Raw genomic sequence first — 144,179 nt, forward strand, 5'->3', positions numbered from 1 at the left:
CTACATGCTATTTGATTCACTGAAATAGTTTCTCTTGATTATTATTTTACTTTTTCACTGAAACGTTAGTTAGTATGTTTTTATGTGTTGTTTGATTCACTGAAATAGTTTCTCTTTATCATTTTGAGGTTTATTTAGATAGTTATGACCGATTCGACAAGCACCTCTCATACAACATCTGATGCAACCTCAATTAATACAAAATGTAAAAGAAAAACTAGAGGTTGCACTATGTATACGAAAGTAAAAAAGGCCCACAAAAGTGGTGTTTGCTACCCGAATACATATTATATAAGATCCGACGGGGCTTATGATGAAAATGTTGAGGATCTTATGGGTTACATTGTGTTACAAAGTAGAAGTAAAGTGAGTATTTTGATAGATAATTGGAACGAAGTTGATGAGGACTTGAAAGACGACATATGGGATGATGTTACAGTATTTTATGATTTGTTTACAAGTATATATGATCATTTATTTTTTGTTAATACTAATAAAAATTGTATTGTGTAAACATAGGAGGTGCTTAATGTTAGTCCAGATGATAGTATGGTGAAAAAGAAATTGCTTACATATGTTGGTGAGCGTTGGAGGGGCTTTAAGACACATCTCAGCCATGATTATATTAAATATCCAAAAGAAGAAGATGAACCTAAATGTAAGCCTCCATACTTGATGTATTCATTTATTGATCAGGATGTTTGGGAGAAATTTGTAAAGTCTCGCACCACTCCTGAATTCTTGGCAAAGAGCCAAAAAGGAAAGGAAAATCGAGCTAGAAATATCTATCCACATAGATTGTCTCGTGGAGGATATCAAAAACTTGAAAAGACGGTGATTGAAGAAAAAATAAAACAAAAGGAACTAGAGCTAGGAGATTCTATAATCCTAGATTACACTCCATTTCTACCAGTACGCCATGAGAAGTGGAAGAAGGCGCATCAAACAAAAGACTACGAGTTCACATCAGATGCTACACACGAAGTGGCTCAAAAGATTATAAGTAGATACTTTTTTCAACAACATTTATTTTAGGTCAAATCAATTTGGTAAAGATGAAATTTCATATTTGTTGTAGGATGGTCTGGTTGAACAAACCAAAGCCAACCTCTTCACTTCACAAGGTCGTCGTGAGATCTTGGTAAAAGCGATTGGAACCTAGGAGCATCCTGGGTGTCTCCATGGTATTGGAAGAGTAATTGTCTTCAAGTTATTTTATGGACCATCTAAATCATCTAGAGAAGAAAATCATAGGAGAGAGATTGAAGAGATTGTTGTTGTTAAGTTGGGGGAGGAAAGGGAGAAGTTGGGGGAGGAAAGGGAGATGTGGATAAAGGAGCGAAGGATGTTGGGGGGGGGGGGGAGGGAAAGGTGGACGGAGGAGAGGGAAAAGATATTGGAGGAAGATAGGGATAGGTTGTTACAGAAGGTGCGAGAGAGTCTCTAGAGGGAGCAAGAGGAGCAAGAGAGGAATGTCGAGGAGGAGTGAAAGAGGATGAACGAGGAGGATCTTGAGAAGATGTCTGAGAAATGTACCCATGATGTGCTTGAGGTATAAGTTGTATGTTGTTGTTATTATTATTTGTGTATCTTAATTTTGTATTATACCTATGATGCAAAAATTAAATTCATGGGGTCTACTCAACCACATAAGTTCAAATTAGTTGGAAATTCAAGAGAATGTAGTTGAGAAATTTATGGGTGGTATAAGCACGAGTGAATTTTTTCCTGCCAACCAGTGCAGTATTGAAACCATGCCATCAAAACTAGATAACGTTAAGATACTATCAATGATATTCGAAAGTATTCTAGAACCATGCTTAGGTATTACATTAAGACATGATCCAAGTCAGTTATTTGTACTTTTTAAGGATTCTATTAATTAATTTTTCAAGGGAGATGAGTAACATAGACAATTCCATATTACAAATTTGGTGCTCGTAAGTATAGTTTTTATGTTGATTTCTATTCATATTCATATGTTCTTGTACTTTAACATAAAGATTTGACTCTTGCAGGTTCATGCATGAGTTCTATGTTGAAAGAAATATAAAAAATTATTGTTTCTTAGATCCATCGCTGCTTGGTCTTATTCGCGGTTCGACATGAAAGAATACATTTGTTTATGTACAAGAAAACTTGAAAGAGAATAAAGAATGTTATTTGGCCCCGTTTTACCGCGAGTAAGTATATATTAATTTGTGTTTTCATTTATAAATCAATTGTATACATATTATTAATTATTCTGAATATTTATATAGTGATCATTGACAACTAATTGCTATATGTCTGAGGAAAAATGCTATAGTTGTGTTTTACTCGTTGCACTATGTGCTGCCTGAAGTTGAGGTTAACGCTTTGAATGGGTAAGTGGTATTATTCTTAATACTCAAATTTTAACTTTATATTTGAATAGTTTTTATCATGTTTAATTTTAACCGGCATGCGTAGAGCGATGGAGGAATATAATGCAATCAAACGAAATTTACTTGGTAAAAGTCAAACTTTTTATATCCAAAAGTAAGTATATTACTTGTGATTTTTTAATTATATTATTTATGTGTATTAATAATATAAATATATGAAAATTATTTATAGTGGCGAAAACAACCCAACGATTATTCTTATGGATACTATGTTGTGAGATATATGCTCCATATTGTCTCTGCAGGCATTACAAATTGATGGATGAAGCATCGGGTATTAAATTAATCCATATATATACATATTTATATTTCTTAAGTCAATGTTGTTGTTGTTAGCTTATTATAATTTAAATTTTATTCTAATTATAGAAGTTTAACTATAAAATATCATACTCAAAAGAAGATATAGATGACATCAGATCACGTTGGGTCGGTGTCTTCTTATATTTTTTGAATCTCAACAATAATAGTTTTTCTTGGTTGTTATAATCTTTATTTGTATATTTACATAGGTTTTGTCCTTTTTGTGTGTAAATGTATAAATGTGTGTATTATGTCTTGATGAGAACAATGTAAATTTGTACATTTGATTTTGAAAATAATGATAATTTATTATTATGTGTTTACAAGATTTAAAATGATATGATATATTCCAATTATGTCACATGTTTTGTAGTTTCTATGTAAAAAATGATACATGTCAGTGAGAATAAGATTTAAAACAATGTAAGTTTGATATTTTGTGTTTACAAGATTTATAATGATATGATACAGATCAGTGAAAATGAGATTTAAAATAAATTATATATGACAATAAATAAGATTTAATCCCTTAGTTATTACTTAAAATCTAGGTAAAAATATACCTTATTATCTCAGTTTTTTAATAAAACCGAGAGGTATATGGTGCGCACAATAAAATTTGGAAAAGAAAAATATGTTGTTTCTAGGGAGCGAACCAATGGCCACTTACTTTCTAACCTCTATTTTAAAAAAGCCAAGGAGAAAGTGGAAACTTTTCATGTCGTCTTTCATTACATCGTCTAGATACCCGAGGTAAAATTCATTTCGCGATCGAGATAAAATGTGTTATTTGTTGGAATGTTAATACATTAATACTAATTGTTGAACAAAAAGTATATATACTTATTTAATTTTTATAATTTAAAATTTAAGCTCCTAAATTTTGAGGCCATGTGCAACGGATCTAGTTGCACGAGCCCAAAACTGATCCTGATCATTAATCTTATTCTCCTAAAAACTCCACAAAATATCCATATGTCATGGACAACATTAATATTAAATTTTCAACATGAAGGGTAACCATCAAATTTGTCATACCATGTGAATATAAGTTTTCTCCTGTGTAAATAATAGGGCACTCATTGCATCACATTAATGGGTTAATTTTTAACTTTCATCCTCTAACATTACACTTCAAGGATTTACAACATGCATATCTAGATAATATACTTTGTGGTTCTAAGTCATATGAATTGGATTCAAACATATCATGAGTAACATTTTTTGAACTCTCAACAGAGAGACATAAATTCTTATTTGAATAACAATTCACTGCACGTTTTATTTATAATATTTTCAATTCCCCTATCAATTTGAGAGAACACATCTTTCTATTGTAAACACTAACAATCTCTCTCATCAACAATGGTTTTTAATGTATTAGAGTCTCTAAATTCTAAAAGAGGATTATTATCAACACAGTTTTGAGAAGTTCCATTATTTATTCCACCTACATATGATTTATTAAACTCATCATCACCAATAATGAGTATGTCGTTACTCAACCATATCTTTTTTCCTCTAGCCAAATCATCTTCTTGAATAGGAAAATATTTATTCACCACTATCTTTAGTGTAATATCTCATATCCTCTTAAATGCTCAATTAGTTGTCAGTTGAAACCAATTGAGTTCCTATGTACTCTATCTCTTGTCAGTTGGAAGAATTAGAGCTCCTACGTACTCTAAATATTGTCAGTTTGGACCAATAGAGTATCCAGTGAACTCTGAAGAGATTAATTATTAACAGAAGAGATAGACCAATATTAATAGGTACAAGAGAGGATATTTTTGGTAACATTAATAATTGGTCAATTGGTATTGGAAGATAAAATATCAATTGAGATATTTTTATTACTACTTGATATTATATATTATAATTATATATTATGTATGTATATTATGTGGTGGTGATCGAAAAGAAAGAAGAAGTGGATATGAATGAAGATAGAAAGGAAGAGTAGGTAGGAGAGATAGAGATATCATAAAGAAAAGAAATAAAGGGGAAAAAGAAAAGAAAAGGAGAAGAGAAAGAAAGAAGAGGAAACTTGGAGGATGAAGAAGATTTGAAGAAGAAGTGGAAAACATTAAACATCAAACCAAATTCTTCCATCATCTTCATCTTCAAGGTGAGTTCTTAGCTAGTATAGCATTGGGGGAAGAAATTTTATAAATTTGGGGTTAGGTTTTGTGTGTAATGCATAATCATAAACTTGATGAATCCATGATGAACTTGTTGTTGTTATGATTATGTTTTCATGATCTTGGGTAAATTAAGGAATGGTTGTATGATGTAGGGTGAAACTTTAATGAGTATTGTTTGAGGAATCAATTGAATTGTTGTGTTAGAAAAAAAAGGAAGTTTATGTAGGTTGGAAAAAGTAATAATAGAGGAGTTTTTGTGAGAACTATCAAATTCAATTGATTTTTTCATTTAATCAATCAATTGACATGAATTAATTCCTTGATAAACTAAAATATGTCACCAATAGGGGTCAAACCTGGGACCTCCTTGGTATGAACAAGCCTTGCCACTAGGCTAAGCTCTTGTTGTTGAATATGTGTGAAAGGAATAAGTGTTAACCTATATACTTGATTAAGTTAGATGGTTAGATTATTTGAGTGTTATAACTCTATTTTGGATGTGGACGGATGCGTTAGAGAGATAACGTAAAAGACTATTGTCTGCAGCAAATCATCTAGACAAGTAACCCCAGTATGATGAAGTGTGTAGTAGGTATTGGTTTAGAAGAAAATTACAATCATAAGCGTATGGTAATGTTAAGGTTCATCTTAAGTTCATCTTATTTGAATTGCAAGAGTAATAGTGGCTTATCGAAAGTCTGATTGTTATTTATCTTCTTGAGTAGTGTTTGGTTGGTTGATCACGGAGTATGATGTTCATACCTTATTGTTACTGAGGGTATCCTAAATCTCATTGGTGTACCATTATGGATGTGTGAGTGGAGGATAGATATGCAAGTTAATGCAAGCCAAATTGATATCTTTTTTTGAAATTGGGATTTTTTTGAAGGTGTAATGCGTAGTTGGTCATCTGTAGAGATATCATAAAAGTCAGATGTTTGGGGAACCCACCTGGTGAACCATGCTCAGTTTAAGTAAGTCTTGGAAGTACCAATGTTACGACTACGAATGACTATAAGGAACAGAGTTGGAAGAGACTTACCGAGTGGTGATCTTGAGGAGGTTAGTTATGTATTTTACATATGCATTAGTAAGGTGTAAATTGGTTATTCATAATATGGCATTTGATAACTTCTTGGATTCATGGCTTCGAATGTGGACCCCCTGGAGAGTAGTATTTTTGTATACAACGATACTCTACCCTATTGGAAGGATTCATGAGTTATACTTCCGAGGAGGAATAAGAATCACATGTTCCTGAAGTTAACCATGTAACTCAAGCTGTATATTAGTAAGAGTTTAAGCTAAGATTCTTAAAGATGGATCAGGACGTTAAGATGAAGGGTTCTAGTTAATAAGTGCAATGTTATTTCTAAAGGTGTGAAGCATTGTGTGACTCAGAGACTAGTATGGAAACTCAAAGTTACATTCTAGACTACTTAAGGCTTCTTGGAAGTGGTATCTCATGGACGACTCGAAGTTCCTTAATGGTGTTATTTTATTATTGGTCTAGATCCTGTGTCGGCAGAAACCTTGAATGAATTATAACCCTATAAGAGGATTTGATATGTAATATAGTAACAAGAATTGGATATTGTCAAACTAATTTGGATAAGTTCATTCAAGCACAGGATAAATCTGAATGTCGTGCACCTTTCTGGTTGTAGTCGCGTGGCTCCTACATATCTATCTTATGGAGGGTGTTAGTCATATTCTAAACCTTTGTGTGTCAACAAGAAATTTATTCTACTAATGGATGTCAGTGAGGTCCTAGTACTGCTTTGGGTGGTGGGCACTCTGGAGGATATGCGTGATCTTCTATGTAGACTATTAGCTAACCAGTAGTGCCTAGTGTAAGACCCCAATTTTTGCCCTAAGATCCCTCATGGCATCATGTCACATCATTCATTTGCCTCAAGGATCATTGTACATCTTTGCTTCCCTCCTAGTGGGTGGGTGTATTGTGAGTGTGATTCTTGATCACCAAGCATGTATTGCATTTGTATATCATTTGCTTTTCATTTGTATACTAATCAAAAGTACAAAAATATTGTCATCTAACCATGTTACTTGCAGCTGAAGCAATCATCAGTCAATCAGTCAAGCAAGTCATTGAGCAATGGATGGTGGCCATTCTTGAAGAATTTGGGCACCATGATTATTCATAAGAGATTCATATGAGTTGTGACATCATTTGGTATCAAAATCCCAAGAGAAAGAGGTTTGAAATTCATCAGAACTTGGCTCAGTCAACCAAAACCCTAGCAAAGTCAACTGTGGTCAACTGTGCATTTAATCAGGGATTGGAAGGTGTGAGATGGTTGGAAAGGTCTCATTCATGTCCATATAAGCCTCATTTAACATTTCAAAGATCAAGGATGAAGGATTTGAGGTCAGACAAAAAGTTTCCCAAAATAGAAATGACCTGTAATTTTCACCTGCCCAAAATGGAAAGTCATTCTCCTCAAAATTACATGTTCAAGAATGCTTCAAATCAAATTTTTCCCAACATGAAAGTTTAAGATCTTGCTCTTGCCTTTCCAAAAAGTCCAAGAACACTCATTTCCCATTTACGGTTGGCAAGTTATGATCAAATCATTTTCAGAAAAAGTTGGAATTCAAAGTGCCATAACTTTTGAATGGAAAGGCCAAATTGGTTGATTCTTTTTTTAGCAAACCACATTTTATGTGTACTATCCAAATGCATCATTACATTTCATCAAAAACCTTCACATAAAAAGACCATTTTTCAAGTGAACCATTTAATTTTTGGTGGGAAGAAAAGTCAAATTTCAAAATACAAGGGATTTTGATGCCAAACCAATTCAATCCATTTCCAAATGTGATTTGTGATGTGCTGCAAAAGGAAAATCACTGTTCCATTGGTCTTAAGTGCAAAAGGGAAAAATTGGCCAAAATGACATAATGTGCAAATTTGCTAATCACTCCAATTATGCTAATCATGATTAAGGCATGGATTAAGAGGAACTATAAAGGCTTAATCCTAACAGAAAGTTCAGAATCGACTATCATTTTTTCAGATCAAACTCCAAAATTCACAAATTCTCTCAAGATTCTCACAATTTTCACTCACACTCTTTTTCATCATTCATCAAGAATTCTTCCTTTTTTCTGCTTTTTCTCTTGTGAATCATCAATTGTAGGTGGAAGAAAACTTCTGTTGAAGCTTACAGTAGAGGAATCTTGAAGAATTATGGCTATGGCATTTGAATCTTACACATAACAGTTGAAGATTGCCGCGAGTTCAAGCTGCTTCGAGCTGAAATCTTGATTCCATATCCTTATCCATACCTTGCTGCGCATCTGTTTCAGGATCTTGAGGCTGGAATCCATCAAATCAACACCTGCACTCAAACTGAGGTTGGAAATCGAACATCACAATTGCTTAAATTAAGATATGGCTTCTGTAGATCTTGGAATGTAGATTATCATGCAATTTAGATCTCTTAAAACCATGCAGTATTGATGAAGTTATTTCGATTTGAAGATTGATGATCGAATTTGTTTTTGCTCGATTCGTTAAGCATGATTAGAATTAGGTCATATGCTTGTTAGATTCATGATCCTGGTTGAAAGACGAATCCGTCCATATATAGTTTGCTAGTTTTCGTGAGAAAATGTTCATGTCGATGATGAACAGTATGAAATGATGATGAACACGAGGAAGACGTTCAAAATTTTGCGTCCAAATTGCGTTTAGATCCATTGCCCGCGCCTCTGCATGCTTTTGGGCGTTTATTTGCCATGTGTCCAATGAAGCGCTGCCACCTCACTAAATGAAACGCAGCGTTTCATTTAGTGAGTGTCTTAATTACGAAAATGCCACTGGCGCCATGTTAATTAATTTAAACTCTTGAATAATTATTTCATTTTTCATCCAATCTTCAAAAAAATCATAATTAATTCATGGTTTATCCAATTTGAGTGAGGATTTTTGTGTTCATCTCCAAATTCTCTCTAGTTTTTTTTAGGTATGATAATCAATGTTGTGCCTGGCTGATTTTAAATTTTGCCTAAGGACTTTGGACATGTATGCTTTAGGTGTATGTTTTGCCATTTCATTCATAAAATGATGATGCCTTATCCAAAATGTGTGAAATTTTACATGCCTATTCTTGACTCTTTCCTGGTGATTTTGATGTATAGTTTGCTATTTTTGATTTCTGGATTAGGAGATATGATGTGATCTTTTTGAGTGTGACAATGTGTGTCACACTAGGTTATGCCATGTTCATGAATTTTGTTTCCATGCTTATTGAATGCCATTTGCTCTGGATTTTTGCATGTGATTACATCTATATGTCTAGTTTGAGCATGATTTTTTTTGTAGGATTTGTTGATCAATTTCCTATTTGATTGGTATTTTTGTTTGCTGTTTACCATTTTGTGAACTTTTCTTGAGTGATTAACTTACATGACTTGTAAAATTCTCATTCCTTATCATATGAATATGAAATTTGGTGGAGTGGTTCTTAACATGTTTAAATTCATCTTGGCTTTGGTCCCATTCATTTATCATTTGTTTCCACTGTTTGGAATTCATTTGAAGTTGGCACATGATTTGTAGCCTTATTTGGAGTTGTATTTGCATACCATGACTTCCTGATTTAATTCCCCTACTTCCATTTATCCAAATGCCATGAAATTTGATATGTAGCCCATTGAATGTGTTCTGTTTGAGCTGGAATTTTTGTGAAATTTATTGAGCTATTTTGATATTGGTTTGAGTGTGATCATTCTGTTAGCTCCAATGTGATGCCAAAATGCATAGTTTGACATGTTATGTGTATAAAATGGATTTAGTGTATAGTTTTGACATGAGACCAATTAGACTTTCTTCTTAATTGATTAATCTTGGTTTTGATCAATTTTCACTTTCTGTTTTGAATTTTTCACCTCCTTTTGACCCTAGGCTTGTCCTAGTGGTCTTACTTCTCACATTTGAGTTGTTTTTTCAGGTTAAGAAGCAAAATGCGTTGAAGAGTTTAATTCAAGTTGATTGAGTTGTTTCATTTGATGTTATAGACTAACTTGGTTTGTTTTGTAGGGTGCTTGGCTCGCTTGAGTCGATTGTGCTTTGCACATGTGATTGATTGTGTTGTCTGTTAGTTCATAATTTGTCTGTTTTGACTTTGTGATTGGGATACTGATTATATTTGATTGATTTCAGGTACCATAGTCGCTTTAGTTCCTTGAGAACTAGCTATTGCTTTGCTTTGCTTAAGCATTGAGGTAGACTCTCTTGTCTCCATGTAGTCTGGAAGACCTGGCTTGTTATTTAGCCAGACAACTGTCTGAAGTCCTCTTTAAGAGGCGATGTTTGTGATTGTTTAACTTTGTCCACAAGCAGGTAAAGACCTCATATGAGGCAATTGGTAGACAAAAGAGATATGTAGCCTATCTCCTACTATTCTGTGAGTCTCTCACCTTGCTCACACCACTTGTGTTGATGCATAGTGAGTAAATACCCAAGATCTATCGAGTCTAATTTGTGGAGAGAGTTCCATCTTTCTGAACTCCCACACCTTCTGATATTCAATACTCTCTCTGACCAGAGATAAGAGTGATGAGGCACACCCCTCATATCCTTTCATCTGCTTCACCTTGGCTCTCAATGTCAAGGTTAAGAGCGCCTTTCACCCTATTCCAGTTGACTTTTAAAGTCCAACCTTTGTTTGAGCCCAATTGTGTGGTTATAGTGTGTGCTACTTGAACTTGTTTGATTGATTATTTGATTCATTTGAACATGATTGCTTACTTGCCATTGTGCATTCATCATTATTGATTGTTAATTCTTGTATGATCATTATTGCATATCCTTGTGATCTATGTTTGTTTGCCCATTGAGGACAATTGTAAGACCATGCTCTTTGGCCATTGTTCCCATGATTTGGAAGGATAGAGTGTAAGACCTCATTGGTCACTCATATCTTCTTTGCTCTTGTTTGTTGTATGAGAGGATGCAATTGTAAGTCCCTGTGATGTGGCATTTGTATTCCTATGACCATACTTTGGAGGTTGGTATAAGTCCAGATAGATTGGCATCCGACATCCAAGTTTTGTTTTACTTTAGGAGATTGGTGTAAATCCATTTATTGGTATCCGATATCCGCTTTTGCTTTTGTGAGATTGGTATAAGACCATTGATGGCATCCGGTATCATTGTTTTATTTTAGGAGATTGGTGTAAACCCAGTTATTGGTATCCGATATCCGCTTTTGTTCGTGAGATTGGTATAAGACCATTGATGGCATCCGGTATCACCTTGTTTTGTTCACTTGCTTTGTCGCCTCATTCCTAAGGACACACTTGAATCATCTTCTATATGATTTCAAGAGGTGAACTTCTAGGAAGTTTTACATTCCATCATCTAAACCCTTTTGTTTCAAAACCCCTTTTCACTTGTTGACTTTTAAAAACTTGTAAATGCATGTTGTGCAAACATCTCATCCTCTTTTCAAATTAGAAACTTGGACCCTAAGTCCTTGACTTTTCAAACTTCACATTTCATAACACTTCTTTGAATCAATCTTAATCATACTTTGACCATTCTTTTGTGAATAATCATAATCAATTAATCCAACTCATTCAATTATTTTGTGGCTTTGTCCATGCTTGTTAAGTTTTCATACATTAGCCATAGGTTTGATTTATCCTCGTTGGTTGATGTTAATCTCACCTATTTGTCCTTAGTGGTTGAATTGTAAGTCTTCCTTGCTTATTATAGGGTTAACCCCTCACTAGCAAGTGGAAGCTTTTCTCACATGGTGGACTTGTTGTTTCATAAGGTTGAGTTTTCTCCTGTGGATAACGTAAAGCCTTAGTGCTATTGTTTTAAAATGAACTCACAAATGTTTGGAAATCTTTTAGCCGAACTACGGCGTTTTGATCCTTACCTTTGATGGAAGGTACGTAGGCAACGGGTTCATCCGTTCAAACACAAAAATAACTAACTTGTGTATTCTTTTCTCATCATCCCATTCATGTTTGCACAATATGTCAAAAACAAATAAACATTTTTTATACAACAAGTGTGAAAAGGGCTCCCTAGGAGTACCTAGGACGTGATGGGTGCCTAACACCTTCCCATTGCGTAATTTACCCCTTACCCAGACTCTCTGATCTTTTATTGGTTTTCTACGTGTAAAACTTCTTAGGTTTTTGTTCGCTTTTTAACCAGTCCTTAGGATAAATAAAAGTGCGGTGGCGACTCGAATTCATTGTATACTTTGCTTATGGTTTAATCAATAAATCATATAGCGACGAATACACTGCTACATCTAGGAATCCCAGGTGTTCCACTGTTGGAATCAGAGTATCACAATGGAAGCTGATGGAGGAAAGGGCTCAATCAAGATTATGGGGATCAGAGAGATAATTACTCATGAGAATGGGAGTAAGACAATCTCGTGATAATTGTGCTATCTTATTGGATTAGTATGAGAGAAGTGAAACAATAGGAAGAAACGCTTGCAGCATATAGTATCAGATCAGGTGAAGTTGATGAGATTATCGATAGATGGATTACAATGTTTGTCGCATTTGTTGAAGGAATAATAAGAGAAGAGTGGTCAATATTGTGTGTAGTCAAGGAATCAGTAAATTTTCTTATAAAGATTTAATGAGTATCGATTATCCAAATCAAGATAAGATATCGTAATTATGTTTTGGGTAACTTAGTGCAAGGAAGGGAAGTCGTGGTTTTCGGAAGGAAAATGACCAACTGATGTAGAGAGGTATATCAAATGAATTAAGTAGGAGAAAGTTTAAATGTTAATCCAGTATTGGAATGAGGATATGGTTAAGACCATGAAGTATTGAGAGTTCACACAAGAAATAAGTTTTCCAAGGAAAATAAGTTGGAAGAATGAATATGTTAGAGGTTTGAAATCAAAGAGAAGTCAGGTGTTGGTCTAAGATGTTGATGCAAGAAGTGTTTATTTGTTGAGTGGAGGAAATTCGGGGGCGAATATCAATTTAAGGGGGGAGAATGTAATATCTCATATCGTAAGGAATAATAATAGAAGAATGGTGAATATTGTGTGTAGTCAAGGAATCAATAAGTTTTCTTATGAATATTTAATGAGTATCGATTATCCAAATTAAGATAAGATATTGTAATTATGTTTTGGGTAACTTAGTGTAAGGAAGGGAAGTCGTGGTTTTCGGGAGGAAAGTGACCAACTGATGTAGAGCGGTATATCAGATGAATTAAGTAGGAGCAAGTTTAAATGTTAATCCAGTATTGGAATGAGGATATGGTTAAGACCATGAAGTATTGAGAGTTTACATAAGAAATAAGTTTTCCAAGGAAAATAAGTTGGAAGAATGAATATGTTAGAGGTTTGAAATCGAAGAGAAGTCAGGTGTTGGTCTAAGACGTTGATGCAAGAAGTGTTTATTTATTGAGTGGAGGAAATTCTGGGCAAATTTCAATTTAAGGGGGGAGAATGTAATATCCCATATCCCCTTAAATGCTCAATTAGTTGTCAGTTGAAACCAATTAAGTTCCAATGTACTCTATCTCTTGTCAATTGGAACAATTAGAGCGCCTACATGCTCTAAATGTTGTCAGTTGGGATCCATAGAGTATCCAGTGAACTCTGAAGAGATTAATTATTAATAAAAGAGATAGACCAATATTAATAAGTATAAGAGATGACATTTTTGGTAACATTAGTGATTGGTCAATTGGTACTGGAAGATAAAATATCAATTGGGATATTTTTATTACTACCTGATATTATATATTATGTATGTATATTGTGCGGTGGTGATTGAAAAGAAAGAAGAAGTGGATAGGAATGAAGATAGAAAGGAAGAGTAGGTAGGAGAGATAGAGATATCAGAAAGAAAATAAAGAAAGGGGAAAAAGAAGAGAAAAGGAGAAGAGAAAGAAAGAAGAGGAAACTTGGAGGATCAAGAAGACTTGAAGAAGAAGCCATACCACTAGGTTAAGCTCTTGTTGTTGAATATGCATGCAAGGAATAAGTGCTAACCTATATACTTGATTAAGTTAGATTGTTAGATTATTTGAGTGTTATAATTCCATTTTGGATGCGGACGGTCTTGGTGTAAGCCCTAGAGGCCAATACTTTTGGTACTTGTATCGAATTATTTATTAATAATAAAAGGCATTTTCTTTATTATGGTTGATTAATAAAGTCCCTGGAATAGATAGTCCGTTTAATGTATTAAGTGTGACTTAATCATGAGAGCACATTAAACATAAGGACACTATTCTTAAAGTATCCGTAGTCGAGCTTTAGTGTGAAGTGGGATAACATTAAAGCATTAAGACTATTATGTTTATAGACTGATGATCACATCTCATGGATCATGGATAAAGAGTTATCAAGTCTTAAACATAGGTATGAATATTAGAAGTAATATTTATACCGGATTGACCCGCTATGAAAATACTATATAGAAAGTTATGCAAAGTGTCATAAGTTATTCTCATGGTGATAATAGTGTATACCGCTCTTCGACCTGAAACCACTATGGATCCTAGATGTAGAGTCGAGTGCTTTATTGTTGATCCAACGTTGTCCGTAACTGGATAACCATAAAGACAGTTGATGGGTACTCCATAAAGCATGCTGAGGGACATGAGTGTCCTAGATGGAATTTGCCCATCCTGCGTAACAGGATAAATGTCTATGGGCCCAATATTGAACTGGACAAGGGTGAGACGGTCTATACCTTGTGTTCAATATAGACATAAGGGCAAAGGGGTAATTATACACATAATTATTATCACAGGAGGTTTTGTCAGATCACATGACATTTTCGTGACTTGGGTAGCAGTGATGTGTTGCTAGATACCGCTCACTGTTTATTATGTTAAATGCGTGATTTAATATAATTGCCAACGTCGCGAAAACCTACAAGGTCACACACAAAGGACGGATTGATGAGAAATAGAGTAATTAAGGAACACCGTAAGGTACGATGCACTTAAGTAGAATACGAAGTATGGTAATGTACCAAATACTTAAGTGATTTTGACATATTATGAGATATGGGCCAAAATACACTTAAGTGGGCTTTTTGGCTTGAAGCCCACACAAGTGGTTCTATAAATAGAACTCTTGTGCAGAAGCATTGTATTGGAATACTGAAGGTGAGAAAAACAAGAAAGGGGGGGTTTGAATTGTTTTGGAAAATAAGCGCTTTTGCAAAATAAAATCACACAGGATTTTATACTGGTTCGCTTATAACGCAAAGCTACTCCAGTCCACCCGGCCAAGGTGATTTCGCCTTCAACAAGGACTTAATCCACTAATCTTGAAAGATTATTACAACCAACGTCTAAGAGAAAGATCTCTTAGTCCTCTCAAGTATACAGACTGCACAGAGTCACTTGAGGAAAAAATCAATTTAGGTAAAAACAGAATTTGTAATCTAGAATGCTTCTAGGCTAAAGCAAATATTACAGAATTCGAGCACGTAAGAAGTTTCACGTTATGAGCAAAAGCTCATGAAAGATTAAGAGAGAGAGAGTAGAGTATTTCTGTGCGTTCAGGTGTGTCTCTCAATGAGGTTTGCAGTCCTTTATATAGAGGTGAAAAGACCGTTGTAGTGATGGCAGATATTTTGTCTTGATGAGAGTTTAATGCCATAACTTCTGTTGTTTCTTGCCAAAACAAGTTTGTCTCCCTGAATAACTTCTTTCCAAATATGGTTTCTTTCCTTTTGAAGTTGTAGTTGCCGTTACTCTTTCTGGATAAGGAAATTCTTCGTCAGAGTCTGAATTACTCTATTTAATCTGAGATCTGAGAAATGACGTTAGAGCTTCTGATAGTCTTGGTCTTTTAGATCATCAGTGTTGACTTCAGAGGAAGTTGAGAGCTTCTGGTGTTCTGATATGCTGTTGCTCAGAGTCAGAACTTCTGGAGCGTGCTTCTTCTTCAGATGCTTCTGATATTCTGATATGTTGTTTTGCTCAGAGTCAGAACTTCTAGGGAGCATTTTTCACTTTAGATGCTTCTGATCTTCTGGTACTTTGTATCTGATTTTATTCTGTATCTGATAAAGCGATCAGATTCCTTTGTTCTTGTTCAGAGTCCTGCACACTTAGAAACTTTTCGTTAGAGTGCCAATTTTGGTTTCATCCTTTGTTATCATCAAAATCCTGGAGTCTATTGTAGAACTATTTTTGTTCTTACAATCTCCCCCTTTTTGATGATGACAAAACAAACTTAAATGACAGATGAAACATTCAGATAAAAAGTTTATCAGATCAGATAGAAGTGAGCTCCCCCTAAGATAAGCTAGGGAGTTCAGAAGTTCTCACCAGAGCTTCCAAGCAATGAAGTTTTCTAGATACCTTTCTGCATCTTTCTAAGTCAAAGAGTGTTAGATGGATTTTAATTGAAAAGTATGTTTGCAGAGTGCTTGAGGATTTAGACAATTTTTCATCAGAGCTGTTTGATTTCTCCCCCTTTTTGTCAGAATCAAAAAGACTTAAAAAAAGTGATAAGCAGGAAGAAGAAAAAAAAATATATAGATATCCAGATAAGAGCAAAAACATCAGAGACAAAACAAGCAAAGCAACAAGCAAGGAAAAATCCTAAGTGCCTAAGGGTTGGGAGGAGGAGGCATTCTTTGAAGCAGTTGAGTCAGCAGATTCTGGATGTTGGCGTTGACTGTGTCCTGTTGATCCAATCTGGCTCGGACTTCCTTCTGCTCTTTCTGAAGCTCCTCAAGGGTCTTGAGAACCAGGGGGGCAAAAGTAGAGGACTCCTCCTGAGTCAGAGCATTCTGTTCTTCAGCGGCTTTAGCTTCAGCTTCAGCAGCAGCTTTTGCTTCAGCTTCAGCAGCAGCGGCATCAGCTAGAGCTTTGACTTCAGCTTCCCTTACCCTTTGAAGTTCTTCTTGTCTTGCTCTTTCTTCTGCTTCCCTTCTGGCTTCTTCCTCAGCTTCTCTGGCTAAGCGCTCATGTAGTCTTGCCTCAGCGTCTCTGATAAATTCGTTTCTGACTTGCTCAGAGATGTGCTTCAGCTTAAAGGCCTCAGAAGTCATCCAGCCAATGACTCTGTTCCAGTGTGTCCTAACAGAGGAAGGATCATCACTGATGCCAGAGTTTGTGGACAGGGACTTAACCTTTTCCACTGATGCTTCTGCAAATAGCATAATTGCCTCTTCTAGGGTTGGTAGGGAGTGGTCAGGTTCAGATGGTATAGGTGAGGAAGTGGGAGGGCTTAGGTTGAGAGTTTGAGGTTCAACTGAAGTGTTTGGAGGGGTAAGGTCAGAGGCGTTGGGGTCAGAGGGTTGAGCGTCAGATGGAGTGACTGTTGGTTATTCTGTAGGTGGTGAGGTTACTTCAGGTTCAGGTGGAGGTGGTTGTGGTTGTTGGGAGACAAGGTTTTGTGTCTGAAGTTGGGCTAGAGTGGGAGAAGCGGGGTCAGAGAATTCTGTGTCAGATGAGATGATACAGTAAGGGGGTGATTCTGGGGCTGAAGATGAGGAGGTGGTTTCATTCATTTGTTCAGCTTCAGATATGGGTAAGGAGGTATTGACGAGGTTAAATTTTTGGGAGTGTTTGAGATGTTCTGGTCGTTGAAGGAGGGGTTTCAGATGAGGTGTATAGAGGGGTTGGTGGAGGAATAGAAGAGGCAAGTTGTTGTACAGAAGGAGCAGGAGAGGCAGACTTACCAGAAGACTCATGCAGAGGTGCTAGAGGTCTTGTTTCAGAGGATTCTCCTAGCTTCGCTTTCTTCGCCTGTGATGTCTTCTCAGAGGGACCTCTTTTATGCCTCACGAAGTTGGGAGCTTTATCTGGCAGTTTGCTCAGCCTGAAATCTGAAATATCCACGCCTTCATCCTTCAGACATTGGAGATAGTGGAGAATTGCCTCTTTGGGTTCTTCCTTGGAGAACAGATATAGACCATGGGGAATTTTCCTCTGATCTTTTAAGGCTTCCCAAGAGGTGTCCAAAGTGGGTCTAACGTTGACCTTCTCCAGAATTCCCATGCTCTTCAGTTTCCTGGAGTTCAGAGCCCTTCCAGTGTCGATTGTCATGTCGTCCATAAGCCTGAGCTTTACCAGATGGTCCACTAGACCATTCTCTATCAGTACATCTGAGAGGAGTCTTCCCAAGGGAATGTAAGTTTTGGGCTTCATGTGATTTCTGGTTTCTCGTACAGAGTCTCTGAGGTATTTGAAGAGGAGTGCTGGGAGGCATAACTTCAGACCTTTATTAATACAGTACAAAATACATTTCTGATCTGTATTGATGTAATCTGATGAATTTGATGCTGGGCGATGATGGATTATTCCCAGAATGATTTTGAGCCAGACCCGGAGGTTCTGATGCAGTTCCTTGTTCTTTGAGGGGTTGCCTTCTGCGTTTAGTTTGAAGATCGTTGGGTTGATTTCTTGAGCTATGTATTTTGCCCTGGGACTGATGTTGTAAATCCTTCTTCCTCCATCTTTCTGCATGTTCAGCAAGGCAGCGATGGACTTTTCAGTTATCACAATCTTCACACCCAGAACGTATGAGACTATGAAATGATCGTCAGCATCAACAAATCTCCAGAATTCCTTAATGAGATTTGGGTAAACTGGACCGTAGAGGCGTTGAAAGTAGTTTCCCCAACCTTGTTTGCGAAGTTCTTCAGTAAGGTCTACGCCATTTGTTCTCATGTTATCAAAATCCACCAGGGATTCACACAGCACGTCCAGTTTTTCAAACGATGTTGCAAGGTTAATATGGGGTTCACGGTCAAGAATGTGAGGCTCCTTGTAAACTGGTGTTGTAACTACGCCTGTAACCGTTGGAGTATGGTTGCTGGTGCTTTGAGCAGGGTTGATGGAATCCATTTGCTGAGAGTAGTTGAACACAGATTGTTGTTGAGTATTCATGGTGTTGATGAAGAACTGAGATGAAGATGAACTGTTTGCAGAAATGCCTTGAGAGAACTTGGGTTTAAAGAGTGAGTGAGAGTGAAATGTGTGTAAAGTGTGAAAAGAGTGTTTAAATACCCATAAGGGCGCATGCAAAACGACACAGAATTCAAAGTTTAGCACAAAAACCAAGTTAACACGTTTAGAGGGAGAAATGATTATAGCTCATAAATGATGTCTAATCTCAACAGTTTTCACACTGCTCGAGGAGATCTCAAGAGTCTGTTCCTTGATTACTGCTGGACAGCTGTCTAGAAGTTTCAAGGTTAGACGCAAGACACTCCACGTGGTTTGATTTATCTGATCTTCAAGAATACCAAGGGATTGGTTCCTGGAGATTTCTAACTCAGATAACATCTAACTGGGTAGAAGTATCAGAGTCAGAGGCAGAATCCATTTGTTTATGTTAAAGTCTCATTTAGCAACCTTAGAGGCACATTTTAATCAGGGCAGTTTTGAATGTTCAGATTTTCTAAGATAAAGAGGAATCTATCTTTAGCTAGGGGTTTAGTGAAGATATCTGCCCATTGATGATCTGTATCAATGAACTTCAATGTTACTATCCCTTTCTGAACATAGTCTCTAATAAAAGATGTTTTATTTCAATGTGCTTAGCTCTGGAGTGCAAGATGGGATTCTTACTTAAACAAATGACAGCAGTATTATCACAGAAGATAGGAATGTTACTCTCGAAGATTTGCAGATCTTCTAACTGATTCTTCATCCAGAGCATCTGAGTAGTGCACGGTGATGCTGAGATGTATTCTGCTTCTGCAGTGGACAGAGCGATAGTTGATTGCCTTTTGCTTGCCCAGGATATCAGATTGTTTCCCAGGAGCTGACAATTTCCAGATGTGCTTTTTCGTTCCAATCTATCTCCTGCATAATCTGCATCACAGTAACCAGAAAGTCTATACTCTGATGTTTTCTCATACATCAAGCCCAGGTTAGGAGTTCCTTTCAAATATTTGAGAATTCTCTTAACTGCAGTTAAGTGAGTTTCTCTAGGATCTGATTGAAATCTGGCACAGAGACAGACACTAAAGAGAATATCAGGTCGAGTAGCAGTCAGATAGAGAAGGGAGCCTATCATACCACGATAGAGCTTCTGACAAACCTTTTTACTGACTTCTTCCTTTTCAAGAATGCATGTTGGATGCATGGGAGTCTTTGCAGAGTTGCAGTCAGCCATGTCAAATTTCTTCAGAACATCTTTTATGTATTTGCTTTGATGAACGTACGTGACTTCTGAAGTTTGGTTAATTTGAATTCCCAAAAAGAACTTTAGTTCTTGCATTAAGCTCATTTCAAATTCTGCCTGCATTAACTCAGAGAATTCTTGACAAACAGAGGCGTTAGCTGAACCAAAAATAATATCATCAACGTATATCTGGCATATCATGAGATCATTGTTAAGGTTTTTACAGAAGAGTGTGGAGTCAACTTTCCCTCTGATGAAATTATGTTCCAGAAGAAAATTACTTAATCGTTCATACCAAGCTCTGGGAGCTTGTTTAAGTCCATATAAAGATTTTTTAAGTTTAAAAACATGTTCTGGATAATTTGGATTTTCAAAACCTGGAGGTTGGTTGACATACACTTCTTCTGATATATAACCATTAAGGAATGCGCTCTTGACATCCATTTGATACAGTTTGATAGAATGATTTATAGCGAAGGATACAAGAAGACGAATAGATTCTAACCTGGCAACTGGAGCGAAGGTTTCATTGTAGTCAATACCTTCTTGTTGACTGTAACCTTGAGCTACCAGTCGAGCTTTGTTTCTGACGACTTCTCCTTTCTCATTTAGCTTGTTTCTGAATACCCATCTGGTTCCGATAACGTGAGTGCCTCTGGGCTTGGGAACAAGATCCCAAACATCGTTCTTTGTGAATTGATCTAACTCTTCTTGCATGGCTAGAACCCAGTCGTTATCTTGAAGTGCTTCATCACAGGACGTAGGCTCGATCAGAGACACTAGCCCCAGAGGAGTCTCTTCAGAGGTCTTGAAGGTAGATCTGGTTCTGACAGGTTCGTCCTTGTTACCCAGAATCAATTCTTCAGATATGTTGAGGCGACTTTTAGCTTTCTTTGGGATTAATGGAAGATTAATTTCTTCAGGATTTTGAATGGCAGTTGCTTCTGGAGCTTTGTCAGATCCTGCAAGAGTGATTTCTAAATCTGTAAAATTCTCAACTAGCTTTGACTTTTCAGGGTCAAGCTTATCGTCAAATCTGACATGAATTAGTTCTTCCACAATTTTGGTTTCTGTATTGTATACTCTGTAGCCTTTAGAGCGTTCTGAGTATCCTAACATAATACCTTTCTGTGCTTTGGAATCAAACTTGTTCAGATGTTCTTTAGTGTTTAAAATAAAACAGGAGCATCCAAAAGGATGAAAATATGAAATGTTTGGTTTTCTTCCTTTACACAGTTCATAGGGAGTCTTTTCCAGAATAGGTCTTATGGAGATTCTATTCTGAATATAACACGCTGTATTTACAGCTTCGGCCCAAAAGTGCTTAGCCACGTTTGTTTCATTGATCATAGTTCTTGCCATCTCTTGGAGTGTCCTATTCTTCCTCTCTACAACTCCATTTTTTTGTGGAGTTCTAGGGCAGGAGAAATTATGGGATATTCCATTAGAGTCAAATAATTCCTCAAAAAATTTGTTTTCAAATTCCCCACCATGATCACTTCTGACTCTTACAATTCTAGAGTCAAATTCTTTTTGCACTTTGGAACAGAAACTAGTGAATACAGAGTGAGACTCGCTCTTGTGCTTTAGGAATTTTACCCATGTCCAGCGACTGAAATCATCAACAATGACTAGTCCATATTTCTTTCCATTGACTAATGTTGTTTTCACAGGACCAAACAAGTCAATGTGAAGAAGTTCCAGAGGCTTAGAGGTAGTAACAATAGTTTTCTTTTTGAAAGATATTTTTGAAAATTTTCCCTTCTGACATGCTTCACACAGAGCATCTGAAGAGAACTTCAGTTTAGGCAGGCCTCTGACTAACTCGAGTTTATTTAGCTGAGATAATTTCCTCATGCTAATGTGGCCCAAGCGTCTATGCCATACCCATTGCTCTTCGTGAACGGACATCGGACACTTCATATTTTGTTCTTTTAAATCAGACATATTGATTTTATAAATATTGTTTTTCCTCTTGCCTGTGAATAGGACAGAACCATTGTTTTGATTTATGGCTTTACATGTTTTTTGATTGAAGATTACATCATAGCCGTTATCACTTAATTAACTTATGGATAACAGGTTATGCATTAATCCTTCTACGTAAAGAACATCAGATATAGAGGGAAAAGTACCATTACCAATAGTTCCGGAGCCTCTGATCTTTCCTTTCTGATCTCCTCCGAAACCTACAAATCCAGCGTCTTTAAGTTCTAGGCTTTGGAACATAGACTTTCTTCCCGTCATGTGTCGCGAGCATCCAGAGTCCAGGTACCATGACTGGTGTTTGAACTTTGCTGCATAAGATATCTGCAACATAAACAATCTTATCTTTTGGTACCCAGAGTCTCTTGGGTCCTTTATGATTAGTTTTCCCAGAGTTTCTGATTACTTTGGGTTTTCTAGCATTATCAAACTTTTGTTCTTGTGTGTGTGTGTAGTGATATGAAAATGGGGATTTAGGTTGGTCACTAGTAGAAGTTTTATCTTCCTTAGGATCATACCCAATTCCTCTTCTATTGTTCTGACTGACTCCATAAATCATGGATGCCATTACACTCCTTCCTATCCCATTTTTCAGAAACTTTTGAAAGGCTTTTTCGTACTTATAAATTGTCATGTTTGAAGTTTGTGGAGCCTGAGATAATGCTTCTTCTAGTTTTAAACAATTTTTCTTTGCTGCATCTCTTAGTGATGTTAAAACTTTGTTTTCATCTTTTAGTTCTAGAATTGTCATCTAAAGTTTGCCACATTCTTCAAATTTTTCTTCAAGACAGCCTTTTATTGCTTTAAATTTTTGTTTTAGTTTCTGATATGAGCTAAGAGTTTCAGACAGGCATGATTCTAGGTCAGATCGAGAGAGTTCAGAAAATACCTCTTTTGATTCAGATTCTTCATCTGAAGTGCTCCTGGATGTGGTAGCCATGAATGCCACATTTGCCTGTTCATCAGAGTCAGATTCTGATGAGTCAGATTCGCTGTCATCCCAGGTGGCCATTATTCCCTTCTTGGTTCTGAGGGAGTTTTTCTTGAAGCTATCTTTTCTGGAGCTGTCTTTCTTTAATTTTGGGCATTCGTTCCTGTAGTGACCTGTTTCTTTACATTCATAACAAGTAACATCTTTGTTAGTTTTACCTTTTGAGGTTGATTCTGATCGATCCCCTCTGGGTCTTGGTCTCCTGAAGTTATTGTTCCTCTTTTTCCAGAGTTGTTTAACTCTTCTAGTTAGGAGGGACAATTCTTCTTCATCATCAGAATCTTCCTGTTCAGAGTCATCAGCATCTTCTGTTTCAGCCTGGAAGGCTTTATTCCTGTCAGGCTTGCGTCTTTCAGATCTGGACTTTAATGCTACAGATTTGTTCTTCTTCTGAGGCTCATCTTCCTCCAGTTCTATCTCATGACTTATGAGTGAACTGACAAGCTCTTCAAGGCTGATGTTGTTCAGATCCTTTGAAAGCTTTAATGCAGTGACCATAGGTCTCCACTTCTTTGGCAAGCTTCTGACTATCTTTTTGACGTGGTCTGCAGTTGTGTATCCTTTGTCTAGTACTTTGAGACCTGCAATAAGAGTTTGGAATCTAGAGAACATTACCTCTACAACTTCATCATCCTCCATTTTGAAGGCTTCATATTTCTGGATTAGAGCCAAAGCCTTTGTTTCTTTGACCTGAGAGTTTCCTTCATGAGTCATCTTCAGGGAGTCAAGTATATCTTTAGTTGTTTCCCTGTTGGTGATTTTTTCATACTCATTATAGGATATGGCATTGAGAAGTATCGTTATGGCTTTGTGATGATTCTTGAATTCACGCTTCTGATCATCTGTCATCTTGCTTCTGGGAACTTCAACTCCAGCATTAGTTACAGGAGGTTTGTATCTGTAACACCTCAAAATTTGCCCTCCTCTCTTGGGACTAGCTTAGTATATTGCATCTCATTTTTAGGACATTAGGCATTACATCTTTGCATGTCATGTGGAAACAATAAGCAAGCCATCCTCCTAGGTCTTTCTCAGAAGATAGAGAGGTTGAGAGATTCAAGCCTGAGGGTCTCATAAATTGATCACTAATCATCTGAGGTTGTGCTTCAATTAGGGTTTCTTGGTTCCTCAAGGAGGTGGAGTATTATCTTGGTTGAAATGGTACATCATCATCATCATGGTTCATTGTTTATGATCAGGCTCCTGGGGATTAGGGTTTTGACCTCTGGTCAACCTTAATCAGTTGCATTCTTCTAGTCAGGGTTTTGCAAGGAGATGAGGTATTTAATAAGATGGAGATCATCATGTGATTTTATTGAGCTTGTATAGGATAGGGTTTCATTTTGGTGCCATTTCATCAAGTGGTTGAGGCTCAAAATCATCTGTGCATGACCAAGTCATCTGTCAACCACAAAAGTCAACAAAAGTCAATTGTCAGGTCAACTATTGGATTTGGAGGTGGGAAGTGAGTAGAAATACTTCATTCATGTTCAAACAAGTCTCATTTTACATTTCAAACACTCACTTTGAGGAATTTGAGGTCCAGTCAAAACTTGCCAAAAATAGAAAGTGACCTATAATTCAAACTTGCCAAAAATGGAAAGGTTTTTAACCAACTTCAACTTTAAATTACATCATCAATAAAGCTTCAAGTGAAATTTTGTTGAACATGAAAGTTGTAGGTATTTCTCTCCCATTTCCAAAAAGTCCAAAATCAAGGATTTCTCATGTATGGTTAGGGAGATATGATCAAAACTTGACAAAGTGTGGTTTAAACTTCAAATGGACATAACTTTCAAACCAAAAGGCCAATTTGAGTGGTTTTTTTTGCATATTGCTCCTTATAACATGTATTTTCCAAGCATGGCATCATTTGGCATGAAAGCTCATTTGCATGGCATTGGTTCATTCATGAAGATTTTGGGAAGAAATTGCATACAATCATTTTTGTGGAACATGAGCATACCAATTCATTTCCAACATGTGCATGGAAGGTTTTTAAGTCATTTTGAACCAAGAACATGCACTGTTCACGTGCATGAGGGTGCATGGAGCATGAAATTTATTTTTTTCACTTACACCACAAAGTCCTTAATGACATTTGCATTTGCCCTAATCCTTCCCTAAACATGATTAGCATGGACTATATAGCCTTAAACCATAACTGTTTTTCACAATTACCAATTCTAGATCTAGAATCACAAAAAACCTCCAAATTCTTCTCTCACTTTTTCTGAAAAATCCTTCAAACACAAGCACTTTTCCTTGATCCATTCATCATCATGGAGCATATTTGAACACATTTGGACGTGTAAGCAAGAGGAATCGTGGCTGTTTGAGCTAGGTGCAAAGGTTGAGGCATCCATGGCAGTTGGAGATTCAGTTCGTTTCATGCATTGTTGAGCCTTCATTTCATCATCATTTACTTCAACAAGCATCATAGAGGAGAATTGGAACATCAAGGACCTTGGAAACACGTGATTTCAGTTGCTGCTCATCAAGAGGTAGGTTTTTTGACCTCTTTAATTCTCCAATTCATTAGGCCTATCATGTAGATCTTTTAATGGTGATGAACCTGAGCTTTGAATGGAGTGATTTGGTGTTGAATTGAGTTAGATCCATGCATTTGAAGTTTTGATGATGAACTTTAATTCCTTCGATCCATGCGTTTGATGTTGTTTCTTGAAGAAATATTCATGGATTCTTGTTGTTTGATGCATGATGAGTTGAATGATGTACTTGATTTTCATTTCTGGATGTTTTGAATTTTTCTGGAAATTTTGGGATGAAGATCTTCATAGTGTTCTTCGTGTTCATAGCATGTCCAGATTACCTGCGAATTTTGCTAGGAAACGCATAGGTTTCCTACGGATTCATCCACGAGTTCATGTGGATTACTTGCGGATTTTTAAATCCATGCAGGCGCGCGCATTAGGGTTTTATAGTGAAATGCTGACGTTTTGGCTTTGGCGCGTTTCTGGATTCAAATTAGCACACAGTTCGAATCCGGCCAGTGTAGTTATTTCAAAATGCTTCACATTATTTCATTTCCCTCCATATATGTCCATGCATGACTTCATGTTATTTTCTTATTTTTTCTCATCTTCAAAAATTCATAACAAATTAAATATTGATCCAAAAATTGCTAGGTTTTTTGCATTGTGTTGCATTTTTTGTCTATTATCTTTTGATCATTAATTCCAAAATTGTGCTTGGCTGGATTTCATTTTGTGCTAGGGTATGTGAGTATGTATGCATTTTGTACCTTGCCTTGCTTATTCATTTGTGAAATGCTGGTTTTTAATCCAATGAGTTTGAAATTTTGCATGATGAAGCTAGACACTTTGCTTGAAATTTTGGTGTTGATTTGGTATTTTTATCATGTGTCATTTCTGTTTTATGATCATGATAAGGTGGTGTGACAATTTGTGTCACACCTTTGCTTGTTCAACTTATGTGATATGTTTTCCATGCCAAATGAACTCCAATTGCCATGATTTTTTGTATGATGCATGTTATAAATGTTATGATTGCTAATGAATTTTCTTGGAATTATTTGATTCATTTCTGATTTAATTGAGATTTTTCATTCTGGTTGGTCACATTTGAGCTTTAAAATTGCCTTGAACTTCATTTGATCATGAAATGCTTGATTCTTATCCAATGCTCCTGAATTTTTGCACACTATTTCTAGACATGTTGAGTGTTGGTTTGGCTTTGGTTTGAGGTCTTTATCATGATCCATCTCTGTTTTATGCCTATGCTAACTTGGTGTGACAATTTGTGTCACACATGTGCTTGTTGTGCTTGTCTTGACTTATGCTATGTGATTGCCATGCCTAAGGATGTCCAATGCCTCTAATTTTTTGTGTGATGATCATGTTGTATGTCCTGTTTACTCATAAATTTTGTCAAGATTATTTGAATCATTTTTGATTTAATGTGCATTTATTTCTTCTGATGTCACAATGTGGTCACAATTTTCATACCTTGCCATGTTTGATTCATGAAATGCTTTTGGTTAATGATATTGATATGGGACCTTTTGAGTTGTGTTCTTGATTGAATAAGGATGATTCATGTTAAATTTCATGTTCTGTTTTGAATGTTTGACCCTCTTTTGACCCTAGGCTTTGACCTAGTGGTTTGGACTCACTGTTTGGATTGTGAATTTCAGGTTAAGAAGCACATTGCCATGGTTGGAATGGTTCATTCATTTGAGTTGATTAATTGTTTGATGATGACTAACATTGTGTTGTTTTATAGGTTGATGACAAGTTATTTGTGTTGTGCCTATTGGCTTGTGGCTTGCATATTGTTGCCTAATGCCTTATCTGTCTGTCTGTATGTTTGACTGTTGTCTGTCTGTTTGTTTGACTTGTAAACTGATTGGTTTAGATTTTTTTCAGGTACCTAAGTTGCTTTGAGTTCTTTTGAACTTGCTTTGCTAGTTTGTGGGTTGCTTAACCTAGGTATAACTCTCTGACTTCATGTAGTCTGGAAGACCTGTCCTGTTATGTGGGCAGGCACCTGTCTGAAGCCCTCCTTAAGAGGCAATGCTTGTGTTTGTTTATCTTTGTGCCAAGCAGAAAAAGACCTCTTAAGAGGCAATTGGCAGATAAAAGGGATGTGCAATCCATCCCCTGCTATTCAATTGAGTCATTCATCCTGCTCACACACCTTATGTTGATGCACTTTGAATCAAAACCCAAGATCCATGTTGTGTCAGTCATATGTGGAGAAGAGTTCCTACTTTCCGAACTCCCACACTTTCATTTGTCTGAAGCTCTCCCAGGCCAGGGATAAGAGCTGTGAGGTCTTACCCTCACTTCCCATTTCATCTGCTTCACCCTAACTCTCAATGTTAGGGTTAAGAGCTAACTACACCCGATTCCAGTTGGCTTGTGTTTCACAGCCTAACCTTGTATGAGCCCAATTGTATGCATATAGTGTGTGTGCTTGCTTTTGTGCTTGTATGTATTTGACTGTGCTGTTTAAGATAGGTTGCTGCCTGTGCAAGTTAGATAGAAACCTCAACCTAGGACCATGGTGGATTTGTATGATAACTATTAGGCTCGAGTCAGTCTCCCTTCTAGTTTGTCATTTCCCAGTCTCTGGTTAGGATAGAAGTTTCTCCCCTGTTAAGGGGAACTACGTCGCCCTGATCCTCATACCAGATGAGGTACGTAGGCAGGAGATCGTACGAGATCTCTCCGGGCACCCTTTTTCTTCTTTGTGTGTGTTTGCTTGACAGTTATTAGGCTCGAGTGCCAGACTCCCTATTAACTTGTTTGTTTGTTAACTTTCGTGTGTGTGTTAGGAGATGGATGTAAGACCAGCGATTGGCATTCCGTATCCTATTGGTGTTTGTTTGTGTGGAGTCTGACGTAAGCCCAGCGATTGGCAGTTGGTTTCCTGTGTGTGTTTGTTGGTTCGGAGTCTGACGTAAGCCCAGCGATTGGCAGTTGGTTTCCTGTGTGTGTTTGTTGGTTCGGAGTCTGACGTAAGCCCAGCGATTGGCAGTCGGTTTCTTGTGTGTGTGTTTTGTTTCGGCGTGCGTTAGCCGAACTACGGTAGCTCTGATTCTCATTCCAGATGAGATACGTAGGCATAGGATGCGATATCCTAGCGAGCCCGTTTCCCATTTCCCCGAACTACGTCGACTCTGATGTTTGTGTCTGGCAAACTACGTAGGCCCAGGATGCGATATCCTGCCGAGTACTCTTCCTCCATCCTCTCCCGCCTGTTTATTCCAGTGTGTGTGCATTCTTTTGAGCAGTTATCTAGCAACCTTATTCTTTTCTTTTGAGCGTGGATCCCGTCGAGTACGACGGACGTGAGGGGTGCTAATACCTTCCCCTTGCGTAACCGACTCCCGTACCATGTAATCTCCGGTCGTAAGACCATTCCTTTCCAGGTTTACTTCGAGCGTTTCCTTTCCCTCGTTTGGGATAAATAACGCACGGTGGCGGCTCTGTTTGTTTTGTTTTGCCCGTCGGTTGTTTTTCGCGGATGCGACAGCTGGCGACTCTGCTGGGGACATAGAAGTCGACCTCTTGCTGGTCCATCTTCCCTAAGCGAGTCACTCCTAGCGCTCTCTAGGATAGCTTTGGTTGCTTGTGTTGTTCTATTTATTGCATTTATGACTATTATGTTGTATATATTTGCATAAATGTTTGCATGCATCATATTATCATTGTGCTGACTCTATACAGGTTGGTTCCTCTGATTTGGGGTGGGTGTTCTGAGTGGGGCTAAAACCCAGGCCCGAGTATACACCTAGGATTAGTGTGGTCTCACGTTCCTCACATGCTGGTTGGGCATGTTGTTGCGACGTGACATACCACAAGCCGGACGAGGTTCATCTGAGAGAGCTCTTCCATTGTGGAGTATTCCACTTCGGTTGGGTTACCTCTTTTGAGCTATTGACTTCGGTGACCGTTCTTTCCCGGATCTTTGGTTTAGACGATCTTATGAGAGCTGCAATGGCACACCCGATAGGGCAAACCCGTTGAGTATCTTTGCCCGATTGTCGAGACCATTATCCGCCTTAGGATGACCTGATTAGAATTCACCTGTGAGGGGAGTGTTGATTCTTACAGATGCTTGTTCTGATGGTGACTTTGATGGTGACTAATGGTTCAGTTATTGATCGGAGTTCTGTTTATAAGTCGGATTTATGGATATTTATTTCTGAGACGCCGGAGTTCCGTCCGTGGTATTTATCAGTGGGGATCCGTTTATTTCAGGATTCCCTGGGTTGATTCAGATGGTTTTTTGTTGTGGCTATCAGTTCAGTGATTTCTCTGTGATGATGGTGATGTATCCGTCCGTTCCATTTATTTCGGAACTCCTAAGTCGGATTTGTGGTTACTTAGTACCTCAGATGGTTGTGATCAGTTCAGAGACCGGGGCTTCTGTACAGTTGATGATCAGAGGACTTGGAGGACGGCACAATGCATTACATTCATACATCAGCATCATTCTCATTTTGCATTTATCCACATCTAATTCATGTTTATCCATATGCAGGGGACATTCTTGATTGAGATCCTGGTTGAGAGACTTCTTTGCTCAGATATGAGGCCTGGTTTGAAGGACGATGTTGTCTACAGTTTCTTTGATCCAGAGATCAGTGTGCTGAAGGAGATGATAGCATTGATTACACCTGGCCATGTGGGGATGTTCCGTGAGACATATGGGGGTATTCTGAAGATGGTTTTCAGGCTCACTGACAGGGATATGAGTGCCATCCATACTCTTCTCCAGTTTTATGACCCTGGTTTGAGATGTTTCGTCTTCCCGGATTACTTATTGGGGCCTTTGATGGAGGACTATGCTGGTATCTTGGGCATTCAGATCAGAAATCAGGTTCCTTTCTATGCTACTAAGGAAGAACCTGATATTGGTGGGATCTCCCATGCTCTTTATTTGAGTCCAGAGGTGACCAAAGGAGGGCTGAAAGAGAAGGGGAATTTGCCTAGTTTTCATCTAAGTTTCTTGGAGGCCAAAGCCAAGGAGTGTGCTGATTTGGGTGACTGGAAAGCTGTCTGTGCTTTGATTTCTGTGGGTATCTATGGTATCATCTTGTTTCCTAACCAGAAGAACTTTGTGGATATTAATGCCATCCGTTTGTTTGTTCAGAAGAATCCTATTCCTACCTTGGTTGGGGATGTTTATTACTCGGTCCATAACAGGAATGAGAAGCGGCGTGGGGGATTGATCAGATGTTGTGCTCAGCTACTATACAAGTGGTTCATGGGATATTTGCCTTCCAGGGGTGCTTTTGTTCTTCTTGACCATACTATGAATTGGGCGACCAAGTTAATGGGTTTGCGAGCCAAAGACATAGCTTGGACTCACAGTAGTGGGGTTGGACAGGATTTCATTTGCAGTTGTGGGAGTCTTCCCAATGTGCCTCTTATAGGAGTTCAGGGTTGCATTAATTATAACCCGACGCTTCTTAAGAGACAAATGGGATTCGCTATGGAGGTTCCTCCTCTCAAGAGTGAGATTCAGAAAACTTTCTATTTCCCGGTTGAGGGTAACCAGTCACGGTTGAGGCAAGTGTCTGACGCATGGCGTAGCATTCAAAGGAAAGGCAAGTTTTCTTGGGGTAGAGCTAATAACAGGTCTTTTCCTCCGTTTGATGATTGGCTCAGCAAGAGAGTGGAGCTCACTCGTCTACCATTTCCTGTGAGTGATCCTTGGTATCCGTTAATTGAGGAATCTCATTCTTCTGTCGGCATGGAAGAGTTCCTTGAGATGAAGAAAGCCAGAGATCAGCTGCAAGCAGAGAAGACTGAGTTGGAGATGAGTGTTGCTAGAATTCAAATGGCTAATCAGGAAATCAAAGGGAAAATGGAAAACCAGGATAAGAGACATGCTCTTGTGGTGAAGCGCTTTGAGATAGACACCGCTTACTATGGCAAGGTCAGCCAAGCTTTAGAGTCATCCACGAGGGAGCACGACATCACCAAGGAGAGGTTGGCTAGAGCTTCAAAGGTCATTGAAGATGAGAAGAGGAGACAAATCCTTGTGAGGGATCAGAGGGAAGACAGAGTCAGAGTCCTTATTGCTGAATGGGAGGCAAAGCTGAAGATTAAGGAAGTAGAGAACGTGAAGATCATTGCTCAGAGAGATCGTTATATTGCCGAGAGAGATCATTACCTTGCTGAGAGAGATCATTACTTCAGACAGATGAAGATTCACCAGAAGGAGATAGGGAGATTGCAGCAGGAGAACACTGAGCTTAGGTTCGCCGCGAAGTTTACCAAGATGGTAGATGATGCAGAGCCTTCTGTGGGGCCTTCTTCAGCGTAGCCTGTTGTTTTTATTTGTGTTGGATTGCCGTCAGGCCTGTTGACGGAATTCACTTGCTTGTATTTTCTTTCTGTTTCTGGAGAATTGTATTTGATTTGTATCAGCCTGATGTATGACTATTGCACGTGTAGTGCACTTTTGATATGCCATGGTTATTTTCATTCAGTGATTGATCTTCAAAGCTTTATTTGCTTTCCTGTACGCACTCACATAGCACACACATGGTTGGGTGATATCTTTGCTAAATCATCTATCTCTAATCTGTATGATGAAATCATTCGATGAATATCAGAATATTGCTGCCGGATTATTATCTGTCTCGATGAAACCAGGATCGAAAAGACAGAGTGTTCCTCATGTGGATAGACATTGCATTCATGCATGAATCATAATAACTTGTCTTCTATTTTGCAGGTGTCAGTTTCTAACGTGCTTGCTTGTTACAGGAATCATTGCTCGTGCGCGTAGAATCATTCCCTTGCACACAACCCGTCCACACAGATACTTTACCAGACGCAACACACCCAGGCTGATGGATCTACCCAACGCAGATTTTCTTGAGCTGAAGGAGAAAATGAATGAACTGATCAATGTCATGCAAGGGTTTGCCGTGGGGCAAAAAGCACTTGCTGATAAAGTGGAGAAGCTTGAGCGGGCTTCGGCTGCCAACAGTGGTGTCAATTTAGAAGGTGTCTCTAACCATGGCCTTGGTGGTTCCAGGGATGGAGGAGATCTCGGAAAGAAGACAACTGCTGGCGTGGTGATCAACAATGGGGGTGGTTTTGGTGCTGCCACAAGCGGTAGACCAGGTCTGGTGGGCAATAATCTGAAGGACAGTCTGTTTCCTCCTTTCTTTGGGGCTGAGGAGGATAGAGAGGAGGACAGAGAAGCAGATCAATTCTTCATGTTAAATGAACAAATTTGGGCAGTACGGTGTCCAACCGCCAAACAAAGAGATTCAGGTGCTGGCGGAGAAGATAAGGGCCTTGGAAAGCCATGCTACTCCGGGGTTTGTTAATATGTCGAATATGGGGCTGGTCGAGGGGATTGTGATCCCGCAAAAGTTTAAAGCGCTTGCGTTTGACAAATACAATGGGAGTTCTTGCCCGGAAACTCATCTCCAGGCTTTTGTCCGAAAGATTTCTACTTACACCATGGACCAGAAGTTGTGGATGTACTTCTTCCAGGACAGTCTGTCTGGGGGGTCTTTAGAGTGGTACACCAAGCTGAGGTCGTCTGATATCAAAAGCTGGCAAGATCTTGGAGATGCATTCTTTAAACAATACCAGTTCAATGCTGATATGGCTCCTAGCCGTACCCAATTGCAGGGTATGTCTCAGAAGCCTAGTGAAGGGTTTAAGGAATATGCACAAAGGTGGAGGGAGTTAGCTGCCAGAGTTCAACCACCGTTGGTAGACCGAGAAATGTCGGATCTGTTTATGGGTACCCTTTAGGGGACATTTGCAGAAAGGATGGTTGGTTGCCCGGTTACTAACTTTGCTGATATAGTGGTGGCTGGAGAAAGAATTGAAAGTTGGTTGAAGCTGGGGAAGATACAGGGTAATGCTTCGTCGTCTGGATCGAATAAGCCCTTTGGGAATGGCCAACGTAAGACGGAGGGTGATACCAGCGCTGTGTATACCCAAAGAGGACAGAGTAGGGATCGTTACCACCAGCACACTGTTGCGGTAACCATTCCTGCTGATAATCAACAACAGCAACAACAACAACCGCAACAACAACGACAGCCATTTCAACAGAGACCGCAGAGGGCTGGGTATCAGGTGCGAGGACGAATGAATGATCGTCAATTTGATAGACCACTTGTAACCTACTCATTCTTGCTGACGAAGTTGAAGGATTTGGGGTTGGTCCAGCTGAGGACGTTGGCACCGTTGAGACCTGATCAGAGGCCTCCCAGTTTTGATGAGAACGCCAAATGTGAATTTCACTCAGGTGCCCCTGGACATAACGTAGAAAATTGTAAAGCTTTTAAGCATGTGGTCCAGGACTTGGTGGATTCTAAAGCTATCAACTTTGCTCCATCTCCGAATGTGAATGCTAATCCCATGCCTGCGCATGGTCAAATGGGGGTGAATGCAGTTTCTGAAGAGGGCAGAATCGAGCTGTTGAGTGTGGATCAGTTGAAGACTCCATTGGCTAAGATCAAAAGACAGTTGTTGAAGAATGGGGTCTTTCTGGGCTGTGATAACTGTTGTGTTGCGTGCACTGTTGCTACCAATGGGTGTGTTTTGTTGAGGGAGGCTGTCCAGAGGCTGATGGATGAGGGAAGCCTCAAATTTGAGAAGGTTGATTTAGGGAAGGCAGATGTCTCCACCATAACCATTTACTTCGACCCGGTTGATTTGTCAACGCTGGCAGATGCGGCTCCAGTTACTATCACGGTACCTGGGCCAATTCCTTATGACAAAGATGACGCCGTGCCGTGGCATTATGGTGGAGAAGTCTATTGTAATGGGGAGAGGTTGGAGGATCAGACTGCAGGTGAAACCACCGTTTCAAAGGTGGATAATGTCGGGCCTAGTGGTTTCACTCGCAGTGGAAGGTTGTTTGCACCGGACGCCTTGAGGAGTGGGGATGGAGAGAGAGAAAAGAAAGATAAGGCCGAGGCTTTAGCCAGGGCGAGAGGGAAGCAAGTGGTAAATGAGGGTACTCCTGTGGTGACACCGGCGCCTGGTGGGTCGGAGAAAGAACTTGATGATGAAGCTGAAGAATTTTTGAGAATCATCAAGAAGTCAGAGTACAAGCTTGTTGACCATTTGCAGCAGACTCCATCCAAGATCTCAATCTTGTCGTTGTTGTTGAGCTCCGAGGGACATAGGGAGGTTTTATTGAAGATACTGAAGAGAGCCTATGTTCCCTAGGAGATAACAATTAATCAGTTAGAGACGGTGGTGTCAAATGTCAATGCCAGTCATGGGCCGGGTTTCACTGACCTTGATCTAACTGTGGATGGGAGGAATCATAATCGGGCATTACACATTGCTATGGAATGTAAAGGAGCCGTGCTCTCGCACGTGTTGATTGATACCGGCTCATCTTTGAATGTGTTGCCAAAGAAAGCCCTGGCGAAGCTGAACCGTGAAGGGTTGATCTTGACGCCCACTGACCTGATAGTGAGAGCTTTCGACGGTTCGAAGAGGGCTATGTTCGGGGAAGTGGAGCTCCCGGTGAAGATCGGGCCCGAGGTGTTCAAGTCGGTATTTTATGTCATGGATATTCAGTCGGCATACAGTTGCCTGTTGGGTCGCCCATGGATTCATGCTGCTGGGGCAGTGACTTCGACTTTGCACCAGAAATTGAAGTATATCTGGGACGGGCAGGTCGTCACAGTCTGTGGAGAGGAGGATATCTTCGTCAACCACCTATCATCGTTCAAATACATGGAGATGGACGGTGAAATTGTCGAAACGCCAAGTCAAGCATTCGAAACCGTCAAGGTGGAGAATGCTCTTTTTGCCAAAGAAGAGGAGAAGCCGCCCATTTCTTCATACAAACAGGCTGCTGAGGTGGTGAAGAATGGGGAAGCTCCTGGTTGGGGAAAGATGATGGACATCGCCGCCAAGAAGGATAGATTTGGAGTGGGTTATCAGCCGGGCCGAGGCTCGTCTGGACAAGGTAGAGGACGTCATCCGTCATTCACGTTCACCAGTGCTGGCATGCTGGATCCAGATCACATCTGTATGGTGAGTGAAGAAGTTGATAGTGATTACAAAATAGATCAATGGATAAAGCCGTGCGTACCAGGGATGGAAGCCCAGAACTGGAAGGCCGAACAGATCATCACTATCACTCTACTTGAAGAGTAATATTTTCTGTTTTTCAATTTTATCTGCATGGAAGCCATACGTTTTTCCCGAAGCGTAATGGTTCATTGTAAGGGCCACCTCATGTTTCATTTTGCAAAATTTGTATCATAAATAAAAGGATGTTTTTCAGTTAAAAGCGGTGTTTCCTGTTTTTCATTTATTTTTGCAGTTTAATAAAAACAAAAATAAAAATGGCAATGTTTTCATTTTCTTTTTCAATTTGTTTCACCCCGGTTCTAAAGCAATGCATGAATCAACATTCATGCAGATGCGATCATTCGCTGGATCTCATTGATAACAATCCTGTTACACCCTCATATGACTTCGACAATCCGATCTATCATGCCGAAGAAGAAGGCGAAGAAGATTGTGAACTGCCTGAGGAATTAGCCAGGTTGTTGAAACAAGAGGAGAAAGTGATTCAGCCACACGAGGAGCAAGTTGAGGTTGTGAATCTGGGTACCGACGAGGTCAGGAAGGAAGTGAAAGTTGGGGCTGCTTTGGAGGCAAATGTTAAGAGCAGAATGGTAGCATTGTTGAAAGAGTATGTTGATATCTTCGCCTGGTCTTACCAAGATATGCCAGGGTTGGATACCGATATCGTTGTGCACAAGTTACCGTTGAGAGCAGATTGTCCTCCAGTGAAGCAGAAGTTGCGCAGAACTCGACCTGAGATGGCAATGAAAATTAAAGAGGAGGTTCAGAAGCAGTTGGATGTTGGTTTCCTAGCTGTTACTAATTATCCGTCTTGGGTCTCGAATATTGTGCCGGTCCCGAAGAAAGATGGGAAGGTGAGAATGTGTGTGGACTACTGGGATTTGAACAGAGCTAGCCCGAAGGATGATTTCCCATTACCTCACATTGATGTGTTAGTAGATAATACAACTCAATTCTCGGTGTTTTCCTTCATGGATGGCTCTGGCTATAATCAGATCAAAATGTCGCCAGATGATATGGAGAAAACAACGTTCATCACACCATGGGGCACTTTTTGCTATAAGGTGATGCCATTTGGTCTCAAGAACGCCGGTGCTACTTATCAGAGGGCCATGGTGACTTTGTTTCATGATATGATTCATCATGAAATAGAATGTTATGTTGATGACATGATAGCAAAGTCCCAGACAGAAGAGGGGCATTTGGTAGATCTGGCCAAGTTATTTGACCGGCTGAGACAGTTCAGACTGAGGTTGAATCCGAATAAGTGCACTTTCGGGGTGCGGTCCGGTAAATTGCTGGGGTTCATTGTAAGTGAAAGAGGAATCGAGGTTGATCCTGCTAAAGTAAAAGCAATACGAGAAATGCCTGAACCGAGAACGGAGAAGGAGGTTCGTGGTTTCTTAGGTAGATTGAACTACATTTCACGGTTCATATCTCACCTAACAGCCACGTGTGAACCAATATTCAAGTTGTTAAGAAAAGATCAAACGGTCAGGTGGAATAATGATTTCCAAGTGGCATTTGAAAAGATAAAAGAGTATTTGCAGGAGCCTCCGATTCTGATGCCTCCTGTGGAGGGACAACCGTTAATCCTGTACTTGACGGTCCTCGAGGGGTCTATGGGGTGTGTACTGGGGCAGCATGACGAGTCTGGTCGAAAAGAGCATGCCATATACTACCTTAGCAAAAAGTTTACTGACTGTGAAACAAGATATTCACTGCTCGAGAAAACTTGTTGTGCTTTGGTCTGGGCTGCTCGCCGACTAAGGCAGTATATGCTGGTTCATACCACTTTGTTGATTTCCAAGATGGATCCAATCAAGTATATTTTTGAGAAGCCAGCATTGACCGGACGGGTTGCGAGATGGCAAATGATTTTGACTGAGTATGATATACAGTATACTTCTCAGAAAGCAATCAAGGGGAGTGTATTGTCTGATTACCTCGCCCAACAACCTATTGAGGATTATCAACCGATGAAGTTTGAGTTCCCTGATGAGGACATCATGTTTCTTAAATCGAAAGATTGCGAGGAACCAATCCCGGAGGAGGGGCCTGACCCTGAATCCGAATGGATTTTGATGTTTGATGGGGCCGTTAACGTGAATGGTAGCGGAGTTGGTGCTGTTTTGGTTACGCCGAAAGGATCCCACATTCCTTTTGCTGCCCGGCTAACATTTGAATGCACCAACAACGTGGCTGAATACGAAGCTTGTATATTGGGGATTGAAGAGGCGATTGATTTGCGGATCAAAAACCTTGTTATATATGGAGATTCAGCTTTGGTTGTGAATCAGGTTAATGGAAAATGGTATACGCATCAATCTCATTTAATTCCATATCGAGATTATACGAGGAGATTATTGACGTTTTTCACCAAGGTAGTGTTGCATCATGTGTCTAGAGAAGAGAATCCTTTAGCGGATGCTTTGGCTACTCTGGCCGCCTTGATTAAGGTGCAGTGGTGGAATCAGTTCCCCAGTGTTGAGGTGGGACGTCTGGATAGACCGACTTATGTATTTGCTGTTGACACAGCGCCTGACGATGAGAAGCCTTGGTATTATGATATCAAGCGCTATCAGGAGACCCAAGAATATCCTGAGGGAGCATCCAAGAAGGACCGAAACACTCTGCGGAGATTGGCCATGGTGTTCTACTTGAATAAGGATGGGGTTTTGTACAAGCGTAATTTTGATTGGGTCTTGCTTAGATGCGTTGATGATAAAGAAGCAAGCCAATTGATGAAAGAGGTTCACGAGGGGTCGTTCGGTACCCATGCCAGTGGGAATGCAATAGTGAAGAAGCTGCTGAGGGCAGGTTATTATTGGATGACAATGGAGGCCCAATGTTTCAATTTCGTGCGAAAATGTCATAAATGCCAGATTTATGCTGACAAGGTGCACGTGCCTCCAAACCCGTTGAGTTTGATGTCGTCTCCGTGGCCGTTCGCTATGTGGGGCATTGATATGATTGGGAAGATTGAGCCTACGACTTCGAATGGGAACCGGTTCATATTAGTGACTATCGATTACTTCACCAAGTGGGTGGAAGCAGCCTCTTATGCAAACGTGACGAAACAGGTTGTCGCCAGATTCTTGAAGAGAGACATCATTTGCAGATATGGGGTTCCCGAAAGAATCATTACTGATAATGGTTCTAATTTGAATAACAAGATGATGGCAGAACTGTGCCGGGAATTCAAGATCGAGCATCACAATTCTTCTCCTTATCGCCCAAAGATGAATGGGGCGGTTGAGGCAGCCAATAAGAATATTAAGAAGATTGTGCAGAAGATGGTTGTGACCTATAAAGATTGGCATGAGATGTTGCCATTTGCGTTGCATGGGTATCGAACTTCGGTGCGTACTTCTACTGGGGCAACGCCTTTCTCGCTTGTGTATGGGATGGAAGCGGTGCTACCGATTGAGGTTCAAATTCCCTCTTTGAGAGTCCTGATGGACGTGAAGTTGCAAGAGGCTGAATGGGTAAGGACCCGGTATGAAGAGTTGAGCCTGATTGAGGAAAAGAGGCTGGCAACCATTTGTCATGGGCAGTTGTACCAGCAGCGGATGAAGCGTGCTTTTGACCGAAAGGTACGACCTCGTGTGTATCACGTAGGTGATATGGTGCTGAAAAGGATCCTTCCTCCTCAAAACGATTGTAGGGGCAAGTGGACACCCAATTATGAAGGTCCATTTGTGGTCAAGAAGGTTTTCTCTGGCGGAGCCTTGTTGTTGACGACCATGGATGGCGAGGATTTTCCATCCCCTGTGAATGCGGACGCAGTTAAAAAATACTTCGTATAAGAGACCCGCTGGACGAAAAGAATGAAATAGTCCAGGCAAAAATGGGCATCCCGGCGAACCAAAAAAAATGATGAAAAAGGTTCGGGCAAAAATTAGGGATAAAAAGAAAAAATGTACACCCGGCAAGCCGAAAACCTGAAAAGGCGGCTTGGGCAAAAAAGGGTATCCCGGTGGACTGAAAACCTGAAAGGGTGGTCCAGGAAAAAGAGGGATTGAAACGAACAACTGTGTCTAGCATGATCGTTTATTTTGGATATGACATGGATAATCCCCGATGGGGATCGATCGGAAGCGTCTTGTTCAGAAGACAGAAAACGCAGAGAGTCTGAGGACATATGGGGTGTAACCGAGTTGGAACTCGATGAGATCGCGGTTTCACATTGCCATTAGGATAGATTTTCCTTTTATGCGCAATTACCTCTTTTCAGGAATTGCTTCGTTTGTATTGCTCAATTTTGAGCCACACATTTCTTCAATCAATAAAATGCATATTCAGTCAAATAATTTTGTTTTTGTTTTCATTACCGCTTTGATTGCAAAAACATCCGTTTATTTTGATAAAGAATCTTTGCATTTCGAAACATGGAGATCCCTTCCAATGCATGTTTATAAGATTGGGAACTTGAAATCTTATTTGGAAGGTTGAGTGACCTAGTGTCGCACCTCAAAAATGATGATAATGCGATCCTTCGCGATAGGACGCGGAAAAAATGTTCGAAACAGAGTCGCCACCGAACTTTATTTATTCCAATGAAGGGATAGGAAAATATCGAGAAAACCTTTATAGATAAGAATAATGGTCATCGCAACCATATTCGGGTTCGGGAGTCGATTACGCAAGGGGAAGGTATTAGCACCCCTCATGTCCGTTGTACTCAACGGGAACCTCTTAGTCTGATTTTGCTATTTGACTGTTAATTGACTGTTATTCGCTTGCTTCGTGTGATTAGAGTTGATGATAGATATGGATGAAGACCTCGGGAGGGAAATGGGAGGTTTTTTATTAGTGTGCTCGCGAAGATACAACAATCTCCTGCCTACGTATCCTTATGGTGCAATAAGGAAATCAGAGCATTCGTAGTTCGGGCTACTACGAATATTTGGTGGGTTTTGTTTTGATGAACGACTGTGTAGGTCGGCGTTCTAACGGCTAAACGCTGGCTTGTCTACTCTCGGGGGAGGCTCTAGCACTGGTTTGTTGTGCGCATTAGAAAGGATTGACAGTGTTTTTTTGAAAGGGTTTTGGTCATGCGGGGGTGACGAGTTCAATTGATGTGTTTGGGTTTGATTGGTTTCGATCGCTCGGGGGCGAGAAGTTAGGTTTGATTTGTTAAGGTGTTTTGGAGAACGACGAAAGATTGAGCAATGTGGTGTTCACCAATCGTCCAATTCTTTCGAGGAGTAATAAGGCGTCCGCCTTCTATTCCTTTTTCGTTCGAATTATTTTGAAAGTTTGTTTGTGGATGTTGAATATGCACGGTAGTGAAGCGTACGCCCCCTACTTGCTTATTCAAAGAATAATGAGGCGTACGCCACTTATTCCCTTATCCAAGTTTATTTAGCATGTTTTAGTCGGAAGTCGATAATTTGTGCAATATGGCGTTCGCCAATTATTCAAATAATCGAAAGATGGCGAGGTGTACGCCTCTCATCTTTTGTCATCCGAAGTTTAAATTGTAAAAGATATGTTTGGATGTTGCATTTGATTGCAAAAATGGTTTGAATTTGAATTGGTAGGTTTGGATTTATTCGATTATGGTTTTGATTTGATGACGAAGATTCGAGCAATGTGGCGTACGCCAATTATTCGAATAATCGAAAGATAGTGAGGCGTACGCCTCCTATCCTCTTTTCATCTGAAATGTGGAATTAAAAGTGTTTAGGATTTGAAGTTGATTTAGGAGATATGATTTGAATGTGTATGATTATTAGGGTTTTATTTGAATGACGAAAATCCGAGCAATATGGCGTACGCCAATTATTCGAATAGTCGAGAGATAGTGAAGCGGAAGCTTACTATTCTCCTTTTCATCCCAAGGTTTATGTTTGAAAGAGAAAATCCTTTTGAAGTTGAATAGTTTGAAAACTGATTTGAATTTGGAAATTATATTTGATTTTGAAAAGTGATTTGTAATGTATATGGTTAAGGTTTAATCGGGTGACAAGAACTCGCGCAATATGGCGTACGCCAATTATTCGAGTAATTGAGAAATAGTGAAGCGTACGCTTCCTATCTCATTTTCATCCCAAGTTTATGTTAAGAGAGAAAATTCTTTTGAAGTTGAATGGTTTGAATGAAATGAATTTTGTTTTGTGTATTATTTCATCTACTCGATTAATCAATAACCAAGTAGGTTTCATTGTAAGGAAGCCCAAGAGTAAGCTATGTGAGGTTGATGGCGATGCGAAGAGCAATCGACTTACAAGGGTGTTTTAAAATGGGCTCGATATTTAAATCGAGAATTGTATGATTGTGCTTTTTGGAATTGGTTCAAATTGATGATGAATTGAAATTGAATTTGTTTATTATGAAAAGATGGTGGAAAAGAAATCGATCAACCTTTAATTATTAACTCATCAGAATTTTGTTAAGTTGATTAATTGAATTAATTAAGATTAATTATCAAAATTATTTAATTATCTCAAATAATTAAGTTAATTAAGACTAATTAATTAAAAAGAATTAATCAAACGAAAGTTCGATTAATTGTTATTTTTTTAAGAAAAACAAAATAGTGACAATGTTGATTTACAAAAATTGAATCGGAATCGGTTACAAAATGTGCTCAAGAACCGGTTAGGGCGTAATAACAATGATTGATATTATTCGCAAAATCATAACTCGGTGAAAAATCATATTGATGTTTTTGTAATCTTTGGTGATATACCGACATGGAGTTGTCGGATCCGCGAATTAAAATTTTAGTTTAGCATAATGGAAACAAAATACTTACAATGCATACTTTACGATGTCACCAAATTTTGTACAAATATGAAAGATATTTCAAGCAATATGATTCCAAAGCCCATACACCCACGCTTAAGCCTAATTATCATAATATACAAACCAAAGCCTCATGGCATAGTGAACCCGGAACGTCCCCCTTATCGACTTGAATTCGGCACCGTACAAGAAGAAAAGCAAAGTTACTGATTTATTAAATTACATTTGCCAAACTAATATCCTTAATACCCCCTAAAAACATAAAATGCTGTCTTCTTCTAACACAGTGAACACTGGTGAACACCAATACCTCAACAGCATGGATACAACAAGCAATGCAAATAAATTATCCCTTAACTCCACGGATATAGACTACATCCCTGTTTTCCTAATCATTTTTATATTCAACACAGACTAAACAGTATTAATCCTAACAACAACTCATGCAGATTTAACAAAACGAGTAAAATGTAACTGAGCCGAGAACAAACATCAGAGTATTAATGGAGCGATTGTTACCGTACAAGAAATACTTCACTACTCGTGGTTTGGTCTGAGACAAAACTTCAAGCTCATCGATTCGATGCCCATAACGCTTTAACGGCTGAGTTCATTTTTCACTGTGTTGCTGAGTTGTTTGTTAAGGTGATGTTGTCGGCAAGCTGAGTTTGAACAGATCCATTGTTGTTGACCATTTGCTGGGTTAGGTGCTAATTCGGAATGAAGGCTGGGATCTTGGACAGGTAGACGGATCGTCATCGCGCGTGTGACTGACGATTGAGAATCCGAATCTCTTGGTTTATTGGTGTTGCGGTGCGATTCGAAGGTTGATGAGAGGATGGAGGTGAAGGGAGAGTGAAGGTCGCGTTTGGTGGTGGCGGAAGGAGTTTTGGGTTTTGACGGAAGAAGAGATGAAGGGTTGCGGAGGAGTGTGGTGCGTTGACGGATTTGGGGTTTTGAGAGAGAGAGTCTGTGGTGAGTTCTTGATGGGTTTGAGGCGGCGGATGAGTTTTAAGAAGAGGGTTTCTTGTGGTGTTTTGGTAATGACGAAGGTTGTTGCTGTTGAAGGGTTGATGGAGGAAAATGGGTTTGACGGCGGTGAGGTAGGCGATTTGAAGGTAGATGGTCGAAGATGACGCAAGGTGGTTTTAATGGGAATGGAGATTTGGGGTTATGGTGAGCGAAGGCGATGAGAGGATAGGGTGAGGATTTCCAGAGATTTTTTCAGTGAATGAGTTAGTAGGCGTAATGAGAGTGAGCGAAGAGGGTTTTTCGTCTGTTGTGTGAGGGATTCTGAGTTTGGTGGAAGAAGGTTTGTGAGTGAGAGTGGAGTGAGGGTTGAGTGGGTGAGGTAGCCAATGAGAGGGTGACACGTGTGAGAGTTTGTTGAGGGGAAAATCTAAACAGATTTTCTCCTTTTTTTTTTGTTTTCTTCGTAAGAGGGGTGAGAGAGAGGAGAGGAATGTGAGAGGGATCCAATGTAAAAAATAAATATATTTTTCACACTTTTTATTTAAAATCATTATTTTTTAAAGAAATGGAATTATAAAATAAATTCTAATTAATACTTAATTCAAACAAATTTTAATTTTTTTAATTAAATAACTAAACCAAAGATTATTGACCAATTTAGAAAATAGAAATTGAGCGCAAATTTTATTCGGAAAATTAAACCGGTCACACTAAAATTGTCAGCACAAAACATACTTATTAAAAAAATACAGTCTTTCCTCAAATTTTAACGATTCAACCGATTTGTCTGTATTCTCAAAATAAATTCATTTTGATTGACATTTTAGGCATTTATTCATGATGCAAATGTATGTAATGGTATGTATGTGATGAAAAAATAAAATGAGATCGATTGTATGAAAAAATTTAAATATGCCCGGACAAAATTGGGGTACGACAGCTGCCCCTATTTAATTATCTTGAACTAGAAAGTAAGAATGACGACAGTCTTCATACATTCGTGGTGGAAGGTAATTAAATACTAAAAGATCCGAATTTTGTCCTTTGAAATGCAATGGAATGGATGCAGAAAGAAGATGTAATGGATTCTAACAGCACCAAGGTGATAGGGGTAGAAAGCCAAATCAATGCCAACCCTCGAGTCAACATTCAAATCTTGCCCAGGTCGTTATTGTTGTAAAGACAAATGGGACTAGTTTTCTGACACCAAAAGGATGACAATGGAGTTAGTTGCTATCACCAAAAGGATGACAGAAGTTCACCATGATTTCCAGGATCGTCATCACCAAAGGATGATGGATAAGCTGTGCTTCAAAGGAAATCATCACAAAAAGGATGATGGTTATAGTGGCTATAACAAAGATCGTCATCACCAAAAGGATGAAAGTTAGACAAAATCCAAAGATCTCCATCACCAAAAGGATGATGGTTATTTTGATAAAGTTTCCCCTTACCGAGAGTATAATATCAAGGTTACCACCAAAAGGATGATAGTTAACTCATCAACTTCAAAGATTACCGTCACCAAAAGGATGAAGGTAAGATCCAACAACAAAACTTGTTATCACCAAAAGGATGATAATAAGTCAAATAACTTAAATGATCACCATCACCAAAAGGATGAAGGTATAATCACACAACACACTTGTTATCACCAAAAGGATGATAATAAGTCGAAACCCAATGATCACCATCACCAAAAGAATGAAGGTATAATTAAAACAGAACTTGTTACCACCAAAAGGATGATAATAAGTCACACAACTCAAAGGATCCCCATCACCAAAAGGATGAAGGTAAGATCAAGACAAAAACTCGTTATCACCAAAAGGATGATAATAAGTCAACAATCACCATCACCAAAAGGATGAAGGTATAATTAAAAGACACAACTTGTTATCGCCAAAAGGACGATAATAAGTCACACAACGCAATTGATCACCATCACCAAAAGGATGAAGGTAAGATCAAGACAAACTTGTTATCACCAAAAGGATGATAATAAGTCAACAATCACCATCACCAAAAGGATGAAGGTATTGTCAAACGACAAAACTTGTTATCACCAAAAGGATGATAATAAGCACACACACAATTGATCACCATCACCAAAAGGATGAAGGTAAGATCAAGACAAAAACTCGTTATCACCAAAAGGATGATAATAAGTCAACAATCACCATCACCAAAAGGATGAAGGTATAATTAAAAGACACAACTTGTTATCGCCAAAAGGACGATAATAAGTCACACAACGCAATTGATCACCATCACCAAAAGGATGAAGGTAAGATCAAGACAAACTTGTTATCACCAAAAGGATGATAATAAGTCAACAATCACCATCACCAAAAGGATGAAGGTATTGTCAAACGACAAAACTTGTTACCACCAAAAGGATGATAATAAGCACACACGCAGTTGATCACCATCACCAAAAGGATGAAGGTAGGATCAAGACACAAACTTGTTATCACCAAAAGGATGATAATAAGTCAACAATCACCATCACCAAAAGGATGAAGGTATTGCCAAACGACAAAACTTGTTACCACCAAAAGGATGATAATAAGCACACACGCAATTGATCACCATCACCAAAAGGATGAAGGTAGAATCAAGACACAAACTTGTTATCACCAAAAGGATGATAATAAGCCAACAATCACCATCACCAAAAGGATGAAGGTATTGTCAAACGACAAAACTTGTTACCACCAAAAGGATGATAATAAGTCAATAACCTTAAATATCACTGACACCAAAAGGATGACAGTAAGATCAAAACAAAACTCGTTATCACCAAAAGGATGATAATGAGCCCATAACTCAAATGGTCACCGTCACCAAAAGGATGAAAGTAAGACCAATCAACAAAACTTGTTATCACCAAAAGGATGATAATAAGTCAATAGTCACCATCACCAAAAGGATGAAGGTACTACAAACAACAGAACTCGTTATCACCAAAAGGATGATAATGAATCCACAATCACCATCACCAAAAGGATGAAGGTGAGATCATAACTTCAAAACTTGTTACCACCAAAAGGATGATAATAAGTTATAATAACTTCAAATATTGCTGACACCAAAAGGATGACAGTGGTGGTTGGATTTTTTCAAGTGTCACCATCACCAAAAGGATGATAGCTTAAACCAAACTCCATAATCTCTATCACAAAAAGGATGACATTTAGATTGAACTGGACGTCATCACCAAAAGGATGATGATTGATCCAAAATGACAAGAATCGCTTATCACCACAAGGATCGCCGACACCAAAAGGATGACGGTAAGCTGTAGTAATTGCAGAGGTCACCATTCACCAAAAGGATGAAGGTTAAGCCAAAAACCTCAAGGATCGCCGACACCAAAAGGATGGCGGTAAGATCACAAATGTCAAGGATTTACCATTACCAAAAGGATAACGGTTATCGTAAACAGGACAATGATCAATATTATTCTTCAATGGACTTTCACCAAAAGGGTGACAGTGAGAACAATATTAGAGAACAAGGCTACTGACAAAGTTCAGTAAACCTGACTTGTTGGGTAGTGTTGGAACTTTACTGGTTAAGACTTGCTTGAGGTGTTGACAACAAAAGGTTGTAGAATAAATATTCTCTGGGGAGATGTAGTTTCTGTCAACAAAATGTTACAGGAAACGACTCATTGAGGGACGCTCAACGCGAAACAGGGTAAGTGCTTGGAGAAACATTGTTTTGACTTAGCTGAGGATAACATCTTATCAACAAAAGGTTGAAGGATGTAACTCAATGGGGAACGCCCGATAGTAGGGTAAGAACTTACTCAGAGAAAAACAATGACTCAACTGAGGGTTGGCCTGGACGCCTACGACTAAACCTTGGATTTTGGTTCGTGCTATATGCATAAATGTCATGTATGCGTTTATGTAATGAGGTGATGCATATGATGCATGTGATGCATGTTTGAATGAGAAGAATGATTGGTTTGTTTGGGATTGGCCCCCCTTCTCAAAGGCAGATGTATTTTATGGAAACCAGTGTTGGTTGTATTTATTTTTGTGTGAAGATGCCAGCAAGGTGGGCTTTGGTTTTTTGTAATTGTCGTTGTGGACGGGCTATTGATTGGTGGAAGGATCTGACTTCCCGACACTCGGTAGTTGATGATGTGATGAACACGCAGTGGACGCGGATACTCTTGGTGCCCCAAGTTTGATCTCTTGCTGATATATTGTGTATTTGTCTTCGAGGAGATCTCGATTTCTTCTTCTGAGATGTCTGGCCAGCCTGTGACTGAGCATAGCGACGTGATCAACGCATGATGGTTATGCCTTTGACGTGCCCCTAGGATTCTTGTCAAAATGTGACATTATACTGGTATGAACTTTCGATGTTTTTGTTGTGACTTCAAGCAGTCATTAATGTCTGATGCAATCTGCTTGACTGACTTGAAGATATGAAGGGAAACTGCCCCTTGCAACTTGTCTTGCCCCTGATTAGCCTTTGGGGGACCTGCCCCAGGCGGACTGAGTTTTGAAGTGTTTTTCCTTCCTGATCAACTGATGCTTGGAGATTTGTCTTATACTGGCTACTTCTTAGGTCAATATGATCAAAAGATGCCATGCCCCTGATTCATATGATGGTCTTGATTCGTGTCAGCACCAAAGATCAAGTGCCCCTTGAATTGCCCCTTGTTGGAATTTTCTCGATGTCAAGCACTGACTTGCAGTTAAGAATTGTTATCCACGAAATGGTGATTTTAATGCAACAGTTATGCAAGTTTTGAAAAACAATCATTCATTTTGAGTGTTGTGGTAGTGTGTGGCGAGTGGATCAGGAGTCCAATCGCGGTGCTGATTTAGCTAGCGTGTGAATGATGTAGTGAGAATAGAATATTAGCAAATCTCTAGGAGTCAGTTTACTCAACCTTGCTATAGTATACTTTCAGAACAAACCTTACTTCAATTAGGTCTTTTGAAGGTTGTAACGTGGCTTGGTTCATGGTTATTGAAACAAAAGGATATAAGGCTCAAAGTTTATTTTACCCACCCCTTCTTCATGATGATCTCCAATCCTACGTTCAGTTAATTCACACACGTTCGTCTTTTGCAGGTGTAAGGGTAAAGATGGTGATTCAAGGTCTCTTGGAATGGCAGCCACCTTATTTCGTTTTTTGGATGTCGGTGACCCTTTGATTTTAGTATGGTGGTCAATGAATCTTGTTTTGTTTTGTTGGAGACTTTCATTGTCTCTCTTGATTCTTGTTTTGATCCCTAACTTTTGCATGGACCGCTTGTTGAAGCTTTAATCCATCGGGATTGCCCCTGTTTTTGCCTAAGTCTCCTTTTAGGGTTTTTGACTTAGTGGGCTGTTTTCTTTGATTTTTTTTTTTTGGAAAATTATGACTGCCAAGTCATTGGTCATTGAAGAACCATAGACCTAAAGTTTGGATTTTATATGGTTCTTTCGACACTTCAGGATGTGGGCGAAGAATGTCATATGGTTGATCCTCTCATGGGATATTTCATTTTGTAATTTGAATGTGTAGTTAGACCAACTGAACACTACCCTGCCCCAGGTTAAGCGTAAGGGTTTGTAGATCCGAAAGAAACTCCTACTTCTAGGCTCGAAGTGGTTGACTAGGGATTAACTCCTTATCTCTCCAGTGTTTGGGGATTTGAAACAATGCCTGTACATCATCAGCAGGATTTTATCCGAAAGCATACGATCAGCAATTATGAGTATTTTGTTTTCGTCATCCTCCTTCCAACATTTACTAACGATAGTGTGATGAAGCAAGTGAGGTGAAAAAGTATGTGTTTGCGATTTGCAAATGTGATAGATGAGTGAATATGAAAGATTGATTCAAAGCATGCATAATCATCCCACTAATAAAACCAAATACAAATAACAATGTTTAAAGCATACAGTACTTAAACAAACAAGAATAAATTACAAGAATGAAAAAATGGTAAAAATGGCATAATGATTGCCTTCATTCAAAGCAACAGACTTCATCTCTTGATTCTTCGTCAGAATTTGCTCTGCTTGTTCAGGCCGGTGGGAAGCTTTACCTTCGAGCTTCACTTGACTCTGCATGCGCCAGCATGGGGTTCGTTGCAACGTTTGGCCTCACTGGCGTGAATGTAAGTGCTTTACTATCAATCAAATCTTGAACCTTGTGCTTGAAAGCCTTACAGTTCTCTACTGTGTGCCCTGGGGCACCCATGTGATACTCACAGTGAGCATTGGCGTCGTAGCCTGGAGGGTAAGGTGGAGTTGCAGGTGTTATCTCCTTCAGAACAACCGATCCATCCTTTAGCAGGTAGGGGAGGATCTTGTTATATGATAATGGCAAAGGATCGAAATGTATTTCAGGTCTCCTTGCCCTTTGCTGGTTGGGTTGACGTTGTTGTGGAGCACGTTGTTGTTGATAATGATGCGGCTGCTGGTAAGCCGGCTATTGATGAGGTTGTTGATATTGTTGCTGATAGGGAGGCTGATACGGTGTTGGGATGACCGCGGAAACCTGATGATAAGGCGTAGGGGCATATGAAGGTGTCCTATATCCTCTTCCTCCCATTATGGCATTAGTTTGACCTTCTGGCTTCTTTGGAAGATTGGGATAAGGTTTCTTCATCCCACTTGAAGCATTTGCAGCACAAGGTAGCTTTCCCTTCTTGATCTGGCTCTCGATTCGTTCTCCCACGGAGACAACCTCAGCAAAAGTTGGGAAACTGGATCCTACCATCTTCTCCATGTACTGGGTGTGCAGGGTTCCCATAAACATGTCAATTAGCTCTTTGTCAAGGAGAGGAGGTTGAACACGAGTTGCAAGCTCTCTCCACCGCTGTGCGTATTCCTTGAATGACTCGTTGTTGCGTTGAGTCATGTCTTGCAGCTGTGTGCGATTGGGTGCTAGATCAATATTGTACTGATAATGCCTTAGGAAGGCTTCAGCAAGGTCTCTCCATGACTGGACCTGACCTCTCTCTAGTTGCATGTACCACTCCAAGGATGCTCCACTGAGGCTATCTTGGAAGTAATGAATCAGGAGTTGATCATTACTAATGTGGGCAGCCATTTTGCGACAGTAGGCTCTGAGGTGTGTTCTTGGGCAGCTGATCCCTTTGTACATGTCAAAGTCCGGGACTTTGAATTTCTGTGGAATCACGAGGCCTGGCACTAGGCACATATCAACAGCGTCCAAACCGGGGGTAGTGTGAACCTCCAAGGACTTGAATTTCTCTTCCAGAGCATGAAGTCTCTCAGCAGCTGGGTCTGGGAGACCTCCAACAACAGGTTTGGCGGGTTGTGGCATGAAGAAAGCATCATATGGATCTTCATCACCCATCAGGGATCCATGTCGAGCAGATGTAGCAGAATGCTCATGGTGATTCATGTTGATCATGGGAACAGGAATAGGGATCGGTCCTCCCCTAGGCTGGGCAGGATTACCATCAAGGTCAATCACCCCAGGGATACTAAGTGATGGCGATCCAAACTGAGCAGCAACCCTTCTGGCTTCGGCGTTAGTCTCAGCATCTTTTTCCTTCTGGGCTAGGAGCAACATGGTTTCCAGCAAGCGATCCATCTTTGCCTGCATGGAGTCAATGTCGGTCCTCATCGAAACCTGGTTTGCCTCAAGCTGTTCGAGTGTCATCTTGTAGTTGCGGCGTGTCTCGTACCGGTGTCGAGTAGTCAGTGTTACTGGACAAAGGTAGAATATGGAGTAAGCTTTTGTTTCTGGACAATGATATGCAATGCATGCTTATGATATGCAAATGCATGAAATTCTGCCATGTTTTTCGTAGAGGAATACAGACTCAAAAATTATCCACACGTCGGGTACATCAGTATAGCTGGAAGAAGTACGGGTTTCTATGATACTAGAATTTCTCAAAGGTAGGTTCTAAAGTTATGTTTTCAAGGAAGGAACTTAGACTCACGGATCAAGTTCAAAACTTCCTCGCAATGGTGGGCTAGCCACATCGTGATGGGAGTTCTGAAATGATCTAATCTAAGTGGGATTCTCGTATTGTACGAACAGGGTGTAGACCCTTCGGTTCAATACTACACAATCACCAATCATGAAAACAAAACTTGGGTTTAAGGCGAGGTCCCTAGAGTCACGGATCGTGTTTAGAACCTCCCCCACAATGATGGGCTAGCCATATTGTGATGGAAACTCCAAACAGATCTACTCTAGGTGGAGTCTTCGTATTGTCCCAATGAGGTGTACACCTGTCATACGGTGAACTGACTTGGGGTGTTTTGCTTTTAATCGCAATGTCGCGGATAGCAAGAGTCGCCACCGACTTTTCTTTTATCCAATAAGGAAAGGTGGAAAAGAACAGGAAAGACCTTAGTTAGATTTTGGGTTCGGGAGGTACATTATACAAAGGGAAGGTGCTAGCACCCTTTGTATCCATGGTTATCCATGGGCTCTTAATTGCTTGATCACTTATGTTTGTCTGAAAAAAAGTGTTTGTGAATTGCTTAAAAATGTTTTGAAAAGAGAGTTTAACTTTGTAATGATTCTTGTACGAATGTCTACAAAGTATTTATCTCGTTTAATTTTGAAAGCGGTTTAGAAAAATATAACTTGGTAATGATCCTAGTATGAATGTATACCAAGTGGTGATTTTCTAGTATTTTGCGAAGTGTGAGGTATGGAGAATATTTTAGGTTGTGAGCCAGCAATTAAGAGTTATACCTTCCTAGGGTCTTTATGGGCATTTCCTATCCTTATGAGGGTAAAACTGTCCTTACTATTAAGAAGTAAGTAGTCTTGTCCTTTTGGATTTAAGGGTCATCGTAGGGTCATCGATTGGTCATTGAAGGCAACAGTTGTAAGGATACCTTAGCATTCGAAGGGACACTCATCATTTAACCGTAGGCTACATCGAAGGGTCATCGAGGGACAAAATCATATATTCGAAGGCAACATCCGAGGGACTATGATTTATTTTATGATGATTTAATCGAAGGGCCTTTGCTAAGTATATCCCCACATTCGCGGGACATGACCGTTATACCGTAATACCGTAGGGCAACAAAGAGAGGTCCAAGATCACATATTCAAAGGCCATATTTTACAATCAATTAGGTAATTAGGATGAATCTCCACAATGAAATCAATACATTAAAATCAGCTAGGTAATTTAGGGTGGGTCTCCACATTAAAATTAATACATTAAAATCAGTTAAGTGATTTAGGGTGAACCTCCACAAGGGTATCCCACAAATAAAGTGGAATACCTACCAAGCTATCTTTTCCGGGGATATGTGAACCTTTACAAAACTCAGCAAACATGTCAGAATACCAAATCAGGGTGCAATCGAGAATTACACCACAAAAGAAATCACAACAGTAATAGGATCAGATAAACAATGCATGGCTATGATAAAACATGTCAGATGAGCAAAAAAAATCAGAACAGGAAAGTCAGCTACTGTCACGTTCGCTCCTGCTTCGCCTAGCGAAGGCTTAGCGAATACTCGCTGCATGCTCGCTTAGCGATGTGCTAGCGAGCGGCTGCGGATTCCGGTTTTGATAACAGTAAAATTTCGGCCAATTTTATGCCTTATGGTTTTCATTACAGTACTTACATGGTTAATCATTTAAGGTATTCAGATACATACTAAAAATTCACATGCCAAACTTAAGATATTTTCATAAATTTAATCATAATGCCATATGCAAATTAAGAACATAAGGCGGTAATAGCAATGCAAACCTGTTTGCAAATTGAATTGCGACCTTGGATTGGCAAATCGGATTGAATTGGGCAGAGGTAACCTTGATGCCGCTGAGTTCCTTCAGGGTTTGCCTCCAGGGTTTGCCGTCTGTGAGCGTTAGGGTTCTCCTTTCTCTGTTTTCGTTCTGCTTTTGTCCTCCCTTTTTCTGACTGAAGTTGTTGTATTTATAATGCTCTTTTTATGACCTAATGGGCTCAGAATGAAGCCCAGAATTTTCTGTTATTCGCAAGCTTCGCTAGGCGAGTGGCGTAGCGAAGGGTTCGCTAGGCGAAGGATTTGCTCGCCTAGCGAGCAAGCCAGTTTAGGCCATTTTCTGGATTTGGCCACCTGCATGCTGGGTATTGGTTCCCTTAAGATCAATGTCTTGGAAAATAAGTTGGAGCGCCTTGAAAAATGCCTTATAATATCAACGGGAAAATTTTGGGGTATGACAGCTGCCCCTGTTCAGTATTCTTGAACCGAGAGGGCCAGAATGGTAGGTACACCATTCGTGGTCTGGAGGTGGAAGATTATTGAATACTAGAATGTCCCAAAAATTTGCACTTGTTAATCAACAATTAGTCTTGATGGAGATGGGCTTAAAGATGCCATCCAGGAAGTTTGGTGATGAGAGCTTCAGAGTGCGTCGTACGTTAGACAATATCTGAAAGCATGGGTGTCATACTAGGTCATATGCTAGACCGTATAGTGAGTCATCCATTAAGCTGTCGACTTTACTAGGGAGTCAGAGTGTGTCATACGCCGCTGGGGATAACAGATCAGAATAGATCATACGCTAGATCGTATCTGAGTTACAGTATGAGCCGTCCGTTAGGCTGTATCTGACGAAAGGTAGTCGTATGCTAGACTACACCTCGGAATGTACCGTACGCTAGGTAGTGTCTGAGGAATGAAGATCCAAATGGGTCGTATGCTAGACCGTATTGGACTTGTTGGAGGAGTCATATGCTGTGCCGAATCAGGATGAGATAAGGATCCGAATGAGTCATACACTGCTGGGGATAAAGGATCAGAATGGATCATACGCTAGATCGTATCTGAATAGCAGAATGAGTTGCCCCTTGGGCGGGTGACTTCACTGAGGATGAAAGATCAGAATGGATCGTACGCCAGATCGTATCTGAGTAGCAGAATGAGCCGTCCATTAGGCTGTATCTGAGAACTAAAGGCCAGAATAGATCGTACGTTAGATCGTATCTGAGTTGCAGGATGAGCCGTCCGTTAGGCTGGATTTGACAAACAAGTAGTCGTGCGCTCGACTACACCTTGGAATGTACCGTACGCTAGGTAGTGTCTGAGGAATGAAGATCCGAAGGGGTCGTACGCTAGACCGTATTGGAGTGGTTGAAGGACTCATACGTTGGGCAGAGTGCTTGTCAGAATGAATATCTGAAAAATAAAGTTAGCTTCATGCTATGTCATGATGCATGAGATGTTTTATGCTTTCGAAAGTAAATGCGAACATTGTATGCATGCGTATGCTGTGAAATGATATAATGAATGAATTATGCGTGGGGAAAGTTCTTTTCTGGCAACTCCCTGGGGAAAATAAATCCCCACATTCTGATTGGAGATATTTGTATTGATGACCCTTTCTTGGCCGGGATACTTGATCTCGGTCTGATGGCAGAAATATTCAACAGAGTCTGGCTGGGGATGGAAGAGACGACCAGTCCGTCTAGTGATGCCAATCTCTTCTAGGAGGTAGCTGGTTTTTGTTGAGGAATAGAATTAGCAACCGGATTCATTGGAACGCATGGTCAGACCTTCTCCTCAATCCTGAAGTCTTTTAGTAATTGCTATTGCTATTTTAGGTATGTATTTTCGATAAACATCAATCATATTCTCATGCATATATCAATTCGAATTAAATCAATGGACGTTTATGCAAACAAAGTAGAGAAAGTAAAGCATCTTTTTGGAAATAAAATTGTATTGATTTTGAAAGAGGGCCTATAAACGGGCAATTCGTGTACAAGGAGACATAAATCCTAGTAAGAGGAAATTGTCAAGAAAACAAAGAGAAAGCTATGCAGAAAAAGTCCTATTGATTTTAATTCCACTACTGTCGTTATGTCTTCAAGCCTCTCATCTCCTGCTGTCGGATAAAAGTGATTGGCTCGTTCAATCCCTTTGACTTGGGTGAAGCTGACCGAGAACGGGACATAGTCGTACGCTTTAATCCCTAATTTTTGCCTGGACCGCCTTTTCAGGTTTTCAGTCCACCAGGATACCCTTTTTTGCCCAAGCCGCCTTTTCAGGTTTTCGGCTTGCCGGGTGTACATTTTTTATGTTTATCCCTAATTTTTGCCCGAACCCTTTTTGGTTCGCCGGGATGCCCTTACTTTTGCCTAGGTACGTCGACCTAGCGGGTCTCTTTTATGCGTAGTATTTTTTAACTATGTCTACGTTCACGGGATGCGGGAAATCTTTGCCATCCATTGTAGCAAGCATCATGGCTCCACCAGAGAATGCTTTCTTAACTACAAATGGCCCTTCGTATGTGGGAGTCCATTTGCCTCTGGGATCACCTTGTGGTAGAATGATACGCTTGATCACCAAATCGCCAATTTGATACACCTGTCTCTTGACCTTTTTGTTAAATGCCTGGGTCATGCGCTTCTGATATATCTGCCCATGACAAACAGCCGCAAGTCTCTTTTCATCAATCAAATTTATCTGATCGAGTCGAGTTTGAATCCATTCATCCTCGTCTAAACCTGTCTCTTTCATGATTCTTAGAGAGGGAATCTGAACTTCCACCGGTAAGACGGCTTCCATTCCGTAGACTAAAGAGAAAGGAGTTGCCCCTGTCGAAGTGCGTACTGAAGTGCGATAACCATGAAGAGCAAATGGTAACATCTCATGCCAGTCTTTGTACGTTACTGTCATCTTTTGTATGATCTTCTTGATATTTTTATTAGCAGCCTCCACGGCGCCGTTCAGCTTTGGCCGGTACGGAGAAGAGTTATGGTGTTTTATCTTGAACTGCGTGCAAAGTTCAGTAATCATCTTGTTGTTCAAATTAGTGCCATTATCAGTGATAACTCTTTCGGGGATGCCATATCGACAAATGAGACTATTCTTGATGAATTGTGCCACCACATTCTCAGTGACAGAAGCAAATGAGGCTGCCTCTACCCACTTTGTAAAGTAGTCAATAGCCACGAGGATGAAATGATGTCCATTAGAAGCAGCAAGTTTAATCTCTCCGATCATATCAATGCCCCACATTGCAAAGGGCCAAGGGGCTGTCAACACGTTTAATGGGGCAGGAGGCACATGTACTTTGTCCGCATAGATCTGGCACTTGTGACAAGTTCTGGAGTGACGGTGGCAATCAGCTTCCATGGTAGACCAATAATACCCTGATCTCAGAATCTTCTTGGCCATTGTATGTCCACTAGAGTGAGTCCCAAAAATACCGTCATGCATGTCTTCCATAATCTTTTCTGCTTCCTTTTTATCCACACAGCGAAGCAAAGTCGAATCATGATTACGTTTGTATAATACTCCATTACTCAAAAAGAATTTAGCGGAGAACTTCCTCAGAAATTTTCTGTCATTGATGGATGCCCCTTCAGGGTATTCCTGAGTTTCTAAATATCTTTTTACTTCGTGGAACCAAGGTTTCTCTTCTACTTCAGCAGCGTTAAGTTCATAACAATATGCTGGTTCATCTAGTCGTTCAATGGTGATCCTGGGAGCTTCATTGTCCCATCTGACTCTGAACATAGATGACATGGTGGCCAAGGCGTCTGCCAACTGGTTCTCCTCTCGTGGAATATGTTCGAACGTGATCTCTTTGAAGTATGGGATTAATGTCAACACCCGCTCTCGATAAGGGATGAGATTCAGATGTTTAGTGTCCCATGCTCCTTTGATCTGACTGATTACCAAAGCTGAGTCTCCGTACACACTCAAAAACTTGATTCTCAGGTCTATAGCAGCTCTGAGTCCCAAAATACATGCTTCATACTCAGCCATGTTATTGGTACAATCGAAACATAGTCTAGCAGTGAAAGGCGTATGATAATCCTTGGGGGAAACGATTACAACACCAACACCATTGCCCAATGCATTAGAAGATCCATCAAAAACCATAGTCCATCGGGATCCCGGTTCGGGTCCTTCATTCGGTTCAGGTTCTTCATAATCATTAACAAGCATGACATCCTCATCTGGGAACTCAAAATTCATAGATTGGTAATCATCCACTGCTTGATGAGCCAAATGATCGGCCAACACGCTTCCTTTGATTGCTTTCTGGGTAGTATACTGGATATCATACTCTGTTAAAATCATCTGCCATCTCGCTATTCTTCCGGAGAGGGCAGGTTTCTCAAATATGTATTTGATGGGATCCATCTTAGAAATCAACAAAGTGGTATGATTCAACATATACTGTCTTAGTCGGCGAGCAGCCCAGGCCAAAGCGCAGCAAGTTCTCTCGAGCAGTGAGTATCTTGTTTCACAGTCGGTAAACTTTTTGCTAAGGTAGTATATGGCATGCTCTTTTCGACCAGACTCGTCATGTTGCCCCAACACACACCCCATTGAATTTTCTAACACGGTCAAATACATGATTAGAGGTCTTCCTTCAACTGGTGGCATCAGAATTGGGGGTTCCTGAAGGTACTTCTTGATTTTGTCAAAAGCTTCTTGACATTCATCATTCCATATCATCTCTTGATTTTTCCTTAGTAACTTGAAGATGGGTTTGCAGGTAGCGGTCAAATGGGAGATGAACCGGGCGATGTAATTCAAACGTCCCAAGAAACCTCTGACTTCCTTATCCGTACGGGGCACTGGAATTTCTTGAATAGCTCTCACCTTAGCCGGGTCAACCTCAATTCCTTTACCACTGACAATAAATCCCAAGAGTTTACCGGATCTTACTCCAAAGGTGCATTTGTTCGGGTTCAATCTCAACTTGTATTTCTTCAACCTCTCAAACAATTTGTACAAATGATCGAGATGTTCTTCTTCAGTATGAGATCTGGCTATCATGTCATCCACATATACTTCTATTTCATGATGAATCATATCATGGAACAAAACCACCATAGCACGCTGGTACGTTGCCCCGGCGTTCTTTAAACCGAATGGCATTACTTTGTAACAGAAAGTGCCCCATTGCGTCACAAACGTAGTTTTCTCCATGTCTTCAGGTGCCATCTTGATCTGGTTATAACCCGAGAATCCATCCATGAAGGAGAATACTTTGTGTTGAGCGGTGTTATCTACCAGAACATCAATGTGCGGGATTGGAAAGTCATCTTTGGGACTCGCTTTATTCAGATCTCTGTAATCGACGCACATTCGCACCTTACCATCCTTCTTCGGTACCGGTACCACATTAGCAACCCATTGAGGATAAGAAGTAACGGCTAGGAAACCGGCGTTAAATTGTTTCATAACTTCGGCTTTGATTTTCTCGGACATTTCAGGACGCATGCGACGAACCTTTTGCTTAACAGGACGGCAATCTTCCTTCATCGGCAAACGATGCACTACTATATCGGTATCCAGTCCCGGCATGTCTTCGTACGACCAAGCAAAAATCTCAATATAGTCATGTAACATCTGAATCAATCTTTCCTTGACACTGCTCTCCAAGCCTGCTCCCATTTTGACTTCTTTCTTGTCCACTTCAGTACCCAGATTTACAATTTCGATTGACTCCTCATGCGGCTGTATAGTCTTTTCTTCTTGCAGTACCAGTCTGGCGAGTTCTCCAGGTACTTCACAATCTTCCTCACTTCCATCCTCGGCTTGGTAGATCGGATTTTCGAAGTCATAATGAACAGTAGTAGAACTATTATCAACGGGATCCAGAGTGGGCATGGATCTGCAATTCGTTACGTGAGTGTGTGTAAGAAAACATAGCTTGTTTGGAAGATGACAGGAAAGATAAAGAGCGGAATATTTGAATGCAAAAAGTCCATTGATTTATTGAATGTGAACATGCTTATGAAAATGACAAAACCCTTAACAAATTAGCTATTGTGCCCCGGGCATAGACACAATGCTTTAAGAAGTTCAATTGTAAAAAATAAAAAAAATAAAAAATTGCAACACTAAAACAGACAATAACAATTACTCCTGACTAAAGGAAATCGGGATAGTGTCTTCAGCCTTCCAATTATTGAGTCCGTCACCAATTGTTGGGTAAACCCAGCTATCCAGGTCGCAGTCGCTGTCAGCATCTTCTATAGCATTAATCTGATCTTTGACTATCTTCTCAGAGTTAAACCCCAGGCCGAATCTATCAGACTTGTACGGTACATTGATCAGTTGACCCCAGCCAGTACAACCACCATCTTCAACCACAGCTTGAGCATCTTTCAGAGAAATCATAGTAGGAGGAGCACGAATAACCTTGGGCGCACAGGAAGTTGGCTTAAGGACAGGATTAGCCGGAGGAACTACTTCAAATGACTGAGACGGAGTCTCAAAGAATTCACCATCCATCTCGACGTATCTGAAGGTATGCACACTACTGACAATATACTCTTCTTCCCCACACACAGTGACGATCTTACCCTCTATTGGATATCTCAGCTTTTGATGGAGAGACGAAACTACAGCACTGGCCCCATGAATCCAAGGGCGTCCCAGCAAGCAGGAATAGGCAGGACGAATGTTCATTACATGAAAGGTAGTATTGAAGACTTGAGGTCCTATCTTGATAGGGAGAACCACTTCACCATGGACAACACTCTTCGCACCATCGTAAGCACGCACCACAATGTCACTAGGCTTCAGTTCAATGCTCTTACAGTCAAGTTTATCGAGCACGGCTTTCGGTAGCACATTCAAAGAAGAGCCGTTATCGATCAACACATGAGACAAGGTGATCCCCTTACACTCAATGGAGATATGTAGAGCTTTATTGTGATTCTTCCCTGGTGGTGTCAGGTCAGCATTGGAAAAACCTAGGCCATTGTCAACAGTCAGGTTAGCAACATAGTTTTCGAACTGATCGACGGAGGTCTCCTGAGGTACATGAGCAGTCTTCAAGAATTTTATCAAGGCATTGGCATGAGATTCAGAAGATAACAACAAGGATAACATCGAGATCTTAGAAGGGGTGTGCCCCAACTGTTCTACCACATCAAAATCACTCTTGCGGATGATTTTCAGCACTTCTTCCATTTCTTGTTTGGCAACATTTTCAGTAGTAACTTTGACCGGTGTCTCTGACTGAGAAGGGTTGACTGGTTCCTTTCCTCGATTTTCGGGGACTGGAGGTGAGATCTTTGGAGAAAAGATCCTTCCGCTTCGAGTAATTCTACTAGTCCCAACAATGTCAACGTCATTAGAATTAGCAGAATTATCATCTTGCTTTACGCCATGGATGTAAACATCACCTCCATAATTCCATGGAATGGCTTTGCTTGAGGAATATGGTACTGGGCCAGGTGCAGTAATGATCAGGGGAGCTACCTTGGGTTCAGCAGTAATCTTCATAGGTACTCTAGGAGTGGTAATCTTCACTGGAACTTTGGACTTAGCAATCACAGATATTTCTTCAATAGGGTCTTCCACATTAGGAACCTTTTCGAAGAGAATTGTATGATCGTCTATCAGCCGTTGAATACCATTCCTCAACTCCAAACAATCATCGGGTCGGAGTATGCAGAGATCGCAATTTTCAGCACAACCTGGAAATAAACCAGCTTGCAATAAATTCTTCTTGATGATCGGGAGAGGAGATGCTAAGTCAGCTACATTAGAAATGTGAGAATCGTCATCCACAGCATTAACAGTCTTGTCATGATTAGGCATAGGAGTAGTGATGACATTAGGAGTCTCCGGAGGATCAAATTCAATTTCTCCAGCTTCGATCATATCCTGAATCTTATTCTTCAATGACCAGCAATCGTTTGTATCATGCCCGGGGCTATCGGAGTGATATGCACATCTGGCATTGGGATTATAACGAGGAGAAGTAGTGTTGGGATTCGTAGGAGGATCTCTGAGGATAATCAAATTTGCTTTTAGCATACCCTGCAGTGTCTGTGCTAAAGTCATATTGATCTTGGTAAACTGCCTTCTTGGCCTGTCTTGTCTGTGCTGGAAGTTTTGAGGTGGCGGTGCTGCAATCGTAACTGCTCCAATGGTATGGTCACGATTTTTCTTGTTACGACCCTTTTGACCGTACACAGCATTTGATTCATTCCTCCCCTGGTAGGACCTTTTGGTGCTTGTAGAGGTAGTCGCCTGTATCTTTCCACTTCGAATGCCGCTTTCAACACGTTCACCGGTCAATATAAGTTCAGTGAAACCCGATGAAGAACTTCCCAGTAGATGGCTGTAGAATGGACCAGTCAATGTGCTCATGAACATGTCCACTAATTCTCGATCAGTCATAGGGGGTTTGACTCTGCCAGCCAAATCTCTCCATTTTTGAGCATACTCTTTGAAGCTTTCTTTAGATCCCATAGTCATATTCTGCAACTGTAGCCGAGTAGGTGCTAATTCAGAATTATACTGGTAGTGCTTGTAGAAAGCTGTTGCTAAATCAGTCCAGGTGCGGATGTTAGAGCTCTCGAGCTGATAGTACCATTCTAACTGTGTGCCAGATAGACTCTCTTGGAAGAAATGGATCCATAACTTCCTATCAGTGGTATAGGGCTGAATTTTTCTCACATAAGCTCTTAGATGCATCTGAGGACAAGACGCACCATCGTACTTAGTGAAAGCAGGGACTTTGAATTTGCGGGGAATGACCACATCAGAGACCAGACCCAAGCTTTCGAAATCCAGGCCGGGCGCCTTCTGACCCTCCATAGCTAGCATACGTTCTTCCAGCAACTTGTACTGGCCATCTCTTGGAGAGTACTCTTCATTCTCATAATCTTCATCGTCGTCCTCAGAGTTGACGAGATCAACATCCTCCTCTCCTGAATCATTTTCTGTTTCCTCCTCTTGATCCTTCGGAAGTCTAATCTTGACTCCTGCAACCTGTCCTTTACGCCTTCTTCCCAGGTTAATGTAACTCACAGGTTTCTGGTCTTTCTTCTTCTCGAGCAAGAGAGCCTTCAGTTCTTCCTGCCCCTTGGATAAGCTCAGCATCATCTCCTGGAATTGAGCATTCTGAGCCTGGAGATCTTTGACAGTTTGTTCGAGAGCCATATTTCTGTTAGAAGGAAGGCCATGAGAATATTGATCTTTTAGGATACCTGTTATGCAATGTTATGTTATGCTATGCAATGTATGAAATGTTTTCAAGGACTCCTGGAATTTAACTTTGCGTAAACCACCAAAAAGGACTTTTATTAATGATTTTTAATCAATGTTCATTACAACAAATAATAAAATACAATAAAAGCTCAAGTCTCCCAGGGACGGCTTCTTTTTGGGCGAAGATATGCATTGAGTCTTCGTTCCTCATTAAGCTGGCTGGTAAGCTCTAACACTTTCTTCCTTTCTGCACCGAACTGGGCTTCAAAAGTATCCCTTTCCTCTCTCAACTGGATCCAGGATCTCTTTAATTCTTCCACATCGGTAGGCATATCTGGATAAGGAATGATCTGAGGAGCACCTCCTTCAACTTCTGGTTCAACAATCAGTGGTCCGACTGCGAGATATGGCATGCCAAGTTCACGAGCTCTTGTGCGTACCCATCTGAGATAAGGTTCCATAGGAATAGAGTTTTTCGGTCCTAAAGTACTTCTTTTCACTATGCCCCAAGCTCGCACAAATCTTTGACGGAGACCTTGGGAATCGTTGTCATAGTCAAACACCGTGCCTTGGATAATTATTTCATGTGGACCATCTCTTCGGGCATACCCAAACTGACGTAGGGCTAAAGCTGGGTTATAAGTAATACCCCCTCTTATCCCCAGGAGTGGTACGTTAGAGGATTCTCCACAACGGTCAATGATGATAACAGTTTCTTTGAGATGAGGACACCAACGGATGTCTGAATGGGAGAGCGACATTATCCTCTGAGACCACTTCAAATTTTGATCATTCTTCAAGACTGATTGTGGAAGGTGCGAAATAAACCACCTAGACAGCAAAGGTATGCAGCACATAAGAGTCCCTTGCCTTTTCCTAGTACGAGTGTGAAGGGAATGCAAAATGTCTCCAAGCAAGGTAGGCACAGGGTTATGAGTGAGGAATATCTTAATTGCATTCATGTCTATGAATTGGTCTGGATTAGGGAATAACACCAAACCATAGATTAGTAATGCTAGGACATCCTCGAAAGCATGGACATCCATAAATTTTAGGAATTCTCGGGCCTTATTTATCAGAAATTTGGCAAGTAAACCCTTAACTCCACTTCTTGTTACCCAATTAGTTTCAATGTCGGATTTTGTCAAGTGTAAAGCCACGACAACTTCTTCAGACTTTGGAATCTTTTCTAAACCACTGAAAGGTATTTGATCAAGGATAGGTATCCCAAGCAGCCTGGAGAATTCTTCTAATGTGGGTACCAACTGATAATCCGGGAAGGTGAAGCAATGATGTTTAGGGTCGAAGAACTGGAATAAAACTCTCATCATATCTTCCTTGAAACCGGTGGTAACCAAATTGAGGAGAGAACCATGTTTTTTGATGAACTGAGCATGATCGGGAAGTTCTGACACTAAATCCTTGAGTTGAGGAGAGATCGTTACAAGATTGATCCGGATGGTCTTCCTGGAAGCCATAACCTGTTTAACGGAGCAAAGCTAAATCCCTAAGTCCTTGAAATGGTTAGCACAATGTCATGATGTTATGATGTTATGATGTTATGTAAATAACAAGCACAAGCAAGTCACACAACAATCATTCCTAGGTTTTAAGGCTTGCATGAGTTCCATAGGTAAGTACCCTCCCCACTGAAGTTTGGTTGGTTCAACCTGTCCTAGAATAGTAACCGGGTTTTAGAAGGATCTCCAATCATTGACCTTCCTTTAAGTCCACTTCAGTGCAACACCAAGTGGTTGACCGAAGCTTCCCTAAAGTCCAATCTCAAAGAGTGTAGTATCGAGTCTCAACCAACCCCAGTCGGAACCGAAGTCAGTTATCTCACTACTTTCTAATGGCTAGGATGAGTCAATTAGGGTTCTAAAGGTCTGGTTAATGCTTTGATGACACCACGCGGAAGCCAAATTTTTCCTCAAGTAAACATGAGAAACATCAGGACATCCAAAGTATCACATTAACCGTAGCCATCATTTTAACCATTCCAGTATACGCCGGATAGTCGCGATGATCTATTGCTACTTACCTAAGGTACACTAGATCCGGGTGTAGGATCTTTCACTCAAGCGTAAAATACCCCAGCAATCCCTTAAAAGTAAATCAGACAATTTGAATAGGTGATCTTGTTTTTTTTTTTTTTTTTTTTTTTTTTTTTTTTTTTAAGATGACCTCTCTTTGTGAATCCCCAGCAGAGTCGCCAGTTCTGTCATACGGTGAACTGACTTGGGGTGTTTTGCTTTTAATCGCAATGTCGCGGATAGCAAGAGTCGCCACCGACTTTTCTTTTATCCAATAAGGAAAGGTGGAAAAGAACAGGAAAGACCTTAGTTAGATTTTGGGTTCGGGAGGTACATTATACAAAGGGAAGGTGCTAGCACCCTTTGTATCCATGGTTATCCATGGGCTCTTAATTGCTTGATCACTTATGTTTGTCTGAAAAAAAGTGTTTGTGAATTGCTTAAAAATGTTTTGAAAAGAGAGTTTAACTTTGTAATGATTCTTGTACGAATGTCTACAAAGTATTTATCTCGTTTAATTTTGAAAGCGGTTTAGAAAAATATAACTTGGTAATGATCCTAGTATGAATGTATACCAAGTGGTGATTTTCTAGTATTTTGCGAAGTGTGAGGTATGGAGAATATTTTAGGTTGTGAGCCAGCAATTAAGAGTTATACCTTCCTAGGGTCTTTATGGGCATTTCCTATCCTTATGAGGGTAAAACTGTCCTTACTATTAAGAAGTAAGTAGTCTTGTCCTTTTGGATTTAAGGGTCATCGTAGGGTCATCGATTGGTCATTGAAGGCAACAGTTGTAAGGATACCTTAGCATTCGAAGGGACACTCATCATTTAACCGTAGGCTACATCGAAGGGTCATCGAGGGACAAAATCATATATTCGAAGGCAACATCCGAGGGACTATGATTTATTTTATGATGATTTAATCGAAGGGCCTTTGCTAAGTATATCCCCACATTCGCGGGACATGACCGTTATACCGTAATACCGTAGGGCAACAAAGAGAGGTCCAAGATCACATATTCAAAGGCCATATTTTACAATCAATTAGGTAATTAGGATGAATCTCCACAATGAAATCAATACATTAAAATCAGCTAGGTAATTTAGGGTGGGTCTCCACATTAAAATTAATACATTAAAATCAGTTAAGTGATTTAGGGTGAACCTCCACAAGGGTATCCCACAAATAAAGTGGAATACCTACCAAGCTATCTTTTCCGGGGATATGTGAACCTTTACAAAACTCAGCAAACATGTCAGAATACCAAATCAGGGTGCAATCGAGAATTACACCATAAAAGAAATCACAACAGTAATAGGATCAGATAAACAATGCATGGCTATGATAAAACATGTCAGATGAGCAAAAAAATCAGAACAGGAAAGTCAGCTACTGTCACGTTCGCTCCTGCTTCGCCTAGCGAAGGCTTAGCGAATACTCGCTGCATGCTCGCTTAGCGATGTGCTAGCGAGCGGCTGCGGATTCCGGTTTTGATAACAGTACAATTTCGGCCAATTTTATGCCTTATGGCTTTCATTACAGAACTTACATGGTTAATCATTTAAGGTATTCAGATACATACTAAAAATTCACATGCCAAACTTAAGATATTTTCATAAATTTAATCATAATGCCATATGCAAATTAAGAACATAAGGCGGTAATAGCAATGCAAACCTGTTTGCAAATTGAATTGCGATCTTGGATTGGCAAATCGGATTGAATTGGGCAGAGGTAACTCTGATGCCGCTGAGTTCCTTCAGGGTTTGCCTCCAGGGTTTGCCGTCTGTGAGCGTTAGGGTTCTCCTTTCTCCGTTTTCGTTCTGCTTTTGTCCTCCCTTTTTCTGACTGAAGTTGTGGTATTTATAATGCTCTTTTTATGACCTAATGGGCTCAGAATGAAGCCCAGAATTTTCTGTTATTCGCAAGCTTCGCTAGGCGAGTGGCGTAGCGAAGGGTTCGCTAGGCGAAGGATTTGCTCGCCTAGCGAGCAAGCCAGTTTAGGCCATTTTCTGGATTTGGCCACCTGCATGCTGGGTATTGGTTCCCTTAAGATCAATGTCTTGGAAAATAAGTTGGAGCGCCTTGAAAAATGCCTTATAATATCAACGGGCAAATTTTGGGGTATGACAACACCCCCCGGTTCAATACTACACAACTCCGGGTTCTATGTTTTTTCTCGAAGCTCGGGTATGGAGCTTATCTCACAGCAAACATCAGGCCCCATATTAAAGTATCAAAACACACAATACAACACAGGTAATCAGAATAAAATACAGAGAGATAAACATGGAAAGAAAGAATATCTTCCAACAGTCATAGCAAAATCAGACTAAGTTAGGCTAGACTCTCTCTTGCTTGGAGCAGGGTCCCCAACAGAGTCGCCAATCTGTCGCACCTCAAAAATGATGATAATGCGATCCCTCGCGATAGGACGCGGAAAAAATGTTCGAAACAGAGTCGCCACCGAACTTTATTTATTCCAATGAAGGGATAGGAAAATATCGAGAAAACCTTTATAGATAAGAATAATGGTCATCGCAACCATATTCGGGTTCGGGAGTCGATTACGCAAGGGGAAGGTATTAGCACCCCTCACGTCCGTTGTACTCAACGGGAACCTCTTAGTCTGATTTTGCTATTTGACTGTTAATTGACTGTTATTCACTTGCTTCGTGTGATTAGAGTTGATGATAGATATGGATGAAGACCTCGGGAGGGAAATGGGAGGTTTTTTATTAGTGTGCTCGCGAAGATACAACAATCTCCTGCCTACGTATCCTTATGGTGCAATAAGGAAATCAGAGCATTCGTAGTTCGGGCTACTACGAATATTTGGTGGGTTTTGTTTTGATGAACGACTGTGTAAGTCGGCGTTCTAACGGCTAAACGCTGGCTTGTCTACTCTCGGGGGAGGCTCTAGCACTGGTTTGTTGTGCGCATTAGAAAGGATTGACAGTGTTCTTTTTGAAAGGGTTTTGGTCATGCGGGGGTGACGAGTTGAATTGATGTGTTTGGGTTTGATTGGTTTCGATCGCTCGGGGGCGAGAAGTTAGGTTTGATTTGTTAAGGTGTTTTGGAGAACGACGAAAGATTGAGCAATGTGGTGTTCACCAATCGTCCAATTCTTTCGAGGAGTAATAAGGCGTCCGCCTTCTATTCCTTTTTCGTTCGAATTATTTTGAAAGTTTGTTTGTGGATGTTGAATATGCACGGTAGTGAAGCGTACGCCCCCTACTTGCTTATTCAAAGAATAATGAGGCGTACGCCACTTATTCCCTTATCCAAGTTTATTTAGCATGTTTTAGTCGGAAGTCGATAATTTGTGCAATATGGCGTTCGCCAATTATTCAAATAATCGAAAGATGGCGAGGCGTACGCCTCTCATCTTTTGTCATCCGAAGTTTAAATTGTAAAAGATATGTTTGGATGTTGCATTTGATTGCAAAAATGGTTTGAATTTGAATTGGTAGGTTTGGATTTATTCGATTATGGTTTTGATTTGATGACGAAGATTCGAGCAATGTGGCGTACGCCAATTATTCGAATAATCGAAAGATAGTGAGGCGTACGCCTCCTATCCTCTTTTCATCTGAAATGTGGAATTAAAAGTGTTTAGGATTTGAAGTTGATTTAGGAGATATGATTTGAATGTGTATGATTATTAGGGTTTTATTTGAATGACGAAAATCCGAGCAATATGGCGTACGCCAATTATTCGAATAGTCGAGAGATAGTGAAGCGGAAGCTTACTATTCTCCTTTTCATCCCAAGGTTTATGTTTGAAAGAGAAAATCCTTTTGAAGTTGAATAGTTTGAAAACTGATTTGAATTTGGAAATTATATTTGATTTTGAAAAGTGATTTGAAATGTATATGGTTAAGGTTTAATCGGGTGACAAGAACTCGCGCAATATGGCGTACGCCAATTATTCGAGTAATTGAGAAATAGTGAAGCGTACGCTTCCTATCTCATTTTCATCCCAAGTTTATGTTAAGAGAGAAAATTCTTTTGAAGTTGAATGGTTTGAAAAATGGTTTGAATGAAATGAATTTTGTTTTGTGTATTATTTCATCTACTCGATTAATCAATAACCAAGTAGGTTTCATTGTAAGGAAGCCCAAGAGTAAGCTATGTGAGGTTGATGGTGATGCGAAGAGCAATCGACTTACAAGGGTGTTTTAAAATGGGCTCGATATTTAAATCGAGAATTGTATGATTGTGCTTTTTGGAATTGGTTCAAATTGATGATGAATTGAAATTGAATTTGTTTATTATGAAAAGATGGTGGAAAAGAAATCGATCAATCTTTAATTATTAACTCATCAGAATTTTGTTAAGTTGATTAATTGAATTAATTAAGATTAATTATCAAAATTATTTAATTATCTCAAATAATTAAGTTAATTAAGACTAATTAATTAAAAAGAATTAATCAAACAAAAGTTCGATTAATTGTTATTTTTTTAAGAAAAACAAAATAGTGACAATGTTGATTTACAAAAATTGAATCGGAATCGGTTACAAAATGTGCTCAAAAACCGGTTAGGGCGTAATAACAATGATTGATATTATTCGCAAAATCATAACTCGGTGAAAAATCATATTGATGTTTTTGTAATCTTTGGTGATATACCGACATGGAGTTGTCGGATCCGCGAATTAAAATTTTAGTTTAGCATAATGGAAACAAAATACTTACAATGCATACTTTACGATGTCACCAAATTCTGTACAAATATGAAAGATATTTCAAGCAATATGATTCCAAAGCCCATACACCCACGCTTAAGCCTAATTATCATAATATACAAACCAAAGCCTCATGGCATAGTGAACCCGGAACGTCCCCCTTATCGACTTGAATTCGGCACCGTACAAGAAGAAAAGCAAAGTTACTGATTTATTAAATTACATTTGCCAAACTAATATCCTTAATACCCCCTAAAAACATAAAATGTTGTCTTCTTCTAACACAGTGAACACTGGTGAACACCAATACCTCAACAGCATGGATACAACAAGCAAAGCAAATAAATTATCCCTTAACTCCACGGATATAGACTACATCCCTGTTTTCCTAATCATTTTTTATATTTAACACAGACTAAACAGTATTAATCCTAACAACAACTCAGGCAGATTTAACAAAATGAGTAAAATGTAACTGAGCCGAGAACAAACATCAGAGTATTAATGGAGCGATTGTTACCGTACAAGAAATACTTCACTACTCGTGGTTTGGTCTGAGACAACACTTCAAGCTCATCGATTCGATGCCCATGATGCTTTAATGGCTGAGTTCATTTTTCACTGTGTTGCTGAGTTGTTTGTTAAGGTGATGTTGTCGGCAAGCTGAGTTTGAACAGATCCATTGTTGTTGACCATTTGCTGGGTTAGGTGCTAATTCGGAATGAAGGCTGGGATCTTGGACAGGTAGACGGATCGTCATCGCGCGTGTGACTGACGATTGAGAATCCGAATCTCTTGGTTTATTGGTGTTGTGGTGCGATTCGAAGGTTGATGAGAGGATGAAGGTGAAGGGAGAGTGAAGGTCGCGTTTGGTGGTGGCGGAAGGAGTTTTGGGTTTTGACGGAAGAAGAGATGAAGGGTTGCGGAGGAGTGTGGTGCGGTGACGGATTTGGGATTTTGAGAGAGAGAGTCCGTGGTGAGTTCTTGATGGGTTTGAGGCGGCGGATTAGTTTTAAGAAAAGGGTTTCTTGTGGTGTTTTGGTAATGACGAAGGTTGTTGCTGTTGAAGGGTTGATGGAGGAAAATGGGTTTGACGGCGGTGAGGTAGGCGATTTGAAGGTAGATGGTCGAAGATGACGCGAGGTGGTTTTAATGGGAATGGAGATTTGGGGTTATGGTGAGCGAAGGCGATGAGAGGATAGGGTGAGGATTTCCAGAGATTTTTTCAGTGAATGAGTTAGTAGGCGTAATGAGAGTGAGCGAAGAGGGTTTTTCATCTGTTGTGTGAGGGATTCTGAGTTTGGTGGAAGAAGGTTTGTGAGTGAGAGTGGAGTGAGGGTTGAGTGGGTGAGGTAGCCAATGAGAGGGTGACACGTGTGAGAGTTTGTTGAGAGGAAAATCTAAACAGATTTTCTCCTCTTTTTTTTTTTTTTTCTTCGTAAGAGGGGTGAGAGAGAGGAGAGGAATGTGAGAGGGATCCAATGTAAAAAATAAATATATTTTTCACACTTTTTATTTAAAATCATTATTTTTTAAAGAAATGGAATTATAAAATAAATTCTAATTAATACTTAATTCAAACAAATTTTAATTTTTTTAATTAAATAACTAAACCAAAGATTATTGACCAATTTAGAAAATAGAAATTGAGCGCAAATTTTATTCGGAAAATTAAACCGGTCACACTAAAATTGTCAGCACAAAACATACTTATTAAAAAAATACAGTCTTTCCTCAAATTTTAACGATTCAACCGATTTGTCTGTATTCTCAAAATAAATTCATTTTGATTGACATTTTAGGCATTTATTCATGATGCAAATGTATGTAATGGTATGTATGTGATGAAAAAATAAAATGAGATCGGTTGTATGAAAAAATTTAAATATGCCCAGACAAAATTGGGGTACGACACCTAGGTGTTGAAATCTTGGCACGCCTGGGGCACGTTTTTGTCTAATGATCTCTTTTGCAGGTGCTGTTAGATTATTTTCACTCACTTGCAGGTTGCGATGTGAGGTTTTTGACAAAAAGATCCCCGTGGAGTCCACTCAGGGACCAGGGACTGAAGAATGGTGAAAAGACGGCGGAAGACGTGCGACGATCCTGAATATTAATCAAGAAGACTCTTCAAAGTCTGAGGACTGGAAAGTTTGTATGAATCCAGGGCGTTCGATCTCCGTGGAGTACGGAGAAGGTGAGAATACAAGATGATGAATCAGAAAAGTCCAGACGAGTCTGGGAGCTCTCAAAAGTGGGAAGCGGATACTGGGTTTAGATGTGGAATACCAGGGTTCGACGAGTCGACGGGTGTTTTGTGCCAGACTTTCCTTGTTTCCCCAAGCAGAGTTGGGATTGTTACCTCCCCAGCAGATTCAAGGTTTGTGTTTTCCCTAGCAGGGTCGGGATGGTTATCTCCTCAGCAGGTTTGAGATCGGTGTTTCCTCAGCAGCCAGGCCTGAAGGTTGCTATTTCCCAACGGAGGTGTTTGTGGGTAGTTGTTTCCCCTAGCATGGTGGGGCTTGTTAAGTTCCCCAGCAAGTCGAAGACTGTTGTTTTCCCCGCAGAGTGTGTTGATGGTTTCTTCCCCAGCGAAATCCCCAAGCGGGTCGGGTGCAGAGGAGGTTATCCCTAGTGAGGGTGGCCTATTTCCCAGCAGCAGTGCTATTCCCCAGCAGGGTGGAAGTTGGAGTGTTAGTGTATTCTTCAGCAGAGTGCCTCGAGCTCCCTAGAAGAGTCCCTTGAGGGGGATAATTTTTATGCATTCATCATTTAGATAAGCATAGCATGTTGCATAGCTAATTGCGTAGCATTTCCATGATTATGGAGCATTACGCTAAAAAATCATCATCATGCATAAGCATTCCAGGCATAAGCTAGTCTCAAGCAGTGGTTATTGTTTGAGAGGTGGTTTCGCCAGAAGGTGAGGATGTTACTCCGAGGAGTTTGGCATCGTGATTTTGAATCAACAGTATTCCCCAGTAGTGCGATATTGGAGGAAGGGTTTCTGTCGTGCGGAGATGGAAGTGCTAATCAAAGAGGTTTCGGGGTTCAAGAAAAGAACAAAAAGAAAAGTAAAGAGAGAATAATCCCCAGCGGAGCGCAAATTGTTCGTTTGCTAGGGTTGAATAGAGGATAACATGCTCATGGCTTGTTATCCCCAGCATGGGTCACTGGCACGCGTGCCGCCTCATTTATCACTGTCCGTTATTTCTGCCGATGCTGACAGGCATGAAAAGTTTTTTGAGTATTTAGACCGATATGACATTCAGGCCAAGTTTCCGGTGTTCAGGCCGAGGTGGGTATTCAGACCAGATTTTCCGATTTTCAAATCGAAGAAGCTTCCGAAGTTCAGATCGATGCAGCTTGCGGCATTCAGGCCAAGTTTCCGGTGTTCAGACCGAGGTGGGTATTCAGACCAGATTTTCCGATGTTCAGATCGAAGAAGTTTCCGACTTTCAGGTTGAAGTACTTGTGGCACTCAGGCCAGTTTTTCCGGTATTCAGACCCGATGTTCGGTGTTCAGACCGATGTTAATAATCTCAATTTCCCGGTGTTCAGACCGAAGTGGCATTCAGACCAGTTTCCTTTGTTCAGATCGAAGAAGTTTCCGACTTTCAGGTTGAAGTACTTGTGGCACTCAGGCCGGTTTTTCCGGTATTCAGACCGAAGTGGTATTCAGACCCGATGTTCGGTGTTCAGACCGATGTTAATAATCTCAATTTCCCGGTGTTCAGACCGAAGTGGCATTCAGGCCAGTTCTCCAGTATTCAGACTGATGATGTGGCATTCAGGCCATGGTTCCTGTGTTACCATTTATTTTGGTATCCAGGTCAACGATTCTTTTCGGTATTCAAGCCAACTTTCTCCGTACCAGACGGATTCTTCTTTTGAGATTGCTTCTTTGCCGATTCTGACAGGCATTGTTAATTATTTTCCCGCGGAGTGCAAATTGTTCGTCTGTTCTGGGTATTCAATCACTCTTCACCCTGATCATCTGAAAGCTGAGGTTGTTCATATCGACAGGTTCATAGTGGATTGAATAGGGGCAGCTGTAACACCTCAAAATTTGCCCTCCTCTTTTGGGACTAGCTTAGCATATTGCATCTCATTTTTAGGACATTAGGCATTACATCTTTGTATGTCATGTGGAAACAATAAGCAAGCCATCCTCCTAGGTCTTTCTCAGAAGATAAAGAGGTTGAGAGATTCAAGCCTGAGGGTCTCATAAATTGATCACTAATCATCTGAGGTTGTGCTTCAATTAGGGTTTCTTGGTTCCTCAAGGAGGTGGAGTATTATCTTGGTTGAAATGGTACATCATCATCATCATGGTTCATTGTTTATGATCAGGCTCCTGGGGATTAGGGTTTTGACCTCTGGTCAACCCTAATCAGTTGCATTCTTCTAGTCAGGGTTTTGCAAGGAGATGAGGTCTTTAATGAGATGGATATCATCATGTGATTTTATTGAGCTTGTATAGGATAAGGTTTCATTTTGGTGCCATTTCATAAAGTGGTTGAGGCTCAAAATCATCTGTGCATGACCAAGTCATCTGTCAACCACAAAAGTCAACAAAAGTCAACTGTCAGGTCAACTGTTGGATTTGGAGGTGGGAAGTGAGTAGAAATACTTCATTCATGTTCAAACAAGTCTCATTTGACATTTCAAACACTCACTTTGAGGAATTTGAGGTCCAGTCAAAACTTGCCAAAAATAGAAAGTGACCTATAATTCAAACTTGCCAAAAATGGAAAGGTTTTTAACCAACTTCAACTTCAAATTACATCATCAAGAAAGCTTCAAGTGAAATTTTGTTGAACATGAAAGTTGTAGGTCTTTCTCTCCCATTTCCAAAAAGTCCAAAATCAAGGATTTCTCATGTGTGGTTAGGGAGATATGATCAAAACTTGAAAAAGTGTGGTTTAAACTTCAAATGGACATAACTTTCAAACCAAAAGGCCAATTTGAGTGGTTCTTTTTGCATATTGCTCCTTATAACATGTATTTTCCAAGCATGGCATCATTTGGCATGAAATCTCATTTGCATGGCATTGGTTCATTCATGAAGATTTTGGGAAGAAATTGCATACAATCATTTTTGTGGAACATGAGCATACCAATTCATTTCCAACATGTGCATGGAAGGTTTTTAAGTCATTTTGAACCAAGAACATGCACTGTTCACGTGCATGAGGGTGCATGGAGCATGGAATTGATTGTTTGCACTTACACCACAAAGTCCTTAATGACATTTGCATTTGCCCTAATCCTTCCCTAAACATGATTAGCATGGACTATATAGCCTTAAACCATAACTGTTTTTCACAATTACCAATTCTAGATCTAGAATCACAAAAAACCTCCAAATTCTTCTCTCACTTTTTCTGAAAAATCCTTCAAACACAAGCACTTTTCCTTGATCCATTCATCATCATGGAGCATATTTGAACACATTTGGACGTGTAAGCAAGAGGAATCGTGGTTGTTTGAGCTAGGTGCAAAGGTTGAGGCATCCATGGCAGTTGGAGATTCAGTTCGTTTCATGCATTGTTGAGCCTTCATTTCATCATCATTTACTTCAACAAGCATCATAGAGGAGAATTGGAACATCAAGGACCTTGGAAACACGTGATTTCAGTTGCTGCTCATCAAGAGGTAGGTTTTTTGACCTCTTTAATTCTCCAATTCATTAGGCCTATCATGTAGATCTTTTAATGGTGATGAACCTGAGCTTTGAATGGAGTGATTTGGTGTTGAATTGAGTTAGATCCATGCATTTGAAGTTTTGATGATGAACTTTAATTCCTTCGATCCATGCGTTTGATGTTGTTTCTTGATGAAATATTCATGGATTCTTGTTGTTTGATGCATGATGAGTTGAATGATGTACTTGATTTTCATTTCTGGATGTTTTGAATTTTTCTGGAAATTTTGGGATGAAGATCTTCATAGTGTTCTTCGTGTTCATAGCATGTCCAGATTACCTGCGAATTTTGCTAGGAAACGCATAGGTTTCCTACGGATTCATCCACGAGTTCATGTGGATTACCTGCGGATTTTTAAATCCATGCAGGCGCGCGCATTAGGGTTTTATAGTGAAACGCTGATGTTTTGGCTTTAGTGCGTTTCTGAATTCAAATTAGCACACGGTTCGAATCCGGCCAGTGTAGTTATTTCAAAATGCTTCACATTATTTCATTTCCCTCCATATATGTCCATGCATGGCTTCATGTTATTTTCTTATTTTTTCTCATCTTCAAAAATTCATAACAAATTAAATATTGATCCAAAAATTGCTAGGTTTTTTTTGCATTGTGTTGCATTTTTTGTCTATTATCTTTTGATCATTAATTCCAAAATTGTGCTTGGCTGGATTTCATTTTGTGCTAGGGTATGTGAGCATGTATGCATTTTGTACCTTGCCTTGCTTATTCATTTGTGAAATGCTGGTTTTTAATCCAATGAGTTTGAAATTTTGCATGATGAAGCTAGACACTTTGCTTGAAATTTTGGTGTTGATTTGGTATTTTTATCATGTGTCATTTCTGTTTTATGATCATGATAAGGTGGTGTGACAATTTGTGTCACACCTTTGCTTGTTCAACTTATGTGATATGTTTGCCATGCCAAAGGAACTCCAATTGCCCTGATTTTTTGTATGATGCATGTTATAGATGTTATGATTGCTCATGAATTTTATTGGAATTATTTGATTCATTTCTGATTTAATCGAGATTTTTCATTCTGGTTGGTCACATTTGAGCTTTAAAATTGCCTTGAACTTCATTTGATCATTAAATGCTTGATTCTTATCCAATGCTCCTGAATTTTTGCACACTATTTCTAGACATGTTGAGTGTTGTTTTGGCTTTGGTTTGAGGTCTTTATCATGATCCATCTCTGTTTTATGCCTATGCTAACTTGGTGTGACAATTTGTGTCACACATGTGCTTGTTGTGCTTGTCTTGACTTATGCTATGTGATTGCCATGCCTAAGGATGTCCAATGCCTCTAATTATTTGTGTTATGATCATGTTGTATGTCCTGTTTAGTCATGAATTTTGTCAAGATTATTTGAATCATTTTTGATTTAATGTGCATTTTATTCTTCTGATGTCACAATGTGGTCACAATTTGCAAACCTTGCCATGTTTGATTCATGAAATGCTTTTGGTTAATGATATTTATATAGGACCTTTTGAGTTGTGTTCTTGATTGAATAAGGATGATTCATGTTAAATTTCATGTTCTGTTTTGAATGTTTGACCCTCTTTTGACCCTAGGCTTTGACCTAGTGGTTTGGACTCACTGTTTGGATTGTGAATTTCAGGTTAAGAAGCACATTACCATGGTTGGAATGGTTCATTCATTTGAGTTGATTAATTGTTTGATGATGACTAACATTGTGTTGTTTTATAGGTTGATGCCAAGTTATTTGTGTTGTGCCTATTGGCTTGTGGCTTGCACATTGTTGCCTAATGCCTTATCTGTCTGTCTGTATGTTTGACTGTTGTCTGTCTGTTTGTTTGACTTGTAAACTGATTGGTTTAGATTTTTTTTAGGTACCTAAGTTGCTTTGAGTTCTTTTGAACTTGCTTTGCTAGTTTGTGGGTTGCTTAACCTAGGTATAACTCTCTGACTTCATGTAGTCTGGAAGACCTGTCCTGTTATGCGGGCAGGCACCTGTCTGAAGCCCTCCTTAAGAGGCAATGCTTGTGTTTATTTATCTTTGTGCCAAGAAGGAAAAGACCTCTTAAGAGGCAATTGGCAGATAAAAGGGATGTGCAATCCATCCCCTGCTATTCAGTTGAGTCATTCATCCTGCTCACACACCTTGTGTTGATGCACTTTGAATCAAAACCCAAGATCCATGTTGTGTCAGTCACATGTGGAGAAGAGTTCCTACTTTCTGAACTCCCACACTTTCATTTGTCTGAAGCTCTCCCAGGCCAGGGATAAGAGCTGTGAGGTCTTACCCTCACTTCCCATTTCATCTGCTTCACCCTAACTCTCAATGTTAGGGTTAAGAGCTAACTACACCCGATTCCAGTTGGCTTGTGTTTCACAGCCTAACCTTGTATGAGCCCAATTGTATGCATATAGTGTGTGTGCTTGCTTTTGTGCTTGTATGTATTTGACTGTGCTGTTTAAGATAGCTTGCTGCCTATGCAAGTTAGATAGAAACCTCAACCTAGGACCATGGTGGATTTGTATGATAACTATTAGGCTCGAGTCAGTCTCCCTTCTAGTTTGTCATTTCCCAGTATCTGGTTAGGATAGAAGTTTCTCCCCTGTTAAGGGGAACTACGTCGCCTTAATCCTCATACCAGATGAGGTACGTAGGCAGGAGATCGTACGAGATCTCTCCGGGCACCCTTTTTCTTCTTTGTGTGTGTTTGCTTGACAGTTATTAGGCTCGAGTGCCAGACTCCCTATTAACTTGTTTGTTTGTTAACTTTCTTGTGTGTGTTAGGAGATGGATGTAAGACCAGCGATTGGCATTCCGTATCCTATTGGTGTTTGTTTGTGTGGAGTCTGACGTAAGCCCAGCGATTGGCAGTTGGTTTCCTGTGTGTGTTTGTTGGTTCAGAGTCTGACGTAAGCCCAGCGATTGGCAGTTGGTTTCCTGTGTGTGTTTGTTGGTTCGGAGTCTGACGTAAGCCCAGTGATTGGCAGTCGGTTTCTTGTGTGTGTGTTTTGTTTCGGCGTGCGTTAGCCGAACTACGGTAGCTCTGATTCTCATTCTAGATGAGATACGTAGGCATAGGATGCGATATCCTAGCGAGCCCGTTTCCCATTTCCCCGAACTACGTCGACTCTGATGTTTGTGTCTGGCAAACTACGTAGGCCCAGGATGCGATATCCTGCCGAGTCCTCTTCCTCCATCCTCTCCCGCCTGTTTATTCCAGTGTGTGTGCATTCTTTTGAGCAGTTATCTAGCAACCTTATTCTTTTCTTTTGAGCGTGGATCCCGTCGAGTACGACGGACGTGAGGGGTGCTAATACCTTCCCCTTGTGTAACCGACTCCCGTACCATGTAATCTCCGGTCGTAAGACCATTCCTTTCCAGGTTTACTTCGAGCGTTTCCTTTCCCTCGTTTGGGATAAATAATGCACGGTGGCGGCTCTGTTTGTTTTGTTTTGCCCGCCGGTTGTTTTTCACGGATGCGACAGTATCCATCTGTGACAATGTCCCAGAGATCAGCGTCATAGCCTAGAAAGAAACTTTCAATTCTATCCTTCCAGTAATCGAATTTCTCTCCATCAAAGACAGGAGGCTTAGCATTGTAACTGTCTCTTTCATTTGTATGGGCCATAGTTTTTCTCGTTCTGGATCTCTCTACACGGTTAAGTGTTTGATTGGAAAATCAATAACAGAGCCGAAGCTCTGATACCAATTGAAGGTGAGAAAAGCAAGAAAGGGGGGGGGGGGGGGTTTGAATTGTTTTGGAAAATAAGCGTTTTTGCAAAATAAAATCACACAGGATTTTATACTGGTTCGCTTATAACACAAAGCTACTCCAGTCCACCCGGCCAAGGTGGTTTCGCCTTCAATAAGGACTTAATCCACTAATCTTGAAAGATTATTACAACCAACGTCTAAGAGAAAGATCTCTTAGTCCTCTCAAGTATACAGAATGCGCAGAGTCACTTGAGGAAAAAAATCAATTTAGGTAAAAACAGAATTTGTAATCTAGAATGCTTCTAGGCTAAAGCAAATATTACAGAATTTGAGCACGTAAGAAGTTTCACGTTATGAGCAAAAGCTCGTGAAAGATTAAGAGAGAGAGTAGAGTATTTATGTGCGTTCAGGTGTGTCTCTCAATGAGGTTTGCAGTCCTTTATATAGAGGTGAAAGGACCGTTGTAGTGATGGCAGATATTTTGTCTTGATGAGAGTTTAATGCCATAACTTCTGTTGTTTCTTGCCAAAACAAGTTTGTCTCCCTGAATAACTTCTTTCCAAATATGGTTTCTTTCCTTTTGAAGTTGTAGTTGTCGTTACTCTTTCTGGATAAGGAAATTCTTCGTCAGAGTCTGAATTACTCTATTTAATCTGAGATCTGAGAAATGACGTTAGAGCTTCTGATAGTCTTGGTCTTTTAGATCATCAGTGTTGACTTCAGAGGAAGTTGAGAGCTTCTGGTGTTCTGATATGCTGTTGCTCAGAGTCAGAACTTCTGGAGCGTGCTTCTTCTTCAGATGCTTCTGATATTCTGATATGTTGTTTTGCTCAGGGTCAGAACTTCTAGGGAGCGTTTTTCACTTCAGATGCTTCTGATCTTCTGGTACTTTGTATCTGATTTTATTCTGTATCTGATAAAGTGATCAAATTCCTTTGTTCTTGTTCAGAGTCCTGCACACTTAGAAACTTTTCGTTAGAGTGCCAATTTTGGTTTCATCCTTTGTTATCATCAAAATCCTGGAGTCTGTTGTAGAACTATTTTTGTTCTTACAAATACAACACAACTGAAGAGTTGGAATTTCGTATCTCTCTTTCTCTCACTCAAAGCCTTCATTCATGACAGCTAGCACTACGATTGAAGGAATCCGTTCGTGTGGACTGAGTAGAGACATTGTCATCGTTCAACGTTCGTGATCGCCCCGTGGATTTGTATCCAAGGTTTTGATCGTTACAAGAGATCTGCACCAAATGTTTGAATCGCCACAAGAGGTAACGATTCTATCACTGATCATGCCCATTCGTAAGGATCACTAAATGGAGAAAATTTTAAATTCCGCTGCGCCTTGGACGGCAATTCTCCTTTAGTGGTATCAGAGCCACTTACGAAACCATGAATCTGATAACTGTTTTTGTTTTGTATTAATATGATTAAAGACAAAATGAATCAAAAATTAAATTGAGATCGATCAAGTTACATATATATGATATATGTAATCCTGATGCAAAATACATTATATATGATATAGTGTTCTCGTTTCGTTCATTTAAACACTCAATGATTGTTTTCCTTTAAGCGATCAATGGTCATTTGCTTCTTGATCCGACATTAGTATGGTGAAGCAATGACGTGTTGATCAATCATACTGAATCAACAATCAAGATATGTTTGACGGTCTGAAATTGGTGCATCAGGGTTAGTGACGGCACAAGGGTTGTGTTGTCAGAGAGTTATGCGATTGGGGTTATGACTGCACAAGAGTTGTGCTTTCTAAAACACTTTTTGGAACAGTGTTAACCGGTTAACGCATATGGTTAACCGGTTAACGCAATACAAAATAAAAATTTTGAGTTTTTCAAACAGTGTTAACCGGTTAACGCTTTTGGTTAACCAGTTAACGCAAGGCGGAAAACAGTTTTCCAAGACATTTTCAAACAGTGTTAACCGGTTAACGCAAGGCAGAAAAGAATTTTTGAACAGATTTCAAACAGTGTTAACCGGTTAACGCATATGGTTAACTGGTTAACGCAAGGCAAAATTCACCCGTTCGGCTAACTCAGTGCTTTAAAAGTATCAAGTGTTGATGCGAAAAACGACGTCGATTTTAAATGAATTGTTCATTAAAATTTCGGCTTTGCGTAGTGTGATCGGTCGTCGAAATTTAATTTGGTTTTAATTAATTAAAGGAATTAATAATAATAATAAAGTGTTTATTATTGTCTTCTGGTGATCGGTTATGGCCTTAGTTTTCCTTTATTCTGCTTTGGGTTTTAAAATACGACCTGCGTGTCGTGCCTCTCTCTTTATCTCCCAAATGTAACTTCTTTTCTCATCTCACTCCCTCGTATGTAAAACGAGTTTCTTTTTGTAATGTAATGATATGAAGAAAGCAAAGAAGTCAGTGCCAAAGGAGGACAACCTTGAAGATCTTGCTTGGAGAAGCTTAGATCGTTGTAGGTTAGCTTAGGTTCTCTCATTGGCTTGGGAGAACAATTGCGCTAGGGGCCATAACTGTTTCATTTTATTTGTATGTATGTTGATGCATGTGAATGTATGTTGATGCATGTGAGATACGGTTTATATGATAAACAAGCCGGTGAGATCAGAAAAATTGCAATTCCCTCAAATTAAATATTAAGTTTATGCTTTCCAAGTTTTAACACTCATCAAGACTAGTAATGGATAATGTAGGTTTCGCCTACGCGAGGTGCATGTTCTATATTAGTAAGGTGCGATGGGATAGTTGTAATATCCAACTGTTAAAACAATGGGTCAAACTTAATTAAACAAATTATAATAAGATTATAAATGTTTAGAAGCAAGAGTTGGGAATGATCCATATGATGGATTGGAATAAGGAGTTATTCACCCAAATGAAATTTTCGAGAGTTGTATGAGATACAATTGGAAGGAGTTCCTACCTAAATAACCTAGTTTTGTGTAATCCGCCTACGCGGACTTAGAACGAAGTGAAATATGGATCTCGACTCACTAGAAAATCTTCCAACGGGATTTTCCGAATCAAGTGATGAGGGTCATTTGTTTTGAGTAAAATAGTGGGAGCATATTTAATTAAAGGCCTAATTAAATATGTCAATGATACTTATATTTTCATTAATCCTTGTGTAGATTACCATGACAACAAACACCTCTAACAATATATTGCGATCAAACCTTAACAAGGAAAAATTGTCTGGGACAAATTTCCTAGATGGTACCGAAACCTGAGGATTGTCCTCAAACATGATAAAGGGAAAGGCAAGGAAGTTGCCATACCCAAACCCACTAGTGCTGCTTTAAAGCCTAGTGGAGGCATAGAAAAAGAAGGCACCTGCTTCCATTGCGGTAAGACCGGACACTGGAAGAGGAACTGCCCAAAGTACCTGGAAGATAGGAAGAATGGAGTAGAGACTCCAACTTCAGGTATTTTTGTTATTGAAATAAATTTGTCTACTTCTGCATCGTGGGTATTAGATACTGGATGTGGTTCTCACATTTGTACAAATGTGCAAGGACTAAAAGGGAGTAGAAAATTGGCAAAAGGTGAAGTCGACCTACGAGTTGGTAATGGAGCAAAGGTTGCTGCCTTAGCCGTAGGAACTTATGAATTGACTTTACCTAGTGGTTTAATAATTCAGTTGGAGAACTGTTATTATGTACCTGCAATTAGCAAGAATATTATTTCCGTTTCTTGTTTGGATAAGTTCGATTGTTCGTTCATAATAAAGAACAATTGTTGTTCAATTTATTTGAATCATATATTCTATGTTACTGCTCAAATGAACAATGGATTATATGTCCTTGATCTTGAGATGCCAATTTATAACATTAATACTAAAAGGATGAAACCTAATGAGTTAAATCCAACTTACCTTTGACATTGTCGATTAGGCCACATAAATGAGAAACGCATTTCCAAACTCCATAAAGATGGACTCTTGGACTCTTTTGATTATGAATCATATGAGACATGCAGATCTTGTTTAATTGGAAAGATGACAAAGTCTCCATTCACAGGAAAAGGTGAAAGAGCTAATGATCTTTTGGCCCTCATACATACTGATGTATGTGGACCACTGAACATACCAGTCAGAGGAGGTTTTCAGTACTTCATCACATTCACTGATGATTTCAGTAGATATGGTTATGTGTATTTAATGAAACACAAATCAGAGTCCTTTGAAAAGTTCAAGGAATTCAAGAATGAAGTACAAAACCAACTAGGTAAGAATATTAAAACTCTTCGATCAGATCGAGGTGGTGAGTATTTAAGCCTAGAGTTTGATGACCATCTGAAAGAGTGTGGGATCCTATCCCAACTCACTCCTCCTGGAACACCCCAATGGAATGGTGTGTCTGAGAGAAGAAATCAAACCGTGTTGGACATGGTCCGATCCATGATGAGTCACGCCGATCTTCCAAACTCCTTTTGGGGACATGCGCTATTGACAGCAGCTTACACACTTAACCGTGTTCCATCCAAAAAGGTTGATAAGACACCATATGAGATATGGAATGGTAAGAGACCACATATGTCTTACATGAAGATTTGGGGTTGCGAAGTTTATGTGAAACGACAAATTTCAACTAAGCTTTCGCCCAAATCTGATAAATGCTTATTTGTGGGGTATCCTAAAGAAACAAGAGGATATTACTTCTACAATCCTTCTGAGGGAAAAGTGTTTGTCACTTGAACTGGAGTTTTCCTAGAAAAGGATTTTATTTCCAAAGGAACCAGTGGGAGGAAAGTAGAGCTTGAAGAAATTCAAGAATCACAAAGCATAGATACACCTATGGAGGAATTAGAGCAGGAAACACAAGTGTTTGTGGAAGAGTAACCTGCTCAAGTAGAACAAGACCAGCGTAGGTCAGGCAGGATACGTCACCTACCTGAGAGATATGGATATCTCATAACAGATCAAGGTGATGTATTACTCATGGATCAAGATGAGCCTGTGACCTACCAAGAGGCCATAACTGGTCCCGAGTCTGAGAAGTGGCTAGAAGCCATGAAATCCGAAATAGATTCCATGTACACAAACCAAGTTTGGACCTTGGTAGAGCCTCCTGTAGGAGTTAATCCTATAGGATGCAAGTGGGTCTTCAAAAAGAAGACTGACATGGATGGTAAGGTACATACCTATAAGGCAAGACTGGTTGCAAAAGGATATAAACAAATTCATGGGGTTGACTATGATGAAACCTTTTCACCAGTTACAATGCTTAAATCTGTTCGGATTTTACTTGCTATCGCTGCATATCATGATTATGAAATATGGCAGATGGATGTCAAAACTGCTTTCCTTAATGGGAATCTTCTTGAGGATGTGTACATGACACAACCTGAAGGATTTGACATACCTGAAGAAGCCCAAAAGATATGTAAGCTACAAAGATCAATCTATGGATTGAAGCAAGCTTCCAGAAGTTGGAATCTTCGTTTTGATGAAACAATAAAACAATATGGATTCATCAAGAACGAAGATAAGCCTTGTGTCTACAAGAAGGTTAGTGGGAGCATGATCGTGTTCCTGGTGTTATATGTAGATGACATATTACTCATTGGAAACGATGTCCCTACCCTGCAACAAGTAAAGTCTTGGTTGGGGAAATGCTTTTCTATGAAGGACCTAGGTGAAGCAGCCTATATATTAGGAATCAGAATCTATAGAGATAGATCACGAAAACTGCTTGGCCTAAGTCAGAGTGCATACATAGACAAAGTGATGAGACGCTTTAATATGCATGATTCCAAGAAAGGATTCATACCTATGCAACATGGTCAGTGTCTATCAAAAACACAATCCCTTTCAACTAAGGAAGAAAGGGATTGCATGAATAAGATTCCATATGCATCTGCAATAGGATCTATCATGTATGCATGTTATGTACTCGACCAGATGTCTCGTATGCTTTAAGTGCAACGAGTAGGTACCAATCTGATCCTGGTGATGCCCATTGGGTAGCTGTCAAGAATATCCTTAAGTACTTGAGAAGGACTAAGGACTCATTCTTGATATATGGAGGTCAGGAAGAATTGGCTGTAATTGGTTACACCGATGCTAGCTTCCAGACAGATAAGGATGACTTTAGATCGCAATCTGGTTATGTGTTTTGCTTGAACGGTGGCGCTGTGAGCTGGAAAAGTTCAAAGCAAGATACAGTTGCTGATTCTACAACCGAGGCCGAGTATATTGCTACCTCAAGTGCAGCAAAGGAAGCTGTTTGGATCAAGAAGTTCATTAGTGAACTTGGCATAGTCCCTAGTGTTGTGGATCCCATTGGTCTCTATTATGATAACAATGGTGCTATCGCACAAGCTAGGGAACCTAGATCTCACCAACGATCCAAACACATACTTAGGCGTTATCATCTCATTCGAGAGATAATGGATAGAGGAGATATGAAAATATGTAGAGTACCTACACTTGACAATATTGCTGACCCACTAACAAAGCCTCTTGCACAGCAGAAGCATGATGGCCATACTAGATCAATGGGCATAAGGGGTATGCCTGATTGGCTCTAGTGCTAGTGGGAGATTGTTGGTGTAAGCCCTAGAGGCCAATACTTTTGGTACTTGTATCGAATTATTTATTAATAATAAAAGGCATTTTCTTTATTATGGTTGATTAATAAAGTCCCTGGAATAGATAGTCCGTTTAATGTATTAAGTGTGACTTAATCATGAGAGCACATTAAACATAAGGACACTATTCTTAAAGTATCCGTAGTCGAGCTTTAGTGTGAAGTGGGATAACATTAAAACATTAAGACTATTATGTTTGTAGACTGATGATCACATCTCATGGATCATGGATAAAGAGTTATCAAGTCTTAAACATAGGTATGAATATTAGGAGTAATATTTATACCGGATTGACCCGCTATGAGAATACTATATAGAAAGTTATGCAAAGTGTCATAAGTTATTCTCATGGTGATAATAGTGTATACACTCATCGACCTGAAACCACTATGGATCCTAGATGTAGAGTCGAGTGCTTTATTGCTGATCCAACGTTGTCCGTAATTGGATAACCATAAAGACAGTTGATGGGTACTCCACAAAGCATGCTGAGGGACATGAGTGTCCTAGATGGAATTTGCCCATCCTGCGTAACAGGATAAATGTCTATGGGCCCAATATTGAACTGGAAAAGGGTGACACGGTTTATACCTTGTGTTCAATATAGACATAAGGGCAAAGGGTTAATTATACACATAATTATTATCACAGGAGGTTTTGTCAGATCACATGACATTTTCGTGACTTGGGTAGCAGTGATGTGTTGCTAGATACCGGTCACTGCTTATTATGTTAAATGCGTGATTTAATATAATTACCAACGTCGCGAAAACCTACAGGGTCACACACAAAGGACGGATTGATGAGAAATAGAGTAATTAAGGAACACCGTAAGGTACGGTGCACTTAAGTAGAATACGAAGTATGATAATGTACCAAATACTTAAGTGATTTTGGCATATTATGAGATATGGGCCAAAATACACTTAAGTGGGCTTTTTGGCTTGAAGCCCACACAAGTGGTTCTATAAATAGAACTTTTATGCAGAAGCATTGTATAGGAATACAACACAACTGAAGAGTTGGAATTTCGTATCTCTCTTTCTCTCACTCAAAACCTTCATTCATAACAGCTAGCACTGCGATTGAAGGAATCCGTTCGTGTGGACTGAGTAGAGACGTTGTCATCGTTCAACGTTCGTGATCGCCCCGTGGATTTGTATCCAAGGTTTTGATTGTTACAAGAGATCTGCACCAAAGGTCTGAATCGCCACAAGAGGTAACGATTATATCACTGATCATGCCCATTCGTAAGGATCACTAAATGGAGAAAATTTTAAATTCCGCTGCGCCTTGGACGACAATTCTCCTTCAGACGGATGCGTTAGAAAGATAATGTAAAATACTATTATTCTTGTACCATGTTATAGTATATCATGTGCCTTAAAAATGCTATGAATTATATTATGATGAATGTTAAACATTGTTGTTGTGTTGAATGTGAAATAACATGTTTTAAAATCCTATGAAGATGAGTGAGGAAACCTGGGAGAATAACTTGATTAACAACTTAGAAGATAATCTAGGTTATGGAAATGGGTATGCGGTGATACTTGGACGCAACGGTACCTAGGTGTGTATTGTGGACAAGTATTCTTCTGATAAATGAATCAATATGCTTGTATGGAACATGTGTGATTTTATGTAATAAGAATGGATCATGTTATGATGCCATGAGAATTGATATGATATCATGAGAATTTGTTTAATATTTTGGTGAGGAACTTTTGTTCAAAAAGTCCCATTTTGGTGATGAGTGTTGCTCTTAAAGTCCTATTTATTATTGAGAATTAATCACGTATTCAGAACTAGTTGTGATTGTGCATATGCCACTTCAAGGGCTTAGGTAAAGAGGTAAATGGGGATGTGGCACCAATGATTCGTGCCTCAATTGGGTTTGAGCCCCAACCATGGCAGACATGGGGGAAATGTAGCACCTAAGTGGGTTAGAGTCTTATACGGTGAATGATACTCAAAGTGGGTTTAAGTCCCATACGAGTGATGGTTCTTAAAACTGGGTTCAAGTCCCATAGGGGAACCTGATATTCACCGTGAAAGTCGAATCATACGGGCATGTGTGAACCAAGCCTTAGCCTAGACGTAGGTCCGGTTGGGGATCGATGTTGTGTGAATCCGAATAGTGATTTATTGAGTTATGTGAACTCAAGTGACATGTTTCCATACATTGCGAATATCCCTTAGTTACTCAACTCCTAGTTACCAGGTGCGAGTGATGCACAAGTAACAGAAGGTGAATACTTGAGTTAGAATCGAGTAGAAACCCTGTAGAGCTGAGTGGACCCATAGGATAGGAGAACTCAATGAGATTATTATCTCATCCCATTATTATTGTTATTTTTCAGGTATTTCTTGCGGGTTGAATTCAAGAGAGGTTGTCTAATGATGTTTCAAGGGATGTTGTTTATCGTGATCTTCTACTGTGGAGTTATGTACAATGAAGATATTGTACATAGTTCTTAGATTTTTATTTTTAGGCACTATTGTATAACATGTCTCTTTGATGTTTTTAGTTTGGACATGTGTATATAATGATGCCAATAGGCACTTATGATTGTGTCAATACCAAATAATTACACTTGTATGATATTATTTTAGATATATATTATATGGGTTGTTACATTTATAGTTTTTTCAAAATAAAATTTCACATGTTCCACGTTAACATTATTATGTTTACAAGTAGCCAAAGCATGACCTATAGTTTGACAATGCGAACTGTTTTGGGTGGGCCAAAGGCCAAAAAAACCAAGGTCCAATCCACTCTAAATGACCCAACATATAAAAGCTTCCATGCATGATACTCAAGGTACGCTACTATTATATGCATTTTTAATACACCCATCTGGAATCCTTAACTGACTTGGGTGTTAGAGCACTAACCTTGCATGTCCACTATGTGTTGCTGTATTGGAGATCAACACCATCAATTCAAGATCATTCACCATCGACACACACCAATTCTGGTTCCATTATGGAACACAGACAAAAAAGGAATATTTTCATATTAAACATTGACAAAACAGTGTAAACTTTTCTTCCAATCAAACTTGTCTCTTATTTTCTTAGATAAAGTCAATATCAACTAGAGTTAGAATTTTGCTAAGAGGTTTATGAGTGGTATTTCCTGTTAGTCGATTCTTTTAATGTTCCCATATTGAGAGTATGATTAAGAAACAAAAAGTGAAATACCTATTGTTTCCAAATTATTATACTTCTTGTTTATTTAAGAAACTAAGCTAGGTGAATTTTTGACCTATCTGGTCCCTTCTTCATGGGATAACTCATTATGTAACTAGATTTTTTCTTTGTTTGTTGGGAATAATAGGGACTCCTATCAATCTAGTGTAGCTATAAGTGTTCTTATCTTTTCTCTTTCTCTGGTTATGGATAGCTTGGTGTCTGCTTTCCACGGGCAGCATCTAGATTTGTGTATTTTATGGTAAATATTTATTCTAAATGTGCCTTATCTAAGAAAATGGTCATGTGGAAGGACCTAGAGTCCAATGAATATTCTCTTGGGGTACGACGTGGTGTGTTTGATGGAGTTTTAATATTATTTGTGTCATGAGTGAGAGGGTTGGAGGTGTTGTTTCCTCTAGTAGTATCGGTAGTGTGTATTTTTTCGCCTTTAATAATTTCATCACTCAGACGTAGTTGGTTGACCTTTCATTCTTAGGTACAAAGTTTACCTAGTTTTGGCCTAATCGAGGAGCAATATGTCGACTTGACATGATTCTTGTGTCTGATGGTTTGTTGGATTTGTGGGATATGGCTTCTCAGTAGGATTTCCTATAGATGTCTCAAACCATTGTTTGACAATCCTTAGGTATTAATTATGAGGTCTCGAGCCTTTTAGATTTAACAATCACTGGTTTGTTCATGATGGTTTTGGAGAGTTAATTCATACTAGTTGGTTCGGTTATGTATCTTCTAATTAGAAATCTTTTTTCTTAAAGTAAAAACTCAAATCAACTTTAGGGTCGATATGATTAAGATGATAATTATAGTTCATGGTCCTTCAACCATGAGGTCTAAAAATAAAAAGTGATTAAGTTTAAAAAATTATGTTCTCATGCCTGTGAGACGAAGAAGGGGAGTTCCTTAGGTGATGCCTAGAAGAGAGACCCCCTTAGGTGATACTTGGAGAAGGTGTGATATTTAGTTTCAATAAGGCACATGGCACATTTAATGTATCTAGTGATGAAACCGCCTAGGAAGTTCCAAACGATATAGGTCATTGATATGTTTGTGGGTCGTTAATGCTTTGATCCTACATTAGTAGGGAAAACTCTATTGGCTATTGATGATGACTGACAGAGCCTAAGGATTCGTCAACTCTATAAATAGTAGAGTCATAGTTTCCTTTCTTCCACTATCTTCTTTTGGGTTTACTTCTGACTTCTCTTAAGAAATTTCCCCTTAAGTTCATCTTCATCTTCATCAAACGTTTTACGTATTGAGCTTTCTCCTCTCATTCATCCTCTATTTTCCTTATTTTAGAAATGGAGATTATTAAAGAGTTAAATGATACCAAAAATGAAATAGATCCTAGTACCCACCATGGGGTTTGTGAGATATGGAAACACTGCGTAGAGCATGTGATAAAACTAGACACTAAGGTCGATTATAACCTTGTAGAGTTAGGAATGTTTGGAAGTAATGATAGTATTTCTGATTCTAATGGTCAGAGTGACAATGATAGTGATCCTATTTTACCTTATTTTTTCTCAGGACAACAAGGAGCATCAATGAAGACCATTATTGAAGATCATGGGGGTGTTGAAAACTTTGAAAACCTTTATATAATTGAGGATACAATGACATTATTTCCCTAGGGTTTAGACTTATATGTTAGTAGTAACGACACAAAAGTCATCTCAAAGCCCTATGTTGAATGTCACAGGTTAGTATGGTGGCACCTTATGGAATAAAGGGCGAGTTTTTCCATATGTACCTCCCAATCATTTATTATTGGAGAGTATTAATATCCTTCATTGTTTATGAGTTTGAGGTCCTTAGGACCATCAATATTGTCCCTTCTTAAGTACAATCGAATGGTTGGGTTTTCATCGAGGCCTTTGAGATCATTTATAGGCACTTAGAGATCATATCCACAATGTGAATATCTATTTCATTCTACGGCACCCGGGACATACATAAAGGCGGTTTGGTATCGATATACGCTCACATGCTGGAAGATATTTTCTACCACGTACTCAAACAACTATAAAAATTGGAAAGTTGATCATTTTATGGTTATATTTGAGGAGATTAGTGAGCATTAGTTCCCTTTGCATTAGACTTTAAGACCCCAATTTTGACCCTAAGATCCCTCATGACATCTCATCATATGCATTGGCATTGGGATCACATCTTGGCATCCTCCTTACCCCTCATTTATTGGGTTTGCATTGGGAGAGATCACCAAGCACCATTTGATTATATCATACTTTGTATTTTATCATCTTTACTAACCAAAATACCAAAAATATGTCTTTGTATGAAATAACTCTTTTATAGGTAGGGCATGTGCTCACCTTTGATTCATCAAGCTCGCATCTAGGATTTAAGACCCTCATTGCAAGGAGCTCAATCAAGAAGTGGTTTACTATGGCTCTAGACATCATATATGTATCCCCATGAGCTTCAAATATTATTTTGATCAAGAATTCATCAAGAGTTTGGAATTGGTTTGCCTTGGAAACCCTAGTTCATCTGGGTATCTTGTGTAACTTCTTCAACAAGCTTTTTCAACAATTGATCAAATAATTCAAGGGATACTTCAAATTTCATTATCTTATGCATATATTATCTTCCATGTGTCCCAAAAGTAAAGAGAATTGCAAGTTAGCAAGTTGGTTGATGGTGGTTGACCAGAGGAGTTTATCTCATCAAAACTGGGTTCCCTAGATCCTATCTCCTACAATTTTTGTCATATGAAAATGATTCCAAGAGAAAAGATACTCCAAATGACATTCCAAACAACTTTCATTTTTAGGTCTATAGCTAGTTTTGCTTGGAAAGTCATTTTTTATGGTAAAATATTATAGGTCATTTTGTCTAAACCCTAATTTGGAGGACAACTTCCCAAGGCCATAACTTGCTCAATTTTTATGAGGTGAAAGATTTACAAGTTTCACAATCAAATTCAATATGTCTACTTCAACTTTTATGTTAGGAGTAAGAGCTAACTCAACTTTTATGTGCATGTGATATGAGGATAGATTATAGGTCATTTTGGACCAATGCCATTGAACAAGTGATTTTTCTCAACTTCAAAAATGCATAACTCCTCCATATTAAATCCAAATATGGTCAAATTTGTTACCATTTTGAATTACTTTGAGAGAGATACAACTTTTATGAAGGAACGTTTCTCATTTGAAGCTCACATAAAAAGTTAGCCAAGGTGGAATAAGTGAACATATGGCTTGACACTTAGCAATTTTTTTGACATGTTTGATTTTCCCAACTTCCACCTTAAAATCATCATGATCCAAGCTTCTAATGAAAAAGTGCCCAACATGAAAGTTGTTCCTCTTGATCTAACCTTTCCAAAACAGTCTAATTTATTCCATTTTGGACAAGATTTGAATGGGTTGCGCATGGCTTAAACATTGGATCATCATTTGGCAAGATTGAACTTGAAACTTCCATACACCTCTGCCTTGCATTCCAACATGATCTCAACATTGTTTGTACTCAATTTTGGATCAGAAGAAGTGATTTCATGGGCATGTACACACCCAAGCACCCATGCATTGCACATTTCTATTTTTGGAATTCCATTTCAGGTGTGCAAATATCAAACCATTTGGCTATAAATAGAGGATTTATGCATCAGAATTGAGGACCCTGTGCGTCAGCTTTGAATCCATACCTCCAAACCCTCTCATTTCAAAGGATAACCTTAATAATTTCCATTGGAAATTGAGTTTGAATCTCACTATTTTGAGATTCGAAACTCCAAGAGTCCCGAGCTTTTCATCCATTCAATTCTACTCCTTCAAGTGTCCTGAACAAGATCAAGAACAAGCAAGAGCAATATCAATCGAGCACAGACCTGCATTGAAGGTATTTTCCATAAATTTTCATCTCTTCGATTCTCACTCAATTCTCCATAATTCTCTTGGATCCTTGGTTGTCTGAAGTCCTACCAATGTAGGCAACAAGATTGAGTTGCTTTGAGGTCAAATTGAAGCAACTCGGATTGTGCACCTCAAATTTCAACTCCTTGTATCTCTCAATATACTTGGAGTTAGGATAAATTGAGGCCAGATTCGAGCTCAGTGGCATTTTTACTTTAAATTCATGTCCTTATTTTTAATTTTGGTGATGGTTATGAGTGAACCAGTCCGGTGAAGCTCCCCAGAGAAGGAGATCGGAGCTTTGGCTCTGGTGATGTGTTGGCACTCATCAGAACCATTTGATCCATTTGAAATGTTTTAATCACACGCGTTGAAACTGATTACCATTTGTATTGCACGATGACTCAAGACCATGGTGGAATGCACGCTAGCAACCACTTGATTTGCCACCTCAATTAATGAAGGAGATCAAGTGGTCCACGTTTTTTCTATTTTCTGGTTTTTCCTTTTGTTTGGTTTATTTTCATTAATTCATATTAATTTTAATATTGATCCAAAAAATATAAGAGTTTCCCCAAAAAAATTTAAATAAATTTCTCTTTCATTTTCTGAATTGAAATCATTTTTTGGATCATTATTAATATTTTTCATGATTTAATTGATTTTATGGATATTTTTAATTGTTTAAAAATACTTTTAAGTTTCCAAAAATTATGAAATTTCTTTTCCAAGATCCTTTGACCTTGTTGGGCCTATGATAAATATCATGGTCATTTCTTTGGTGTTTTGATGAGGTTTTTGGAATTTGACAAACCATAATTTAATGCATTATTTATTTGAGTTTTATTGTTGAAATGCAAAATAAATTGTGTTGAGCTTCTAATTTTGACTTGTTGAGTTTGACTTATGTTGTTGGGCCTTGGTGTAAGACCCCAATTTTGGACCTAGGATCCATCATGGCATCATAGCATTGCATTTGCAAAGCCTCAAGGATCATGAGCATCTTGGCTCCTTACCTTTGGGTGGGACCTCTTGTGAGTTAGTTTGAGATCACCAAGCATGCTTGAATTGTATATTATTGCTTTTCTCATTTTATTTACTAACCAAAAGCACAAAAATATGTCACTAACATTCCTTGTTTGTAGCTTGACCAGTCACAAGATCCAAAGCTTCTAGGAGACCCTTTGTGCAGTGATATGGTCAAAAGGAGATGAAAGCAAGCATGGCAATGGTTCCCAAAGCTCTCATCCATCAAATATTCCTCCCAAGTATCTCAATTCATCATTTTGATCAAAGCAAGTCAAGGGGTTTGAGGTTTGTTTCCCAAGGAAACCCTAATTCATCTGATCATCAACTGTGCATTGCTCTTGAAGCAACATCAACCCATGGTCAAATAAAATCAAGGGAAGTTCTTTAGTTCATCATTTAATGCATATTTGAACTTATTTAAGTTCCCTCAATCATCAATTCATCAAGGTATGGGTTGTGGACTTGAGAAGTTGATCAGTCAATTCATCTGACTATCTTGAAATGCACTGAGACTTAAATTTTTATGTATTGGTCAAATGGAGATGATCCCAAGAGAAAACATGTTCTGAAGGACAATATGAACAACTTTCATGTTCATCAAAATTTGATTTGAAGCTTGGAAAATCGTCTTTCAATCCAAGACATTATAGGTCACTTTGACTAAAACCCTAATTATGGGTCAACTTCCCAAGAACATAACTCATTCATTTTTCATGATTTTGGGATGAGAATTAATTAATTGGAAATCTTATTGTGTCTACTTCAAATGTTATGTTGAGAAAAATTTAAAAATCTCAAAATAAATACATGTGATAATGCAAAACATTATAGGTCACTTTGGACCAAATGCATTGAAATGTGAAAAAGTCCAACTTCAAGTGCCCATAACTTCTTCACTAAAAATCCAAATGATGCAACATTTAAGTCCAAATTGATTGTCTTGAAAAGATCTACAACTTTCATGTTGAAGATTTTATCATTTGGAGCTTGCATCATTGAGACAGAAGGGCTTGAACATTGGCCAAATTTGGAAACTTCACATATGCATGTTTTGCACCCTACACTTCAAGCTCAAATTTCACTAATTTCCAAGGCCCAATTGGAATTTTGATCAACATAGCATTTGTTCCTTATACAACAAAATTTCTAACCATTACTCATAAGGTAGCATTTGGAGTTTGGAAGCACCATTTTCGAAGACATGAAGAATTAAGGGCATTTTGTGAAAGCTATCTCAATTGCCATGCATGAGATGATTACACTTAATGTACATGTCCATTTGCATTTCACATGAACTCAGCAAGTTATTTCAGCCTTTTTAGATTTGAAATTCAATTGCATTTGGTTGAATTTTCAGATCTAAAGTTCCTAGACCTTCATCATTTGATCTATTGAAGTTTCTGTTTGCAAAAGGAACCAAAGAGAGTGACTCAATTCTTCACAATCCAAAGGTTTTGCTCCACTGAATTTTGCTTCGAATCTCATCATACATTGCTCCATTTGCCTTGATCTTGTGTTGTTCGAAGTCCTCTCTATAGAGGCATCATTATTGTGTGTTTAATTGTTGGAATCGAGCAAGTTCAGTTGAACACCACCAAACTTCCATCTCTGATTTCTCTCTTAATAGGAATCTAGAGTGGAAGTGAGTGGCATAGGAGTGATGTGCATCACTTCACCTTTCGAATGGTGCCTGGATCGTTCATTTTAGTTAGCATTTGAAACTCTGTGTTTTTTGATCTTCACCGGAGCTCACCGGAGAAGACGGTGGCGCTGGCCACCATCTCATTGCCAGATCAATTGTGAGCCCTTGGATCTGATCTCCAGTTTATATCATAGCCATCAGATCTTATGACTTTATTTAATTCATTATGTTTCTCATTGACCTTGGACTATGGTATGCGCGCAGCTCATTGCCATTAGATCCTCCACGTTAATTAATGAGGATCCATCAAACACACGTGGTTTTTTCTAATTTCTGAATTTTCCATTTTATTTTTAATTCAATCTCATTTTCAAAAATTCATATCTCTTTTATTATTGGTCCAAAAAATATGGGACCAATTGCATTATTTCTCTTTTAATTTCTAGTTTCTAAAAATGATTTTTAATATTTTTTATTTTATCATTTGCTATTTTTTAATAATTTTCTCTTTTCTGGTCATTTTTAATTAATTTTAAATAGTTTTTGATATTCAAAAAATACAAAAATATTTTCTCAACCTCTTTGAATGATGATGGATCTATGTGTAAGACCCCAATTTTGTCCCTAAGATCCCTCATGGCATCATGTCATATCATTTCATTGCCTCAAGGATCATTGAGCACCTTGCCTCCTTCCCTATGGGTGGGTTATCTTTTTGAGAGTGATTCTTGATCACCAAGCATGTTTTGCATTTTTATATCATTGCTTTTCTTTTTATTACTAACCAAAAGTACAAAAATATGTCATCTAACCCTTGTCTTGCAGATGAAGCAACCTCAGGTCAAAGCAGTTAAAGGCATTCATTGAGCAATAGATGGTGGCCATTCTTGAGAATTTGGACACCATAATCATTATCAAGAGTTCATATGAGCTATGATATCATTTTGAATCAAAATCCCAAGTGGTAGAGGCTTGAATTTCATCAGAACATTGTCAGGTCAACTAGAGGCCTAGAAAGTCAACTGTCAAGTCAACTGTGGATTTGGAAGTGGGAAGTGATTAGAAATACTTCATTCATGTTCAAACAAGTCTCATTTGACATTTCAAACATCAACATTGAAGAAAATAAAGTCAGGTCAAAACTTTCCAAAAATAGAAAGTGACCTATAATTCAAATTTGCCAAAAATGGAAAGGTTTTAACCCAACTTCAACTTCAAATTACACCATCACGAAAGCTTCAAATGAAATTTTGTTGAACATGAAAGTTGTAAATCTTTCTCTCCCATTTCCAAAAAGTCCAAGATCATCAATTTCTCATGTGTGGTTAAGGAGATATGATCAAAACATGGCAAAGTAAACTTGAAGATTCAAATGGGCATAACTTCTCAACCAAAGCTCCAATTCAAGTGGTCCTTTTTGCTAAATTCTTATTTTGATCTCTTGTTTCCAAATATTGAATTACATGACATGCATTATCATCACATGAGCATTTGCCATTTCACTTGATTTTTGGAGGGAAAATGTGAAGTTTAAAATTGGTGCATTATTTGAACATTCCACCATTGCCATTGGCTCCAAAATGAAATTTGAAGTGAATTTGAGGACAAACCCGTGCACTGTTCACCATGCATTTTCATGCATAGGGTGAAAATCACAATTTGCATTTACACTCCATTTTGCTAATTCCACTTAACCAATAGCTTAAGCATGATTAGAGAGTGATTAGTAGGAGGTATAAAGCCAAAACCCTAACCGTTTCAGCATAACAACAATCACAATTTCAGATCTAGATCAAATTTCTCAAACTTTTTCTCTCAAATTTTCTTTCATTTTCTTCAAACAAATTGCATTTCTCTTGGTTGATTCATCATTCTGAAGCATCATTGAGCAAGTTTGGAGGTAGAATTCAAGAAAATCGTGGCACATGGAAGCATATTCAAAGCATGAAGCATCAATGGTGATTTGAAATTCTGGTTGAATTAAGTGCAATTGAACCTCAAGCTTTCATCCAATCAACTTCACAAGCTTCGTAGAGGAACATTGGAGCATTGCAAGGCTTGAATCAACACAAATCCAGATTTGCTCTTCAAGAGGTCATTGAATCGAATCTCTCATTTCTCAAAAAAATTATGATGTTGTTATAGATCTTGATGTGCTGGTTAATTTGAGCTTTGAATCATGAAATTCCATGCATGTTTGAGTGAGTTAGGGTTAAATAAAGTTTCATGAATGAATTTTACATCGCTCGATTCTCCTTGTATGTGATGTTTTATGCTTAATCCATGCTTGATTCCTGATCTCCATGAGATATCCTACATGTTGATATGTTTAATAGTGAAATCTGGAAAAAATGTTCTTGATGTTGATGAACATCCACTGTTCATGAGATGTGCGTGAGGAAGAAGATGATTCAGTCTTAGGCCCCGATTTTTGATCTGTTTTGCCAACATAAATCCGTTGCTGAATAGTTTGCTAGGGTTAGAACGTGATTGGTTCATGGAAATCCCATGTGTGCGCTCTCATTGGCTCTCGCGTGTGTTGACCGCGTTGACTGGCCAGCGTTTTAATGAAACGCTGCGTTTCAGCAGCCAGCGCCAATTTCATTTCAAATTAAATAAATATTCCAATTAATTCCATTTAAATGTTACATAATCCATTTCATTTTATTTCAATCTTTCAAAAATCAAAACAAATTGAATATTGATCCAAAAATTATGAGGTTTTTTGCATTGCATTCCTTATTCTGTCTATTATTTTTTGATCATTTTTCCATAAATTGTGCTTGGTTGGATTTCATTTTGTGCTAGGGAATGTGAACATGTATCCATTTTGTACCTTGCCTTGCTATATCATTTGTGAAATGCTGGTTTTTAATCCAATGAATCTGAAAATTTGCATGATGAAACTAGACACTTTGCTTGATATTTTGGTGTTGATTTGGTATTTTTACCATTTATCATTTCTGTTTTATGATCATGCTAAGTTGGTGTGACAATTTGTGTCACACCTTTTGATGTTCAACTTATGTGATGTGTTTGCCTTGCCAAATGATCTCCAATTGTCCTGATTTTTTGTATGATGCATGTTATGGATGTTGTGAATAAGCATGAATTTTCTTGGAATTATTTGAATCATGTCTGATTTAATTGAGATTTTTCATTCTGGTCAATCACATTTGAGCTTTAAAATTGCTTTGAACTTTAATTGATCATGAAATGCTTTTGGTATATGATATTGATGTGAGACCTTTTGGAATGTTTCAAGATGTGTTTGAAGTTGATTCATGTTAAATTTCAGCTTTTGTTTTGAATTCTTTCTCCATCTTTGACCCTAGGCTTTGACCTAGTGGTTTGCCTCTCACATTTGAGTCTTGATTTCAGGTTGAACATCCAAGTTCCATAGTTGTTGATGCTCCATCATTTGAGCATTGATGTTTGCCTTTGATTACTAATCTTTGTGTGTTTTGTAGGTTGATGTTGACTCAATTGACTTTGACCTTTGGCTTACACATTTGTGTACATTGGGATTGTTTGTTGCTTATTGACTGTTGTTTAGTTGTTTGAACTTTGTACTGATTTGTTTGATGTTTCCACAGGTACATTAGTTGCTTTAAGTTCATTTTGAACTTGATTTTTCTTGGTTGCTTAACCACTTAGGTATAACCTATCTTCTTCATGTAGTCTGGAAGACCTACTGTTATTGGTAGGCACCTGTCTGAAGTCCTCCTTAAGAGGCAATGCTTGTGTTTGTTTACTTTTTGTGCCAAGCAGGAAAAGTCCTCTTATGAGGCAATTGGTAGATAAAAGAGATGTGTAATCCATCTCCTACTATTCAGTGTGTCATCCACTTTGATCACACAATGTGTTGATGCATTGTGAATACTAACCCAAGATCTTATAGAGTCTACTTGTGGAGAAGAGTTCCTACTTTCTGAACTCCCACACATTCTATTATTCAAAGCTCTCCCAGGCCAGGGATAAGAGCTATGAGGCACACCCCTCATCTCCATTTCATCTGCTTCACCCTAACTCTCAATGTTAGGGTTAAGAGCTCAAATTACCCCATTCCAGTTGACTGTAAAGTCTAACCTTGCTTGAGCCTAATTGATTGTATATAGTGTGTGCTAATTGACTTGCTTGTCTGCTTACTTGACTCATCTGTGCATATTTGCTTGAGTGTGCCTTTGTGCATTTATCATCATCATTTGTATATCATTTCATAAACTTTGCTTTGTAGCATTTTACTTTGTCCATGGAGGAGACAAGCATAAGTCCATTACTTGGCAGTTGTTCCTATGATATGGTGGGAGACTAGTATAAGTCCATTGATTGGCATCTGGTATCCATGTTTGTTTGTGCTTTAGGAGATTGTTATAAGTCCATTGATTGGCATCCGGTATCCATTTTTGTTTTGTGAGATTAGTGTAAGTCCATTGATTGGCATCTGGTATCATTGTTTGTTTGTTTTAGGAGATTGGTGTAAATCCATTGATTGGTATCCGATATTCTAAGTTTTATTTTAGGAGATTGGTATAAGTCCATTGATTGGCATCCGGTATCCATTTGCTTTGTTTATTTGCTATTGCTCATTGCCTATTCCAAAGGAATCACTTGGATCATCTATATATGATCTCAAGAGGTGAACATCTAAGAAGTTTTACACTCCCTCACCCTCCATCCTTTTGTTCTAAACCTCCATTGGCATGTTAATCCAAACTTGAAAAATATTGTGCAAACATTCTCACTTGTTTTCAAATTAGAAACCTAGGCTTTAGGCCTTTGATTTTCCAAACTTCATTTTCATAATACTTCTTTTGAATTGAATCCTAATCATACTTTGACCATCTTTTGTGAATAAATCCTAATTGGTTAATTTCACTCATTCAATTGTTTTGTGGCTTTGTCCATTCTTGATAAGTTTTCATACATTAGCCATAGGTTTGATTTATCTTAGTTGGTTGATGTTAATCTTACCTTTTGTCCTTAGTGATTGAATTGTAAGACTTCCTTGCTTATTATAGGGTTAACCCCTCACTAGCAAGTTGAAGCTTTTCTCACATGGTGGACTTGTTGTTTGTATAAGGTTGAGTCTTCTCCCGTGGATAACGAAAGACCTTAAGGCTTTTGTTTAAAATGAATCCACTCATATTTTTGGAAATCTTTTAGCCGAACTACGACGTTTTGATCCTTGCCTTCCATGGAAAGGTACGTAGGCAACGGGTTCATCCGTTCAAACACAAAAATAATAACTTGTACATTCTTTTCTCATCCCTTCAATCCATGTTTGCACAATAAATATTTCATAAACAAATAACATTTTGTACAACAAGTGTGAAAAGGGCTCCCTAGGAGTACCTAGGACGTTTTGGGTGTCTAACACCTTCCCATTGCGTAATTAACCCCTTACCCAGATCTCTGATCTTTTCATTAGTTTTCTATGAGTAAAACTTCTTAGGCTTTTGTTCGCTTTTTAGCCATTCCTTATGATAAATAAAAGTGCGGTGGCGACTCGATTCTTTGTATACTTTGCTTTTGGTTTAATCAATAAATCATAAAGTGACGAATACACCGCTACAGAAAAGTGGCGACTCTGCTGGGGAATCCACTGGTGGTTTTGCCTACTTTTCACCCTTGTTGTATGATATTGTTTATTTGTTATATGACATATTTTTGTACAATTTGGGATAACTGTATTGATTGTAATGTTTGAATTGCTTGATATACAATTGCTGTTTGCTTGGTGATCTCTGTGAGATGAGTTCTATACCCGAACTCGAGTGCACCTTAGGATAGGAGAATGGCGTAGTCTTGTCGACTTGTGTGGAGTATTCCTTAACAAGTTGACTTGCGAGTCCATTCACTTGGTGGAGGTCATGTTGGATTAATAATGTCACACAAGTTATTTGTGGTTAGGCATTATTCTTTCAATCATGTGCCTTAGAAGCCAAGGACCTTAGTTTACCAAGCCCATCTTGGCCTATTTTTAGGACGTAGTGCGGAGGTTGTTCAGATGTAAGATCTGATGCGATTGTTACGCGATACTACACTCATAAGAGTCTCTCTTGAGAATATTTTTGGAATACGAGTATTCGTTCCTCCGATAATATTCGAAAGATGGGATGATGACTATGGGAACCTCTGATAGAACATGTTCGGCAGGTTTAAACCCTAGTACACTCCCTTTGGGTGGTTCTTAACCGAGACTCCACGCTCGTGACTTGCAACAAACCCGTGATTCATGGTTGAGTCGTTCAGACATCCTTAATATCAATGGAACTTGGGTGTTGATAAGGTGCAAACCATAATCCACCAAAATGGATGATTGATATTAAGGATGATTGAGCTGGTTCATGTATCGTTAATATCAATGGAACTTGGGTGTTGATAAGGTGAAAACCATAATCCACCAAAATGGATGATTGATATTAAGGATGCTATGAGCTTTCCCATGACCTTTGTCTGGTGTGCTTTGCTTGATCCTTGAGTGTGATTGTTGCATTCATGCATTCATGCATTCATATGCATTCATGTCATCAAAAAAATCAGAAAATTTTCAAGGAACTTAAAGGGTTTATTTGCAAAATTTTCAGACATGGAAAGACCAAAAAGGCATACAAAGAAGTACAGCTTTAGACAGCCCGATGTGAAAGAGTTAAGGAATCTGACATCCTATGTATTGGATCCCTTGGGTTTCAAAGCTCGTTATGGGAAGCTTCTGCCTCTGTTGACTACTCAGGTTGACGAAGGGTTGATGAGTACTTTGGCTCAGTTCTATGATCCTCTGTATCATTGCTTCTCTTTTCTGGACTTTTAGTTGTTGCCTACACTCGAGGAGTATGCTCATCTTGTGGGTATTCCTATTCTGGAGCAGGTGCCGTTCAGTGGCTTGGAGAGTATTCCGACTTCTCGAGAGATCGCAAACTTGTTGCACATAGATGAATCCCTTATTGAGGCGCATATGACCACCAAAGGTGGAATTCGGGGTCTTCCTTCTGATTTCCTCATCGCCCAAGCTACTGTTTATGGGAAGGCCATGAGTGAGGATGCCTTTGAGGCTTTATTTGTGCTGCTCATCTATGGATTGGTATTGTTCCCCAACATCGACAAATTTGTGGATGTGAACGCCATTAGGATCTTTTCTGTTCTTAATCCTGTTCCTACTCTGTTGGGTGATGCCTATTTCTCTTTGCATCTGAGGAATGCAAAGGGTGGAGGAGCTATTGTGTGCTGTTTGCCTATGTTGTATAAGTGGTTTATTTCTCACTTACCGCAGACAGTCGCTTTCAAGGAGAACAAGGGATGTCTACGGTGGTCTACGAGACTTATGTCTCTCACTAATGATGATATCTCTTGGTATGATCGCGTGTATGATACTGTTCAGATCATTGATTATTGTGGTGAATTCCCTAATGTGCCTCTTCTCGGTACATGTAGTGGGATCAGCTACAATCCTATCTTAGCACGTCGTCAGCTTGGGTTCCCCCTAAAGGATAAACCTCATAACATTATGTTAGAAGGTGTATTCTTTCAGGAGGGTAAAGATCCCCAAGGCCTGAAAGCCAGGATGGTCCGCGCTTGGCGCAAGATTCACAAGAAGGGTAGAAATGAGTTGGGTCCGAAGAACTGCATTGCTTTGGAGCCTTATACTTCTTGGGTCAGACATAGATCATCTGAATATCTTATGCCATATGATTATCCGAGACCTACACCGTTGGATGTGGCTGGGCCTTCAACCCTCCCCAACCAAGATGTAGAGGAGTTGAGAGAAGAAGACCTTTCACGTGCCTGGATCCGTGAAAGAGAAGAGTTGCTTCATCAGCTTAAAGAGAAGGACGCTCTGATTGAGTTTCTTGAGCATCAGGTGATAGATGATCCGAATGATACTTGGACTTCTCTGCTTCCTCAGTCTTCCAAGTTCTGGAAGAGGAAGTATGATCGACTTGCTAAGGAGAAAGCGGATATGGAAGCAGCATATGAGAGAGAGATCAAGAAGCTTTGTGCATCTCGTCTTCCAGCATCCCGAGCTTCTAGGGATCCATAGGATGTTTATTTTCCTTTCCCCTTGTAATAATCAACAATGATGTACTCCTTTGTTTTGAATATATTTGATGAGATATTTTCCATATGCTATTAAATGCTTAAATATCCAAAAGTTGCAAATAAAACCCTAAAAGTTCCTTGAAAATAAAACAAAGCATATGCACAAGCATTGCATGCATCATTTTGCATAAGCAGGTTGTTCTGGTCTTCTTGTCTGTGGCCTAACTCTGTGCTCTTCATTTATTTTGAAGACAAGCTGACTCACCGGTATTACACCAGAGCCAATTCTGCAAGAGTGATGGATCAATTGGAACAAGAGAACAGAGAGCTGAAGGATGAAGTCGCCAGGCTCACTGCTTTGATGGAGTAATTTCTAGCTGCTCAGAGTCAACCTTCTCCACCTCCTGCAACTCCTCCCCAGAGGACTGTTATATCAGAGGTTGTGTCTTCAACTGTGCCAGCTGCCAGTGCCCACTTCATGCCAGCCATGCCAGCCGGGTTCCCATGGGGTATGCCTCCAGGGTTTATGCCAGATATTCCAGCTCCCACTTTTGCTTCCATGCCGGCATCTAGCCTGGTCCTTGCTATGCCTCCTCCTGTCGTGCATACTACTCCCAGGGTAGACGACACCATCTATCATTCTGAGCCGTCTGAGGGCCCAGATGTTAATGAAAAGATGGAAGCTATGAATGATCAATTCCTCGAGCTCCGTAAGGAATTGAAGACCCTCCGAGGGAAAGATCTGTTCGGCAAGTCTGCTGCCGAGTTATGCTTGGTTCCCGGTGTTAAGATCCCTGTCAAATTCAAAGTCCCTGACTTTGAGAAGTATAAAGGGAACACCTGCCCTCTCGCCTACCTGGTTATGTACGCCAGGAAAATGTCGACTCAGACTGATAATGATCAACTTCTGATTCATTACTTTCAGGATAGTTTGTCCGGTGCGGCTCTTCATTGGTATATGAGCCTTGATAGTGCAAACGTCCGATCCTTCAACGATCTTGGCGAAGCCTTCATCAAGCAATACAAATATAATGTTGATATGGCTCCTGACCGTGATCAACTCAGAGCCATGTCTCAGAAGGATAAAGAGACATTTAAGGAGTACGCCCAAAGGTGGCGAGAGCTGGCAACTCAGATTACTTCTCCGCTGGAAGAGAAGGAGATGACTAAGATCTTTCTGAAGACTCTTAGTTCGTTTTATTATGAGCGGATGGTTGCGAGTGCTCCCTCTGATTTCACCGAAATGGTGAACATGGGGATGCGTTTGGAGGAAGGAGTCCGTGAGGGACGTCTGTCTAAAGATGAGAGCTCTTCTAAACGGTATGGGGCGTTTAAGAAGAAAGATGGGGAGGCACATGCTGTGCAGTCCCATGCTAAACCCAGAAGACCCTCTTCCAAGAGGAAACCAGTGCGTCATCAGCACCAGGTTGCTAGTGTAGCACCTGTTTTCAGAGATAATTCTCAGCAGTATCAGCATCAGCAACAACCTCAGTATCAACAGCAACATCGTCCACAGCAACAGGCTTACCAGCCTCGTGGCAGCACCAGCAATCAGGCTAATTTGAATTGTGATAGGAAAAAGATCAGTTTCGATCCTATTCCTATGTCATATGCGGAGCTATATCCCTCTTTGATAGAGCGGAAACTGGTAACTCCCAGAGATCCTCCGGTTGTGCCTGCTAACCCGCAGTGGTGGTACAAGCCCGATCAACATTGTGTTTATCATTCCGGTGCTCCGGGACACAATATCGAAAACTGCTATCCATTGAAAACCAAGGTTCAAGACCTTATGCGATGCGACATTCTGAGCTTTGAGGACTCAGGCCCTAATGTTACGAAGAACCCATTGCCCGAGCATGGGAAGTCGGTTAACATGGTCCAGGGTTGCCCTGGCAAATATAAAGTCAAATATGTGAGCCATATTCGACAGTCATTGGTCGAGTTGCATCGTTTGCTGTGTCAATACAGTCACATGGAGCATGACCATGACAGATGTCGTATCTGCTCCGTCAATAGATTGGGTTGTCGCCAAGTGTGAAGAGAGCTGTAAGAGCTGTTGGATGAGGGTACCATTGAGATTCTGCAGAATCGAAATGTTGATGAAGACGAGCCAGAGGTGAACGTGATTTCTCCGGTGTTCAAACTTCCTGAGCCTGTTGTCATCCGTTATGATGGTAGCAAGTCGAAGGTCTCTCCTTCATTGGTCATCAAGCCTGCAGGCCCTGTGCCTTATTCTTCGGATAAAGCTATTCCTTTCCGATACAATCCAGTTGCTGTTGAAGATGGGAAAGAAGTGCCTTTGCCTTCAACTTCTGTCGTTAATATTGCTGATGTAAGTGGATTGACCCGTAGTGGTCGCGTGTTTTCAGCACCTAAGCCTCAGGCTAGAGCTGTTGTTTCTGATTCTGCTGAGCGTCCGGTTGGGACTGCGGTGAATATTCCGAACCCGACACTTGCTGTTGCCAAACCCTCCTCTGTACAAAAGACTCCTGCTTCTTCTGTTGGCCCGAGTAGCACTATGAATGAAGAATGTGATGATATGCTGAAGCTCATCAAGAAGAGTGAGTACAACGTTGTAGACCAGCTTCTACAAACGCCGTCCAAGATCTCCGTATTATCTTTGCTTCTGAATTCAAAACCCCATAGGGAGGCTCTGCAGAAAGTTTTGGACCTGGCCTATGTTGATCATGACGTCACTATTGAACAGTTTGACAGTATAGTTGCAAACATCACTGCTTGCAACACTTTGAGTTTCTGTGACGCTGATCTCCCTGAGGAGGGAAGAGACCACAACATGGCTTTACATATTTCTATGAATTGCAAGACCGACGCCATGTCCAACGTGCTGGTGGACACTGGGTCATCTCTGAATGTATTGCCGAAGACCACTCTTTCGAGATTGTCATATCAGGGGCCTCCCATGAGGCAAAGTGGTGTTGTTGTGAAAGCTTTTGATGGGTCACGTAAGACCGTGATTGGGGAAGTTGATCTCCCAATCAAGATTGGACCAAGTGATTTCCAAGTTACCTTTCAGGTTATGGATATCCACCCATCTTATAGCTGTCTCCTTGGTAGACCATGGATTCACGAGGTTGGCGCCGTGACATCCACCCTACACCAGAAGCTGAAATTCGTTAAGAATAAGAAACTGGTTGTGGTAGGGGGAGAAAAGGCTCTCCTGGTTAGCCACCTGTCTTCTTTCTCATATATTGATGCTGAGGATGAAGTTGGAACGCCTTTCCAAGCTTTGTCTATTGCTGAGCCGATTGAGAAGAAGTCTCCTTCATTTGCTTCCTACAGAGATGCGAAACTGGCCATCGAATATGGTGCAGTTGCTGGTTTAGGGAAGATGATTGAGCTTGAAGACAATAAATCCCGGGCTGGCATTGGCTATTCTTCTGGGGCATTCAACGAGCATGGGCTGTTCAAGAGTGGAGGTTTCATCCATGATGATCAGGCTGAAGTAGCTGCTGCTATCTTGGAAGAGGACACAGAGGATTTGAGCAATTTCATCATACCTGGTGGTGTCTGCCACAATTGGGTCGCTGTAGATGTTCCTACAGTCATTCATAGATCAGAGTAATGGTTCACTTTGTTCAAAACCCTTCTCCCATGCCAAAAGGAGAAGTGATGATATTGTTGGCAGCATTTATACAATGATATTTCATTCAATTAATGCATTGTTAAACATTTGTTTTTCCTTTTGTTTTTACTTTTTGCTTTTGCATGAAATCAATGATCACAAAAAACCATAAAAACAAGAATAAAAGCAATCTTTTTCATCTGCATAACGGTTTACTTGTTTAAATTCTAAAGTTTTTCATTAACCAAAATCATTATGCAGGTTGATTCTAAAACCCATTGAACATAATGATCCAACGCCATCTCCCAACTTTGAATTCCCTGTATTCGAGGCAGAGGAAGATGATGTTGAAGAGATTCCTGATGAGATTACCCGTCTCCTTGAGCACGAGAAGAAGATCATTCAGCCGCATCTCGAAGATCTGGAAACAGTCAACTTGGGGTCTGAAGATTGTGTTTGTTTGGTGAAGATTGGGGCACTCCTTGAAGAGTCTGTCAAGAAGGGGTTGATCAGTTTGCTACGAGAATATTCTGATATCTTCGCTTGGTCGTATGAAGACATGCCGGGTCTAGATACGGATATTGTGCAACATTTCCTGCCTTTGAAGCCTGAGTGCGTGCCTGTGAAGCAGAAGCTCAGAAGAACTCATCCAGATATGGCAGTGAAGATCAAAGAGGAAGTTCAGAAGCAAATTGATGCGGGGTTTCTGGTGACTTCTACATATCCTCAATGGGTGGCCAATATTGTGCCTGTTCCTAAGAAAGAAGGAAAAGTCCGTATGTGTGTTGATTACAGAGATTTGAATAAGGCTAGTCCGAAAGATGATTTCCCTCTACCACACATTGATATGTTGGTAGACAATACAGCTAAATTCAAAGTCTTTTCGTTTATGGACGGATTTTCCGGATATAATCAAATCAAGATGGCACCCGAAGATATGAAGAAGACAACATTCATCACACCTTGGGGAACATTCTGTTATCGAGTGATGCCCTTCGGTCTGAAGAACGCCGGAGCCACGTATCAACGTGCTATGACTACCTTGTTTCATGATATGATGCACAAGGAGATAGAGGTCTATGTTGATGATATGATTGCTAAGTCCCGAAAGGAAGTTGAACATGTCGAGCATTTGTTGAAGCTTTTTCAACGTCTGAGGAAGTTTATACTTCGTCTCAATCCGAACAAATGTACATTTGGAGTCCGCTCCGGCAAGTTGTTGGGTTTTGTTGTCAGCGAGAGAGGTATTGAGGTTGATCCTGCAAAGGTCAAAGCAATACAAGAGATGCCTGCACCCAAAACTGAAAAGCAAGTCCGAGGTTTTCTTGGCCGCTTGAACTACATTTCCAGATTTATATCCCACATGACTGCCACATGTGCGCCGATATTCAAGCTCCTCCGGAAAGATCAGTCTCATGGTTGGACCAAGGATTGCCAGAAAGCTTTCGACAGTATCAAAGAGTATCTGTCTGAGCCTCCGATCTTGTCTCCGCCTGTAGAAGGAAGACCTCTGATCATGTATTTGACTGTGCTTGAAGACTCGATGGGTTGTGTATCGGTCAACAAGATGAATCAGGGAAGAAAGAATCTGCTATCTACTATCTCAGTAAGAAGTTTACTGATTGTGAGTCTCGATACTCTATGCTTGAGAAGACGTGATGTGCTTTGGCTTGGGCTGCTAAGCGTTTGCGCCAGTACATGATAAATCATACAACTTGGTTGATATCCAGAATGGATCCAATCAAGTATATTTTCGAGAAGCCTGCTTTAACTGGAAGGATTGCCCATTGGCAGATGTTGTTATTTGAGTATGATATCGAGTATCGAGCTCAGAAAGCTATCAAAGGTAGTATCTTGGCTGACCATTTAGCGCACCAGCCGATTGAAGATCATCAGTCTGTTCAGTACGACTTCCCAGATGAGGAGATTCTGTATTTGAAAATGAAAGATTGTGATGATCCTACACTTGATGAAGGTCCGGAACCTGGTTCCAGATGGACGATGGTGTTCGATGGCGCTGTGAATCAGTATGGAAATGGAATTGGGGCAGTAATCATTACTCCTCATGGCACGCATATTCCGTTTACAGCAAGGCTAACTTTCAAATGCACGAATAATATGGCTGAGTATGAAGCCTGTATTATGGGACTGGAAGAATGTATTGATTTGAGAATCAAACATCTTGATATGTATGGTGATTCGGCCCTAGTTGTCAATCAGATCAAGGGTGAATGGGAGACGAATCAGCCTGGACTCATTCCGTATAGAGATTATGCGAGGAGGATTTCAACGTTCTTTACAGAAGTTGACTTTCATCATATTCCTCGAGAAGATAATCGGATGGCAGATGCGCTTGCTACGCTTGCTTCGATGATTGTGGTGAAGTATTGGAATGAAGTTCCCAACATTGCCGTGATGCGCTTGGATAGACCAGCTCACGTGTTTGCAGTTGAAGAAGTGAATGATGACAAGCCTTGGTATTTTGATATCAAGAATCTCCTCCAGAACCAGGTCTACCCGCCTGGGGCATCTGTGAAAGATAGGAAAACTTTGAGAAGGTTGTCAGGCAGTTTCTACCTCAGTGGTGAAGTGCTTTATAAGAGAAATTTTGATATGGTTTTGCTCAGATGCATGGATAGACACGAAGCAAACCTGTTAATGACTGAGGTCCATGAAGGTTCATTTGATAATCATTCCAATGGACATGCCATGGCTAGAAAGATGCTGAGAGCAGGCTACTATTGGCTGACAATGGAGTCTGACTGTTGCAAATATGTGAAGAAATGCCACAAGTGTCAGATTTATGCGGATAAGATTCATATTCCTCCGACACTTCTGAATGTGATTTCATCACCATGGCCTTTCTCTATGTGGGGAATCGACATGATCGGCATGATTGAACCGAAGGCGTGCAATAGGCACAGGTTTATTCTCGTAACAATTGACTACTTCACCAAATGGGTTGAAGCGGCATCGTATGCGAATGTGACCAGGCAGGTGGTTGTGAAGTTTATCAAGAATCAGCTGATTTGCCGTTATGGTGTGCCAGATAAGATCATTACTGATAATGGATCTAATCTGAATAATAAGATGATGGATGAGTTCTGCGCTGAGTTCAATATTGCACACCATAATTCCTCTCCTTACAGACCTAAGATGAATGGGGTTGTTGAAGCTGCTAATAAGAATATCAAGAAGATTATCCAGAAGATGACAGTTACGTACAAAGATTGGCATGAGATGCTGCCATTTGTGTTGCATAGATATCGTACATCTGTCCCCACTTCAACAGGGGCAACCCCTTTCTCTCTTGTTTACGGCATGGAGGCTGTGCTCCCAGTAGAGGTGGAGATCCCATCAATGAGAGTCTTGATGGAAGCCAAATTGACTGATGCTGAATGGATTCAGAGTCGTTACGACCAACTGAATTTGATTGAAGAAAAGCGATTGATTGCCATGTGCCATGGTCAGTTATATCAGCAGAGGATGAAGAAAGCATTCGATAAGAAGGTCAAGCCTCGTGTGTTCCGAGAAGGTGACCTCGCGCTCAAGAAAGTTTTGTCTTTCGCGCCCGATTCCAGGGGCAAGTGGACTCCAAACTACGAGGGTCCATATGTTGTTAAGAGAGCCTTTTCAGGCGGAGCTTTGATGCTCACAACAATGGATGGGGAGGATTTCACTCGTCCTGTGAATTCATATGCAGTCAAGAAACAGAATAGCTCGCTAAGTTGAAAACCCGAAAGAGCGGCTTAGGCAAAAATGAGCGTCTCGGTGGAGAACCCGAAAGGGCGATCCAGGCAAAAATTAGAGACATGGAAAAAGAATATTTGCATCCCGCTAGATTGAGTACCTCACCCTGGGGAAATCTAGGCAAAAATTAGGGATTTGGCAAGTAACTGCATCCTGACAAGACTTTCTGTTCAGCAGCTGTCTGTTCGTCAGAGATTCTCGATTCGTCGTCGACTGAAGCTTAGCATACATCGAGATTCAAATTGGTAGAGAAAGGATCATTATGTTCAATGTAGCCCTCTTCCAATATATACCACTGATTTCAAATTTGTACAGATCTATGGAGTCTTGCCATTTGCAGGCTACCATTCCATCAAATCAACTTGAGCTTTTATCCAATTATTTGCACTCTTATTTGTTTCAATTCAACTAATGTTTTGCATGTTTTAATTGATAAAATTTCATTGTTTTAAACAAATAAATTTTTCAAATTGTTGTTTTAAACAAAGTGAACATTCACAATGACGAAAGGATACTTAAGAATTTCTCAGTGCTCTCCCAAGGGTGGCATGATTTCCAACAGGTAAGACATTTGTTCATATTCCTGGCTTGGCTGTATCCTTTTTCTCCAGATTTATTGTTGGGGTGGTCCCCCAAGCAGAGCTTTTGTTGGGGTTGTTCCCCAAGCAGAGTGTTGGTTAAGACTTCATAGTTCTCTCCAACAGTATTCTCTCCTCAGCATGGGTGCTTTCTTTTGGAAGATTCAGTGGTTGGTGGGTTGACATCTGTTAGATGCCTAAAAGTGCTTATTTGAGCTATCAAATGTGGGCATCTTTCACTCCATTTCCTTGCTAAAGTGTTCAAAACCACCTTTGTTTTTGATGAAATGCAATTCAATGATAAGCGATCTTGGTACCTTTGATTTGTGTGTTACTGTGCAGGAAGTAGGCATGAAATAGTAGAAAGTGAAGACACAAGAAATTTTGCAAAGGGATCAAATAAAGAAAGCATTCATCAGCTTGCTCGCTAGGCGAGGGCTGTGGCGAAGCACTCGCTAGGCGAGCGTCCAGCGAAAGCCAAGCGAAAAGCCCCAGGATTTTACAGTGGCAAACATGACCACACTCGCTAGGCGAGCTTCCAGCGAGGTGTGTGGCGAACACGTCCAGACTTGGTGAAAAGCGCAGCACGCACTCACTCGCTAGGCGAGCCTTTAGCGAGATCCCAGCGAGCATTCCAGTAGCAAAACCTCTCAACCTCGCTGGGGTGAAGGTTGAAGCGTGTCCTTCGCTAGGCGAAGGTTTTGTTCGCTAAGCGAACATGACAGTCTGGGAAAGGCTGTTTCTCTGGGCGCAGGTGCCTCAGGTGCCTCATTTAGGGGCTCGCTAGGCGAGTTATTCTGCTCGCCTAGCGAGCATGACAGCCCAGTAGCAGCTCCTATAAGTAGCAAGTGCCACTTTTTGGAGCCATACCTTATTTTTCCATACTTTTGTACTTTTTCTAGATATTTTACAGCATTTGTTCCAAGGATCTTTTGTGACCTAAAAACCATTTCTCTTCATCTCTTAACCATCTTTCACAAAAAGAAGGTGGATTCCCATCCAATCTCGATTATTCGACTCGGATGTTGATCAACCTTCTTCCGAAACTTGTTGACCAAGCTACCATGAAAATGAGTAGCTAAGTCCTTCATTTTGTCAAGGTTAGATGTAGATGATCATTAGCTTTGTGTGTAAATGTAAGGATCTTCATTTGTAAACTCTTTAATGGTGAATATATGGTGAAAACTTTGTTCTTATTGAAAACTCTTTGTGTTGGTTTATGATCGAGAGATGTTTACCAACTCTTAACCTAGGTTTTCATCCAATCTTGTTTGTTAGCTAGAGATAGTAATGAATGATTTTGTTCACCATAAGGTTGAACCAAAAAGTTGTCATTTTGATAGATTGTGTTAGAGATAAATAATGGATCAAAATGGGAAAACTCATAATGTGTGTTAGAGATAAACACATTGGGAGGACTTTGTGAAATAGTTTATCATCTAAAGGAGTTTATAAGTTTTGTTGATCGAACATATACATGCAAAGTGATCGTCGAACCCTAACTTTGGCAATATTTCTCAAATATTCAAACAAAAACTTTTACCGCATTTTATTATACTTTTATGCAAGATACCGTGACAAATACCAAAACCCCATTGTTACCTTAAGCTAAGAATTAATACAACTGTCGAAAGGCGGTGATATCTCACAATCCCTGTGGATACGATAACAAAAACCCGACACTTAAAAATACATTCAACAACATCCCGGTACTTTACCACTTTCCTCAGCACAGTCGCTAGCAGGGTTTATTGATATGATATGCTATTCCTCCCCATCGGAGCGCTTGTTGAGGTTTTCACCTCTTATCTCTTCAGCAGAGCAGTGTTTATTTTCCTCCTCCACGGTTGTTGGGTTTCTCTTGGAAGGTTCAGCATTTGCCGGGGATTGTGAATTGATATTGCGGGCATCGCAATAGTTGTTTAAGTTCTAGCTTTCGAATTTTTGACTTGTGCTTGTAATTTGTTTGGTTTAGTGTGCAGCTTACGTTTTATGCGAGAGCAAATCCCTGTGGACGAACTTCTTTTTGATCCTGAGATCGAGAGAACCGCAAGGAGGCTCAATAGCAAAACAAGACGTAGGAGGCAACAGGCTAGACAACGTCAAGAGCAAGGAGAAAGTTCTTCTACCACAAGTCCACCACCATTCATACCTAACATGGAGCCACCACCACCGCCTATTTCTACTCCATGCATAAACAGTCCAAGAAACACTGCTCAGTTTGCCAACCACACGGGAAGGCAGGCTGAGATGAAAACGGGAACTCTCAATTTATTATATGGAAGTCCATTCACCGGAATGGACCATGAAGATCCCTTTGCTTTCCTCACAAAATTTTATGAGATAGCATTGGCGGCCAGAGTGGATAAGGCTCGGGAGCTACCGTTATTCAGAAGATTATTTCCCCACGCTTTGCTCGGCAAAGCAAAAGATTGGTACCTAGATCAAACACCAGTCGTCATGACAGACTGGAACGTGTTAGAAGAGAAGTTCATCGAAAGATTCTTCTCCCATAACCGGTTCATGGAATCCAAGACGGCCATCTTAGTGTTTGCACAAGGAATCAATGAATCCTTAAATGAAGCGTGGGAAAGATTCAAATCCATGCTTCGGAAGTGTAAAGGGCATGGATTTGATGAGATGACTCAAATCCATATTTTCAAAAATAGACTTCAACCGAATTGCAAGACGTTGTTGGATGCTACCTCGGGTGGCTCTTTATTGTCTAAAAGTGCCGAAGAAGCTACAAATATCATAAATCGAATGGCTCTAAATGATCTTCATAGTCAAAGTGGAGGCAACTCTTTGAAAAAGCCAGGAGTGCTTGAACTAGGGACGAACGATGCCATCCTTGCCCAAAACAAGCTCATCTCACAACAAGTGGAACTCTTAACGCAACAAATAAAAGAGTTGAGAGAACCTTCTAAAGCTAAACAAATAGCTTGTTGTGAGCTTTGCAAAGGTGAGCATGACACCGGATTCTGTCCACCTCCGGGGTTCGAAGATGTAAACTACATGGCAAACCAAAGGGACTACCAACCGAGACAACAACAACAACAACAACCTTATCAACCAAACCCTCAAAATCAACAACCACATTTCCAAGGGAACCAAGGGTTCCAACCTAGGAGTAACTATTACCATAACCAAGGTTATGGAGGTGGTTCTTCTAGCCGTCAAAACCCTCCCCAAAATCCTTATCAATCTCAACAACCGTCGGTCGTAACTTCTAAGTTGGAAGAGACATTGACGCAATTCATGCAAATGTCAATGGCAAATCAAAAAAGTAACGACGCGGCTATAAAAAATCTCGAGACTCAAGTTGGGCAACTTGCTAAGCAACTCGCGGAACAACAAACCGGTCCTTCCTTTTCGGCAAACACGCAAACAAATCCTAAGGAGCACTGTAAGGCGATCACAACGAGAAGTGGGAAGGAGTTGATGAGTGAGAATAACAAAAGAGTTGAGAGTGAACAAAGAAAGAAAAAGAAAGAAAAGGAGGAGGAAATAGTGGAGGAAAATATTGATGGTGAAGTGGGGGAGTGGAGTGAGGAGGAAGAAGTTGAAAATAACGAAAGGAATGGTGAAGTTGAAAAGAAAAAAAGTGTGGAGATTGAGAAAAATAAAAGTGATGAGGTAATGGGGGAGGAAGTGAAAAAGCCTAGATGGAGGAGTTCTAGAGTTGCAAAGGGAAAGGAGGTAGTGAGCACTACTCCAATCCAAAACCTTCCTTATCCTCATGCCCCGTCCAAAAGAGAGAATGAACGGCATTACGCCCGGTTCATGGATATTTTTAAACAACTACAAATAAACATTCCATTTGCCGAAGCCTTGGAGCAAATGCCCAAGTATGCCAAATTCATGAAGGACATACTTACAAAAAAGCGGAGGTATACGGAACCGGAGACCATCGTCCTAGATGCGAGCTGTAGTGCCATTATTCAAAGGACGCTTCCAAAAAAAGAGGTTGATCCGGGAAGAGTTACTTTGCCCGTTAAAATTGGTGATATCTATGTCGGGAAGGGACTAATTGACTTGGGGTCAAGCATTAATCTTATACCTTTGTCTATTATAAAGAGGCTTGGCAACATTGAAATTAAGTCCATCCGAATGACGTTGGAATTGGCGGATAAGTCGACAACCCATCCTCATGGCGTAGCCCAAGATGTTTTGGTTAAAGTCAACAAATTCTTTTTCCCGGTCGATTTTATTGTTATTGATATGGAAGAAGATGATGATGCTCCGCTCATCTTGGGCCGACCGTTCATGAAAACCGCGCGAATGATGATAGACGTTGATGACGGTTTAATGAAGGTGAGAGTTCAAAATGAGGAAGTAACATTCGATCTATTCGAAGCAATGAAGCATTCAAAAGATATAAATGATAACTTTCGCATCGATGTGATTGAAGAAGCAGTTTTGGAGGTTTCTAAGCATATTCACGAGATATCTCCTATGGAGTTAGCTCTTGACGACTCATTGGAGGTTTTCACCGTTGAAGAAGAGCAAGCTCTTGAGGAATGCTTAAAGGAACTTGATAGTTTAGACGAACTACAACCGTGGGAAGTTAAGGAAGAAGACTTGAAGAAGGAGGTTATTGACGAAAAAGCGCCTATTGAATTGAAAATACTACCTTCTACTTTGAAGTATGCATTCCTAGATGAGACCGAAGCAAAGCCGGTCATCATAAGCAACCTTTTAACAAATGATGAAGAAGCCCGCTTGATCCATGTGCTAAAAAAAATCAAGAAGCCATGGGTTGGACTCTTTCCGATCTAAAAGGAATTAGCCCTTCCTATTGCATGCACAAGATCTTGATGGAAGAGGATTTTAAGACGGTAGCTCAACCTCAACGTCGATTAAATTCTACCATGAAGGAGGTTGTAAGAAAAGAAGTTGTAAAGCTGTTGGATGTGGGAATGATTCACCCGATCTCGGATAGTCCATGGGTTAGTCCCGTACATGTGGTTCCGAAGAAAGGTGGAATTACCGTGATCCGGAATGACAAGGATGAATTGATCCCTACTAAAGTTGCAACGGGGTGGCGAATGTGTATTGATTATAGGAGGTTGAATACCGCAACTCGAAAAGACCATTTTCCACTTCCAATCATGGATCAAATGCTCGAAAGACTCTCGGGCCAACAATACTATTGTTTCTTGGATGGCTACTCCGGGTATAACCAAATTACGGTTGACCCGACCGATCATGAAAAGACGGCTTTCACATGTCCGTTTGGAGTGTTCGCATACCAAAAAATGCCCTTTGGGTTGTGCAATGCACCGGCGACTTTCCAACGATGTGTGCAAGCCATTTTTGTCGACCTTATTGAGAAAACAATGGAAGTCTTCATGGATGACTTCTCGGTATTTGGTGGATCCTTTAGTCTATGCTTGGCAAACTTGAAAACGGTGCTTGAAAGATGTGTGAAGACCAATCTGGTACTTAATTGGGAGAAGTGTCACTTCATGGTGACCGAGGGGATCGTGCTTGGCCATAAAGTCTCTTCAAGGGGGCTTGAAGTGGATCGAGCTAAGGTTGAAGTGATTGAAAAGTTACCTCCTCCGGTGAATGTGAAGGGAATCCAAAGCTTTTTGGGGCACGCCGGGCTCTATCGGCGCTTTATCAAGGACTTCTCAAAGGTGGCTAAGCCTTTGAGCAATTTGCTAGCTAAGGACCAGGTATTTCTCTTAACCGATGAATGTTTGCAAGCTTTTGAAACTTTAAAAGAAAAATTGGTTACCGCTCCGATTATAGTCGCTCCAAATTGGAATTCAAATTTTGAACTAATGTGTGATGCTAGCGACTATGCAATTGGAGCGGTACTTGGCCAAAGAAAAGATAAAAAATTTCATGCGATACATTATGCAAGTAAAGTTCTTAACGAGGCTCAAATAAACTATGCCACCACGGAGAAAGAACTACTTGCAATAGTGTATGCACTTGAAAATTTTAGGTCTTATCTTATATGGTCTAAAGTCGTAGTGTATACCGACCACGCGGCGATTAAATATTTGCTCACCAAACCGGATTCGAAGCAAAGGCTCATCCGTTGGATCCTCTTGTTACAAGAATTTGATGTTGAAATCAAAGACAAGAAAGGATCGGAAAATTTGGTGGCGGATCATTTATCCCGTTTAGTGAATGTGGAGGTTACCGCGTCGGAGAAGGAAATCCGGGAAGAATTTCCTGATGAAAAACTGTTCAAAGTTCAAGTTAGGCCGTGGTTTGCAGACTTTGCGAACCACAAGGCTAGTGGTTTTGTGCCTCCCGACCTAACTTCGAACCAAAAAAGGAAGTTTCTTTCGGATGCCAAGTATTACGTATGGGATGACCCATACTTGTTTAAGTTGGGTAGTGATAACCTTTTAAGGAGATGCGTTACTGGCGATGAAGCGCAGAGCATCCTTTGGCATTGTCACAACTCGCCTTACGGCGGACACTATAATGGGGTGAGAACGGCCACTAAAATCCTTTAATCGGGATTTTATTGGCCCACTATTTTCAAAGACGCACATACCCATGCGCAAATTTGTGATAGTTGCCAAAGAAGCGGTGGGATTGGTAAGAGAGACGAGATTCCTCTCCAAAACATCCAAGAGGTCGAAGTATTTGATTGTTGGGGCATTGATTTTGTAGGACCATTCCCACCCTCTTATGGTAACGAGTATATGCTTGTCGCAGTTGATTACGTGTCTAAGTGGGTTGAGGCGATTGCCTCACCTCGGGCGGATGCGAAAACGGTGATAAATTTTATGAAGAAAAACATATTTTCCCGTTTCGGAACCCCCCGAGTGTTGATAAGTGACGGAGGGTCACACTTTTGTAATGCACCGTTGGAAAGCATTTTAAAACAATACGGTGTATCACACAGAGTGGCAACTCCGTATCACCCACAGGCTAATGGGCAAGCTGAGGTCTCTAATCGTGAGATTAAGAGAATCCTCGAAAAAACTGTGTCAAATTCGAAAAAAGAGTGGTCCCAAAAATTGGATGAAGCGTTATGGGCATACCGTACCGCCTTCAAAGCTCCAATTGGCCTAACTCCTTTTCAATTGGTGTTTGGTAAAACTTGCCATTTGCCGGTTGAATTGGAGCACAAAGCCTTGTGGGCTCTAAAATTCTTAAATTTTGAAAATGATTTGGCCGGTGAGAAAAGGAAGGTGCAACTGCTTGAGTTGGAAGAGATGCGCAATGCCGCATACCACTCAAGCTGGTTGTACAAAGAGAAGGTAAAAAAATACCATGACAAAAAGCTCCGAAAGAAAGAATTTGTTCCCGGGCAATTGGTCCTCTTGTTCAATTCCAGGTTGAAGTTGTTCCCCGGAAAGTTGAAATCAAAATGGTCAGGGCCATTTCGGGTCAAAGAAGTTAAGGAGTACGGAGCTATTGTCATTGAGGACATGGAAAAGAAGGACAGTTGGACCGTTAATGGCCAACGTTTGAAGGTTTATCTTGGCGGTCATGTGGATCGCGAGAGCCGTGCTATTCCGTTGGATGCTCCTCTGTGAGCATCACACCGTCGAGCTTAGCCGACGTTAAACAAGCGCTTGTTGGGAGGCACCCCAACATTGTAAGTATTTACTGTTTTCCTATTCTGTTGTATTGGGTTTCCAATTGTTAAAACCATGCTGAATGTACCTGGAATGCTGCCTTTGAAAAGGCACTCGCTTGATGCTCGCTAGGCGAAGCAGTAGCGAGCTGATTCGCTAGCTGCTCGCTAGGCGAGGCAGCAGCGAGCGCTGCGTGACAGCACTTATTTAAATTCTCAGCAGGCCTCTCATTTGGGGCCCAAACACAATTTTCTGTTTGACAACTCTGCTGAGGCATTTGCACGAACACTCACCTCACTCTCTCATTTTCATCTCTCTCACAAACACTCAAACCCTAAATTGGAGGATTGTGAACCTCACTGCATTTCATATCCCATCACTCTATTTTGCTAAGGTTTTCCCTATACCATTTCTTTATGTTTAAGCTTTGTTTATTTCTGATTTGAATGTCATTTAGGATGAAGTTGTTGGTTTGGGAAACTTTAGGTTTGCATGTGGGGATTTTAGGTTTTTCAATTGGGAATTTTAGGTTTTGCATGTGAGTTTGTAATTACCAATAGCATAAAACGTTTCTTTTCTTGATATATCATTAGGTTCTGAAATTGAAACCATTAGAATGTGGGTTTTGGGAAAACTTTACTGAAAAACCTGCAGAACCCAAAAACCCGTAAGGTTCGCTAGCAGCTCGCTAGGCGAACCAGAGGCGAGCATTCGCTGCCACTTCGCTAGGCGAAGCAGCAGCGAGCATGACAGTACTGTGAATTCTGGTTTTGCTGTCTAATCTGTTTTGTGTGTGTTGCTTCCTCTTTTATTTTGCAGATGGAATCTAGATCCGACGCTTCAAAGAAGAGAAAGGGCGGGAGCACTTCCCGTCCCGTGCCAATCCAGTTTGATACCGACAAATTTGTCGGGCCGAAGCAAGCCGCAAGGTACATTGCTTTGGAGAAACGGAAAATTCTACCGGAGAAGAGATTCGTCATCAACCCTGAAGGCACGAACAGAACATTCGCCGGGTTGATTGACACGAAGAAGTGGGATCGGTTAATTAATCCCCTGGAGCATTATGATATAGCAACGGTGCGTGAGTTCTATGCGAACACACTTCCTGATGATGACGAGCCATTTACTTGGACATCTAGAGTGGCCGGTCGTCCAGTTGCTTTTGATCGGGATGCTATTAACCGCGTCCTTGGTGAACCGCTCCAACTGGGAGCCGAGGAGAGAGACACCTACCACACAGACTTATGGCTTCACTGGGATATTGATGCGATCTCTGCTGCCCTGCTATTAAGAGGGAAATCAGTTGAGATGAACCCATCTGGGGTTCCTATGAGATATCACAGGGAGGACATGACTCCCTTGGCTCAACTGATCCTGCTATTGGTTCTGACAAACATCCAACCCAAGTCCCACACTTCTACAGTGCCGATCCCAGTGGCACACTTGGTACACTCTATCCTCACTAACGTCCAGATCGATGTGGCGAGGATTATTGCTTATGAGCTTAAGTCCGTGATTGAAAGCGGGCTAAAGTCGGGGGCTCGTGTGAATTGTCCCCTGGCTTTCCCCTGCCTAATCATGAGTTTGTGCATACAAGCGAGGGTGCGGCTACCTTCTAGGGGTCAAGTAAGGATCCCGCCACCCATCGATGACCGTTATGTGGCCAAGTATTGCAGGGCGAAGAATGTTAGAGGTAGTGCAGCTGCAGAGGGTACCCGGGCTTCTGATGGTCCTGGTACTTCTACTCCCGGACCCGATCCTTACCTGCAGTCTGTCTGCAATTACAATTGGGATTGGATGGCGGCTACTCAGCGTGTCATGCTCGACATGCACGATTCTATGCAGCGGTTACAGCTGCAGGGAAGTGACCCCACCGGTGATCACTCATTGATAACGCGTGAGCAGTTTGTGCTTAACGCTAACTGGCCTGTGGATAGGCCTGTGTTTGGTGAGGGGGCGGGTGCTGGTGCGTCTTCTGGTGGTGCTGCTGATGGTGATGATGATGATGATGAGGCTACCGGTTCTGAAGCCGGTAGTGAGGAGGGTTCTGAGTCCTTGGAGGGCTAAGTTTTTTATTTTTTCATGTTATGTTTTATTTTGATTGTATTTCCAAAATTCTGTATTTTGATTTTGGCTTTGTACTTTTGGGGTGTTTTGTCCCCCACGAACAAATTTAAATTTTGAAGTTTATATTATTATTTCTGTTTTAAATTTTGTTTGTTTTAATAAATTTTTGGTTGGTTGAGTGGCAAACCTTCTAGATTGGTTGCTCCTCAAAGAAGTATCCAATGAAGGTACATCCGAGCTTGGATGGCAATGATAAGAATAAACAAGTGAATAAGGCTAAGGTACATGGTTACCTCCGGCTAGAATTTTAGAATGCACTTAGAACTTTACTCTTTTTTGTAATTGAGTATTGTCTTTTTGCAACATAATTAAATGAATGTTTCATCTAGGACTTAAAACCACAAATTGTGAGTAAACCTCCATTGTACACTTAAATGCTGGATTCTAATAAGTTTTGTTGATTCATTTGATTCATGCTTTGTCTTTTATTATTGTGAATATGTGGAAGCAATTAGAAATGATCAAGGCACTTGTTTTCTATCGAGCACAACCAGTTCCAAATATAACTTACTTGTGAGCAGAGAGAGTATTCGTTAACCCCTTTGAGCTTAAACAGTTGAATCTCAGCTTGAAATAAAGCGAGATTTCAAAAATCTTTTTTTTTACAACCCGGAAAATCTTGATTATTGTTCTTTTGCCGTAAAAAGTTAAGAGCATTCACTTAGGGTGAGTAAGAAATAAGTTGGGGAGAACGAAAATGAGAATCAGTAAGTGCCACAACTCTTGAAAAACTGAGCAGGCATTGAAAATAAAAATTAGAAAAGAAAAACATCTGTTTTGTAAATATGATGTGAAAGAAAAGAGAAAAAAAATATATAATATAGAGAAAAGGAAAATAAATGCTTGCTTGGAAGAAAAATAGTGAAAAACAAAAATTGAGTTGTGAAATAAGAGTTGTGAAGGTTTCAAATGAGAAATAAATGGAACGAAGTTGAGATGTGTAAATAATGTACAGTGAATGTCTCTTTTGCATCGGCAATCTCGTTTTCAATGGCCTTAGAAGTGACCCTTGTTTGTTAACCTAACCAAGCTTCAACCGAAAAGTCCTTAGTGATCTTCGTGCTTCCACATTACCATTTATAATTGTTAGACATTGTATGAATCGAATTGATTTCTTCATTATTTGTTAGAGAGTGAGATTATTCCCGCGGTGGCAAACGCGTAAATTCTTCAATCCTTATTCGAAGAGGAGAGATAGGGTGATTCATCAAAATAATATTGTTGTAGATAGATACATATTTCGTATTGCTATTAAGGTTTAGTTCTTGTGTATTATTTTATTCGAACCATTGGAAATTTGTATCTGCTGATTCGCTTGTGTTTGAGCTGTTTTATCCGACTTCGGAGAAACCTTTTTCTTAAAGCAAATCCTCTTGTCCTTCAAGGGGCATACTTTGCTTGAGGACAAGCAAGAATCTAGTTGGGGAGAGTTGTTAGATGCCCAAAAGTGCTTATTTGAGCTATCAAATGTGGGCATCTTTCACTCCATTTCCTTGCTAAAGTGTTCAAAACCACCTTTGTTTTGGATGAAATGCAATTCAATGATAAGCGATCTTGGTACCTTTGATTTGTGTGTTATTGTGCAGGAAGTAGGCATGAAATAATAGAAAGTGAAGACACAATAAATTTTGCAAAGGGATCAAATAAAGAAAGCATTCATCAGCTTGCTCGCTAGGCGAGGGCTGTGGCGAAGCACTCGCTAGGCGAGCTTCCAGCGAGGTGTGTGGCGAACACGTCCAGACTTGGTGAAAAGCGCAGCCAGCACTCACTCGCTAGGCGAGCCTTTAGCGAGATCCCAGTGAGCATTCCAGTAGCAAAACCTCTCAACCTCGCTGGGGCGAAGGTTGAAGCGTGTCCTTCGCTAGGCGAAGGTTTTGTTCGCTAAGCGAACATGACAGTCTGGGAAAGGCTGTTTCTCTGGGCGCAGGTGCCTCAGGTGCCTCATTTAGGGGCTCGCTAGGCGAGCCATTATGCTCGCCTAGCGAGCATGACAGCCCAGTAGCAGCTCCTATAAGTAGCGAGTGCCACTTTTTGTAGCCATACCTTATTTTTCCAAACTTTTGTACTTTTGCTAGATATTTTACAGCATTTGTTCCAAGGATCTTTTGTGACCTAAAAACCATTTCTCTTCATCTCTTAACCATCTTTCACAAAAAGAAGGTGGATTCCCATCCAATCTCGATTATTCGACTCGGATGTTGATCAACCTTCTTCCGAAACTTGTTGACCAAGCTACCATGAAAATGAGTAGCTAAGTCCTTCATTTTGTCAAGGTTAGATGTAGATGATCATTAGCTTTGTGTGTAAATGTAAGGATCTTCATTTGTAAACTCTTTAATGGTGAATATATGGTGAAAACTTTGTTCTTATTGAAAACTCTTTGTGTTGGTTTATGATCGAGAGATGTTTACCAACTCTTAACCTAGGTTTTCATCCAATCTTGTTTGTTAGCTAGAGATAGTAATGAATGATTTTGTTCACCATAAGGTTGAACCAAAAAGTTGTCATTTTGATAGATTGTGTTAGAGATAAACAATGGATCAAAATGGGAAAACTCACAATGTGTGTTAGAGATAAACACATTGGGAGGACTTTGTGAAATAGTTTATCATCTAAAGGAGTTTATAAGTTTTGTTGATCGAACATATACATGCAAAGTGATCGTCGAACCCTAACTTTGGCAATATTTCTCAAATATTCAAACAAAAACTTTTACCGCATTTTATTATACTTTTATGCAAGATACCGTGACAACTACCAAAACCCCATTGTTACCTTAAGCTAAGAATTAATACAACTGTCGAAAGGCGGTGATATCTCACAATCCCTGTGGATACGATAACAAAAACCCGACACTTAAAAATACATTCAACAACATCCCGGTACTTTACCACTTTCCTCAGCACAATCGCTAGCAGGGTTTGTTGATATGATATGCTATTCCTCCCCATCGGAGCGCTTGTTGAGGTTTTCACCTCTTATCTCTTCAGCAGAGCAGTGTTTATTTTCCTCCTCCACGGTTGTTTGGTTTCTCTTGGAAGGTTCAGCATTTGGTGGTTGATCCCCAGCTCTCCTCCTCATCCCCAGTTGAACCGCCGGTAGATTTGTGGTATAGTGGATTGTAGCTGTGATTTCCCCAGAGTCCCCAACAGAGTCAGGATCCCCGCCGGAGTTGTTTTCCCCAGTAGGGTCGGTTGGTGATCTATCATCCAGAGATTTGGTTGATTTCCTGATGCTTTTGATCCCCAGTAGAGTGGCTTGTTGCAGAAACTACTTGTGTGATCTATTTTTCCCTCAGTGGGTGTATTCCCCAATGGAGTGGCTGACATTATTCCTAGTAGAGTTGCTTGTGCAGTTAGATTCTACATGGATGATCTGTTCTCCCTTTGTGGGTTGTTCCCCAGCGGAGTTATTTGGAGTTGCTTTCGTGGCAGTTTTCGCCTGTGTAGTGAACTCTTGTTTTCCAGTTGATACTGAGGATCCCCTGCAGAAACCTTGGGATTTCTCCATTTCCCCAACAGATTTGTCTTTGTGGCAGTTTCTGCCTGTTGTGAACTTCTGTTCCCCAGTTGGGTTGATTGTTGATCCATCACTCAGAGATTTTGTGATTTCCTGATATCTCTGATCTTTTGCCTCCCCGCAGATCTTTGCTTTTAGCATGTAGATCTCCAGCAGATTGGCTCTCCAGTTGGTTTTTCCCCTGGAAGTGTAGTACCGGACGTTTGATTCCTGGACCCTGTTTGTGTTAGAAATGTTTGTTTTGTCAGCATTCATCAAACATAAATTATGCATATTCATACATACTCTTTCAACATTCAGATATTCATGATTTGCATTTTTGCCATATATCTTTTGTTTGTTGTTCCCTGCTATGGTGATATAGATCTCTCCAGTAGATCCTTCCAAGCAAATGTCGGGTGTTTAATCTCTCAATATAGAGTCAACCCCATAAGCAGAAAGTGTCTGTCTTTCCTTCTGCAGTTCCCCACTGAGATATATCCTCGTGGATGACGGTTTCTTCCGTTTCCTCTCAACACATATATTGGGATGGATCTTCCTATTGAGTTATATCCTCAAAGGACGAGTCTTGATTCAGTTTGCCTTTTTGGTTTGATCCTGAATTGGCATTTTTCAACTGTTTCTTGTGCTTCCCTGTGGAATAAAGGAATGAATTGCCCAGTAACCGGCAATAGTTCTTTTTATCCCCCAGCGGAGTTTGGGCCTCTACCCTTATACCGGTAGTTGTAAGTCCTATGTTCTTTTTCCTCTTGGCGGAATTTGTGGTTATATACCTTTTATTCCTCGGCAAGAGTCGATGGTTTTCTACCCCGTATTCGGTAGATGTAAACCCTATCTTTTTATCCTCATCAGAGTTGTTGGCTACTACCCAGTATTCGGTAGTCGTAAGTCCTATCTCTTTTCCCCTAGCAGAGGTAACCTTTGTGGTTCGTTCTGGTTGATGGTGGATTTTGTGGTTTTCTACCCAGTATTCGGTAGTCGTAAATCCTATGTTGTTGTGGTTTTATCCCCAACGGAGTCTGTGCTTTCTTGTGGATAATTGTCGTATGCTAGCAATTTTATCCTTATGCCAGAGTTATGGTCTTCTACCCCGTATTCGGTAGTTGTAAACTCTAATTTCTCCCCTTTCCAGAGTTAACTTTGTTGTTCATCCTAACCGATGATGGTTACTCTTTGTGGTTATCTTCATTCAATATTCGATGTTGATATTCCCTCCTTGCTTCTGGGTAATTGCCGTTTGCTAGCAATTGTATCCCCAGCAAGTCTTGTGGATAATTGCCGGATGCTTGCAATTCATCCCCAGCGGGTCGTCTTTCAGTTACCCTTTTGCTTGGTAATGATTGTTGCTCCCTTTGATCGGTCATCTTTATATACCTAGCTTTGGTATCCCGATGCCTTTCTTTTCGGTCGATTTATCCTTTATTAACCCAGTAACCGGTTATGGATAATCTTCCATGCGAGTATGTTATCCACGTTCTGACGGTAATGGATAATATATCTCATGCACTCTTCAGTCGAAGCCTATTGTGTTTCCCCAGTCGAGTAAGATTCGTTTTTCCTTCGTGGAATCGAATATTTGTTGTCTCTTGGATGATTGTCGGATGCTTGCAATTTATCCCCTGTGAGTTATCTTTCGTTTGCCCTGTTGTTGTTGGTAACGATTATCTCTCTTTTTGGTTGGTCACCTATTATATACCCAGTAACCGGTATCTCTGGTGTCTCTTCCTTTTCGAGTGTATTATTCACGTTCTGACGGTAATGAATATTATATCTCTTTCACTCTTTGGTTGGAATCCTTTGTTGATTTTCCCCAGCGGAGTAAGATTCGTATTCTTTGTAGAATCGAATATCCATCATTTGATAAGTTTGTGTTTTGGATGATGAGTGTTTTGGCATATATACCAATTCACGTTTTCGGTAGGTCACCTATTATATACCCAGTAACTGGTATCCCTGGTGTTTCCTTCCATGCGAGTATGTTATTTACGTTCTGACGGTAATAGATAATATACCTCATGCGAGTATACTATCCACGTTCTGACGGTAATGGATATTATATCTCATGCACTCTTTGGGTTTGTTTTCCCCAGCTGAGTAAGATTCGTTTTCCCGTTGAGGATTTGAATGTCCATCCTGTAAGTCGATTTGCTTTTTCAAGCCCTCCTTTCGGATGATGAGTGTTTTGGCATATATACCAATTCATGCTTTGGTCGGTCATCTATTATATACCCAGTAACCGGTATCCCTGGTGTTCCTTCCTTTCTGCTCCCTATTATGACTTTGGTCCCCTGTGGAGTCAGAATTTCCTGAGTTGATGTACCTTTTCAGGTCTTTCTCAGATGTTTGGTTGATTGATATCTCTCACCCTTATACCGGTCTTAGATATTCATTCTTCCTGAGCTTGTTACCCTTATACCGGTAACACCTCATTCTTTGTTGCTTCTCTAGTGGAGTTTCTGCTGTGATTTTACCCTTTTGCTGTATTGGCGTTTTCCCTAATATACGCATTTTTCCCCGGTAGGGAGGTTTTGTGTGAATCTTTCCCCAACCCGAGTCCGGATTTTCATCCGAAGTATCCTGTGTGGATAGTTTGAGTCAGCTTGTGTCTTTCCAATGGATGTGTCCTCCTTTGGAATTCTTCTTTCCCCAGTTTGAGTCCTTCACTCCCCAGTGAGGTCTCTGGTCCAGTCGTGTCTTGTTCACGCAGTGTCAGTTTGTCCCCTAATTCAGAGTCGTGTCCTGCTCACGCATTCTTTTTCTTTTTCTTATCCCCATGAGAGTCCTGTTAGAGTCTCTATTCCTGGTGAGTGTATTACTCCGATGGATCGTCTTTTCTTCTTTGTGGACCCATATTCCCCACAGTGGTTGTTTCCTTTGCATGGATACATTTGCATCATGAGGTCTCTTAGGGACCATAATTTGTCTCATTACTGTTATTTAAGCCCATTCTACCGCGTCGAGATGAAGATTTCTAAACTTCACTTCTCCGGCTAGAATGACCTTAAATAGGGGCATCTGTAAGACCCCAATTTTGTCCCTAAGATCCCTCATGGCATCATGTCATATCATTTCATTGCCTCAAGGATCATTGAGCACCTTTCCTCCTTCCCTATGGGTGGGTTATCTTTTTGAGAGTGATTCTTGATCACCAAGCATGTTTTGCATTTGTATATCATTGCTTTTCTTTTTATCACTAACCAAAAGTACAAAAATATGTCATTTAACCCTTTACTTGCAGATGAAGCAACCTCAGGTCAAAGCAGTTAAAGGCATTCATTGAGCAATAGATGGTGGCCATTCTTGAGAATTTGGACACCATAATCATTATCAAGAGTTCATATGAGCTATGATATCATTTTGAATCAAAATCCCAAGTGGTAGAGGCTTGAATTTCATCAGAACATTGTCAGGTCAACTGGAGGCCTAGAAAGTCAATTGTCAAGTCAACTGTGGATTTGGAAGTGGGAAGTGATTAGAAATACTTCATTCATGTTCAAATAAGTCATTTGACATTTCAAACATCAACATTGAAGAAAATAAAGTCAGGTCAAAACTTTCCAAAAATAGAAAGTGACCTATAATTCAAATTTGCCAAAAATGGAAAGGTTTTAACCCAACTTCAACTTCAAATTACACCATCAAGAAAGCTTCAAATGAAATTTTGTTGAACATGAAAGTTGTAGATCTTTCTCTCCCATTTCCAAAAAGTCCAAGATCATCAATTTCTCATGTGTGGTTAAGGAGATATGATCAAAACATGGCAAAGTGTACTTGAAGATTCAAATGGGCATAACTTCTCAACCAAAGCTCCAATTCAAGTGGTCCTTTTTGCTAAATTCTTATTTTGATCTCTAGTTTCCAAATCTTGCATTACATGACATGCATTATCATCACATGAGCATTTGCCATTTCACTTGATTTTTGGAGGGAAAATGTGAAGTTTAAAATTGGTGCATTATTTGAACATTCCACCATTGCCATTGGCTCCAAAATGAAATTTGAAGTGAATTTGAGGACAAACCCGTGCACTGTTCACCATGCATTTTCATGCATAGGGTGAAAATCACAATTTGCATTTACACTCCATTTTGCTAATTCCACTTAACCAATAGCTTAAGCATGATTAGAGAGTGATTAGTAGGAGGTATAAAGTCAAAACCCTAACCGTTTCAGCATAACAACAATCACAATTTCAGATCTAGATCAAATTTCTCAAACTTTTTCTCTCAAATTTTCTTTCAGTTTCTTCAAACAAATTGCATTTCTCTTGGTTGATTCATCATTCTGAAGCATCATTGAGCAAGTTTGGAGGTAGAATTCAAGAAAATCGTGGCAAATGGAAGCATATTCAAAGCATGAAGCATCAATGGTGATTTGAAATTCTGGTTGAATTAAGTGCAATTGAACCTCAAGCTTTCATCCAATCAACTTCACAAGCTTCGTAGAGGAACATTGGAGCATTGCAAGGCTTGAATCAACACAAATCCAGATTTGCTCTTCAAGAGGTCATTGAATCGAATCTCTCATTTCTCAAAAAATTTATGATGTTGTTATAGATCTTGATGTGCTGGTTAATTTGAGCTTTGAATCATGAAATTCCATGCATGTTTGAGTGAGTTAGGGTTAAATAAAGTTTCATGAATGAATTTTACATCGCTCGATTCTCCTTGTATGTGATGTTTTATGCTTAATCCATGCTTGATTCGTGATCTCCATGAGATATCCTACATGTTGATATGTTTAATAGTGAAATCTGGAAAAAATGTTCTTGATGTTGATGAACATCCACTGTTCATGAGATGCGCGCGAGGAAGAAGATGATTCAGTCTTAGGCCACGGTTTTTGATCTGTTTTGCCAACATAAATCCGTTGCTGAATAGTTTGCTAGGGTTAGAACGTGATTGGTTCATGGAAATCCCATGTGTGCGCTCTCATTGGCTCTCGCGTGTGTTGACCGCGTTGACTGGCCAGCGTTTTAATGAAACGCTGCGTTTCAGCAGCCAGCGCCAATTTCATTTCAAATTAAATAAATATTCCAATTAATTCCATTTAAATGTTACATAATCCATTTCATTTTATTTCAATCTTTCAAAAATCAAAACAAATTGAATATTGATCCAAAAATTATGAGGTTTTTTGCATTGCATTCCTTATTCTGTCTATTATTTTTTGATCATTTTTCCATAAATTGTGCTTGGCTGGATTTCATTTTGTGCTAGGGAATGTGAACATGTATCCATTTTGTACCTTTCCTTGCTATATCATTTGTGAAATGCTGGTTTTTAATCCAATGAATCTGAAAATTTACATGATGAAATTAGACACTTTGCTTGACATTTTGGTGTTGATTTGGTATTTTTACCATTTATCATTTCTGTTTTATGATCATGCTAAGTTGGTGTGACAATTTGTGTCACACCTTTTGATGTTCAACTTATGTGATGTGTTTGCCTTTCCAAATGATCTCCAATTGTCCTGATTTTTTGTATGATGCATGTTATGGATGTTGTGAATGAGCATGAATTTTCTTAGAATTATTTGAATCATGTCTGATTTAATTGAGATTTTTCATTATGGTTGATCACATTTGAGCTTTAAAATTGCTTTGAACTTTAATTGATCATGAAATGCTTTTAGTATATGATATTGATGTGAGACCTTTTGGAATGTTTCAAGATGTGTTTGAAGTTGATTCATGTTAAATTTCAGCTTCTGTTTTGAATTTTTTCTCCATCTTTGACCCTAGGCTTTGACCTAGTGGTTTGCCTCTCACATTTGAGTCTTGATTTCAGGTTGAACATCCAAGTTCCATAGTTGTTGATGCTCCATCATTTGAGCATTGATGTTTGCCTTTGATTACTAATCTTTGTGTGTTTTGTAGGTTGATGTTGACTCAATTGAGTTTGACCTTTGGCTTACACATTTGTGTACATTGGGATTGTTTGTTGCTTATTGACTGTTGTTTAGTTGTTTGAACTTTGTACTGATTTGTTTGATGTTTCCACAGGTACATTAGTTGCTTTAAGTTCATTTTGAACTTGCTTTTGCTTGGTTGCTTAACCACTTAGGTATAACCTCTCTTCTTCATGTAGTCTGGAAGACCTACTGTTATTGGTAGGCACCTGTCTGAAGTCCTCCTTAAGAGGCAATGCTTGTGTAATCCATCTCCTACTATTCAGTGTATCATCCACTTTGCTCACACAATGTGTTGATGCATTATAAATACTAACCCAAGATCTTATAGAGTCTACTTGTGGAGAAGAGTTCCTACTTTCTGAACTCCCACACATTCTATTATTCAAAGCTCTCCCAGGCCAGGGATAAGAGCTATGAGGCACACCCCTCATCTCCATTTCATCTGCTTCACCCTAACTCTCAATGTTAGGGTTAAGAGCTCAAATTACCCCATTCCAGTTGACTGTAAAGTCTAACCTTGCTTGAGCCTAATTGATTGTATAGAGTGTGTGCTAATTGACTTGCTTGTCTGCTTACTTGACTCATTTGTGCATATTTGCTTGAGTGTGCCTTTGTGCATTTATCATCATCATTTGTATATCATTTCATAAACTTTGCTTTGTAGCATTTTACTTTGTCCATGGAGGAGACAAGCATAAGTCCATTACTTGGCAGTTGTTCCTATGATATGGTGGGAGACTAGTATAAGTCCATTGATTGGCATCTGGTATCCATGTTTGTTTGTGCTTTAGGAGATTGTTATAAGTCCATTGATTGGCATCCGGTATCCATTTTTGTTTTGTGAGATTAGTGTAAGTCCATTGATTGGCATCTGGTATCATTGTTTGTTTGTTTTAGGAGATTGGTGTAAATCCATTGATTGGTATCCGATATTCTAAGTTTTATTTTAGGAGATTGGTATAAGTCCATTGATTGGCATCCGGTATCCATTTGCTTTGTTTATTTGCTATTGCTCATTGCCTATTCCAAAGGAATCACTTGGATCATCTATATATGATCTCAAGAGGTGAACATCTAAGAAGTTTTACACTCCCTCACCCTCCATCCTTTTGTTCTAAACCTCCATTGGCATGTTAATCCAAACTTGAAAAATATTGTGCAAACATTCTCACTTGTTTTCAAATTAGAAACCTAGGCTTTAGGCCTTTGATTTTCCAAACTTCATTTTCATAATACTTCTTTTGAATTGAATCCTAATCATACTTTGACCATCTTTTGTGAATAAATCCTAATTGGTTAATTTCACTCATTCAATTGTTTTGTGGCTTTGTCCATTCTTGATAAGTTTTCATACATTAGCCATAGGTTTGATTTATCTTAGTTGGCTGATGTTAATCTCACCTTTTGTCCTTAGTGATTGAATTGTAAGACTTCCTTGCTTATTATAGGGTTAACCCCTCACTAGCAAGTTGAAGCTTTTCTCACATGGTGGACTTGTTGTTTGTATAAGGTTGAGTCTTCTCCCGTGGATAACGAAAGACCTTAAGGCTTTTGTTTAAAATGAATCCACTCATATTTTTGGAAATCTTTTAGCCGAACTACGGAGTTTTGATCCTTGCCTTCCATGGAAAGGTACGTAGGCAACGGGTTCATCCGTTCAAACACAAAAATAATAACTTGTACATTCTTTTCTCATCCCTTCAATCCATGTTTGCACAATAAATATTTCATAAACAAATAACATTTTGTACAACAAGTGTGAAAAGGGCTCCCTAGGAGTACCTAGGACGTTTTGGGTGCCTAACACCTTCCCATTGCGTAATTAACCCCTTACCCAGATCTCTGATCTTTTCATTAGTTTTCTATGAGTAAAACTTCTTAGGCTTTTGTTCGCTTTTTAGCCATTCCTTTGGATAAATAAAAGTGCGGTGGCGACTCGATTCTTTGTATACTTTGCTTTTGGTTTAATCAATAAATCATAAAGTGACGAATACACCGCTACAGAAAAGTGGCGACTCTGCTGGGGAATCCACTGGTGGTTTTGCCTACTTTTCACCCTTGTTGTATGATATTGTTTATTTGTTATATGACATATTTTTGTACAATTTGGGATAACTGTATTGATTGTAATGTTTGAATTGCTTGATATACAATTGTTGTTTGCTTGGTGATCTCTGTGAGATGAGTTCTATACCCGAACTCGAGTGCACCTTAGGATAGGAGAATGGCGTAGTCTTGTCGACTTGTGTGGAGTATTCCTTAACAAGTTGACTTGCGAGTCCATTCACTTGGTGGAGGTCATGTTGGATTAATAATGTCACACAAGTTATTTGTGGTTAGGCATTATTCTTTCAATCATGTGCCTTAGAAGCCAAAGACCTTAGTTTACCAAGCCCATCTTGGCCTATTTTTAGGACGTAGTGCGGAGGTTGTTCATATGTAAGATCTGATGCGATTGTTACGCGATACTACACTCATAAGAGTCTCTCTTGAGAATATTTTTGGAATACGAGTATTCGTTCCTCCGATAATATTCGAAAGATGGGATGATGACTATGGGAACCTCTGATAGAACATGTTCGGCAGGTTTAAACCCTAGTACACTCCCTTTGGGTGGTTCTTAACCGAGACTCCACGCTCGTGACTCGCAACAAACCCCTGATTCATGGTTGAGTCGTTCAGACATCCTTAATATCAATGGAACTTGGATGTTGATAAGGTGCAAACCATAATCCACCAAAATGGATGATTGATATTAAGGATGATTGAGCCGGTTCATGTATCGTTAATATCAATGGAACTTGGGTGTCGATAAGGTGAAAACCATAATCCACCAAAATGGATGATTGATATTAAGGATGCTATGAGCTTTCCCATGACCTTTGTCTGGTGTGCTTTGCTTGATCCTTGAGTGTGATTGTTGCATTCATGCATTCATATGCATTCATGTCATCAAAAAAATCAGAAAATTTTCAAGGAACTTAAAGGGTTTATTTGCAAAATTTTCAGACATGGAAAGACCAAAAAGGCATACAAAGAAGTACAGCTTTAGACAGCCCGATGTGAAAGAGTTAAGGAATCTGACATCCTATGTATTAGATCCCTTGGGTTTCAAAGCTCGTTATGGGAAGCTTCTGCCTCTGTTGACTACTCAGGTTGACGAAGGGTTGATGAGTACTTTGGCTCAGTTCTATGATCCTCTGTATCATTACTTCTCTTTTCCGGACTTTTAGCTGTTGCCTACACTCGAGGAGTATGCTCATCTTGTGGGTATTCCTATTCTGGATCAGGTGCCGTTCAGTGGCTTGGAGAGTATTCTGACTTCTCGAGAGATCGCAGACTTGTTGCACATAGATGAATCCCTTATTGAGGCGCATATGACCACCAAAGGTGGAATTCAGGGTCTTCCTTCTGATTTCCTCATCGCCCAAGCTACTGTTTATGGGAAGGCCATGAGTGAGGATGCCTTTGAGGCTTTATTTGTGCTGCTCATCTATGGATTTGTATTGTTCCCCAACATCGACAAATTTGTGGATGTGAACGCCATTAGGATCTTTTCTGTTCTTAATCCCGTTCCTACTCTGTTAGGTGATGCCTATTTCTCTTTGCATCTGAGGAATGCAAAGGGTGGAGGAGCTATTGTGTGCTGTTTGCCTCTGTTGTATAAGTGGTTTATTTCTCACTTACCGCAGACAGTCGCTTTCAAGGAGAACAAGGGATGTCTACGGTGGTCTACGAGACTTATGTCTCTCACTAATGATGATATCTCTTGGTATGATCGCGTGTATGATACTGTTCAGATCATTGATTATTGTGGTGAATTCCCTAATGTGCCTCTTCTCAGTACATGTGGTGGGATCAGCTATAATCCTATCTTAGCACGTCGTCAGCTTGGGTTCCCCCTAAAGGATAAACCTCATAACATTATGTTAGAAGGTGTATTCTTTCAGGAGGGTAAAGATCCCCAAGGCCTGAAAGCCAGGATGGTCCGCGCTTGGCGCAAGATTCACAAGAAGGGTAGAAATGAGTTGGGTCCGAAGAACTGCATTGCTTTGGAGCCTTATACTTCTTGGGTCAGACAGAGAGCATCTGAATATCTTATGCCATATGATTATCCGAGACCTACACCGTTGGATGTGGCTGGGCCTTCAACCCTCCCCAACCAAGATGTAGAGGAGTTGAGAGAAGAAGACCTTTCACGTGCCTGGATCCGTGAAAGAGAAGAGTTGCTTCATCAGCTTAAAGAGAAGGACGCTCTGATTGAGTTTCTTGAGCATCAGGTGATAGATGATCCGAATGATACTTGGACTTCTCTGCTTCCTCAGTCTTCCAAGTTCTGGAAGAGGAAGTATGATCGACTTGCTAAGGAGAAAGCGGATATGGAAGCAGCATATGAGAGAGAGATCAAGAAGCTTTGTGCATCTCGTCTTCCAGCATCCCGAGCTTCTAGGGATCCATAGGATGTTTATTTTCCTTTCCCCTTGTAATAATCAACAATGATGTACTCCTTTGTTTTGAATATATTTGATGAGATATTTTCCATATGCTATTAAATGCTTAAATATCCAAAAGTTGCAAATAAAACCCTAAAAGTTCCTTGAAAATAAAACAAAGCATATGCACAAGCATTGCATGCATCATTTTGCATAAGCAGGTTGTTCTGGTCTTCTTGTCTGTGGCCTAACTCTGTGCTCTTCATTTATTTTGAAGACAAGCTGACTCACCGGTATTACACCAGAGCCAATTCTGCAAGAGTGATGGATCAATTGGAACAAGAGAACAGAGAGCTGAAGGATGAAGTCGCCAGGCTCACTGCTTTGATGGAGCAATTTCTAGCTGCTCAGAATCAACCTTCTCCACCTCCTGCAACTCCTCCCCAGAGGACTGTTATATCAGAGGTTGTGTCTTCAATTGTGCCAGCTGCCAGTGCCCACTTCATGCCAGCCATGCCAGCCGGGTTCCCATGGGGTACGCCTCCAGGGTTTATGCCAGATATTCTAGCTCCCACTTTTGCTTCCATGTCGGCATCTAGCCTGGTCCTTGCTATGCCTCATCCTATCGTGCATACTACTCCCAGGGTAAACGACACCATCTATCATTCTGAGCCGTCTGAGGGCCCAGATGTTAATGAAAAGATGGAAGCTATGAATGATCAATTCCTCGAGCTCCGTAAGGAATTGAAGACCCTCCGAGGGAAAGATCTGTTCGGCAAGTCTGCTGCCGAGTTATGCTTGGTTCCCGATGTTAAGATCCCTGTCAAATTCAAAGTCCCTGACTTTGAGAAGTATAAAGGGAACACCTGCCCTCTCGCCCACCTAGTTATGTACGCCAGGAAAATGTCGACTCAGACTGATAATGATCAACTTCTGATTCATTACTTTCAGGATAGTTTATCCGGTGCGGCTCATCGTTGGTATATGAGCCTTGATATTGCAAACGTCCGATCCTTCAACGATCTTGGCGAAGCCTTCATCAAGCAATACAAATATAATGTTGATATGGCTCCTGACCGTGATCAACTCAGAGCCATGTCTCAGAAGGATAAAGAGACATTTAAGGAGTACGCCCAGAGGTGGCGAGAGCTGGCAGCTCAGATTACTCCTCCGCTGGAAGAGAAGGAGATGACTAAGATCTTTCTGAAGACTCTTAGTTCGTTTTATTATGAGCGGATGGTTGCGAGTGCTCCCTCTGATTTCACCGGAATGGTGAACATGGGGATGTGTTTGGAGGAAGGAGTCCGTGAGGGACGTCTGTCTAAAGATGAGAGCTCTTCTAAACGGTATGGGGCGTTTAAGAAGAAACATGGGGAGGCACATGCTGTGCAGTCCCATGCTAAACCCAGAAGACCCTTTGCCAAGAGGAAACCAGTGCGTCATCAGCACCAGGTGGCTAGTGTAGCACTTGTTTTCAGAGATAATTCTCAGCAGTATCAGCAACATCATCAACATCAGCAACAACCTCAGTATCAACAGCAACATCGTCCACAGCAACAGGCTTACCAGCCTCGTGGCAGCACCAGCAATCAGGCTAATTTGAATTGTGATAGGAAAAAGATCAGTTTCGATCCTATTCCTATGTCATATGCGGAGCTATATCCCTCTTTGATAGAGCGGAAACTGGTAACTCCCAGAGATCCTCCGGTTGTGCCTGCTAACCCGCAGTGGTGGTACAAGCCCGATCAACATTGTGTTTATCATTCCGGTGCTCCGGGACACAATATCGAAAACTGCTATCCATTGAAAACCAAGGTTCAAGACCTTATGCGATGCGGCATTCTGAGCTTTGAGGACTCAGGCCCCAATGTTACGAAGAACCCATTGCCCGAGCATGGGAAGTCGGCTAACATGGTCCAGGGTTGCCCTGGCAAATATAAAGTCAAATATGTGAGCCATATTCGACAGTCATTGGTCGAGTTGCATCGTTTGCTGTGTCAATACAGTCACATGGAGCATGACCATGACAGATGTCGTATCTGCTCCGTCAATAGATTGGGTTGTCGCCAAGTGCGAAGATAGCTGCAAGAGCTGTTGGATGAGGGTACCATTGAGATTCTGCAGAATCGAAATGTTGATGAAGACGAGCCAGAGGTGAACGTGATTTCTCCGGTGTTCAAACTTCCTGAGCCTGTTGTCATCCGTTATGATGGTAGCAAGTCGAAGGTCTCTCCTTCATTGGTCATCAAGCCTGCAGGCCCTGTGCCTTATTCTTCGGATAAAGCTATTCCTTTCCGATACAATCCAGTTGTTGTTGAAGATGGGAAAGAAGTGCCTTTGCCTTCAACTTCTGTCGTTAATATTGCTGATGTAAGTGGATTGACCCGTAGTGGTCGCGTGTTTTTAGCACCTAAGCCTCAGGCTAGAGCTGTTGTTTCTGATTCTGCTGAGCGTCCGGTTGGGACTGCGGTGAATATTCCGAACCCGACACTTGCTGTTGCCAAACCCTCCTCTGTACAAAAGACTCCTGCTTCTTCTGTTGGCCCGAGTGGCACTATGAATGAAGAATGTGATGAGATGCTGAAGCTCATCAAGAAGAGTGAGTACAACGTTGTAGACCAGCTTCTACAAACGTCGTCCAAGATCTCCGTATTATCTTTGCTTCTGAATTCAGAACCCCATAGGGAGGCTCTGCAGAAAGTTTTGGACCTGGCCTATGTTGATCATGACGTCACTATTGAACAGTTTGACAGTATAGTTGCAAACATCACTGCTTGCAACACTTTGAGTTTCTGTGACGCTGATCTCTCTGAGGAGGGAAGAGACCACAACATGGCTCTACATATTTCTATGAATTGCAAGACCGACGCCATGTCCAACGTGCTGGTGGACACTGGGTCATCTCTGAATGTATTGCCGAAGACCACTCTTTCGAGATTGTCATATCAGGGGCCTCCCATGAGGCAGAGTGGTGTTGTTGTGAAAGCTTTTGATGGGTCACGTAAGACCGTGATTGGGGAAGTTGATCTCCCAATCAAGATTGGACCAAGTGATTTCCAAGTTACCTTTCAGGTTATGGATATCCACCCATCTTATAGCTGTCTCCTTGGTAGACCATGGATTCACGAGGTTGGCGCCGTGACATCCATCCTACACCAGAAGCTGAAATTCGTTAAGAATAAGAAACTAGTTGTGGTAGGGGGAGAAAAGGCTCTCCTGGTTAGCCACCTGTCTTCTTTCTCATATATTGATGCTGAGGATGAAGTTGGAACGCCTTTCCAAGCTTTGTCTATTGCTGAGCCGATTGAGAAGAAGTCTCCTTCATTTGCTTCCTACAGAGATGCGAAACTGGCCATCGAATGTGGTGTAGTTGCTGGTTTAGGGAAGATGATTGAGCTTGAAGACAATAAATCCCGGGCTGGCATTGGCTATTCTTCTGGGGCATTCAACGAGCATGGGCTGTTCAAGAGTGGAGGTTTCATCCATGCTGATCAGGCTGAAGAAGCTGCTGCTATCTTGGAAGAGGACACAGAGGATTTGAGCAATTTCATCATACCTGGTGGTGTCTGCCACAATTGGGTCGCTGTAGATGTTCCTACAGTCATTCATAGATCAGAGTAATGGTTCACTTTGTTCAAAACCCTTCTCCCATGCCAAAAGGAGAAGTGATGACATTGTTGGCAGCATTTATACAATGATATTTCATTCAATTAATGCATTGTTAAACATTTGTTTTTCCTTTTGTTTTCACTTTTTGCTTTTGCATGAAATCAATGATCACAAAAAACCATAAAAACAAGAATAAAAGCAATCTTTTTCATCTGCATAACGGTTTGCTTGTTTAAATTCTAAAGTTTTTCATTAACCAAAATCATTATGCAGGTTGATTCTAAAACCCATTGAACATAATGATCCAACGCCATCTCCCAACTTTGAATTCCCTGTATTCGAGACAGAGGAAGATGATGTTGAAGAGATTCCTGATGAGATTACCCGTCTCCTTGAGCACGAGAAGAAGATCATTCAGCCGCATCTCGAAGATCTGGAAACAGTCAACTTGGGGTCTGAAGATTATGTTCGTTTGGTGAAGATTGGGGCACTCCTTGAAGAGTCTGTCAAGAAGGGGTTGATCAGTTTGCTACGAGAATATTCTGATATCTTCGCTTGGTCGTATGAAGACATGCCGGGTCTAGATACGGATATTGTGCAATATTTCCTGCCTTTGAAGCCTGAGTGCGTGCCTGTGAAGCAGAAGCTCAGAAGAACTCATCCAGATATGGCAGTGAAGATCAAAGAGGAAGTTCAGAAGCAAATTGATGCGGGGTTTCTGGTGACTTCTACATATCCTCAATGGGTGGCCAATATTGTGCATGTTCCTAAGAAAGACGGAAAAGTCCGTATGTGTGTTGATTACAGAGATTTGAATAAGGCTAGTCCGAAAGATGATTTCCCTCTACCACACATTGATATGTTGGTAGACAATACAACTAAATTCAAAGTCTTTTCGTTTATGGACGGATTTTCCGGATATAATCAAATCAAGATGGCACCCGAAGATATGGAGAAGACAACATTCATCACACCTTGGGGAACATTCTGTTATCGAGTGATGCCCTTCGGTCTGAAGAACGCCGGAGCCACGTATCAACGTGCTATGACTACCTTGTTTCATGATATGATGCACAAGGAGATAGAGGTCTATGTTGATGATATGATTTCTAAGTCCCGAACGGAAGTTGAACATGTCGAGCATTTGTTGAAGCTTTTTCAACGTCTGAGGAAGTTTAAACTTCGTCTCAATCCGAACAAATGTACATTTGGAGTCTGTTCCGGCAAGTTGTTGGGTTTTGTTGTCAGCGAGAGAGGTATTGAGGTTGATCCTGCAAAGGTCAAAGCAATACAAGAGATGCCTGCACCCAAAACTGAAAAGCAAGTCCGAGGTTTTCTTGGCCGCTTGAACTACATTTCCAGATTTATATCCCACATGACTGCCACATGTGCGCCGATATTCAAGCTCCTCCAGAAAGATCAGTCTCATGGTTGGACCAAGGATTGCCAGAAAGCTTTCGACAGTATCAAAGAGTATCTGTCTGAGCCTCCGATCTTGTCTCCGCCTGTAGAAGGAAGACCTCTGATCATGTATTTGACTGTGCTTGAAGACTCGATGGGTTGTGTACTCAGTCAACAAGATGAATCCGGGAAGAAAGAATCTGCTATCTACTATCTCAGTAAGAAGTTTACTGATTGTGAGTCTCGATACTCTATGCTTGAGAAGATGTGTTGTGCTTTGGCTTGGGCTGCTAAGCGTTTGCGCCAGTACATGATAAATCATACAACTTGGTTGATATCCAGAATGGATCCAATCAAGTATATTTTTGAGAAGCCTGCTTTAACTGGGAGGATTGCCCGTTGGCAGATGTTGTTATCTGAGTATGATATCGAGTATCTAGCTCAGAAAGCTATCAAAGGTAGTATCTTGGCTGACCATTTAGCACACCGGCCGATTGAAGATCATCAGTCTGTTCAGTACGACTTCCCAGATGAGGAGATTCTGTATTTGAAAATGAAAGATTGTGATGAGCCTACACTTGATGAAGGTCCGGAACCTGGTTCTAGATGGACGATGGTGTTCGATGGCGCTGTGAATCAGTATGGAAATGGAATTGGGGCAGTAATCATTACTCCTCATGGCACGCATATTCCGTTTACAGCAAGGCTAACTTTCAAATGCACGAATAATATGGCTGAGTATGAAGCCTGTATTATGGGACTGGAAGAATGTATTGATTTGAGAATCAAACATCTTGATGTGTATGGTGATACGGCCCTAGTTGTCAATCAGATCAAGGGTGAATGGGAGACGAATCAGCCTGGACTCATTCCGTATAGAGATTATGCGAGGAGGATTTCAACGTTCTTTATAGAAGTTGACTTTCATCATATTCCTCGAGAAGATGGCAGATGCGCTTGCTACGCTTGCTTCGATGATTGTGGTGAAGTATTGGAATGAAGTTCCCAACATTGTCGTGATGCGCTTGGATAGACCAGCTCACGTGTTTGCAGTTGGAGAAGTGAATGATGACAAGCCTTGGTATTTTGATATCAAGAATCTCCTCCAGAACCAGGTCTACCCGCCTGGGGCATCTGTGAAAGATAGGAAAACTTTGAGAAGGTTGTCAGGCAGTTTCTACGTCAGTGGTGAAGTGCTTTATAAGAGAAATTTTGATATGGTTTTGCTCAGATGCGTGGATAGACACGAAGCAAACCTGTTAATGACTGAGGTCCATGAAGGTTCATTTGGTACTCATTCCAATGGACATGCCATGGCTAGAAAGATGCTGAGAGCAGGCTACTATTGGCTGACAATGGAGTCTGACTGCTGCAAATATGTGAAGAAATGCCACAAGTGTCAGATTTATGCGGATAAGATTCATATTCCTCCGACACTTCTAAATGTGATTTCATCACCATGGCCTTTCTCTATGTGGGGAATCGACATGATCGGCATGATTGAACCGAAGGCGTCCAATGGGCACAGGTTTATTCTCGTAGCAATTGACTACTTCACCAAATGGGTTGAAGCGGCATCGTATGCGAATGTGACCAGACAGGTGGTTGTGAAGTTTATCAAGAATCAGCTGATTTGCCGTTATGGTGTGCCAGATAAGATCATTACTGATAATGGATCTAATCTGAATAATAAGATGATGGATGAGTTCTGCGCTGAGTTCAAGATTGCACACCATAATTCCTCTCCTTACAGACCTAAGATGAATGGGGCTGTTGAAGCTGCTCATAAGAATATCAAGAAGATTATCCAGAAGATGACAGTTACGTACAAAGATTGGCATGAGATGCTGCCATTTGCGTTGCATGGATATCGTACATCTGTCCGCACTTCAACAGGGGCAACCCCTTTCTCTCTTGTTTACGGCATGGAGGTTGTGCTCCCAGTAGAGGTGGAAATCCCATCAATGAGAGTCTTGATGGAAGCCAAATTGACTGATGCTGAATGGATTCAGAGTCGTTACGACCAACTGAATTTGATTGAATAGAAGCGATTGACTGCCATGTGCCATGGTCAGTTATATCAGCAGAGGATGAAGAAAGCATTCGATAAGAAGGTCAAGCCTCGTGTGTTTCGAGAAGGTGACATCGTGCTCAAGAAAGTTTTGTCTTTCGCGCCCGATTCCAGGGGCAAGTGGACTCCAAACTACGAGGGTCTATATGTTGTTAAGAGAGCCTTTTCAGGCGGAGCTTTGATGCTCACAACAATGGATGGGGAGGATTTCACTCGTCCTATGAATTCATATGCAGTCAAGAAATACTTTGCCTAAAAAAAAGTATATAAAAGAGAAACAGAATAGCTCGCTAAGTTGAAAACCCGAAAGAGCGGCTTAGGCAAAAATGAGCGTCTCGGTGGAGAACCCGAAAGGGCGATCCAGGCAAAAATTAGAGACATGGAAAAAGAATATTTGCATCCCGCTAGATTGAGTACCTCACCCTGGGGCAATCTAGGCAAAAATTAGGGATTTGGCAAGTAACTGCATCCTGACAAGACTTTCTGTTCAGCAGCTGTCTGTTCGTCAGAGATTCTCGATTCGTCGTCGACTGAAGCTTCGCATACATCGAGATTCAAATTGGTAGAGAAAGGATCATTATGTTCAATGTAGCCCTCTTCCAATATATATCACTGATTTCAAATTTGTATAGATCTATGGAGTCTTGCCATTTGCAGGCTACCATTCCATCAAATCAACTTGAGCTTTTATCCAATTATTTGCACTCTTATTTGTTTCAATTCAACTAATGTTTTGCATGTTTTAATTGATAAAATGTCATTGTTTTAAACAAATAAATTTTTCAAATTGTTGTTTTAAACAAAGTGAACATTCACAATGACGAAAGGATACTTAAGAATTTCTCTGTGCTCTCCCAAGGGTGGCATGATTTCCAACAGGTAAGACATTTGTTCATATTCCTGGCTTGGCTGTATCCTTTTTCTCCATATTTATTGTTGGGGTGGTCCCCCAAGCAGAGCTTTTGTTGGGGTTGTTCCCCAAGCAGAGTGTTGGTTAAGACTTCATAGTTCTCTCCAACAGTATTCTCTCCTCAGCATGGGTGCTTTCTTTTGGAAGATTCAGTGGTTGGTGGGTTGACATCTGTTAGATGCCCAAAAGTTCTTATTTGAGCTATCAAATGTGGGCATCTTTCACTCCATTTCCTTGCTAAAGTGTTCAAAACCACCTTTGTTTTGGATGAAATGCAATTCAATGATAAGCGATCTTGGTACCTTTGATTTGTGTGTTATTGTGCAGGAAGTAGGCATGAAATAATAGAAAATGAAGACACAAGAAATTTTTCAAAGGGATCAAATAAAGAAAGCATTCATCAGCTTGCTCGCTAGGCGAGGGCTGTGGCGAAGCACTCGCTAGGCGAGCGTCCAGCGAAAGCCAAGCGAAAAGCCCCAGGATTTTACAGTGGCAAACATGACCACACTCGCTAGGCGAGCTTCCAGCGAGGTGTGTGGCGAACACGTCCAGACTTGGTGAAAAGCGCAGCCAGCACTCACTCGCTAGGCGAGCCTTTAGCGAGATCCCAGCGAGAATTCCAGTAACAAAACCTCTCAACCTCGCTGGGGCGAAGGTTGAAGCGTGTCCTTCGCTAGGCGAAGGTTTTGTTCGCTAAGCGAACATGACAGTCTGGGAAAGGCTGTTTCTCTGGGCGCAGGTGCCTCAGGTGCCTCATTTAGGGGCTCGCTAGGCAAGCCATTCTGCTCGCCTAGCGAGCATGACAGCCCAGTTGTAAGACCCCAATTTTGTCCCTAAGATCCCTCATGGCATCATATCATACCATATCATTGCCTCAAGGATCTTTGTGCACCTTTGCTTCCCTCCTAGTGGGTGGGTATCTTGTGAGTGTGGTTCTTGATCACCAAGCATGTATTGCATTTGTATATCATTTCTTTTCATTTGTCTATTAACCAAAAGTACAAAAATATTGTCATCTAACCATGTTACTTGCAGATGAAGCAAACTAGGTCAAACAGTCAAAATCATTCATTGAGCAATGGATGGTGGCCATTCCTGAAGAATTTGGGCACCATGATCATTCATCAAGAGTTCATATGAGTTGTGACATCATTTTGAATCAAGATATCAAGTGGTAGGGGCTTGGAATTCATCAGAACATGGTTCAGTCAAGCAAAACCCTAGCAAAGTCAACCAAAGTCAATTGTGGTCAACTATACATTTAATCAGTGGTTTGATGATGGGAATTGGTCTGAGAAGTCTCATTCATGTCCATATAAGCCTCATATAACATGTCAAACATCATCATTGAAGAATTTGAAGTCAAACAAGAAATTTCCAAAAATAGAAAGTTGATCTGTAATTGGAATTTGCCAAAAATGGAAAGTCTTGCTCCTCAAAATTACATCATCATACAAGCTTCAAATGAATTTTTGCCCAACATGACAGTTGAAGATCTTGTTCTCCCATTTCCAAAAAGTCTAAGAACACTCATTTCTCATTTATGGTTGGCAAGTTATGATCAAATCATTCTCAAGAATTTTTGAACTTCAAAGTGGCATATCTTCCAAACCATTTGGCCAAATTGAGTGAGGTTTTTTGCTACAAGTCATATTTGATGTGCTCTATCCAAATCTTTCATCACAATTCACCAAAAATCAACCAATCAAAATGGCCTTTTTCAAGTGGCTTGAATTAAAAATGAGTGAGGTGAAAAAATGACCTTTCAAATTAGCCATTTCCAACAATTTCTACCAATTGAAAGTGTTCAGAAATCATGTTTTGGATTTGCTTGAGCCCAATTTCGTGCATATACATGCACCCCCCATGCAACTTGAGTGGATTTTTAGCAAATTGGTAAAAACACCTCTTTTAAGCCAAAACCAATTACCATCTTCATTAACCATGA

The 144,179-nt window shown here is 40.1% G+C and overlaps 1 long non-coding RNA gene across 1 annotated transcript; it reads left to right on the forward strand.

Annotated features, from left to right (window-relative positions):
- The first annotated feature begins 4,731 nt into the window (after positions 1-4,731).
- On the forward strand, positions 4,732-87,521 carry LOC127128305 (uncharacterized). The gene is made up of 3 exons (XR_007805838.1): positions 4,732-4,857; positions 5,763-5,935; positions 87,325-87,521. It is a non-coding gene; the product is annotated as an uncharacterized LOC127128305 (long non-coding RNA).
- Positions 87,522-144,179: the final 56,658 nt, after the last annotated feature.

Source organism: Lathyrus oleraceus, chromosome 3 (genome assembly GCF_024323335.1).
Source record: "Lathyrus oleraceus cultivar Zhongwan6 chromosome 3, CAAS_Psat_ZW6_1.0, whole genome shotgun sequence".
NCBI lineage: Eukaryota > Viridiplantae > Streptophyta > Magnoliopsida > Fabales > Fabaceae > Lathyrus > Lathyrus oleraceus.